The sequence below is a fragment of the Eutrigla gurnardus genome, assembly GCF_963514095.1.
Source record: "Eutrigla gurnardus genome assembly, chromosome: 16".
Lineage (NCBI taxonomy): Eukaryota > Metazoa > Chordata > Actinopteri > Perciformes > Triglidae > Eutrigla > Eutrigla gurnardus.
In genome coordinates this window covers 3483578-3627756 of record NC_139927.1, presented here as the reverse complement: position 1 = coordinate 3627756, position 144179 = coordinate 3483578, and the positions used below count along the sequence as shown (strand labels likewise).

The 144179-nt window shown below is 43.2% G+C and overlaps 4 protein-coding genes across 6 annotated transcripts; all 4 read left to right on the top strand.

Moving 5' to 3' along the window:
- Nucleotides 1-56439: 56439 nt before the first annotated feature.
- On the top strand, nucleotides 56440-99576 carry lrfn2b (leucine rich repeat and fibronectin type III domain containing 2b). 3 transcript variants are annotated; one of them, XM_084030785.1, is made up of 4 exons: nucleotides 56440-56553; nucleotides 63373-63473; nucleotides 89759-91155; nucleotides 98099-99576. In XM_084030785.1, the coding sequence occupies exons 2-4, from the start codon at nucleotides 63465-63467 to the stop codon at nucleotides 99078-99080; spliced, it is 2388 nt and encodes a 795-aa protein (XP_083886911.1). In that variant the 5' UTR covers nucleotides 56440-56553; nucleotides 63373-63464; the 3' UTR covers nucleotides 99081-99576. The 3 variants fall into 3 exon arrangements, with proteins under 3 accessions (XP_083886911.1, XP_083886912.1, XP_083886913.1); XM_084030786.1 differs by lacking the exon at nucleotides 63373-63473 and having other exon boundaries at nucleotides 56491-56512; XM_084030787.1 differs by lacking the exon at nucleotides 63373-63473 and having other exon boundaries at nucleotides 56532-56553.
- A 10305-nt stretch (nucleotides 99577-109881) lies between these two features.
- LOC311026828 (ankyrin repeat domain-containing protein 9) lies at nucleotides 109882-111677 on the top strand. Its single transcript, XM_084030524.1, has one exon. The coding sequence runs from the start codon at nucleotides 110338-110340 to the stop codon at nucleotides 111226-111228; it is 891 nt and encodes a 296-aa protein (XP_083886650.1). The 5' UTR covers nucleotides 109882-110337; the 3' UTR covers nucleotides 111229-111677.
- Nucleotides 111678-113637: 1960 nt separating this feature from the next.
- Nucleotides 113638-120836, top strand: olfcb1 (olfactory receptor C family, b1). The gene is made up of 6 exons (XM_084030923.1): nucleotides 113638-113895; nucleotides 115255-115546; nucleotides 116293-117135; nucleotides 117290-117505; nucleotides 118014-118131; nucleotides 118333-120836. The coding sequence occupies exons 1-6, from the start codon at nucleotides 113687-113689 to the stop codon at nucleotides 119484-119486; spliced, it is 2832 nt and encodes a 943-aa protein (XP_083887049.1). The 5' UTR covers nucleotides 113638-113686; the 3' UTR covers nucleotides 119487-120836.
- Nucleotides 120837-123280: 2444 nt separating this feature from the next.
- pcare2 (photoreceptor cilium actin regulator 2) lies at nucleotides 123281-128161 on the top strand. Its single transcript, XM_084030239.1, has 2 exons — nucleotides 123281-126262; nucleotides 127612-128161. Exon 1 carries the CDS (start codon nucleotides 123702-123704, stop codon nucleotides 126255-126257), a length of 2556 nt encoding a protein of 851 aa, XP_083886365.1. The 5' UTR covers nucleotides 123281-123701; the 3' UTR covers nucleotides 126258-126262; nucleotides 127612-128161.
- Nucleotides 128162-144179: the final 16018 nt, after the last annotated feature.

Sequence of the window (144179 nt, the reverse complement as noted above, 5' to 3'; positions counted from 1 at the left end):
TTAAAATCCTGGCCAGTGTCATCTATCAGGCCACTGATGGATGATAAGTACTGTAGTAATCAGCAAAGTTCAGCAAAGAATTTCTGGAGCAGTTCTTTACTCTGAAATCTGAAATGTTCAGTATTTTGATGTACTTTGAATCTACACCGTTCCCTTTAGGGCGATATTTACTGGTGTGTGAAAAACAGTGATGAAGCCAATTTTCTGCAAATAGTGTTCAGCACAAAGTGCTTCCTTTCTCCATGGCATGAAAACACTTGTATCATTTTTTTTTTAGCATTCTCCGAAGTCTAATCATTGCTGACAATGCCAGCCTTGGACAGAACAAACAATAAAGAGATTATTTTGATGTTTTAAGATGTCTTTTTCAGTTTGAGTCCTAAATCTTAAGTTAAAGTAATGATTTTCCTCAGGGCGGCATTAGAGCACAGTTAAAAAAACTACAAAATGGTTTATCGTCTGGAGTATGAATAACTGAGCAAATCTAATGGTACCGAACCTATTATTTAACGTTTTTTTCATCATGGTGATATTGGGAAAACCTCAAATTCACTTCACAGTTTAATTCTTAATTACACATCGTTAAAATGCACTCAGCGTTTTTCCAAATCCTTCTTATTACCAGAGCCGTGTGTCTTCAGTCCAGCGGTGCGTTTCAGCACCACGGAGAGCGCCTGTGTGAACTCTCCTCTGCCTGCGGGGCTTCAGCACCACGGACAGCAGCACTTTGAAACACACTTAAGCCAACATGGCACATATAATGTTAGTATTTCACACCCCTCCTCTGCGTTTTTTTGTGGTGTTTTTTTTTTTAAGGCAGCGATCAAAGATCCCGGCGCTGGCTACTGCTCTGCCGGGGCTTTGAACTGCCAACCTCCCTGCAGAGCTTTGGAATCAGTGGGCGGGCCGAATCTCAAGAGTCCCCCCGCTGTTCTTTCACAAACCTGCCGCCTCATTTCCAAGCAGCAAGACACAGTTATTACTCGCTTAAAATGGCTTAAGGCACACACTTCCTGTCCACACCCCGCTCACTCCTCCCCGACATGTTAACTCCCTATTGTTTGCCACCGACTGAGCTCATGTTCTGTCCCAGTTACAGCAGCTGTGGAGAGCCGGATCCCGGCGGCGGCGGAGGGAGGAGACATAAAGTAGATTAATGTTTCCAATTAGTGCTTGGTCAGCCAACCCCTTGCCTCCATGTCAGTCTAGACCTGATGCTCGCCACAGTGCAGCTGTTGAATAATAAAACGGGCATATTTTAATGAAGCTGACACAGGAGTTGACAGGGTGCAAGGAAATGTTCATCGTGACATGTTATTTAATTGCATTTCACTTCCAAAGTAAATCTGAAATAATGACTGCGACTTGACACACAGTTGGTTTCGGTTAAGTTCATTTCAGCTCCATTAAATTTGACTCTTTGAGACTGAAAGACTAAACCGCAGTTGAATGTGATCCCACTTTTTGTATATTGGTATATAAAACATTTAGCAACATTCCTTCATAATACATTCGTTCATATTTCCACGTCTGGTAAGTATTTAATTATATATATATTTTTAAGAGCTATTTAATGCAATTACTTCGTATACTGTGGATGTATTTGTAGAGTAGGATTCAGTATTTCCTGTTCTATGCCCTTTTCACTTATTAATGTTGTATGGTGTATGTTCGATATATTTTTGATCTGAGGCTGTATTATTATTATTGTGGTTATGTTTGTAGTGTTGTTTTTGTATTGCACGTACTTTGATTGCTTTTGAATCAGCTATGTTATTGAAGTCGCCTACACCAGCGTTACGTGTTTTAATCAAACGTGCTTACACGTCTTCAAAATAACCAACCATCATAAATATATGTATCAAAGTCCTTCTAACGAACTATGTTCTTGCTGTCATCACGGATGTTTTGAACCAGTGGGTTTAGTGCGTCAGTCACAATCAATAAAACACTAAAACTAGTGCATTTCCGTACGATAAAGAAGCTTCTCTGCATTCATACAAACACACAGCGTTACAGGATAAACAAGTTTACAAACCCTGAAGTTCGACTGCATGAACTTCTGTTGCCTTCCCAAGGACGCTGTCCCTTTACAACAACATATGCCTGTAAACATATGGTAGGAGAATCTGGGCATCATGTGATGTAGAAGCAGCGATGCATGTAATATGCTGGTCTACATGGGCGAACCTGCTGGTGAGGGGACGGGGGAAGAAAAATGTGCACTGTGCATGTATTTGAACAGACAGCTTTTCCCCAAAGGCCAAACAAACCCAACTCATCAAACGGTGCCGCTCTGAGCTCCTCGGCACTGAGGAAGCCTTTAGCTTTTACCTACCGGCAACGTAAATCCACCCGCGTCATCATTGACACCCAGAGCACCCCAAGTAGCGCCATGAACCAAAAAACTGAACAAAATACATCATTTCTCTGTATTAACTGTCCAAATTCTCAAATTTCACGTTCAACTGTCCCGGACGATCAGCCCAAATCAATTTTTTTTCATTCTATGTGATAAATGCAGTTTTATTATATTATGTATTATATTATTATTATCTCAAAATCTCCCATTACTTCCTTGGCTTTTGGCCACAGTCTGTTTTTAGTATTGGTTTGCTCATTGGTTGATTAAAGAGTTACTGTTTCTTGATTGTACCTAAACATTTGATCAATAAACACATCGATCATTGAGTGAACAGCATACAGCGATGGGGATTTGACATACACACACTTTCAACATTTAAAAAAGCATCAATAATCTTTTCATTTCATGCTCCACGGTGAAGCAGTCAGTTAGTCTATTTAGATGCAAACATCATAATGCATCATTGATCATCCTTCTGGCGTTTAGTAACGTTGAGTGAGATATTAATGAGATAATTGTTTACATTTGCATGTGATTAATTAAAGCTGTATTTAGTCCTGATGGTGTGTTTCTGGATTATGAGAAATCCCAGTTTTAATGAAGGCTGATCTTCTACTCTTCTAGTCCAGGGATTGTTTCATCGATCAAAAATATAAAAAATGTATCAAATTGTTCTATAATTCAGCAAAATCTTCTCAAAAACATGTTCCAAACATAAAAACATTAATCAAATCCCATGTGTTTTTTAAAATAAAATAAAATAAAATAAAATTTACAAAAATACATGAAATGTGCCAGAAATATCTGAAAGATATGGAAAATGTCACAAATTCATCAACAATTTATGTAAAAGTCCAAAACAAAAATAATAACATGCTACAAAAAAATATCAAATACATTTTACACAAATTTACCTATTGGGGAGGAACAAAACCCTGCGGGACTCCGGCCCTCCTCCACCTGAACTAAACACTTCCATGCCTCCATGCGGGTCCTGCATTCATCGGGATTCAGGGGGAGTCCCGGGGCTCCGTGTTCCCTGGAAACGAATACGAGCGATGAGCTGGCTCGCTGGCATCACTTCAAACTTCTCTTTTTTTGAGGGGGAGTTTGAAATCCTCTCAGAAACGTAACTGTGGGTGTTTTCACCGCTACGAGTCAATGCAATTTCACAGAGGACTGTGAACTCCAGACTGCCAACACTTTGAACTTGTGGCGATGCCCTCACGATGACTGAACGGAGAGATGAGGAGCAACTAGATCACAGGTTGCAGTTATGTCCATAGACTTCCATTCAGATTCTCCAATATCAAGGTTTTAGTTTGAGATCTGAAAAGCCTGAACTCTGCTTTGAATCCTAAAGAGTTGGTTTTGAACTTGTGGATGCTTTTTTTCTGACCGGCTTAAACCTGATGTGAACGGCTAATGCTAACACTGTAATGTACACAGATCCAAAAAAAGACTGTATTGGAATATAACATCAAACCCAGTGAAAATGTTTATTGCTCATATTTTATATAACCCAACGCCCACCGCTTTTTAGATCCCAACCAGCCGACCGAGCCAAAGCAGCAGGAAGCTCTCCATCAAAGCACGTCAACGGTAGCTAACGGAGAATTACAGCTTGTAATCTGAAAGTAATCTGTTTGAGCCGCGGGTAAAGTACTTATATTTGTGTTTGTGTATGGTGTGTACATCCTGCATTTAAAAAAGAAAAAAATCACATTTTGTTCTCAAACATAAATAACATCTTACACCTCAAATAATGTTAAAACTGCACAGTAATAGCTCTCATTGTAATAATATATGGAGTTTCAACACATTTTACACACAGACTACTTTACTTTTTTTTTCACGGGACACGAACACTGGTGTCCTGGATGAAAGTCCTGTGTTTGTACGTGTGGGCTGCTCAGTTTTAATAATGGAAATGTAATCGAGCTAAAGTGCATCTTGTATTGTTGCTTTGTTTCTTTCTTTACGCCAGTTAAACTGATAATCTCATCGATTTCTCTCCATTTCAACCCAAACCCTGAGATTGGTTATTTCGTCTACTGAAGGGCTGATACCATCGGATCTCACCTCGGTGTGTAAACCACATGGTAACACTGCTACCAATTCTACATTCTTTGCTTCTAGTCGGGACGCCGGGACTAGAAATGAAGCGTACACTTTGCAGCCACGTGGAATACAGCTGCATCTTAATTTCATCTTCCAGACTCCTCGACTCCTAATTGTGTTGTTACGAGTAAGCGGAGGTGAAGACGTTTACATGTTTCCCTGATGAAAACATCAACGTTCTCATCAACTGTTTGTTCTGCTTGAGGGGAGCCTGCGTTCCGCAGCAGGAGCTGTCAGCTATTAACAAACACCTGCTTTCCGATCGGATGATTTAACGGACGGCCTCGGCTCCTTCTCGCCCCGAGGCAACGTGCCATGTCTGGAATGCTTTTTCTGAGGCTTCAAAGCTCGAGGTTGGATCTATTCATTTATTTGCCAACATTTATTGATCTCCAATCTTCTGGATACAAATTTAAGTTGATAAAACATGTGTGGTTGTGTTACTTAGATGATTTGTATTACTGATTGCAGTAATTTGCTCAGATCATTGAAGGATTTAGACTCATATCCGACTAGAACACCACTGGTTCGCCCTCAGACTGTTAAGAAGTGAACCTGTAGTTCGGCATTTTGGCTGTTGCGTTCTTGGAATTTTTGCAGCTGGTGAAGGAAGTGACCAAATTTAGTCTGCGGAGGAGCGACGGGTGGATCTGAAGAACACAAGCAGCACAGCAGGATCTTGTTCGATCCGACTTAAGTTGTGAAGAATCGGGGGTTAGATAATTTGTGAAAGTAATCTCAGTCACGAATTGAATTGGTAGCGCGGTAACCGACGTGTTGCTGACTCTTTCCCAAAAAGTAAATTGCAACACAATCTCCAAAACCCCCTAAATCTAGAGAGAAAGTCACGAAGACGGCAGTTCGTCTCTTCAGGCCTCCGAAGCCCCTCCCCCAATACTATTTTATTCATACAGGTATATTACAGTCCTGTGACAGCCACAGGTACCAGATTTTTTTGTCCCAGCGTCTGATTTATTGATTGAACATCTCAACCACAATGCCTTTCAAATAAACTTCACCAAACCTACCGGATCCGCGGGCTGACCTGGTCCTCGGCTCTGTTGCTATCACACAAAGCAGATGGTGGATTTATGTGACTAAGACATGGTACTCTAGTGTATTGTTAAGTCTACAGAAAAAGGGCTTATGTTGTAATGCTCATGGAGAGGAGATTGAGTCAAATGCATGGCTGTCTGGTGTCTCGACCTGACCTCCGAGCCGAACGGGGGAGCGTGAAAGTCTGACCTCTGATTAATCCTCGCCGGGTCGTCCCTCGGCGAACGTCCTCCCTTCTGTCATGGCTTCCATCTGTGGCAGGTGCCGGGTAAAAACAGACCCCCCACCACCACCACCCTCCATCCTGGTCTCACTTTGATGCTGCTGGGATGGAAATGAGAGCTTCGCTGCCGACACGCTACCTGGCTGATTATGCAAAGCGGGGAGGTATCGGACCCAAAGGCCATCTGCGGACACCCCTGTGTTTTGCATACGGCTCTTCATAAGAGCCTCCAGAGGAAAGGCAGAGGGGATTAAAATGCATTCAGCGTCCAGCGGTTTGTTAATGGATGGATGGCATCGCTATCTGCATTGAATTAATGCAGACGTGCGATCCAGGCCTTCAGGGGCTCGGAGCAGAAATTACACCCACATCTACAGGTGTCATCCTCTAGTCAGCCCTAATGGAGAGCTGTGTTTACTGTATACGATACGTTGGCATGAGGTCAAGATGTCCATTAAACAGCACTATCGCTGCAAAAAAATATCACTGCAATTTCTGCATCAGTTTTACGTTTTTACATCTCAGTGTTTCTTTTTGGACGTTCGGCTTCTGCAGGCGTAGAAAGTTGTAGGTTTACCGTCTCGTCTGCAGAATGTAAAAGCATCGGCTCCGCTTCAGGATGAATTCTGGGGACTTCTTCCATATGTTGCATAATGTGCAAATGTCTGGTTCACAACCTCTACTTCAAGGCAATTGTATTTGTTTAGCAACAACAACAAGGCAATTCAAAGTGCTTTACATAAAACATTAACTCCAAATCAGTTGATGGAATTGCCTTTAGATCGAGATTGTCTTTTTGTAACATTTTGCAACAAAGGTTTGCTTTGAAACTGACAATCAGCAGTGATTCTTGGTGGTTCTGAATATCTGGCCAAACAAAGCCTCCGTACCAGAAGACGGTTGGGTGGACGCTGCTTCTGGTTGACAGACATTTTACAGTATGTTCCTACTATTACAGTAAGCACTCACTTTTCTGAGGTTTGATGGGACAAACTATGACAACGACACCCCAGTCAAGCCTCTCTCCGGCTGGATGTATGCAGGGTGTTCAATTCCCACCAGGCTCCTACATGCTGGTGGTGGGGGGGGGGGCTTTCTGAGTGCTTGGACCATTTTTCTGTTTGTGTAAGAGCTTTCACATTTATGTGGCACTCGCATTGAAAAGATGAGAAACAGCCTGGGAATTCACTGATTCCTCCCTTCCTACGTTGGTGTATTGTGGACATGAAAGTGCATTAGAGATTAGCTTTCACATTCTGCTGTCACCGCTGCTGGGACCTTCCTACAGTCTCTCGCACCGCGACACAAAGCCCCTTCTCTCAAAACTGCCTGCTTGTTTTTTTCTCTCGCAGCTGTTTGCCGACTACGAGCCAAGATGTGCAAATAACTGCTGTTTCAAATAATCTGCCGTTTCAAAAGGAGATCGTGTTAAGAGTTTCACCTCCTGCATTTATATGTAAATAACAAAAAATAGCTTGTCAGCTGTGCTGTGTTTGAATAATGCATCATGTGATCCGTGGCAGAGGCCGCATGTTTGGGTTCTGTGGGGAAGAATGGGACCCAATCTGACGTCATGTGACCCCCGACAAGGAGTAAATTCAGATGCACACTGGGATTGTTTTCCTGTCTGAAGGGGTGCAGGCTGTACCTCAATGAAGGGACGTTTCATTTGAGTTGGATTTGAGTTCAGATGACTAAGTGTTTGCATGAAGTATTCAGGACTTCTGTTCACTTATTCAGCCGCCTTCTTAAACCCGAGTCTACACATCATTAGGGAAGGATTCATTAACCATTAGCAACCTTCATTAGAGCAGCAGAGCTGTATTAAATGATTCATTAACCATGAATGGAGCTATTACAGTCATCAAACAGCATATATATACATATATATATATTTTTTGAGAAAGTTGCACTTCTGTTTTTAATTAAATGAAAAAACAGTAATGAACAGTTTTTTCTTCGGGAAGGTTCTCCGCGTCGTTATCGCGGCTGATCGGTGTCGGTGTGAAACGCCCAGTGTTTGCATGCTGAACGCGTCACGTGCACGCGCGGATCTCCCGTCCATCTGCCGTCAGGGGCGCAGTCAGCGCGGAGAGAGGACTGCAGGCTGCGGTCGCATCACAACCGCAGAAGACGACGGCGCAGAGAGAGAGAAAAAAACCCGTTTGGATTCCCTCCCTCCCTCCTCTCTCTCGGCGGCGCAGCGGGAGCGAGTGAGCGGACACATTTCTTCGGACGCGCGTCGGGGAACCGGAAAATGTCTGACTCCGTCAAAGTTTACGCGCGCCGTTGTTCCGGTTTCCCGTCCAACTTGAAGCAGCCCACGTTCGGAGCCGATCGATGCGAGGAGCCGGTGGCGGTGGAGGTGGAGGAGGTGGAGCGGTCCGCGCGCCTGTGGTGCGGTCAGAGCCGGCTGTGAGCGGCGGAGCGACGCGGCGCGCCTCGCTCGCTTTTACGCGCAAAGGGGGGAAGAGAGAGGGAGAAAAGAAAGAGGAGTGATCGGGGTGAATCCGAGACGAGGAATGGAAATAACACAACGCTACTGGAATTAATGTTGACATTTTTATAAGAAATAAAAAGAAGCTACGGCGCCGTGATCAGCCGGCTGCGTGTCGTGGACCGTTGGAGAGGTAAGAAGTCGCTGATCGATCTGCGCTGTGGCAACTTCAACACCGTGTGTGTGTGTGTGTGTGTGTGTGTGTGTGTGTGTGTGTGTGTGTGTGTGTGTGTGTGGAGCGCAGTTGGAGACTGCAGCATCAGTTCATACTTTGACTGTTAATTGGTAACAAACTGTTGTCTGGTTCCGACGCCTTCACGTGTTTCTGTCGCCGCCTTCATCGCGGTGCCCTATTTAACTGGAATGGACCGGATCCGCGCAGTGCTCATCAGACAGATCGCAATATAACCCCCCCCCCCCCCCCCCCCCACCACCACCCCCACCGTGCAGGATCCCAGTCCCGATCATGATGTACTGTGGGATCACATCCATCACGCCCCTCCTTCATCCACAACAACTCAACTGAAATGCAGCTGGAGCGGTTTTTTAATCAACGCCACATGTCAATATACTCTTATAGCTTCTGAAAGTGGTTTTTAATATTTGTGCAGGCGGCATACAGTCCTAACAGACTGGATAGATTGGAGGGGGAACTTGTTCAGTGTGCTCCTGCAGCGATGAACTAAATAAAGCAGCCAAAGGTTCAAGCTGCAGCAGGTGAATCAGCCTGAGGGGAAATCTCCCACTTGATCATATTTGCAGCGTGATTATTGAACATTGTGCTCATTTGGAATTCATTCTCTCCCTTTTTCTGGTCTTGTGCTGGCCCCGGGGGGGGGGGTGAGAATAGTAAATGTGTGGGGCCCTTTCATGGAGACGCTTCACAGTTCGCGACCTTGACTTTTCCCATACGTCTTGATCAGGTAACTGGAGGGCTGAATAATACATGGCCTTGCCGGCCCTCTCATGGCTGCGTGTTGTTTACTGCTTCCTTGCAGAGGATTGGTGATGTATGTGTGGACTCAAGTGAAGTAGCACGCCAAGAGAGGGAACCTCCAGCACCAATCCCCCCCCTCGTCCAATCAGAGATAACCTTTGCCTCACCAGGATTAGAGCCATGCTCTAATTGACTTACCATTAACCCTTCGAACACATATTTTGGTGTCATGCTAGCAGTGGCTGACCTGCAGTAGCTGAGTGTTTGTGTGTGTGTGTGTGTCGACGTTAATCTACCTTTCGCCGTCCATCTCTGAGTTTCCCAGGGCCGGGCCGCCACAGTGAAACTGCTAATCCCTCAGTAAGCGTAGCCTCAAATCTGTCAGTGCACTAAATGCAATATGAGCCACGGAGCTCCGCTGCAGAGCGTGAAACGTGTCGGGAGAGACCCCCGACTTTGTACAATTTTCCAGTGTTGCAGAAATTGTGTGAAACTGGCTTCCTGTTCTTGGATCCAGCTGGGATGAAAGGGGGACACTGGTCCCAGTATGCTTGATTATCCTCGCTGTAATTCGGTTCTGATGGGTCTATTAGTTCCTCTCCTGAGATATTTTTTGTGCTGCTAAATGTCCTGTGAGCTTGACGGTGGCCAGGTTGGTCTTTGGGCTCTCCAATAATACCTCCTCTAAGCAGCCCCTGGGCCTCTCAGCGGATCTGCTGGCTATAAATAATGGCACATATGTCACCATGCTCTTGGCTGACGTACACTAAGCCTCCGTGCTGAGCTCCATAGGGACCGGCAGAGTCTCAGGCCTGGTCTACCGTACGCCTCACGCTCCAACCAGAGCTTCATCTCTGCTCCTCGTCTCTCTCTCTCTGGAAGAGCGGCATTAGTAACCGCTTGTTTGCTCAACAGTATGGTGAGTGTGTGCCGGGAGAAGTCCAATCACGGTGAGCAGCAGGAGTCGGGAGCTGCAGCCTTTGAGTCATCATCGCATAGAAACAGCAGCAGGGGCTGAAAAACTACAGGTCATGTACGCGCATGAATCACAGTTTGTATTGGCGGACCGCTTGAATCGCCATGGAGACGATTAACAACCTCTCGTGGGGATAACACCAGAGAATCACTGTGACTGCTCCTGTTGGACGATATGTCACACCGGAAATAATTGCTCTAAACGATTAGACCCTTTTAAAGCACTGATGCAGGCTGATGACAGGATAACAGCACAGCGATGCAAGTTCACCCTTAAGACGAGCAATTACTTCAAAGCAATATTCACCCGTCGGAATTAGTTCAAATGAGAACGTCTGATCAAGATGTTAGTAAAAACACGATGACAGCAGAGTTTGATTTTCATTGTGACAGTCGGACACAAAGAAAATTAACTTTTCTAGCAGCTGATTGGCAGCGTCTCTTCTACGGCAAAGCTACGTAAAGCCTAAAAAATAATATTTGAGACAGTGATACACAACAGGCAATATCAAAGTCATTAAGGTTATGTCTGTATGTCGTACGACATGTTGATAACGTGTCATGTCCTACGATAAGTACCTAGCGTAAAAATGAGTGAGGTCATGTCCATATATCGTAAGATAAGTACCTAGCGTAAAAATGAGTGAGGTCATGTCCATATATCGTACGATAAGTACCTAGCGTAAAAATGAGTGAGGTCATGTGCGTATATCGTACGATAAGTACCTAGCGTAAAAATGAGTGAGGTCATGTGCGTATATCGTACGATAAGTCGATAACATACAATTATTTAATTCATGTCCATATATAGTATGATAAGTGTATAACGTAAAAACTACTGTGGTCATGTCCGTATATCGTACGATTAGTACCTAACGTGAGTCGATAACGTAGAAACGATTGAGGTCATAACCATATATATCGTATTAGCATAAAAAATGGTTGAAGTCATGGCCACATACTGTACGGAAAGCCAATAATAAGTTGAACGTAAAAATGACGGAAAGCACCATAAAAATAAACTCGCCGCTTGTTTCGTGTTTGCATGTCTCCAAGAAGTTCATAGTAATATTTGTACTAATTTGTGACAGAAAAGAAACTTTGCTTCATGAATGCAAATGAAGTGTTTCGGGGAGCATTTAGCCTTTTTATCAGCAGTAAGTAGAGATGTGACAGGAAACGAGGGGGAGCAGGCACACAATAAAGGTCACCAGCTGTTTTTTACCATTTCAGCGCTGGTTATCACTGGTGGGGAGTGACTTATGCAAAAAAAAGCAAGACATTAAGAAAATAATCGGTATCAACGAGCCGAACAACAACCAGCCATTCAGCTACATAATCGAAGTGGCTCCCCTCGTTGTTGTGTTCCTGTCCACCGCCGACTGATTAGCTATCCGGGGACAGAAACCCTTTTGCTTCAACCAGACGTAGCCTTGCTGCTCGAGTGAGCAGCCCCCCCCCCCCCCCCCCCCCCCCCCCCACCCCGGTGAGGGTCCCGGTGTTTAATGTCACAGTTAGCCTGACCTACGGTTGTGACGGTCAGCGGAGGAGCAGCCGCTGAGTCGGTCACAGCGGTCCGCCAGCCGGCGGGAAGGAATAAAGACGATGGAGGTGGGGGGGATGCACAGCATGTGCACTGCTCCGTCTACCCCCCCTCCTCTGGATGAGTCCTGATGTCACTCTCATCTGTTGCTATGGGCAGATACACCGTCCCTCATTACCCATCGAATCTACCCCCCAACATCCCTGAAGCAGCGATGATATAGTCCTGCCTGCCAGTTCTTCAGCCTCAGTTTCCTCCAAGAGAATCTGTATGAGAGTCCAGTGTTCATGCACTTGGACCGAGTGTGTGTGTGTGTGTGTGTGTGTGTGTGTGTGTGTGTGTGTGTATGTGTGTGTGTGTGTGTGTGTGTCCTTGGCAGGCCGAGAGGAAGTAGCATGCAGCATGCCAGGCCTTCTGAGCCTTCTTCTCGGTGGCGGCGGAAGCAGCATCGGGGTCAGTGGTCTGCCGTCCATATGCCCTCCACCTGCATGAACCAGCACACGACCATCTGGGCGGGATTAGCATTTAATGCTCCAGTGTACACAACGGATTAGACGGTTCTCCTGCAAATGGGAACACTGAAACATGCGTTCGAAAAAGTGACAACTGGGGGGGAGAGAGAAAAAAAAAACACCACCAGTTCTGCCGGTGAGAAAGGTGTTTCAATACAACGAGGCAAAGTGAATTAGCACGTTAGCGTCCCGGCAGATATTTCATGGTTTATTTGTCATCACTGTTCGTGCATTGTAGATTAAAATCTTGAATTTGTCTTTTGACAAAAAGTCTTCCATGGCGTACCGGGTTCAGTCGTAAGACGAGTGTGTGTGCGTTTGTACAAGTGGAGGACGACATTAAGCCGAGGTGGTGAAGCAACTAACACTCGTAATCCTGCGTGATGGTTGTTGAGTCATCGTAAAAGGAACATTGATCAGAAGGCTCATTTGTATGCATCGACGTTCACGAGGTGCTTTGAATGTATGCGGGTGAGAGTCGGGTGTGGGGGGGTTCAAAGATGTACTTCAACTTCATGGATCCCGACCTACGAACTGTTTAATAATGACTACAGTCACTGACTCACATCGATGTGACTTCATTATTGCGGCGTCGTTATGAGGAGTCAAACAGTCACGACTGTCTGCTTCCTGGGGATCAAACTCCATCTGTATCGTACCATTGAATCATATTGTGATTAAAATCATACATTGGCATATCGTGATACACATTTGCATCTAAATTGTTCCCAACAAGCACATACAAATTTCTCTGATGGTTTTGCATTCAAGTCTTAATTATGAGAAACTCAAGTATAAGGGTAAAGGCTCATTTCATCTACATGATGTATTTATAACCAGAAATCTTCCCATCACTAATTATGATATATGTCATTATTGAGATATGGAAGCGCAATAACAGCAAGGCAAGGCAGTTTTATTTATATAGCGCATTTCTTACATCAAGCAGTTCAATGTGCTTTACAGAGAAGAAGACAGGTTAAAGTGCAGAAGTACATTGTACATTACAACAGTATAATAAAATACCTTCAATAATGCTATATAACCTTGCTTTGAATTTTATGGCAATTATTATCATTTAAATTAATTTACAATTACCCAACGGTGGGCTCACATTCCAATTCCACTGCGATGAAGAAGAAACACCCACGCTAGCATCAAACAGAAGCTCCATCGATCCTCCCAAATGGCTTTGTGAACACAGTGGAACAGGTCTTGAGGAAACCACCAACACAGTCCTGGCCCAGAGACGGGGGAGCAGGAAACGAAGGGGTCCGCCGTTGACTGCCGTCTGGCTCTGTGAGTGCTGACCCGTCTGAGCCGTGCAAGTCATGAATAAATGAGCAGGCTTTGGCATTGGGGGCCACAGACACTTAGGATCCAGGCAGGATTAGTTCTGGTCCTGGATACACAACAGTTACCGGACTATCTGGCACTCCATTCTCAATGAAGAGAGCAGCGAGTCAATCAATGGCCGTATCAGACGGGCAGTAAAAGGTGTTTTGAACGGGCCTTTCTGGACAACTTTAAATCGGCAGATCTGTAAAACTGGATCTGAACTTGAACCCTAGTTTTGAGGACGTGGGAGTAGCTGCAACCTTGAGAGGCCTTAGAGCGCAACCGTTCGGTGCTGCAGCATGGTGGATTAACCGTGGACGGACATGGAGATGCACACACACACTCACTCACACAATTGGTGTCATTATCTCCTGGCGAAGATGATAAATCAAACCCCACTAAACACTTTATAGTGTGCTGGATGCATCGGACCACGTTGGGTCGGTAAAATGGGAATCCTTGGCGTTGCCATTCTGCTCTCCACTTCCCCGTCATTCCATCATCCCTTCGCCGCCTCGTATCCGTGACATTGGGATCCGTGACATCGGGATCCTCTCAAATCAGATTATCCCGGCTGACAAGGAAGCCCCCTTTGTGTCTTGAAATGAGGTCACCCGATTGTGGCAGAAAAATTGGTCAACAGAAAAGCTTATGAGATGTGATCTTTTAATCAGAATATATACTTTTCTCATGAAAAAAAAAAAAAAAACACTGCCGTGCTCCGGTTCTAAACAGATTATGACGCCGCGCCCGCTCACTGTTTGAACACTCGGCATTAAGCAGCTTATTTTCCCGGCTGCAATTTGCCATTTCTTAAAATTTCCAATATCTCAGTTAATAACCTGCAGAATTGTGTCTTGGCGGGTAGGGCCCTGCGGGACACCGGATGGCCAGGAGGGTACAGAGATAGGAAAATAGAGACATTGAGCTGTGAGTCAGAGAAGCCTTTTGTCAGCTTGTTCCAATGTGGCCATGAAACGTTCGTCTCCGAGCTGTCGGCGTTTGTGTCATTTTTTTAATATTCACTTTGCATCGGTGGCCAAAGACTGATGGCAACACATTTCAAGGCGAAAATAAAAAGAGAACTGCAGTGATAAAATACAGCATCTCTATTTTTTTGTGTTTTGGTTGAGGTCATCTGGGTTCGGTCGGAGGTTTTTTTTCTCTCCACGGTTTTTCACATGAAAAGCCTTTAATCACTCTCTCATAAAGTATGCCATCTTTGAGTTGAAAAGCCACCGTACCAATCATACACAGAATCCTTTTATCCTCTGTTTTCCAGCACATCCTCTTATCACTTTTAATACATCCGAGCGCTTCTGTGGGAGCGTCCCACCATCTTTAGAGTGCTGATCTGAGGTTAATGCTGCAAGATAGGGGAAAGTGGATCAGGCAAACCCATTTCAGGATCGGCTTGTGGTTTGGGACAACGGGACTCTTAGATTGGGGTTATATTTCTGAATATGATGCTCCATGCTCCTGATAAATGGCTCTTTGCAGAGACATAGAGGCCTGGGTGGCTGGTAAATAATAATAAAAATAACGGAAGGAAGGCTTAAAAACAATATAAAACATGTACAAATTAAAACAAAGGTAGTTTAAGGCAACGCTGAATACATAAATTGTCTGTGCTTCCTTTTTTCCTTTTGGTGTTTTAGTTTGTATTTAAAAAAAAACATCATAAAAAGAATTAATTAAAATAAATAAGAAGATCCTGATAATCAACTGGGATCCAGAGCTGGTTTCACTAAAACGGGGGTTATTAAGCTCATTTGAGGATAGGGGTGAGGACCACAGAGATACTCACGCTACAATACTGCTATAATATCACAATATTTTGCCCACGATAACGATATCACGATACTCGATAATCTTCTACGATATGCATCACGATATCTGTGTACCTGAAGGACAAAACACACCAGTAGAAAAAGGCAAAAGCAGGAAGTAATCGTATATACGGTGTATACTGTGTTTATTCACTGCATTGTGGTGTCATCATTCCAAAATAGCCATGAACTGGCAAAAGGCCAAGAGGAGTCCTGAAGTCATGGTAACAGGCTTAATGCATGGAATCCGTTTACATTTTTTAATTATTAATATTTGGCACCAATGCACCAATATCATATCGCAGAAGGGAGTATCACGATATTATCGATATATTGTCCCACCACTCTAACATGAACGGGAAGTTTCAGTTTCATGATAAAAAATAAAAAGGCCAAGGGAAGGTCGATGCATGCAGAGAGCAGGAAGGGAGGAGGAAGAAGAAAGAGTGAAGTGTTTCTTTGGCGCCAACCGAGCCCCCCTCCCACCCCTCGCTCTTCGTTAGCGGGCCTATCAGAGGGTTACTGTGTCAGACACACTGCCACTCACGGCCCCTTCAGCCAATTAACGAGCTCCATTAGCCCAATCGTGCTGCCATCACCTCCCCTCTGAGGACGGCTTTACTTTTGCTGGCCGGCTCCGCGGATCTTAATTAACTAAATGGAAAACAGGTAGATTCGATAAAATAAAAAAGCCGATCCTAATTACTTTGGTGGAGCGTTGCCTCGCTGGATCTCTGTTGTTGTGTTGCTGCTGCTCCCTGATGAATGGAGCTCTGTCCCGCTACCGCCCAATCAGCCAGCTGATTCCCTGTTCCCTCTAATTATTCACACACACACACACACACACACACACACACACACACACACACACACACACACACACACACACACACTGGCGCTCTTGATATTTTTAGCCACTGTTTCTGTAAACTGTCCCCTTTGTGAGATCGGTGTGTCCCGGGAGGAGTGGATATGGTATCGACCCCCCGGGATAACGTGACATCTCTCTAAAGCCTCCGACAGCATTTCTGCAAACATTTCCGTTTCCATCGGTGACTAATGCTCGCCGTCACGCTCCCCAAAATGCCCAGCCTCCTTTGTTGTGAGGCGTAATTAATGCCTCCCTCTGCGGTGATTCACGCCACCCAAGCAGGCACTCGAGGGAACACATTACGGCGCTCGCAGTCTTACCACTTTTAATTTATTCTCACTGCTTTTGTTTTTTTTTTTTACAAGCGAGATGATCAAATATGATGGGATATCTTTCAAAAAAATCTTAAATCCACTCCATGTTTGAGTGGCTGGAGTCTTTATTTACTCTAACAGGCCTTAATCTCCCATCTCCCCTCGTTGATAATTATATTTCATCGTTTTCTATTCCATCACCAGGGTCATGCTAACTGGAATAACACTTCCTGTGTCTCATCATCATAAAAAAGTGACCCGGGGAACGAAGAGCTACATTAACATTATTTAATAAAGCAGAGTTCAACTGATTACAAAAAGCAACATCGGTGACAAAAGCAATACCTGTATGTTCGGGATTTTTTCCTTTAAATTATGAATTAGGTCAAACCCAGGACAGAATTTGGGCAATACCAACGTTTCCAACGTATTAATATTATCGATATTTGGATCGATCCGCCCTGAATGTCTAAGATCACAATGTGTTTTCTGTCGCCATGCCATGATAGAAAGACAGCATTTTAGCAATCGATCCCAAAACCAGTGAAACGTCCCGACACTGACCTGTTTAATTTTTCTTTCACTGTTTTTATTTTCAAATTTCTTGCTTAAAGCTTCATTTGACATGATTGTATTTGAACACATCACCGCTGCTTGATGCTCATTGTGAGTGCAGTGAGCTTGGATGCATCAATTCAACGTCCATGAACGTTAGCTCTGTTTTAGCCGAGCAGCACCGGCTCTCCTTCGACCCATTTCAACATGACTTTGGCCGCCAGCCTGCCATCAATGTCCTGCATCATATTTCATGTTGCTAATGGTGTGATGACCACGTGTTGTGTGTTGAGTGCTCACACATGCCGAGTCAGATAGATGCATCGGTTTAATTGATCTCGCTGCATCGCTGTCGGACCCTGAAAAGAGGACGAAGGGTCCCAGGGGGCCGGAGGAGCACAAAGAGAACGGGCTTTGAAGTGAAGCTAATGGTGGAGGAAGGAATCAACCTACATACAGTTACTGTACATACAGCACAGCAAAGAGCATGTGTGAGTGCTATTCATGGCATCATGTGTGGGCATGTGCTCTGCATCTGCTATTCTATTCATCTTTTATATCTATATAGTTATCTGGAGACGTTGTTCTAACTGTAACAGGCTCTGGTTCTTCAATCTTTTATATATTTATCTGAATCTGTTCATAAAGATGAGCCGAAATGGCGTCTGAATCTAAAACACTTTTATTGGCTGAAAAAAAAAAAGCGTGCAGAAGTGTTGGCCTGGATTTTTGTTATCTGTTATCCACATTTCTGGACTCAACCGAACCTCCCGAATCCGTAAGAAGGTCTGACTACTGAATGATGACACTCTCAACAATTAGCTATGGAACGTCTGCTGGTCCGTGCAGGTTTTTGAACCGTACCGATAAAACGGTAGCATTGTTGAATTGTGCCTCATTGGGTGTTTGCACGGTTGATGGGAAGTCACTAATTCGGCTGCTTGTATCTGATGCCGACGTGAACTGAAAAGAACACGAAGCCAAAGTAACCAACGATCTGTCGTCTGTTCCTGCTCTCAGCCAGCCGACATGAAAGGGACTAAAATATTCAATGTATAATTCCATTTGTGTCAAGGATGCTGGGGGGGTGAACTATATCTTCCATTTTTCATTTTCCTTGATAGCGTATTTTTCTCAGTCGCATCAGCTCATGCAGATCCTCAAAAGGGGGCTTGGATTGACTTGGAGACAGGCTCGTAGTCCGCCTGTAGTCCGCCTGTAGTCCGTCCTCCCTCTGTTAGCTTTGAGTCTTGATACATTCATGATAGTACATCTTTACACAAACAACAGTTCTGGCACATTTACCACTCTGTTTTCATTCATTAACACCTCCCAGTCGCTTCCACTGCCTTCATTTTCACTGTTAAGCGACTGTGGAGGAGCGTCCTAATTATAACACGTTCACAAACAAAGACAAGGCACGACATCAAATATATATAAATATATATGCATATGAAAAAGCCGGTTAATTGGCTGATACATACCAAGACTTGAGCGTGTTGCATTATGCAGTCGAGAGATAACGTCTGTGGGGAGAAATAAAGTATGACTTGTCAGCTTGATGTTACAGCAAAAACTGCGACTTTTTTACATTTTCCGGGAACGGGGAAGCCGATTCCCGCTGATTACGATAGTTTATAAAAACGTCCGATGGTTTGGGTTCAAACAAGTATGTTTGTCACCTTAGTAAAGTCGGGAAATTACGTAAGAAAACCGATAAAATAAGTCAACGCCAACTTGGTGTCACGCGGGACTTGAACAGCCGTCTCCTGGGTGAAAGTCCTGTGTTTGTTTGACACCGCCCAACTTTCCAGCTATTTCAAGTATATCAGTTCCTCTGAGGGGAATATGGCAAACGGCTGTTTTACAACTTAATGAATACACAGTGAGTTATTTTAGTAACTCCTCCCTCCTCCTCAGAGTTTCGTAATCCTACTTTATACCCGATTTCATGTGATAATATCTGCTGCGTCACTTCCTGATCCATCCAGCATCAAACCGTGTCCCGACTGTGTGTTGTTAAAATGCTCGTGACATCGGTGACTGTGATGTTTACGCGCGTTTATTGCCCATCAGACCGCGGCGGTCCCTTCCGGATCCGCCTGGCAGGACTGGTCTCGTACCTCTGGCTGACATTCGGTGTCCAGCAGTGCTTCTCATACACTCATTTAAGCATTTTTCATGACATATCGCTGTGAGCGGTCCAGCGGGGATTAGTACCCCCCCCCATGCCATCCAGCCCCGGGCTTCCTGCCAGCCCCCCCTGACCCAGATCAGCAGTGTCTTCAGTTCTGTAAATGAAGGATTCTGGGGAGCAGAACCCCAGTCTGCATGTTGATATCTGATACAGCGGAGGTCAGGATGCCTCCAGATTCTCTCGCTGCCGATCTGAGAAGATCCACCTTAAATAAAGGTGGTCTGATGCGTGATGGGATTAGCGTGTTTTAAACATGTTTTTTTTTTTCTTTTAAAGGACTAGTTGAAAGAATAAACGGCAGCTTGCTTATCGCACGTTATTCGTGCCTTGCAACTAATAGAACAGACAAGAGAAGTTTGGTTTATTACCATGTTGTAATTTTTGTTGTTTATACTGTTTATTCGCTTATGTCCTTCCTGGGAGAGCGATCCCTGATGTTTCCTCTTTTCCCCATCCCCCGTTAAAATGGTTATTTTAGGGAGGTGATTAGGGGCCTGTATGAATAAAATTGAATTGAATTATAAAGTTATTATTAGTAACACAAATGATGGCCTAAAATATGAAAATGTAGATGAGGCATGACATCATTATCCCATCCATTTTAGTGAAAAACAACTATTAATAAGGTCATCATAAATAATAAGGTCCTCGTGCATAAATCAATGATAAATACACAAAATAAAACACATTTATGATACTTCCTGTACTTTTTAAATCAGGCTGTTATTTTTACCTCTCTAACATGAAAATGAACTGGACAGCTTCAAGTCAATCGTGACCATATTTACAATTATCCCTGTAATGAAAATGTACAGTGAGTTTTTTTATCTGCAGTAAAATCTTATATCGTCCCATCCCTAATGAACGATTCATCATTCAGGATCCTTTTTTGAATTAGCACATTCAACTGATGACAATAATGTAACTGCACAAAGGCACATATAAGACCAAAGATAACATTAATTCTAACTTGCACAAACTTTCATGAAGACGTTCTGCAGCTGCCCTTACGAAGCGTGTTCACTGTGTTCACTGTTTGTCTGCTGTTTGCTGGTCTTCTGAGGACCGAGGTCAGAGTCCTGATCCCTGAAGACGCTTCACATCTAAACTCCCATGCCGTCTTTGTTTGTCCTCTTATGAAACATACATAAATAAAGTCCACAACAGAAGCTTGGTATTAAAGAAGACCACAGGAACTCTGAGCCATCAGTTCAGCTTTTTACATCCCAGCACAAGAACACTGTGATCTGTTTTCTACTTTAATTTCTTGCTGCAGTCGTTGCATTTTCTTCTCAGGGGGGGGCTCTCAGGGTGACAGGAGAGGTAAACTGGTGTCAGAAGGATACGGAGCACTAATGCAGCGCCGATGCATTAAACATGGCTTCCATTAGAGGAGACTGCACCGTCGGGGCAGAGATGTAGTCCTTCTCCTCCAGCACTTCCTGTCTGGTCGCAGCCTCCGTCCGGCTGGTGACGGTTGCCGAGGTTACGCGGTCACGGTTACACAGCGAGGTCACGCTGTCCACTCTGACGGGAGCAAATAACACGGCAACATCATTTCAGGTGAAAACACTGTCACCCATAAAGTTGGAATATTTGGTTTTCAGACACAATCTCTCTGTTTTTTCCTCTTTCAATGCATCAGTAGCCACTTTTGACCAGGTGCAATGATTTACATCATGTGTCACAATCATCCAGGTGAAATTAATTCATGCATAACATTTGTTGGTGCTATAAAAGACGAGACATTTGCATTTGTAGAAACAAAAGAGGAGCAGAAAACATCCGGCGTGATTTCGGAGGCAGATTAACGTATCAGATTGTGGGATTTTCCAACCGACTGCAATTAAATTAGTCCTCGCCGATTAAATCTGACTGCATTAAAATCAGCCCAGCGAGGGGAGAGAGAGAGAAAAAAAATCCCCGACCTAATTAATAATTGTGTCATATATCCGGCGGCTGCGTTGATTACGAGTGACTTAAGTGCTCCTGAGGACGCGCCGTGTGTTTTTATTAGAAGGGTCACCGTTAATATGCCGCGGCACGTGAATCGATCGTGAATCACGAGAAGCGATGTCGGGAGACTCAGCATTTTTCAGGCCGCCCTTTTTAAAGCTAAAATATTTATCATTTTTATTTGTAACAATGATCCATGTGAGCAGCGGGGCACTCTCCATCCTGTTTATACACTCCTCTGACTTTTATCTGCTTGGAAATTAAGAATCCTGAATTGAACTCAAACTTAACAAAAAAGGAAAAGAGAAAGGAGGCTGGAGGGAAACAGCAGGGGGGCACAAATCACTGTTGGTGAGAAATTGCCAGTGTTGCCATCGGGTCGTTTTCCCCCGCTGTTCTATTTCTGTTTTATGAACATTAACAAGCACTTGTGAAGCTACCAGCGCTGCACAAGTGTCATGATATTCTTTTCCCAAAACATCCACCGTTGTCTTTAAGCATAACAAACAGCCACAGTCTCCCAGCTTGATTACAGGATTTCACTTAGTTTCCGTTCCTCGTCTGGAACAGCGTGTTCTGCGGCGCCGAACGTCGTTACCGATTTAATACACCTGCTACCTCATTGTGTCAAACGCTTGGAAGACATTATCACCCGAGTGCCAAGAATACTTTAAAAGGACTAAAAAGTAAGAGATCCATCTCGAACTCTCCGTTGCAGTGACCTCCTCACTGCCGGCCATCTGTTGGGGTCTGTGGATAGAAGTACACGATAGTTTTACTGCAATATTCTCGGTTGTAGTCGAAGCTTCATGCTTTTTTTTCTCTTTTTGTTGCTTTTGTGAAAACAATTTAAAGAGTAACTTAATCCTAAAACCACCTTTTTCCAACCTATATACGTATTTATCAGGCAGCAAACTCCGATTCTGAAAAGTGCAGCTAACGTGGCCGCGCCTTAAACTTGTATTCTCTCTAATGGCCACCCGGGGGCGACTCCTCTGGTTGCAAAAAGAAGTCTGAGTGTAAAGAAGTCTATGAGAAAATGGTCCTACTTCTCTTTATAACATTGTTAACATTAAGAGTTCATGGTCTCAAGTTTCAAGTCTTCTTCAGCATGATTTTCAATCAGTAAATTATGGTCCATTCAGAGTAAAGCAGGGTACACTCGGCGGCCGCATCCTTCGGAGGCTGCGTTCGAAGACCGAATGCGTCTATTTCAGTTTCTGTTGTGAATCCATTCATTTCAGCGTAATAACTGAGTCACATGTAAAAAATGTCTTTCTTGTGCTACATCCAGATAAAAGTGATGCAAATGCTTCAGAATACAGGAAATGACAGCAAACATTTCCGACGCTCATACTCCATTATAATATAAAATAAAAAAGAATGGAATATGATCTCTGGCTCCATTTTAATCATATAACATTAGTTACCTCTTCTATGCTCTTTGTTGTCGACCGCAACTGGCTGCTAGGCAACGGGAGCGGCAACTGGTGGTGGCGGGAACAGCTGGTGACACGAAACAGGAAATCCTCTGTAGACCAGAGAGTGCTGCGATCGCGGTCTTCAAAGGGACAAACTTCTGCGTATATACCGTCTCCTGCCTTAACGCGACCACCGGAGCAGATGTGTTTAGACGTTGAGAGAAGTCCGCGTCTCCTGGAACCCGGAACATGCTGAACAAGTGTTAACGCGGCGTGGTGGGCGGCGTGTTCGCCGTCCTGCTGTACCGGAGGTGTTTCGTGTCGTGGCACAAATCGCTCTTTCTGTCTCGTGCAGATTCCCGCTGAGAGAAGAAGAAAGTAATGTGAGCTATATGATGCAGCCCTCCTGAATAAATAACGTGCAGACGATGTGACGCTAGTCATGTGAAGTCTGTCGGGTGTGGATGTTGAGTTACTCTTAGAAATACACATTCAAACTATAAAGAATTGTAAAATTTACATTTTTATAGCTGCTTTCAGTTTTGTAGTTTTTGCGCTGTATTGATATTTTTAATATCCAGCTAGGTGTTGAAGTGGAAAATAAGTAGTTATTTATATGTTTGCGTGTTTATCGGCTCGTAAACATTATTACATTCTGAATTTCTGTTGCAAATAAAAAGATAATGAGGTTTGAGGGCCTCTATCATGAGAATTTGAAGGGTTTTGACTAAAACTATGTAATTTCACATCATTCCAGATCATTACTACAGATAAAACTGGAATAGCTTAACGTTGTTATTTACACACATTTCATTCTTCTGGAAACATTTGCAGTGTAAAAAACATAGTCTGTAAATCAAAAGAGGATATTCTGAAAACCTTTGAATAATGTTGCATTAATCATATTTACTCAACATAATAAAGCTAACATTGCACTGTTTTTGCATCTTAAACCAAAAGAAAACGTTAATTTTCTGTCATTTAAAAAAAAAACCTGATGTTTTAGGACCTGAGCTTGTGAGTATTTCAGCTAAACATGCAAAAACACGATACTTCCTCAAATAAATGTATGTGAATGTTCTGAGTATATAATGTTCAGAATGTGTCTCACCAACACGACTGCAGGTTTGCGATCTTAGTTAAATAGATCAACGTACCTTCGTCCCGCTTGCTGTGGGATCTCCGCCTGCAGAAAAGCAGGTCAACTTATAAATAGCTTTTAATACCGTCCTCTGTACTCTTACGTGCTTTAAATTGTGTGTGTGTGTGTGTGTGTGTGTGTGTGTGTGTTCACTGTGGATCCATTTCTATTGAATTAGTGTATAAATAGATTGGCAAGAACACAGCCATTAGACAAAACCTCCCACTGCACGCTCTGCACCTGAACGTCACATGATGGATAACTATCAGTATTGTTATTATTGAATGAATGATGATGAAAAAACATCACGGTTTGGCTTAAAATGAGTGCATACATTCATAAACCTATCACCAGGTATAATAAGTATAGTATAATTAATAATATTCAATACTAGGACTCTAGATCTGACCGTTGCATAGTCAAGTGGATGTGTTTAATTCATGTCTCTGGATCCTAATTATCTCTGCGTTGTCGTTTTCATGCCTACAGATGAAAATAATGAACAATTCATGTCCATGTTTGTCTTTTTGAAGAGGAAGAAGAAAACCTTTATTTCCTGGGGTGATTTGCTGTGTTCTCTTAGACTGTTTGTCTTTGTAGGAGGGCAACAAGGTTCAGGACTCTCTGACAGCCGGGATTTAAAAAAGTTCAAAATGTGGCCATGAAAAAAGAATTCAAACTCTGGGGAAACGGTGACATTTCAAGTGTTCATTGACCGAGCAATATGATATAAAAAAAATAAAATCACGGTGTACACAAATATGATTATTTGCATACTTGTGTTTCTGAATGATTTATTAATCCCTGATGATTTTCATTAAAAAATACATTAAATAAGATTACATATGAACACATGGTGATGATTATAATCAACATTCATGGGAAGAGGTAAGTCTCTAACCCTGATCCCTGAGATCCACTGAAAAACAAACACTGTCACGTTTCAAGGTTTGTTTGCATGACTTGGTAACAAAGTATCGTATATTGTTTACTGTATTCATTGTATTTTATTGTATTCAAAAGCCTACAACATTATACGTATATACATCATATTTTCCAAATTATTTGTGGCTATAGTCCCTGTTAAATAAACAATAAGATAAATAAACAAAATTAAATATTATTTCAGGTTTGTAGCACTAGAGCTCATTAAGGGAAAAGGAAATGCCGAAACAACAACAACAGACTGGGATCTTCATCAGGTTAATATAGACTGAAGATATTGTGTGAATAAAGTCTCTGCAGACAGTCAGCAGGCCTGATTGAATCACTGCTGCTTTAACGCTCTCCTTTAAGCCCCTTTTCCATCTAAACTTAGAACCTTAAGCATGAAGTTCCAGCTCTGCAGACTTTTTACAGCTCGGTTCTATTTACGATCTGTGACCACGTGATTTCCCTTCAGCCCACTTTTAAACATTTAACTTTTCTATTCTATAAACTAAAAGTTAATTCAAGTGTGCAGAAATCTTTGGTTCCCTCTACAAAACGAGTTAGTATTAGTAGGACACTTTGTCAGTGTATTCTAAAGTGTGAGTATTACTTAATATCAATGACATTAGGTTGTAGATTGTGTACCATGGATTTTATCATGTAGGATGTCTTTTATGGACTGTTTTGTGTGAGTGTGTTCTTATTTAAGGTGGGAGTACTTTGTTGTTTTTGTGTCTATAGTACTTTATTGTGTACTGTATTTTGTTGCATCTACTTGTTTTGGGGACTACAGATTTATTTTGGGGGGAATTTCTGAATAATCAATGTAATGTTGCACGTTGTCCCTTGACAAATAAACTTAAGAAAAAAAGGAATTGAATATAAAGAGTTATTAAGAGTACGATATTCACATGCTGAGGAATATTAATAGCTTTAGAGGGATGGTTAATGATTTTGTTTTTATTGATCCGTATCCGCCACATTATCTACGCCTTTTTGTCGTTGCATTCTGGGTACACCGGCTGTCTTGTTGTGCTCCGTTAAACCACCGAGACGGTCCAGAACGTTCCGCCACCACAGATGCTGGAACACCGTTCAGACAGGAAGTGATGCAGGACGGCCTCTTTCTTCATACAGTTTTAGTATAGTGTTACATTCATACTGTACATGCTGGACTTTTTTTTAAAGTGCATTTTTAAATTTGTGCACTCAACAGTTTAAAAAAAAAAAAGAAGCAAAATATTGTAGAACTAATATATTCCGAAGCTTGGCGAAGGATTGATGTATTGATGAAAACAAAAGTGATGGAAACGGACTAAGTCGAATGAATAATTCATCACATCGAGCTCCCGCCAAAGAGATGAAAAACAGCCGGCGATGAGGAGGCCGTCACCTTCCTCAAATTATTACACCAAATAGAAGCGAGAGACGCCGGCGTTCATCACGCCTCCATATTGTTTGTGTGTTTGAGGGTTTCGACCGGAACTCGTTGATTACATCACCTCGTTGGCGTCCTCTTCTTCTTCTGCAGCTCTTTAACCAGCGCTAAGATAATTAGCACGACCAAGTGTTTGTCTTTCTGGGTCCAACTTCTAAAAAAATGTAAATGTAATCACACATAAATTTGGCATATTTTGTTGTCCAATTTCTGAATCACACTTCTGTATCAAAGGATTTAAAGTTGTATTTTTTGTTTTGTTGTATTTTTTAGTGAGCTATTCTGCATGCAGTACATTTTATGTCAACGATATAGCACTTATGTCGTTATTCATGTTCTGCTTCACTTTATGGAATAGTTTATTGACCGCCATATATTACATTTTTCAGTTTATGGAAGCTATTTTGGCGTTTATGTTTGGATTATAAGTGAAGCACTATGACTTCTCTTACTTTACTGGATATGACAGGAAGTTATTCTAATGCGTCCGTGCCAGCGACTCCTGCTTTGGCCGGAGGCATCATGTTTTCTGGGATAATAAGAAAAGAAAAATTCAAACTGTTCTGATTCTCATTCAAAAGTAATAAACTTAAAAATTAAACATTCAATTAAAATTCACAGAGAAAAGCAACAAGCTCAGAAAAAGATCTTTGGGGGCCATCAGTCCATCCCTGGGATTAAGGGATGGAACTGACGAGGTTCTTGGAGGTAAAAGGTCACTGTGATCTCATCCAAACAAGTTGTTTTTCTTTTGGCCATCACTATTCCTGGAATTCCTATGAAAAGCGTGACGATTTTTAAAGGACATGGATGTAAACTGCAATCCGACCGGTTGGAGGCGGCATCCAACTGCAACGCCGTGATTCTAGTTTGATTGAGAACCTTTATGTAGATTTTTTAAATTTACTTCTTCATTTTGTGTTGATTCAACCGTTCGCCGTGGACAACAGCTGGAGTGTCTCTGAGAACCAGGTTTCAGGGAGATATGTGTATATTTTTCAGCATTTTTGCACACTGCTGGAAGTCTTGGTTGTTCTGTTTGTCCATCCAACACTGCGGGTTCGTCCAGAGAAGGACTCCTTTACTGTGGAGGTTCATAAGACCATGACTGTAAATGTCTATGTATATCTGAAATGCACGATGTTTTCTGACTGGGTCGATATGAAAAATGTTTTTAGTTTTGAGTCAAGTCGCTCGTTTCTGATAAACCTTTTCGTCACTTGCAAATGAAAGTGTTTGAATCCAGAGCTCCTCCATCTGGTGTGGCTCACGGATGAAACCGGATAAAGCGAGGCTGCGTACGGTGTGTTTCAACGTGGAAGATTGTATTCACCTTAATGAGGCGCCGCCGGCCGCCGCTGTGACACAAGACAGCGTTGCTGCTGAGAGAAGGAACCTTCAGGCTGCTGTAAAATCAGCAATTAAGAGTGTGAGAGTGAGCATGCTGGGAATGTGCATATTAACGTACAAGACGTATACATCTCATCAGCATGTAACTATATTTCTCCCGCAGTTAAAATTCCACTCTTTAGCATCCAGATTTTCTCAGCGGAGAGGAGCGTGATGAGTCATCCTCACGGCTGGTGGAAACGATTAAAAACATAAACACACAGCTCGGCTGCTCCGTCTGACTCAGGGAAACTAAAACGCTTTCGCTTGTGAGGTTAGAAAAACAAGAAAACTTGAAATTACAGATTTTTTTTTTACCCAGCTCTGGCTCACGCTAACGTCTCGTCATTTCCCCGTCAAATAGGCCGACCGGGTGGAACTAAGAGGGGCTGGATAAGATAAAGAGGCATTTTAATACCTCGATACAATGTGGAGCGCTTGTTGAAAAGGTGTGATACGGCTCAGTGTTTGAGAGGTGTTCCGAACACGCCGTTCAGTGGAATAAAATGGTTTAGGAATATGTATTTGCATAATGGTTGAGTAGGACGGGACCAGGAGTCTCCTGGGGAGAACCACATCGAGCCTTGAGTTCGGGGCTAACCCCCTTAAAAAACAAGATACGGGAACCTGGCTTGGGGACTTGAGGAGTTGTTGCATTCAATCCTCTTCAGGCCTCTGGGGTCTGAAAAGTGAAGCCAATTCTGAAGTGCCTTAAACTTGCATTCAATATCTCTGGTTACAAAACAAAGTGGGTATAGAAGTCTATGGGAAAATAGTCATACAGAGTCCAACAGACCAGAAAGCAGGGGCTGCTTTAGGGGGCGGGGCTTACCTGCTGATTGACAGGACTACTACAATTAACTAAGAAGGTTACATTAAGACTTGAATAACCAAAAAAAAAAAAAATACCCTGATTTATAGAAGCTAACTTTGTCAACAGCTTCACACCAGAATCCAGATGGATGGATCCTCCAACAGTCCAAACATGGTCACTTGAACTCGAGTCTTCAAAACTGTAGTCCACAAAACAACGGGCGACGTCACCATGACAACGTCCACTTAATACAGAGGAGCCCAGATCCGATGTTCCAGTTTTATTAAAAATATGAGAAAAAACAGGTTCATGTGAACTTATTCGCTGACGTGTCTGTGTTGTATTAAACGAAGAAATACACTGGCTTTGTTTACTCAAGGTGTGGCAACTGTATTATTATTATTTGCACACATTTTTTAAAAACAATGTATAAATGTTAAACCAAGTGGAAATGTTTACATCAGAACACGAAGAGGAAGCCGTGCGTGAAATATATGCAGCTGGAATCTCCCACGAGCCTCCGCCCTCGTCTCTGCCGGGGGATTTGAACACATCCAGGCCTTTGTAACACACTATTGCTCTTAGGTTGTCTGCGAGGATGCAGATCAGTGTGTGTGTGTGTGTGTGTGTGTGTGTGTGTGTGTGTGTGTGTGTCGGTCCCAGGATTTAGCCTGGCTAATCAGATCAACTTGGCATGAAAAGACAAATAGGCCTCGGGCATTAGTGTGCTCAACCTATTTAATTGTAGCATTGTCACTCTAACAGGTCACTGCTTAGAAGGAGAACCCGCACACACACACACACACACACACACACACACAAACACACTTTGGGGAAGTCCACATGCTGAACCGAGAGCAGCCCCGGCGCTCTTTAGTCGGGCTTTGATGTGGATGTTACGGCCCCGCCATGAGCCATAAAGCGTTCGGTAGCTTCCACACAGTGGCAGCAGCCACTTCCTTCCTCCTGATTACCGGCAGCACGACGGCTGCCGGAGTCACTGGAGGGCCTCAAATCAAACACACTCAGTGGCCCTGTGGCTTTAAAGGGCGGATTCACCCAAACTACAAAACACAACACACAGACAGATTTCCTCACAGCACTCTTAACGGCATCTAGTCTGGCAGATTTTTTTGTGTTGCGTCCGGATTTGAGATATTGGTCTCTGAAATTCTCACTTCAACCACCACACAATGGCATGATTAACATGACGGATGGATGGATGGATGGATGGGTGGATGGATGGATGGATGGATGGATGGGTGGATGGGTGGATGGATGGATGGATGGATGGATGGATGGATGGGTGGATGGATGGATGGGTGGATGGGTGGATGGGTGGATGGATGGATGGATGGATGGATGGGTGGATGGATGGGTGGATGGATGGATGGATGGATGGATGGGTGGATGGATGGATGGATGGATGGGTGGATGGGTGGATGGATGGATGGATGGATGGGTGGATGGGTGGATGGATGGATGGATGGGTGGATGGATGGATGGATGGATGGATGGATGGATGGATGGGTGGATGGGTGGATGGATGGATGGATGGATGGATGGATGGGTGGATGGATGGGTGGATGGATGGATGGATGGATGGGTGGATGGATGGGTGGATGGGTGGATGGGTGGATGGATGGATGGATGGATGGGTGAAAACTGAAGCCGGTCTCTCGTGGTCGGCCTTAATAGTCGGACATTCTCCTTCCTTCAGTAACTGCTGGGAATCATCTCACCATCCACCACTGTGGAGGAGCTGCTCAATGATCCAACGCAGCACATTATGTGTCACATCTTTAATACTTTACACAATGTGGTTCTGAAACTCGTGAATGACCTCTTTTCTTCAGGTTTGGGGTCATTCTTTGCTTGTGACATATCATTTCCCCACAGACGACCAAACTTTCATCTCAGTTCACCATCGGAGGAACACGCGTCACAGAACAAATACAACGTGCGATGACATTTAGCAGCATTCCGTGTGTTTTTATGCGGCGAGCTCATTAGACCGTGTTTACGTGCCTGATAGCGATGCTTGCTCCCCCCCACCCATGTAATTATAGCCATTAGGTCTCCGTCAGGGTTTCCCATCGCCGATACGAGCTGACAGCTTCTGCACACTCGCACAAGTTGTTAATCACTTCCTCGTAGAGCCGTCAGAGACGGAGCTGTCTGCCGGCTCACGGCTTCGCTAGTTCCTAAAGCCTTTAAGGTGGAATGTTGGTGAGATTAACAGCAATCATCGTTTGTAGAAACGTGGTAAATGATGCCGTTTGGATGGACCACTTCTCAGGAGTCGGGATGGGACGATGTGGGGTTTTATCATGGATTGCAATCAAACAAACACTCATAAATCGATCGTGTTGAATTTCCATCATCGGTATAATCTGGAATATCGTCACGGGTGACTTGAAAAAGCGGGAAAAGTGGAAAAATAGAGCTTTACTTTTAAAATACACGATACAAAAAAACGTTATTATGATCATCTTATTCAAGATTATTATCCATGAAGAAATACTCTCCAGTTTTGAGATGACTGATGTTATTGCAGTAATATAGTTGCTATGGCGACCACATCACCAACAGCTGTTTACATATCCGACACACAGCAGCACTATTTTGTTCTGGACACAATGCTGTTAGATGTAGAATAGATCATATACACACTTTCATGTTTCATAAATATAAATCCAACATGTTCTGCCCTTGAAACTCTTCTGTAAACTAAAGACGATAACGTGTTATTTTTTATTATTTGGAGTAATCCCTCTCAGGACGTAAACGAGAGCGATGACTTGTAATAACGCCTGAACGCGGCCTCAAACAGCCGCTCCCCGGCTTGTTTTCCTGCTTTGTTTCGGTCGGCGGCCGACATTGACAGAAGTTTAATTTGGGCCCGTCAGGAACGATAAGCACGCATCACGCTCAGATTAAAACTTAATGTGCTCTCGTCGGCTGGCTGCCTGTCAACCGGACGGCCGAAGCAATCGGAGGCAGCGCAGCGGAAAGCTAAGTGGATCTGCTCCCATCAGTCGGAAAAAGGAGCTCTTTTTTTACCCCAAAATGCGCCGCAGATCCGTGTTTTGCCCCGAGGCCGGTAATACATCATAAGTGCAAACAACCTATCAGCCACTTCAACCGGTTAGCGAGTCATTGCTCACCGCCACGGCTGCGGTTGGGTCCGCCTGACCGCCGGTTTGTTCTCGGTGACACAGATACTCATACTCCATCATCGGCCTTTAATGCTGATTGTCCTGCAAATCCTCCGATCCGTCACGTTCAGGTCCAGGTCGTACGTGAACAAGAACGATTATCGTCCAATCAGGAAGGGCGTTCCCTGATCGGACGCTCTCTGAGAGTTTGGGCTGTTTTGCTTCAATGGTGTCTTCTTTCAGACTGATGGGAAGAAAACATCCAAATACACATTTAGGTGTTTCTAATCTGAAGATTCTGAAATTCATCATAACATTTCAGAAATCTTGGAATCCAAAACCTATTTGAAAGTAATCATCTGGGAAAGTTTCACCTGTCGTGTCTTTAAAGATGATGACGAGTGTTTTTATCTCCACTTTCATCCACCGAACCTTCCAGCTTCATTCATATCTATATTCTGAAGGTTTTCTACGCATTCATACATCATTCACCGCCTGATTTATGGAACATTATATTTCTAAATATATGAGGAGAATTGATTTTTTTATATGGCTGCTGTCAGTATTTTTATGATTTATGGAGTAATAAAAAGAGATATTCAAAACCCACTCTGTAAAAAATCTTTTGACTCTATGTCAATAAATGAGTTTTGAACCTGCGCTTCATCCAGTGTTCAGGTTTCCGTTCGGGGAAATGTATATGATAATGTCTCATTGCATATTTAAACATTTCTTATAAAACATGTTTATAATATAAAAAATACAGCAAATGTCTTGATGTATCAGACGTTTTCTGGTGATGTCGGTGGAGACGTAAACCTGTAGTCTCCTCTTTAAAAGGTCACCTTCAGTAATGACTGTGCATCTGCAGCAAAGCAGCTGGACGCTTTGACTTTCTTGGTTTAATCCCTCAGGCTGCCTTCACGCTGCGCCGAGCCGTTACCGTGGACGTTCATGCATGCTGACAGGAAGTAAACATTTGCTAACCGGAGACTTCAGACTTGGACCAGACACACACTCTAGTCCCCCAAAAAAGACCATTTGAGTTCTTGACTTGTACTTGGCTGCTACTACAAAGATATTCAAGGATATTCCAGCAATGCTGAAGTCCTGGAACGATGAAATGAAAAAGCTTTAAATGCAAAATGTCATTTCACTGCACGCCGTTCATATCGCCATATTCAGGGTCGCCTATAAAGTTGGAATAATTTGCAAATGTCTTGTCTTTTATAGCTCCAAACGAGTATTAGGATTATAATATGAACTAATTTCACCTGGGTGATTATGACACATAATGTAATCAAATGTGACTACTGATGCATTTATATAGGAATAAACTGGATTGTCTGAAAACAAAATATTACAACTTTATGGGCACCAGTGTATTATGTATTCAGGTTATTCCGTAAATACATAGTCTTTATGAAATAACCAAAAAACAACCATATTGTTTGATACTAAATTCACACTTTATACATGGATATATATATATCCATATTATGGTAATATAACGAGTATAGCATCTATGCTAGCTAACGTCCCATGAATGTACGTTTATGTTTGTAATGAATCATCCCAACGTGTGACAACGCCTCGTTAAGGTCCTTAGGGTGATGATGTTGATGCTTATTGTTGGTTTTATTCATATGAGGCCATGTTGTCATATAGGGTGTTTATTGATTGGGCAGTTCGGTAGCTTTCACTTGTTGTCATAACAACGGCAAACATCCGGTGTTAGCGGAACCAAGCAACTTGTCCATATCGGCTATATTTATTTAAAAATTGGCAAATTTGCAACTTTTTTTCTCAGAATATTGCCCCTCTCTCTGCTCCGTTTATTTTTGTCTACAGTGGCCCTAAAACGCCGTCGTATTCAATAAAACTTTACCAGATAAAATATTATTCTCACACTTCAGTTACTAACTCTCTGGAGATGCATATTATTAGCCTGAGCTTCTTCATCATGAGGAGCCGGGCTGAAGGAGGCTCAGTCACCTGACCTGCCTACGAACACAAAGACCGAATCACCGCTTATTATCAAGAAGTTCCATTAGAATAATGAGCCGTTCCCCAAGGGCAGTTTAATCAGTCGACAATAGTTGGTGATGATAATTAGACTTTAAAAGTATTGAATTAATTCAAATGCAATGAATGAGCAGCAGATACACGAATAAACGACTCATCTGTTTATTGTTGAATAGCTATTTTTCATTGGAGCATCTTGAGGCATTTTTTGGCAGAAATTAAATATGATATAATTGTGTATTTTCATGAGTGGATATTCAGTTGAAAATAAGAATTGTTGTGTTTTTGTTTGCATTTACATCTACGTTTGTTTTTTTTCGGCCACGGTGGTTTTGGAGTTCAAACTACGTCCTTCCTTTGGGTGAAACTGATCTCCACGTCTTGTTGTCTTCACAGAGATGGCCTCGGATTCTGCCGTAGCTCCGCGTCGCTGCGACCGCCCGGCCGCCATCATCAGGTGAGTAGAAACACTGTAAAAGATGAAATCCTGCCAGCCAGAGAACTCTAACTTCTGAACATCCTAAGTAGATCAGCGCTCTCCTGGGTGAGATTTGGCTCGCGTTCTGTTTTTCACCACTTCAAAGCAAACTTGGGACCTCGCTTTTAATTCAGTTAATACTTCCAGACCTCCACGTTTGTTCAGCGAGGAGTTTATAAGCTACGATAATGCCGTGCTGGATTTGAGGGCTTATTTTTTTCTACCCAAACTCTGGACTTGAAGGGGGTTTGCAGGTGATGTTTAGGGGTTGTGGGAAGAGCCGCTCATGACTCAGTGAGCGCCGGCAGCCCTCTAATCCGCGTCGGCCATGGCCAGTGTGTGTGTGTGTGTGTGTGTGTGTGAGGCTTTAGCCGGACCTGATGAAGGAGAAGCTCTCACGGGACAGACGACCGTGATCTAAGTCGGCAGCCAGCGAGGCGGCGGATTGAGGTCACGTCAACCCGACAAAAATGTATCGCAGTCAGCCGGGCTCGTTTAACGGACTTGGGACGACTCAGACTTTTTTGGCGCCACAGCGAATAAAAGCTCAGAGGAACGAAGGAGCTCACTTTTTGCACCACGTTAAACTAACTAAGCTAACTCGTAGGGGTGGGCAAAAAATTAGACTCATGTCAAAATTGTTATTCTACGACGGCGTATCAGGGCCACTGTAGGAAGAAAAACAGCTCAGAGAAAAAGTCGCAAATTTGCGAGTTTATAACGATGCTAACAACCAGCATCTATGCTAGCTAACGTATTTATCTTTCTAATTAATACATCCCAACGCGTGACAACGCCTCGTTAAAGTCCTTAGGGTGATGATGTTGATGCTTATTGTTGCTTTTATCCATATGAGGACAAACTGTGATCTTATGGGTGTTTTTGATCGGGGCGGTTGGGCTAAGATGTTAGCGCTAGTTTTCACTTGTCATTGGAACGGCAAACGGCAAACCAAGCAACTTATTCATATCGGCGATATATATATATTTATGAAGTGGAAAATTTGCTACTTTTTTTCTCTGAATGTTGCCCCCCCCCCTCTCTCGGCTCCGTTTTTCTTTTCTTTTTCAGTCGCCCTAATACGCCGTCGTACGATTCTTATTTTCAAATATTTGTAATTTTGTTACAACTTTTTCCAAAAATGTAACTGATATAATTTTATGCTCTCATGCATGATTTGTCACACTGCCTTTATTAGCTCACAGAGGACTGTAGTAGATCCCGAAGCATGTACTAAATCAAATACATTTTGGATCATGAATCGGTTTGACACCCAAAGATTCCCAGCCCTCGTACCTCAGATTTGAATTCTCTTTATCTGAGGACAGAAAAGGGGAGACATTTATATTTTGTTCGGTCTCCATCAGGAATGAGCTGAGCTGCTTGGTGTTTGTTGTTTATCGGCGGCGAGGAGGCGCCGCGCGGCCTCCCCGATCAGCTGACAGCTTTCAGAGCCGAGCGGAGGAGGATCCGCTGAGATTACCGCCCGTGTTCCAGCAGATCCACCGCTCACCGATCTATTGTGTACAGCCTCCGCCAACATCAAAGGGGGGGTTGTTCTGGCCCGGGCGTCATGTGGTGCGGATCGTGTTCACGGAGCGCTCCATAATCGATGGGCCGTGGGGGGGGCTATAGCATCACACTGACACACAGAAGGGGGAATGGGAAATTCACTGACTGGGTCTCTTTATGGTTTGATGAAGATTTATTAGCTCATTCTTTTCAATGAATGGTTTCCTCACTGAGGCCTAAAGCAAGTCCTTTTTCACCTTTCACAATAAAAGCTCAAAGCATAACCTTATTTTCCAATTCCGTTCGAATGATAAAAATAACATAGGAATAGTGGCGACTTCCTGTTTCAGAGACAAAAAATAAGTGACACGGCTTCCTGCCTCGACCTCTCCACGCGACACTGCCATCTTTGTAGTTTTAATTCAGGTCTCCGTGGGTTACAACGAGGGAAGGGGTACGACCACAGTGAATTTCTACTATAGCAATAATCATAAACATCGTTGAGCACACGATTGTGGTAGAGGAGCCAGAAATAGTCTGGATATATTTATCTTTTATTCATGCAGGGAGAATTTTTGATTCTTGCTCATCTCATTTAAGACAATTTTGTTGTTTTTCCCATTAAAAAAATATAATTGTTTCTAGACAAAAAGTAAAGCAATCTCACTGTTGAGACTAAGTTTGTAACACTCGCTCACAAGCTAATGGAAATGATCATTATGAGTGTTAAAATAAACTATAAATATTAGAGCAACTATATAGTATCTCTAATATCCACTTTGCCAGACAGTTAATTGAATCATCAGCTGAATACCGGCTTTAATTTGGGACTTGATGGTCCTCTGCATTAAAACGTTTAAATAAAAGCTCCTGACAAGAGCGGTTTGTTGTGATTACATCACAGCTGTGGGGCGACGAACCCCTCAGCTGTGATATAATCACAACATACACCCGTCTGAGGGGAGCTGTTGCTTTTATAAAAAAAAAAACGCCCATCAACTCTGGGAAAGCTTTATAAACATTCCAATTTAAATATATAATTTTGTTTATTAATAAGTAATCATGTCCTTATTGGAATAAGCCTGGGCTTGCCTGTGATGCCGAGGCGGTTGCTATGGAAACGACACAAGCACATTTCTTTCGTCGTTGCAGGCTAGCAGTATGTTGAAGACGATTTGTTTTCGAATCTCGAAAAGAAACGGATTTTCCCAAAAGCCAAACTCTGCCTCGGCAACTCATGATTCTAGATTCTGGATCCTTAAAAATGAACATTTAATGTTCTTGAGGAAGCAGCCGACAGCTCGGGCTCCTCGTTCTGTCATAATACACCCTAAGAAGTAAACATTAGCTTCTTTTATTGACTCAAATGTTTTTGCCTCTGTAAACAAAATAAAGGATTCAGAGAGCAGCTGGTTATCTTTAAGAGGGAGAAAAGAAGGCTGCATATTATTATTGAAGAGGATGAAATGAGAAGTTTGGTGAGGAGGGATTCACTCTGATCAGGATTCAAGCCTTCGGTCAATATTTAATGTAGTTTTATTATTAACCATTATGCAAACATTACTGTGCTGCGTTTCGTTTTCTTGGACAAGAGCTGAAGCTTCCTGCTCCGGTTGCCGACGGCAACCATCTGAGCCGTCTCATTGAACAATGTTTTGTAGGTGGGACTTTTTTTGCCATTTCATCCCCATTCTTATCCAGGTGGCCAGCAGAGAGAAGTAGGACCATTTTCTCATAGACTTCTATACAACCAGAGAGGAGTCGCCCCCTGGTGGCCAGCAGAGAGAAGTAGGACCATTTTCTCATAGACTTCTATACAACCAGAGAGGAGTCGCCCCCTGGTGGCCAGCAGAGAGAAGTAGGACCATTTTCTCATAGACTTCTATACAACCAGAGAGGAGTCGCCCCCTGGTGGCCAGCAGAGAGAATGGAAGTAGAAAGGGCACACAGCGTTGGCTGCACTTTTTCAGAACAGGAAGTTGCTGCCAACGTCTGAACGAGCGACCCGGAGGTGTGAAACCAAGCTTTGTCATTCTTTGGTCTCTTTGTTTTGTATTCCTTGCGCGTGCATATGTGTATGTCCTCCCATCCAGGCTCTACACCGCTGATTAGGACTGACAGCTCGCCGGTGTTCACAGACGGTGAACAGGGGGTGAATCGCTCAAGGGCGGCTAATGCATTTGTTTGCCGCACATATTCCTGAGAGGGGAATGTGTTTAGCATAAGAACACAACGGGGAGCTACAGATGAGCTTGTGATGAGCTGCAGACGGCAGCTTCCGGCCACGATGACGCCACGGAAAGGCGTCGTGGGTTTACTCTCGTACTGTAGCTGTGGGATGTGGGGAGTATCAGCGGTGTGTGTAGGTCAGCACCTTTCAGCTCAGTCTTTGATCACTGTAGACTAAAGAACCCCAGCTGATGTCCACAGAGGGGTCTGATTACAGAGGCCCTCTTTTTTTCCCACTCATTAAGGATGTAAGGGATATTTGCATGCACTCGCTGAAAGAAGGCCTCCCCACCTGGGCATCCGCTGCATCCGTGTGCTGCATTCATGTCTGAAGGTCTGTTTGTGATGCTTCTCAAAGTCCTCCAAGGATGAATTTCAAGGATGCTACGGCATCAAATCCCGTCCGAAAGGCCGTTCCAAGGTCGAGGATCCTTGAGATACTACCACGTCCGCGCTCCTAAAGCACCCAAGGTCCTCTATGCACATCTGAGGTGGGAAACGAGGGTTTGTTTCGATCAAACCAGAGTTGGTGATTGCTGGAACGCCAGAAAGAGCAAACCAAGATTGTTTTGATGATCTTTTATGAATTATCATTGCGTGTCTTTATTCATTCTCTAACACGCCTACATGTAGAGTTTTAGTCACCAACGCAAATTCAAAGCGGCAGACTCTCTATTATCTCTCACGAGGCTGAGACTGGTGGGTGTTTGTGTTGAACACAGTCCCACCTGATTGGGCAGCTACTTTCCTCCATTATCGGTATAATGGTGGATAATTAAATCGTTCATTTCCTGGGTGGTATGTGTTTACGCATCATTTTCTGAATCTGGAATCTTTTCAGGCGATAAACAAAAACAACTTATCAGATTCTGGATATGAAATGCTGGGGAGCTTCCCTTAATTTACAGACATGTCTGTGATTAGCACCAATTTAGATTTTTGATGCATCGCATAATACTCTGCAGTTCTTTACGATAATTCCCCTAGTGGATACAAGAGGAATAGCATGTGTCTTCCCCATAGGGCAACAGGAGATAGCGGTTAGTTTATCAACCAGATTGAGCCAAAAAAAAAAAAAAACAATCTGGTAAAAACTACAATTTGGAAGCTCTTAATTGAAGACCTGATACAATAGAATGCACCATTTTATGCTTTGATGGATGAGGGATCGGAAATTATGATTGTAATGGGTTTTCTCAAGGGTCTGAGTGTCTGGATTAAAATCCTTTTTGATTCAAAAATGTCCCAAGTGATACACTTATTTTGGATCCTATACTACATGTTAATCACAAACCAGATGGACAGAAACATATTGTTTTCTCGCAGGTCCATCAGACTGTTTTAGGACTTGGCCCGTATTTCAGTGACAGTGAGTAAGATTCAGCAGTAGATGGGGGGGGGGTGCTGTTGCAGCGTCATCGCTTAGAAGAGATTGTGCTGCCCGAGCAGGTGTATCCCAGGGGACACTTACTCATACATCTTCATGAGCGTCCGCTCTCTGGGTGCTGCTTCAATTTAACCAAATAAACAACGCTGTCCAAAGTTATTCTTCGCAGGCTAATAATGAAAATGTAGTTTTCTCTATCGAGGGCTGCAGACAGATCTATCTCGTGTAACCGTTTTGTTTTCCTTGCACTCGAGGCCTTTAGGATGTCACGTCACAACTTCATCAAAAGAAAAAAACAGGTGGGGCAACAAATGCGTGTGGAATGGTCGTGTGCAAATGACACAATTAGCAGTAATTGATTAGATCCAGTCAGTCAGGCCACGGACGAGCTAAAGTGGGAGCTTGGGACAGGAAACGTGGATGTACTGATAAGACTCGCCTGTTCATACTTAGGGACGTCCTTCTCCTGAACAAGACGTCCCAGGACCACCTTGGGGAAATGTCTTATGGTTAGGGCTGGGTATCGATCCGATTCCTTGAATTCGATACCGATACTTGGACATCCTAGCAAAGGGCTCAAATAAATAAGTTACATCATTCAGTCCAGTAGGAGTCTCTTCTTTACACCCTAAAGCCATTGTTATATATTGATACAGATTGTCGTGTGTGAAGACGAGTGTGTGTGTGGTACAGTAATTGCCTGAAGGCTGCATATGTGTCCACGTGAAGGCAGTGTACTCAGAGTCCTCGGAGTGGGTCTGGATAAGAAGTGCAAGTATGATGATGAATGGAGTAATGGGAGCTTATCTTTGAAGGGGGGAGGAGGGAGGCGTGTGAAAGACCGCTAGCTCTCCTTGAGTTTCACAGATTGTGATATCAGCGGTGGGAGGCAGATACGGTGTGTGTGTGTGTGTGTGTGTGTGTGTGTGTCCAGGGCTATAGTGTTGGCTCTGCCCCCGAGGGATGGGAAGGTTTGCGTATCGCTTTAATGAATTGCAAGGGGAGACAACCCTGTGGGGTCGGCTGCCTCGTGTGAGCACACATAATGGATATTGTGCTTCCTTTAGGCGTGTGGACTGGCTAATTGGCAGACAGCTAATTCCATCTCCTCGTTTAGAGACCAAGCAAACGAAGCTAAACCAAGTTTGTCCCAGTCCAGCTCCTCTTGTCTTCTGGAGCTATTTCATTATATCTATTTGTTTTCCCGACCGGGGACAGCGTGACCCTGAAAAGTTACGATGCCCTTATGTAAAAAAAAACAAACAACAACTTCCAAATTGTTTGGCTGCATGGGAGAAGATAACAAAGGCTATTGTTCATGTGTCAAAAAACTCTCGTGAGGTCTTTTCCCTCTAAACAAAGTAAGTTTCTGCATACTTTAATTAGTTGGGCTGGTTTAAATAGGCTTCATGTCAGAAATACATTAATTCTGAGAAGGCCGCATATGAGTGATAGCAGTTTTCAAATTGTAAGAAGGTTCACTTTGTCTGGACCTACTTTATGAGTTTCTATGTACTGTTTGTCTCCACGGGGAGAAAAACACTGTAGTGTGTCCTATTTCCAGGTCTCCGTGGTGGATCGGAGGTCATGCGGCTTAGGCGGTTCAGAGACACCTGGAAGTTGCTGGCAACCTAATGTAGTCGTCCGGGAATAGACACGGCATCGAACGTCTTTGTCCGTCCAGTGAGACGGATCCTTGCTTTGCTGCTTCTTCTTCAATTTGGCTTTCTGGCAAAAGCTGTTTTTGGAGAGTTTTTCTTGGATGTTGTCCAAGGGTCTAAGGAGAGAGGAGGGTGGGGGTGGAATACTCTCTGAAGCCCTCTGAGACAAATTAGTGATTTGTGATATATCAGGCTATATAATTGAAAACTGACTTGACCCATGTGATGTAAGAATTAAAACACCAAATAGTTCTTCTTTTAATAAAAAGTCCTACAAATGAAACTACTCAATGAGCCTTATTTGATTTTACAGCACAATTATCAGCATTTGTCATTGCCTTCCAAATCCACATTGAATATTCAACATTTTCTCATTTAAGAATGGGTTATGGTTTGGTTTTAACACAAGGAAACATGATTTGGGTTGAAATTCCTACATCAATGATACCACATAGTGTCGATAAGGTAGGGAAGCATCGTTGCCATGGTTACAAAACGTTGATTTATGGTAAAATAAGCCAAATATGGTGTAGACACTGGTAAAGGTATCTACTTTGGTGATCTTCCGACATTCTTCAATCCCAGAGATCATCGTCTATTGCTACGACCCCACTAAAGGTCTATGTGGCTTAAAGCCACATGTCTTGGGGTCATGCATTGACCAATCTTTAGTTGGAATCCTTATTGTGGAGGCCGATTTAACATTGCAGTTGTGCCTGTAAGGCAGAGTTTGGCAGCTCTCACCATCATTTCAGCCACATCATTCCCACAGTGACGAGGAGAACCACTTCAGCCGGAGCAGCGAAGGACACTATGTGGAGTGTTGGAGTCATTTCAGCACCGCAGAGCCACGACAAGAAGCCCGTCTCCTCTAGTCACTGCCACGACCCGGACGCCCTCAGATAGTTCAGTCCAGTCTGCCTTTTCATCAGCAATGGCTGTTCCTTTTTTCATTGAGCTGACAGTATCATCACATTCACTTCCTCCCATAGAGCCTTCCTTCTTGCCGCATCGGCAAAAGAGGTATTGACTTCTTCAACCAATATTTCCAGCTCACGCGGTCTTTTTCATTCGACTTATTCCTACATCTCCAGTGTGTCTGGGAGGGCTGAGCCTACCAGAGCTGCATCTGTGTTGGTTGAGCCTATTTTGTGGCCGTCGTAGCTTATAGATCGTATCATCTATAGTAGTCCTCTTCGTCAACGAGGTACATCCCGAGGTATTTTAGGATCGGGATTGGAGTCATTTAACCAATGATGTTTATTACTACTACTGTTTATATGAATCTTGAGGTAATATTTGATTAATATGCTTACATTTGAATTCAACCAATGCACCCGCTAATAACCCTGAATATCAACAAAAATATTTTTGCTTGACCTTTTATGATGTATAAATGTTAGGGAAGTTATGTAAGGTGTCCTTTCAAAATAAACGTCTTCACAGGAAGTGAAGAGACTCACGTGGATCATGTGATTAATGATGCTCCTGACTCACATGACTACCGAATTATAAACAAGTCACGTCACTATAGCGACTCACGTGAATCATGTGACTAATGACTCTTGGGACAAAGTGTCAAACACTTTTCTTTGACATGAACAGCGGTCTCCTGGATGAAAGTCCTATGTTTGTTTGTTCCATCCTCACAAATCACCTTAATGGATCGGGCCCCAGCCGCACCACATGTTCATCACAAAGGATCCTTTTAGACCTTCGCTGCACAGCTACATTGATTTTTTTTTACTGCAAAGCTTCCAGTTCGTCTCATCAAGAGAAACTCCTCCATTGTCTATTTTAGTGGATTGTCCCGGCGCTCGTATCTGTCTTTTTCCTTCACGTTTGCTGGTGTGAACAGCAGGGGAGGCAAAACAAACACCGCCTTCAAATCTGTTATTCTCTCCTCCCTACAAGCCTCTTAAAATACCAGGCTAGTCTGTGGAATGTGTTTTTTTGGCATCGTGGTGTTCAGACACTTTGAAGACAATTACTGTAAAGCATTTCATGAGGACACACGCAGCTGTGAGTCAGCATGGACACTCCAATCAAATTTACAACCAGACGTTGTGAAGGAACGACCCGCTGCTCTTTATATGCTACGATGAGAAGCAAGCAGGTAAGCGGAGCACTAACAATCATATTCCACAGTACCGCTGAAGCACCGGAGTGTATTTTTAGCCCGGCTGGCATCGGCGCAGGAAAAGGTGTCAGAGAGGAAAGATTGTGGCCAAGACTGTTGGAAAGGTCAAGGAATAAAACACTCTCCTGCTAGGAGTTTAATGAGAAGCGAGGCAGGGCTGAAATGTATGTCGGTCCATATTTGAGGATTTCCAGTGATTTATATTTCGCAGCAGCATGTAGTTAGTAACATTAAACGGCTGTTTAACATGGATGAGGTTAACTGGTGACCTGTGACTGACCTGGATCAACCTAAGACCAGGAACTAATAGCTTCGTTGGGATCAGTCAGTAGTTTAAAACCATGATTATAATTTTCTGTACAATATGTTAATGAGGACGTTCTAAATATATATCAACATTTGTCGGAAGAAAGTGCACACTCTTTATTTTCACTTTATTGTCACGTGTGCATGTATCGCCGACGGCGTTTCAATATATGAACATCGTGACTTTTCAAAATAAACTTCCGTCCCGACAGGGAGTTAGGTTTAGGCGACAAACCGTTATCTATCATATGGATACTAATGACCATAGTTTGGTTTTAATTGTACGAGGAGTACATTTATAATACCGCCACTAGGGGGCAGTGGTGCATTTAAGAGACACAGGAAGTGGCAACAGGAAGCCATGTTCTTGAGGAGGCATATTATTACAGAACAGCTGTTCTCCATCTGTTTACATCAGCTAACATCTGTTCACTTCTTATGCTAAACGGAGCGTCGTTGGTATGTATCGTCAGTTTACGTCCTAGTGTTCAACTACAGTTCATTATTTGTCGGTAAAAAAAAGGGTTGTTTGTGAAGTTTGGGGAAAAATGCTGATAAGCAATTCTCAGTAAACAACCGACAAGCATCTTTAGATTTCATTTCTAACATATGCTACGCTAAAAGTCACTAGGAGTTCATGGTACAGTAAAAGAGCGATGACATGCTAAAAAATACGAATGTTCTGGGTCTTTGATTGATACTTTAAAAAATAATAAATGATGATAAATGATACATATGTAAACGTGAGTGAGTTAATAAGATTAAAAAATGAGTCATAATTCAAGATAAAGATATGTTTACAGCGTATTTACAAGAGATGTAAAGTAAGTACTCTCCCTGAAAGTAAACCTGATGATGTCATAGTCCCGGTGATGTCATCTCAGAATGGGTATGAATTTGTTTTACAATCGATAGTTTGATCAGTTTCCTGGAATGTCTTACACTCAATCATTCATACTATAAATTATCATTTAAAAGCTGATAATCATTTTTAAAATTGAGGAGGGTTCGGGGTTACCTGTGGATGTCTCCCGTGGCAACGTCGGTGATGCATTTCAGGACTGGTAGTATTATAGAATAAATGTTTTTTAACATGTTGCACAAAACAGGGTGCGTTCAAAGACGACTAAATAAGTTAACAAATAAATAATGTGCAAAGTATTCATCAGCTTGACTGCGATCTCAATATTTGTTGTTCTTCGATGGATATTTTTTATGTCTTCTTTATATTTTGTTATTACATTTTATGTCTTTTTATATTCACAATATCCTGTGTTTATTTTATGGAGCCTCCCAGGGAGCGTATTTCTCGTATGATTGTTTCTCGTCTAACCGCGGGGACGATAAACATCCTGAATCAAGTTTACAAGAGATTAGAAATAAAGGCCTCGTCTCCCCGATAGAAATGATTGCAACAGAAACTCCACGCGGCACTTTGAAGGCGAGGATAGTTTCCGTGAGAACACCGAGGTTGTGTCCATCGTCTCTATGAGTTATGATAACACTACATGCTTACCTGTTGTATAGCGTGTGTGTAGCTTGGTTGGAGTTGTGAGGATCAAAAGTGAGAAAACTTCCCTGCAGCGACGCGGCTCATTACGGCTCCACACCGTCCCGGGCTCAGAGAATCCCATTAGCAGGAGGGACGGGGGTCGGCCGTAGACCGTCTTTGTTTTTAATCATCGGACAGAGTCTGTGATTGCTTTTTTTTTCTGTCCAGGTAGACGTGGCCGACATCCCGAAATGGGTGCAGCCCCGGCTTTCGTTACCCTCAAAGCCTTTCTTCCTGTTTCCTCAAGGTTGGCGAACCCCCCCGCCCTCGTGTTTCGATCTTCCCCCGACATGTAGATTTATTTGTTAGTGTTGCTGCAGCCATCTGTGATGGGTAAGAATTGGTGGATTGCAGATGGCCCGTGTCAGTCGGCCATGTGAGTACACGCCATCGCCGGTTATGTGTTTGTCAGACAGCTCGGGGGGGCGTTAGCACCTGTACCCAGCACAGCTGCTTTATGGCCGTAGAGGTGGGGGGCTGTTTACAAAGCCCAGATATCCTCCCTCTCAATCATCCGCTGCCTGCGGATCTTTATCTGCCTCTGACCTCGCCGCCATCTTCTCCTCCGCCTGGTTTTGTGGATTAAAAGAAAGGGCCAACAATACGAAGATACATCCTGTTGGATGATATGCATGTATCATCCCTCACTATGGAGCCGTAGAGAGAACGATATGTAGACAGGCCAGTTCAGTTGAGAATGAGATTTAACTTATTTCCTCAATTTAATTAGAACGTTCCCATGGAGATAAGTTTCTGTATGGAGCGCCAGCACGGAGTCAACCCCGCTGCAGTCTATAAGTAGAGCAACACATCGCAGATCCGCTGCTTACATTCTGTGCAAGCAGCATCAGACTGTTGTGTAATGACATGAAACGTGAATAATTCATGTCAGATGAATACATGGTAGGGTGTCAGGGTCAAAAACACAGTACTCTCTCCCAAGAGACTTAGTTGGCATTTACATTGGAGTACTCTTCCCATTAACTAAGAAATAAAAGGAAAATTCAATAAATAAACATAAAATATACACCAACATATAATGAATAACTAAATTAATCCAGTTTCTCGTAAACATTCAAATAATTGAGGGTCTAGTTTGTCTTGTTGTTCATGTAGCGCTCCCGAGTTGCCCGGCTGCTCCCTGATTGGTCGGTTTCCTGTCTGGCCCTAGCTGCAGCTCGTGTGCTCTAACGACCCTCGGCGTGTTGAACTCTCTTTGTCTCTCTCCCAGCCTGGTGGCAGCAGTCTGTGCTCTATTTATGGCCTTTTTACATTCTCCATGATGTGTTTGTTTATGTTTTATGTGTGATAATTGTGACCCGGTGGCCTTAAAAATGTTGTTTTGTTGGAGACGGGTTTCCCGGGATGCATCCAGTGTGATAAATGTAGTTATCTCATGTAAAACTGGGGATAAAAGAAGTCTCCACCACTGCAGTTATAGGACAGATATACTGCTGTAAACAGGAAAAGGTAAGGGCTTCAGTTTAGAACAAACGCATTGAAAAGAATCTTCAAACGCTTAAAGCACAAACGACCAAGAGCAGCCTGAAACTCATCACCCCCAGATTGTGAACCCTGTGGAGAGAAACCTCCGGAATAGATAGGAAGGACACCCCCAAAATCAGATTTATCTAATGCTGATCACATACACATTTTTTTTGGTGAATTTAGGAGTAAAATCTACAGATAAAAAGAAAAAAATAGAAAAAAGTAGTGAAATAAACTGAATTTGCATTTTGGATGTTTTCGTTCCACTAGAAGAGCCACTTTGTTACTGAAGCAAATGAGCCCGGACCCTCCCGATGAGTGTATGAAACCAGAGTTTCTGCCGGGGGTTTCTCCGCTGAACATCTCTGGTCAACTTGAGAAAATGTTCAGCAGCTCTGCTTCATATTAATTAACTATCTGGGTATGTTTTTGACTTGTTCAATTGAAAATCCAGAGAGGTTGCCATGTCAAAGTTACATAAACATGAATCCTGCAATATTAAATAGCGTATATACCGTTGTAAAGTGATTTTATCCCCCGACGTCCTTGAGTTGTTGTTTTTTTTTAATACTATTTGACATCCAAGTCACGGTCAACCGAGGAACTCTTTGAACAGAAACGGACGTTTCAAGTGTCTGCTGCACCCTACTCATCTCAGTAGATTTATTTTTTATTGCTTTTCAAACAATGTCATGGACGTGAAAGCATCCAACAGAAAGTTTCTTCTTTTTATTGGTATTGATAAGGTCATTCTGGGACTGAGGGGAAGATAATAACTTTCTAAGGATAAAAAAAAGAAGGCCTTCTGGATGTCTAATCTCAGAAGGTTACACCTGCGAGGAATGAAAGACCGGTTGATGACGGGTGTTTTTGTGTTCTTTTTTTAACGTAGGAGAAACTGTTTTTCATAACCGATGAGGTCATGAAGTCTATCTAGGTATTCTGCTACTTTGAGGCTGACCTCCTATGTGCCTCGCTGTCATTGGATAACTGACGAAGGTTCTTACGTGGGCTTTTACATAACACAGTGATGGATTCCTGAAATGTGTTGGTTTAGTAACGAGCTGACTTTCTCAGGAAGTGGATTTTGGATTGGTGACACTGAGGCTGGAGGTTCGTTGAGAATGTTTTCTTTTAATTTCGATGACCTGATTTTGTGTTTTCAAGGTGATAAAAATGCAGCCGGCTGTTAAAAACACTAAACGGTTCTCCATTTGCTCTTTTGTTTTTTAGTGGCTTGTCCTTCAGGTGAGATGAAATCCTGAGCCTCTCGTCGTTGCTGCCGAATCCAATTAACTCTGTTTTTTTTCCTCTCTTTGATTAATTGCAATACATTTGGGGACATCCAGTTATTAAATTGCAAAATGCATTTGCATAATGACTCTTTGGGACTTTCGTCATTTGATGAGAGAGCCAAGTTTATTTGTCATCAGCACAACAATGCTAAGCAAGGGTTCTTCCTTTGACGGCTGTGGCCAAGTGGGAGCATTTAAAGGTTAAATAGAAGCGGGCTAAGAATTGAACCCTGAGGGACACCGCAGCTCATAGGCAAGCAATTAGAATTATGGCTCTCAATTTATTTTGTTGCTCAATTGTTCTGGAAAAACAATCTAATTTAACAGTCTGCATAAAAGTATACTGGGATTGACAGTATGAAAGGCTACACAAAGTCTACTTGAACTAATTTAAAAACTATAATTCTTTAGAAAAATGGTACGTTTGAGACGAGTTGGAGGTTGCTTCGGGTCGATACTGACAAAGTGTTTAAGTTTGACACTAATCTTTAGTCTGATACCATCAATTACATTTCTGAAAAGGCCGTAAAATCATCACAGTTATCAACTGAAAGATGTTCAGCAGCTATTTTAGGGGCAAGGTCTGTCCATTTCTACTGCAGCAAATGAGATGTGTGTGTGTGCTTGCATTTTGCTTATTTTTGTTAATGAGTAGAGAGAAAAAAGGATTATCGTTGTAAATTGTGCTGTGTTACGAGTGGAGCATGCCTTTGGAGATATCTTGATCTTGTTTTGACACCATTGGCGTTCAGCTTGTTGTAATCGTTCGTCGTTATATTTGGATCGTGTCTCCAGGGAGCCTTCTGTTGTTGAGTGATTGACTTGCGCTTTACCAGGAATAGAATCCACCATTATGGCAAACAGCTGTTTTCCCTCATTTCAGTCATTAAGTTGCTCAGTTAACAACCCTTCATTCTGTATTATAACTAATCCAGGTTATCATGATGTAACCTGACTCTAGAAAAACAAACACAGGCTCTTAAACTCTGGTTGTTGGTCTGGTCCAGTGACAACAGTAATGATTCACTCATTCACTGGTTTGCCAGCCGCCCACCAGTAGCAGCTAACTGGTCCAGGATCTGCAAAGTGCCTGGGTGTGCCGATCTCACTACAGCCGCTGAAAGGGTGCAACCATCTGCTGCTGCGTGTGGACCAATGAGCTTCATATCTGGTTTATGGGCTCAACACAATGTTCAGGAACATTGTAGCCACATTCAGGCTCTTTAATAGATGCTGTCAGTCAGTAACGTTGAAAATGGTTGATTGTATTTGATTGGCAATGAATCTAAATGATATTAGATATTATTATTTTTCCTTATTTGCACCAGACCAGACTGGTACACCTTGGATTTGAACAGGAACAATAAAACATTTCGCCTCGGTAGCGACGATTCACTAGGGGTGAGTATCGGCAAGAACCTCACGATACTATACGTATCACAATACTTTGGGCACGATAGGTATCTCAATATTGCGATATAAATCAAGATGAAAACACAATCGGATGATATTGATCAGAGGACAAATTGAGTCAAAACTATTTAATTCAAAACAGCCTGTCCATTTAATTAATTCCCATGAAATTCACTTGAATAAATATTGAAAATAAAACGAAAAAGGATAAAGTACTGCATTCACAACGCGTCTAAACATGAAGTGATCATCGTGATATATTGCCGTATCGATATTTTTACCCACCCATACCATTCACACTGCAGTTGTGTTGAAGTTTGCATTGCGTTCATCCTAAATGCCCCTTTAGGCATTTCAATAACATATTCAAACCAAGTTATCGCCGAATAACAAAGACTTGAAAAAACATAATAATCCTGTAAGTATTTTTACTAGAAAAAGAAACACTTTGATTGCAAGACTAAAGCCTCTACATAGTTTGGAGGGACACTCCGACACAAAGTAAGACTTCCACATGAATAAATCAGTACTTTTCTCAGGTTGCTGCATAATGTTAACGTATTAAGTGAAGTGCCGGAGTGTCCCACCTGCTGTGACACACTTTGTGGTTGGAGAAGTCTTAATTGCTCCTCAAGGGGGGGAGGGGGGGGGGGGTTGCCTCGGACACGCATGGCGGCGCACGTACTCGTGCACGTGAGGGCGAAGATTGTGATTTGTTTGTTTGTCTCCCGCCGTGTCACTCATTACTCTGAGAAGCCCCCCGATGACGGATTTGTTTTCTTCAGACTGCTTCATAAATAAATTTGACTCGACAAGCATTCTGTTCCAAGGAGGTTGCTCATGCCGCAGTTGTCAAAGTATTGCTGAGTAAATTACAGCTTTATCTTCGTTCCCACTTGGCGGAGTGAGAGCCCCCCCCCCCCCCCCCCCCCCCCCCACCATGCTTTCATGCTTTAGCAGCAGCGGCATTGTTGCCGTACGGCTTTGTAATTCAGGAGGCGATTAGAAGGCGGGAGGATCGTCTTCCATCCATCGATGCCAGGACGGGAAGAAGGATGAACCTTTGAAATGATGATCAAGACAAAACAAACTTTGACTGAAACTTTTCACACACAAAGTCAAAACGATGTGAGGTCCAACAAAAAAGTCATAATTAATTCAAAATCATAAGGAACCCCCCCCCCCCCTTTCACTCTCACATTGTCCTCTCTCTTAATCGAAGGCAAAAAAAAAAAAAAAAAAAAATTATTTCATTTTAAAAAAAAAACATATAAAGTAAAACTGATTAGTGCTGAAAATAATTAAATTGTAATAATAAAATTGATATGTTACATTATGATGCGTTCATGCCTCGTTCAGTACAAATAAGCATGGGGGTGAAGGTGAATTATAATCAGAGTTAATTATCAGGACGTCTTCAAAATCTTAAAAATGAAATTATGGAAATGAGGAGGAGGTTGGCATTATTAGCCAAATACGTCATGTTTTTTTGTTTCTTTTTACTAACTGTGTAGTTGTGTATCGTGTTGTGTTTCCATGGTAACGTGAGTGGGAGGAGTTTTGCAACTCACTCGGCCTCCAAACGTCTTCTGCACAAAAACACAACAATAAACTTCCAGTCTGTGATGATGTCAGTGCTGTTATTCCTTCCTCTCTGCTGGACATGAAGGTTTCCATGTTTGTCTGTTGATGCTCCAATCAGTGAGCTGGAATGGAAACCGTGGCGACCAAGAATAGCTCTTCCTGTGTTGAAGCTTCGCTTACTGGAAAGAGAGAGAGTCACCGTGAATTAGAGAGAACCTTCCAGTACACTGATGACGGCCCGCCGGAGTGACCCCGCTGACCCCCCACTGGTTCAGGATACCAGTACTACTGTACTACTACTACTACTACTACTACTACTACTAGTACATTCTCCACCAGAACCAGTACTACTGTACTACTACTACTACTACTACTACTACTACTACTACTACTACATTCTCCACCAGTACCAGTACTACTGTACTACTACTACTACTACTACTACTACTACTACTACGACTACTGCATTCTCCTCCAGTACCAGTACTACTGTACTACTACTACTACTACTACTACTACTACTACTACTAGTACATTCTCCACCAGAACCAGTACTACTGTACTACTACTACTACTACTACTACTACTACTACTACTACATTCTCCACCAGTACCAGTACTACTGTACTACTACTACTACTACTACTACTACTACTACGACTACTGCATTCTCCTCCAGTACCAGTACTACTGTACTACTACTACTACTACTACTACTAGTACATTCTCCATCAGTACCAGTACTACTGTACTACGACTACTACATTCTCCTCCAGTACCAGTACTACTACTCCTACTACATTCTCCTCCAGTACCAGTACTACTACTCCTACTACATTCTCCTCCAGTACCTGTACTACTGTACTACTACTACTACTACTACATTCTCCACCAGTACCAGTACTACTGTACTTCTACTACATTCTCCACCAGAACCAGTACTACTGTACTACTACTACATTCTCCACCAGTACCAGTACTACTGTACTACTACTACATTCTCCTCCAGTACCAGTACTACTGTACTCCTACTACATTCTCCTCCAGTACCAGTACTACTGTACTACTTTCCTAACGGCAGCAGGATGTTTCAGCTTCGTCAGGCATCGATGCGACTAACGAAGAATAAATGAATATTTGTTTAGAGAGTGAAACTGTTGCCGTCTCAGTGAACTGATGAGTCGGCGTGCCGGCCGGCTGTTCCACGCGCTGACATCTGCCGGTCCGCCCGCCGCCTCCCCGCAGCAGCTGGAGGTTAAGTGCACTGTTGGAGGTGTTGATGCTTGTTGGACGGGGACACACACACACACACACATATACACACACACATGTTGGCAACCTGCCAGTTATTAGACCAGCGCGACCTTTAGGCTGCTGCCACAGCGTGAGTCTGTGGAGCGAAGAGAAAGAAAATAATAAAAAGATCACTTCAATGTCAAAGAGGTTTCACGCACACACACACACACACACACACACACACACACACACACACACACACACACACACACATATAAACACACACACACACACATATAAACACACACACCAAGTCATTTCCCGTTTGTTGTTTTTATCACTTTGCATTTTTCCCGCTGGATGTTTTATTCATTTCCCGGCGTGTTGATTACGTTAATGAAAGGAAAGGCAGGAATTGAACCCATCATGTTTTATGGATCAAAGACACAATGAGGTCTGTGCCTCCATCGCTCGCCTCTTCTTCTCCTCCCAATTAGCCGTGTGGACGCCGTGGCCCGGGCGATCGATACGGGGGGAGAGAGAGGGGGAGATGTGGAGAGAGAGATGGGAGAGACATGGGGAGAGGGAGAGAGAGTTGGTAGAGAGAGAGGGAGATAGGAGAGAGACACCCGTGGGCGTCTTGTTCTCGGTGCTTCGGAGCCGTCTCACTGCGCCGCATCACACAAGCATCTCATCATATTAATTATCGTCATGTTATCTCTCGGCTTTTTTTTTTTGCTTTTTTTTCCAGCGGTTCAATCAAAACATTCTTCCACTAATGCCGTCCCCCCACAGAGGCCTTGGATTACATCAAAGTTGCTGTGTTGTTAGTACAAGCTTCAAACAAACTAATGAGCGGATCGTGTCAGCTAATTAATGTCAGCTGACTTGTTTGGGTTTTTTTTTTTTTTTGTCTGCACAGAAAGAAGAAAAAAAAAAAAAAAGTTGCTCCATATCTTGTTTTCTCCCAAGTCTTAAAATAGCTGGCAGTTAATTATGTGAGTTCAGGATCCCAGGGAGAGTTTGTGTGTGTGTGTGTGTGTGTGTGTGTGTGTGTGTGTGTGTGTGTGTGTGTGTGTGTGTGTGTGTGTGTGTGTGTGTGTGTGTGTGTGTGAACCCCATCACTGCATTCAGTGCAGCCCTCTAGTTGAGAAGGTCACACGCTGATAGAGCTTTCTCTGAACTCTGTTGACGAAGTCCTGCAGATCCTCCGATAAACTGAAACTCTCGCTGCTCGCCGTTAAAAACATACGATGATTTCTACGATAACCGCGGTGCAAACATGCAGCTGCAGTGCGTGATTAGCTATGATATCAGGTTAGCTCATCGCAGATGGGTATAAATAGCCGAAAAGGCCAAAAGACGTAGCGCGGCCCGATGTTGGAATCCTCATGTATCGAGGTGAAAGGTCGGGTTCAAGGATAAACATGTACATGAAATAAATACAGTGAATGTTTTGCTCCGATATCGATGTGTTTGCCGTCCTTTCATATCTCTGTTGTTATCTCTGCACTGAGCTAAATGAAAGGATGAGTCAGCAAAGTGATTTGAAATCTTCGCCTCCAACCGTCATCAAATATTTCAGCTACTTGGTGTGAGAGAAGCTTCTTTTTCTTCTTTTCTCTTTCTGTTTTCTGCTCGCTCCGCACCTCGCTGTGATGAATATTTGAATTCACGCTCATCGTTTTCCGTCTCTCACGGCTCTGTTTGCGTGTAATCACAGAGCGCATCACGCCGCCGCACCGCCGGGGCGCCTTCCTATTTGAAAGTGGTTAGCGGTTGACGATAGTTGCCGGGGTTGCGAGTGCACCGTCAGCTGGAAGCAGCCAGCTGAGTCTCCCTGCATGCAAGCTCTCAACTGGGTCACGGGGGGAAGGGGGGGGGGGGGGGGGGGGGGGGCTGGAGGTGAAATGCCATGTTTTAATAAAGAAATAACGATAAAAGCAAAGCATGCAGTTATCCATGGAAGATGTTTTTCACAGAGCGGTGCTGTTTGTACACAAGTGCCTCCGCCAGCAACTTTCTCTCATTCACCGCGGCGGAGCGTTGCATAACACGGCCCTGACATCTACAAAAAAAAAAAAGAAATGGTTGCTCAAGGGTGACGTTAACAAACGTGTCCACGTGATGGGAACGTTTATGAAGATGTTTGTGCACATTAAAGGAAGATGCTGATGAAGTAAACAGCCGGGTGACGTTTCAGCTGGTGTTTGATGCTGAAAGCAGGAGTGGGAAATGTGAAATGTGGCGCCGCTCGCCTGTGATGCGAAAAATATGTCAACGCGGCCGGTTCTCGCCCAGATGCAGACGCAGCGACACGCCCCTCGCCATCTGATGGCGACTTAATAAGGCTGGAAGGTAGCGTCATTATCGGACACAGAAAAGGGATGGATGGATGATAGATGTATGTATGTATGTATGATAGATAGATAGTCAACGGGTCAAACAAGCGCAGGACTTTCACCCAGGAGACCTGTGTGTGTGTGTGTGTGTGTTTCAGTTATCTTAAAGTTATGTGAGTGATGTTGGTATTGCATCGTCCATATCCCTGTTATAGTTCACATTACAGCTTACGTGACTTTTAATGACAAGGTTTTACTCTCATTTTCTAATTTTCAAGTATTGATACCAATTAGTATCTTTTTTGTTTTTCACCCAAGAGAATCTTCAAATATTTGTCATATATACACTACAGTTATGTTACTGTGGGTTTTTTATGCACTATGTTTCTTTTCTTTTTTTAAGTGTTTTTGATGTTTTTATTATTTGAATCTTATTATTTTTTAATTCTGCCTCTTGATTTTTTGTCACTCTCCCACCCGAGGTATCGGATATGGTATTGGAGTATTTTTCCATGGTAATCGTAAACGTTTTTGGGACCACTGACGTGAATAAATAACGTACACCTCTACCTGTGGTCGGGTGGGTGTGAGAGGAAGAAGAAATCAAAATGAAAGGGAGGGGATGTGTGAAAATAATTTGGGTGGGAAAGCGACTGGAACAGATGGAGAGAGTGAAATCTAGAGCAGAGAATCCGACGTCAGCGGTTGCGTTCCCACGACGACGGCGGCGGCTGAAGTCGCTTTACCAGCTCTGTGAGAACGACTTAATTCTGATCGTCAGCCTTAAATAGGTCCTAAACAGAAAGCTGACTAAATGTCTCGGCGAGCGATTAACGCCACTGAGTCCGTTTGAATCCGCGGTGAGGATGAACACGGCCTCGCCGCTCGGAACGGTAATTAGAGAGTTGCCCGCGCTCTGGAACACAGAGAATAATGTGATCAGAAATCATAATCCATATTGAGCAACGGCTGCAGCAAGGGGCATTAAACTAGTGGGAACTAAGCAGCTTGTGGGACCTAATGAGCGGGGCTCACTTCACTGTGACTGATAGCTTCCCGGCTGCTAATCTCCGGCTGCTGCGTCTCTCCGGCTCAGAGTTTAGTTTTAATGGTGGAGCCGTTGGACGTGGAGGGTTTTTCGTCCCTCTGATTGATAGCGCCAGCGACGCGTCTCACCTTCCTGTTCTGTTTGAGCCAAAAACGCAGATGATCAAGGATGAGCTGGAATCTGCTGTTTTGATTGCGTTACAGATTGGGTTGCAGGGACGTTGCCTCATGCCAGTTTTTGCACAGAAGCAATGTTATATTCACAAAGAGCCGTGGAGGTTGAAGTGGGTTTTTTTCCTTTTATTTCTCCACACTCCAGCTGGGCGACGACCTTTTGTCGGCACGGTGCTTCCACATTCAACCTCACGGTGCTCCCTAGAAACATGATTTACTGCTCGGGTGAAATAAGTTCAAGATGAAAGCATAGAAGCAGCGGATCCTTATTGGCCAATCACAGTCAGCATTCTGAACTTGTTATCTCTGTTTGGCCACAAAGGTATTTCTTTGAAGAACCCTGTCTCCGACAAAATGATGTTCCTGGTACCTTTTTTTGTATTAGTTTCATTGTTAGGTTCAGGCAACAGAACATATCAGTGGAGTTTGTCTTAAAAAGGCTAAGAAATGTAGTACAAAAGGAACCCAACAAAAACGCAGCAAAATGGCTCGGTACGAAAAAAACATCGAAGTTTGGCTTAAAATAACTATGAAATCAAAAAACAAAACAAAGATGCAACAAAAGCACTCACAGCGGTCTCCTAGGTGAAAGTCCTGTGTTTGCACACTTTCCCTAGAAACGTAAATCCCATTGCACTTTTCAAAATTTGTATCCACGAATACTCAAACCTACTGAAAGAATAGATCTATGACCTCATTAGTCCAAGAATAACTGCAGTGTCTTACAAACTAACCCGATCTAAAAGTCAAAGGTACAATATCAAAGTCAACACCGCTGCTAGCATTGCTGTTTTATAAATTGCCATTTCATTCTGTGGCTGAAAAGCTCCGGAGTGGGACCGTCGACGCCAACAGCAGAACGGAGATCGATGTCAGTGTCATCAGACAGACAGAAGTTTACGCCGCTTCAATATAGTTTCAGAGTCCTCCAGACGAGCGCGCTGACAGTGACTGATGGCTGAAACGTACTCTTGTCTGTCTTTCCCACAGGAGCTTGTGACAATGAGGATGTGTTCGGAGCTCCAGTCACTGCCGAGGTGTGAAGATGGAGTCCTGAGCTCAGGTGGTTCCTCCAGCTCCTAATCCTCCACCACCACGTTCACTGTGAGTACTTTTCAGCGAGTCGCCCATTTGCTTTGCACGGGTCTGTGAAGAGCTCATGAAGTCGTCGAGGAAATTCACAAAAATGTCAAGAGCCGAAGACGGAGAAAGGGCAGACCGTTGGGATTTTAAAACAAAGTGGGGCTGGCAGATATGGATTAAGTTTCTGGAACCGAAAGGTTGCCTGATATAAAAGTGTGATTTAAAGTAGTGTGTCTTTGGGAAAAAAAACTCTCAGATATCACCAGCTCAAAATAGTGATGTACACATCTTGATGTAGGGGAGAGTACTTCACTATCAGCAGGGCCAATATGGACAAATCCACAAACCCTGGATTACATTTTCACAGCTCAATGGCAACATTTTAAAGAAAGAGCCAATATGAATTATTTGATTGTGGCAGAAAACATAAACTTGCATCTCTTGCACCAGAGTCAGACCATAGTACATGTATAAAAGAAGTGGACTTACTCACCGTGACATCACCCGACTACCATCGCCGCAAGTTGGGCATTTTGACCGTCTCCATCTTGTTTTTGAGGGTGATGCTCAGTACAACCAAGTGCTGACTGAGACATTTTGTAGGAGACTTTCGTGAACTGAAAACACACTGTGGGGGGGTTAAAACACGGCATGTTAGCGACTTGTCAATCACAAGGTACCCACGCCCCCATAAACATGCCCTGCTTTACCGCCTGCTATTCTTAATGAGACCAGCATTTACTAAATGATCATGACCCTGTATTTAAGGAGACTTGAAACTAGTACCTGAGACCATTAACTCATTTCTCATAGACTTCTACACAATCAGATTTCGCCCCCTAGTGGCCATTATAAAAGAATGCAGGTTTAGGCATAGCATCGGCTTCACTTCCCAGACCCAGAGGTTGCCACCTTTACTAGACTCGGTACTTGCCCACCCTCCACCCTGATCTCCGCATCCTCACTCTCAGCTACATAAAGGGCACACTGCTTCCTCCACATTGGCATGCAACGTGGATCGTGGGCTGCAAAATTGTCCAAGGATAGTCGGATGTTTTTCTTCCTTTTTGCAGCAAGGCCGTAGTCTATATTCATGGAAAAGTATATTATATAATATAATATATTACCTTTTAGGATTGTTGTAGTCGACTTCTGAGTCCTTAGGTACTCGGTAGTTAAGTGAGTCCTTAGTAGGGGTGGGTAAAAATATCGATACGGCAATATATCACGATACTTTGCCGCGATCGATTTTTCAACTCAAAGATCAATTAAAAAAAAAAAAAAGCATATTTAGACGTGTTGTGAATGCAGTACTTTATCCTTTTTCATTTTATTTTCAATATTTATTCCAGTGAATTTCATGGGAATTAATAAAATGGAGAGGCTGTTTTGACTCAATTGTCCTCTGATCAATATCATCTGATGTACATATACAGGTACTTGTGTTTTCATCTTTATTTATATCGTGATACGTATCATATCGTGAGGTTCTTGCCAATACTCACCCCTAGTCCTTAGGTACTCGGTAGTCACGTGAATTGTTAGTCAGTAGAGTTAACGTCAATCATCCTTCTGAAGCCTCACTAAATGGTTTTGTTGCCTCCAACCAACCGTGAAGACACAACTTTTATTTTGAAAAGACACTCTGCATGTGTTGAATGATAAAATCTTCGCTGACGTGTCCTAAACTGGCGCCCGAGGAGCAGCGTCACCGTTCGGGGCTCAGGGCCTCCGCTGCCTCCGTTTTCTTTTTTGACAAGCTGGGAGTGAGAATGTGTCTATTTCTGATATTTATGCTGGGAGGGATGTGCGTAATGTGGCTGCTCAGGGAGCAGATCATCAGGGACGGGCTTTTATTTCCGATTAATAATTCAACAAGGGGCAGACAACAGCGAGTACACTTTGCTCCGTGAAAACTGACTTTTCAGCGCTCCTTTTATCGGGAAGTTTTACACGCTGACCCCAAAATGTCAGCTCTGAATCGTCTCCTCGCGCTGACATGTCGGGGACAAGCCACACAAAACAAAACAGCAATGTCCTCCTCCAATGACAGCGAGCACGGAGGAGAAGCACCGAGTCCTAGTTCCTAGTGTTGCATCGGGAAAAAAACAACTTTATCTACGTTGCGTTAAATGAGAGATGATTGCAGGGTGAGATTTGTGTTGCTTCCAGATTGTTTTTTGTTACTCTTTCATTTCGTGTCGTACCCGAACACAACATTAGGACCTTAACGTCTCACTCAGCTCTATTTACGCCCCGGCAGACAGACGGGGCACACTGGCAATTTTAATAAAAATGCATGTCTTGCTTTTTAAGAGGTGGCTTCAAGAAGAATGCTTCCATTAGTTTCCCATTAGTTGAAAATATTATGCAAAGGAAATGAGCGGAAATATCCAGATGGAGCAGAAACGTGAGACGTGAGTGTGAGATGTGTATTAGAGCGGGCAGGAGCTCAGATGGGGAGGGAAAAACAAGAGCTTCTTACCTACTGCTGAATTTTTCATTGTTACGTGGTGCATTCAAGGACCGAATACAGGGAGTGGATGTGAAATGGCAGTTATTTTTTAACTTAAAGTTTCAACGAGAGGAAGATGCGTATCTCCCCCAGTAAGGGGCGTTCACACCAACACACAACGCGTCACTATTTTTTTTATTTGCACGAACCAAAATACAGACGCAACTTGTCGCAAATTTGCGCTACGAGATTTATGCAAAACTTTTCAGCGCTCAAGTTGAAATATTTCAGCTCTGACGTTAACCTAGCCAGCGTGGAGATTCTCCTCCTATGGTCACTCGTCAGTGATTCAGTAATAGAGGAAAAACACATGCTAGTGGTTTATATAGAGACCAAACCAAACTACGAGTACAAACCAGAGACTGTCTGTGGTTCAAGGTCTCTGCCGTATTTATGCCGAAACAACATTATTTTCAGCATTTACGGAGCAGCTACGGTGTTAGCGTAGCCTAGCTCTGAGCGAGCCAAACTTCATTCAGAAAACAATCATTTTAAAAGTTATTTGCGTATCATTTTGTGGAGCAGACTTAACAAACCATGACTTCAGACTTTTTACCAAACGTCGTTACTTTGGCATGATCTTTATCGGCAATTAAATCACAACAAAGTTGTTTGATTTTGACGCATACAGCTGTAGTAAACCAGCTGATGTTTGGCTTCATATTCACAGTGAATACAGCTCTATGAAAGGTTGGTTTCCTTCTTCCAGTAAAAAAAATGCTTCTTCTTCTTGCCTTGCTTGTTGCTCTTGTGGCTTGTAGTGTGAATATGTTTATGGAGTCAAAATTACCACATTTATGGGAAATACACTAGCAAGAAATGCACTAATGAGCACTACATCTCTTTTTAATGCGTGGGAATTAAAAATCTGGGTGATCATCAGGTTAAACCCAACAAAATCTTTTAACCAAAAGAAAAAAAAACAATAAGCCCTGATTGAAATAAAGCTGCACCTCGATCTCCTCCTTGTATCGGGAGCCTAACCCTTTGAAAATATGCCCTTTTATTCAACAAGACGTATCACTGAAAAGCCCATTAACACTTTCCATCAAGCTCATTATCTTTCATCTCTTTTAATTGACTTATAAAAAGCCTTTGAATCTTTGATCTCGATAACCTGCAGCTAATGAGCTTGGCAGGTGTAGCGCGGTGTAATCACGGAAAGTAGGTTATTAAACATTTTGGTGCGGCAGTGATTTTCTGTCAGCACGGATTAGCTTCATTTGTGGGAGAAGCTCCGCCGCACAAAGGCCTCCCACGGCAAAGAATGTATTAGCATGCGTACATAAAGCGTCACCTGCTCCTGTGTGTCTGATTACACACTTCATTACTGCCGGATGTGAGACTCCAACTCTGCACTCTGACTCCGGCTTAGAGGCCTTTTCATGCTCTGAAATGGACTGTTGAACTTTTAATACCACACGTGGTGCGACAATGAAAACATGTATATGGTGCTTTTTATTTTCTTTATGGAAAAAAACGACATTACTCGCCGGGGGCGACTCCCCTCTGGTTGTATAGAAGTCTATGAGAAAATGGTCCTACTTCTCTCTGCTGGCCACCAGGGGGCGACTCCTCTCTGGTTGTATAGAAGTCTATGAGAAAATGGTCCTACTTCTCTCTGCTGGCCACCAGGGGGCGACTCCTCTCTGGTTGTATAGAAGTCTATGAGAAAATGGTCCTACTTCTCTCTGCTGGCCACCAGGGGGCGACTCCTCTCTGGTTGTATAGAAGTCTATGAGAAAATGGTCCTACTTCTCTCTGCTGGCCACCAGGGGGCGACTCCTCTCTGGTTGTATAGAAGTCTATGAGAAAATGGTCCTACTTCTTTCTGCTGGCCACCAGGGGGCGACTCCTCTCTGGTTGTATAGAAGTCTATGAGAAAATGGTCCTACTTCTCTCTGCTGGCCACCAGGGGGCGACTCCTCTCTGGTTGTATAGAAGTCTATGAGAAAATGGTCCTACGTCTCTCTTGATGTATTATCTCAGTAAACATTGTAAACATGAGTTTATGGTCTCAATCTCTAGTTTCAAGTCTTCTTCAATCCAGCATGATGTTCATTTAGTACATTATGGTCCATTTAGAGTCCACCAGACCAGAAAGCAGGGGATGCTTTAGGGGGCGGGGCTACCTGGTGACTAACAGGTCGCTACCATGCTACCAATGCAGTTAGCTACTAAGATCGGTGACGTCATGATGACTACATCCACGCCTTATATGAAGTCTATGTTCAACTTTAAATCTCTGGCAGAGAAATGTGTTTTTACTGAACTAAAAGGATCCGAGTACTAAATGTCATTGTGTCCCATAAGATCTTCATTCATTGGAAGTTAGGGGCCCAAAAGCAGGAAAAGCAGACATTAAAATCTGGACCTGGATCAGCGGTGTTGGAGCTGTGAGGGTGTCAGGTACAGCAGCTTGAACTGTGTGATTATCACACTCCAGTGTGGCTCAGATCACATCCCACACAGGAACTGATCTCGTGATGCATTCGCTGGCTCTTGTGCATGTCTAACACGGGCGTAGCTGGATAACAGAAGGCCCGCCTCCTCTGCTTTTCAGTACCGTTAAAGATTTCGCTTTCCTCACTACCGCTGCATCAAAACTATCTAAATGTCTCTCATTGCAGCTGGAATCTGTTTCCCAACACGTTTTAGAAGGAGGGAGGGTTGTGATCACTCGGCTGTTGAATATGCAGATCTGGGCGAGACGAGGCCGGTCTCTGACAGGTCGACTAGATGATCGCTCCCTGTTTACGCTCCGTAAATGATTGGGGGATCAGGCCGCCGTGTCAGTGCATCTCATCGGCTTACTCTGCCAGACGGGATTTGCAGATATCGATATGAGGTCGTGCCCGCGGTGCTGTTCAGCTCTGCGCTGTGTGTGAATTTGCCAAAGACAGAAAATACAACCCGCCCCACCGCCCGGAAACGACGCTCTCTTCCAAAGCCCCGAACATTGCCAGAGGAAATATTATGAAATCCCTTTCCGAGGGCATCCATCGGTCAAATTGTTGGGGAACAGATCACAATTAACTACAGCACTGAAGGCGAAGCCCACCTCCTGTTGGATGTGAGGCTAAAGCTCACAATGTAAATGTGTAAATTAGCTGTAAATGTCAGAGCCGAAGAGAAGCAAAAGGTCGGTGCCATTCGTCTCAATCCCAGCAGAGCATCCGTTGAGACTAGTTACAGCGACGCCGGTGTTACGGGATCTGATCTCAGAGGGGTTTCCTGGCTGCTACTCTATTAATCATCGCTGGACATGAAGCTATTCTAGCTGAACATCTAATTCCACTTTCAATTTATTTCCTCTGGAGTGTCTGGCGGGCCAGAGTGATGCATGTGTGTGTTTGTGTGCATTAATGAGTGTTTGCTTGTCAATCAGGCGTGTGGGCGTGTCTCAGGGAACTGCCTCCGTATAGATAAGAGAAAGGAGGAGGCGTCTTCGGTCATTACCTTATCATGCGCCCAAAGCAATTATCTTAACGAGCGGCGGCGAGACGAGCGACGAGTGCTTTGTGTCCTGCTTTTATTTTGCCCACGGCTTCGCCTCTCAGGCTATAAACAGGCTGCTCTACTTTAGCGGCGAAGGCTTTTAGGGGCCGGACAGGAAACAGTGGCGACAGTTGACTCAACGTGTCGGGAGGACGGAAGGAAAACCGCCACGTCATGTTATTTTATCTTCTGCTCTCATTTTCCTAATTTGCATATTTAATGCATGGGTTTCTGTTTATTTTTTGTTTTTGTTTCTGTTTTTTTGTGCTTCAGCTTGGAAAGTTGCATAAGAATACAATTATTATAATTAGTTAGCTGACACTTTTTTCTCCCAGTTTTAAAAAGGAAAATATAAATCTGAAAAATTAGACTTTATTGTAAAGGATTTATTAGATAGTTGGTGTTAAAATAGTTAACAATGTGCATGTTACTGTTGTTTCACTGCCAGCTTGTAAATACACACAGCGGTAAAGAATGTAAGAGGACATTTGTAAATTATTACTGAACCAAAGTCATTGTATTCTGGTTGGACTGGTGCCTTATAATGATGTACAATGCATCGTCACATAACAATAAGTCAAGTCACGTGTTGTTACTCATAATAGACGATCCAGCTTATTTAAAGGAATACATCTGCTTTCTTAATTAGAGTGAGATACCAGCAGAAGTAGTTCACATTTAAAAAGTATTCAGCGGTTTTATAATCCAACATGAGCTAAATAAATGAGTGTGTGAGGTGCAGCAGGGCGCTTGTCGTGGCCTCCATGACTCTTGTTTGTGGGTGACGGAGCGAGTCGGAGCTGAAGGTGTCGTCTTGTGTTCTCCAGGTCGTCTGTTTCTGTCGCGGTGGGAGAGAGAGAGAGAGAGACGTGGAGGCCGTGATTAGCGGCTGTGAGTGAACATATGGCAGACAGAGAGCATGGTGCAGGTAAGAACCTCCAGAAACACAAAGACAGCCTTCTGCTGCAGACCCAACATGAGCAACGACCTCCAGCCCTTCCAGGCTGTGATCCAGGAGGAGATAGAACCAACAACACACAGATGATCAGTAGAGTCAAACTGTTAGTGATCTCCGTGTGGCTCTGAAGGCTCCTATTCAATAATCTATAGTGCACAGACTATAGTCCACATACAACAATGTTGATTTGAATGTCAAATCCAGTTTCCAACTAGAGAGCACTAGAAGTGTCGTAGCACTCCTTTGATCAGGAGCTGTCCACTGAGAGGGGGTGCTGAATTACTGCATGTGTTAGTATTGTGACAGTAAGGAATGGCGTCTCCCTGTTCTTTGTCCTATCAGCAGCTCCTTTTAACTGTGATTAGGTATTCAATGATGACCACAGCTGGGGCTGATGGGAAAAGTCATTTGTTTTTTGCATTTCATAAACTAAAGTATTCATTCAGATTTTGGCCTGATGATGAAGCGAGATAAGATGTCAGTGGATTGTTGAAGTTAATCCGGTTCATCCCGAGGGGAAGACGGAGATCTTGTACAACTCCAGTTGTACGAAAGAGACGCTTCCCTTTGAACCAAATGTGTCACCTTCGTGGTGGCAACAAGATGAATGACGGTGGATCACCGTCATGTCTCTAGGGGGGTCTCGTGTTGCTCCAGACCTCGTTGTTCACCGCATTTTTTACAGGGACTCGTCTACGGTATCACTGAGCTGCTGGTGGATTGTCTGATTTGTTTATTGATATGCAGAACCCGAGGCTTCTAAACCCTAATCCACAAACCGACCACGTCTGTCCACTTCTTACATACAGTCTGTGGTCTTGACTCGGTCTCAGTTGAGGTGGTCTTGATGACAACTGCTCAATGTTGCCCCCTAGAGGAAAGATCAGGCCAAAGGGGGCTGCATTCGTGGGACTACACTTATCCAATTCAAACGCCAGTGAAAGCTGTGATTACTGAGATAACTTCTTAAATTTGCCTGAACTTCATAGAGTGGATCCTACTTGGGATTTTATCTTCAGTTATCTGCTAGATAGTAAACCCTAATCCACTCCTCCTTTGGGCTCCATGCTGAGCTGGGATTGACCCTCGATGCTCTCCGTCTGATGGACAGACAGGATGGATGATACAGATACATTACCTCTCTGATGGCTGAGGCTGACGTTGGGATTCACATCTCCACAAAAAGGCTGCAAAAAAAAACTGAAAGTAGGAGCTAAAATTGTCCCCGGGCTTATGCAGGGAATTAGGAACAAACATTGCAGGCTGCAGCATTTTACTTTATATATATATACTTGCAACGAGGCTCCTGCTCATGTCGGAGGCTGAGAAACCTTCTCAACAGAGCGGGAACATCGAGCCGGTTCTTCCAACGGTGGGCTGATGGGAGCTTTGATTATCGCAGAAGGTCAGATCTGAGGCAAGTTAAGGTACTTCAGCGAGATAATCTTCACAAACAAACACCATTTTTATGACTGTTTAAGCGTGAATGCACTCAGCGCGAGTTAAAATAAAATGTTAGGCGCACTAGTCGCCGTTCCGTCGTCTCATTTAGACCCTTTTAAGCAACCGCCATTTTTAAGAAAACTTAAAAAGGGGGTTATTTCTGCTGCAGAAGAAAACGTTAAAATCTCTTATACTACTGCGACATGCTCACTTTATTTCAAGCATCTAACCAAAAACCCCTTTGAGAGGGGACCAGAAGTGTAAAAATATGAACTAATTTCTGTTTTTTTACTAATTACTGCATCGCTTTATATCATAATGAGCTACTTGTTTAATTTCCTCCCAAATTTGCCACAGGTGTATTCTTCACGCCTTCCCTACCGACTAAATGAGTCATCGTGAATGTTCAAAGTGCCACCCGACGCTGCTTTATTTAAATATGACTTAACTGCCTCTGAATGAAGGCGATTCGCATAAACATATATTTGCGCAGTGAAAGTGGGTTTAGAAAAAAAAGCAGCTGACTCATGTGTGGAGAGCCGGGATTCATCAGAGCTCTGGGGGGTTCATCATTCTTCGGGCTAATCCAAAGCTGTCCTTACACATGACGGATGCTTGACTTTAGAGGCGTTGACAGCAGATGCCTCTTTCATCCACAGAGGGCAGCCATGCATCACCTTCCAGCCCCCCGAACAGCAAATCAATCTGTAGCGACCAGGTGGGGTGGGAGGCTTTTTTCCACAGCAACAAAGTCGGGGAGAATGCTGAACATTCACGAGCCACAAAGCGTGACATTATTCGTGAAGGATTTGTGTTCGCTGCTGCCATGGCGACGTGGTGACGGTCCATCCTGAACGACGAGGAAATGTCTTACTCCAATGTTACAGTTTCAAAAAATAGACTTCACATCTAGATTTTGTGGTTACAGAGAAGACTTTTCTACATTGGAAAAAAAAAATCTTACTCGTTATTAGGGGTGAGTATTGGCAAGAGCCTCACGATACGATACGTATCACGATACTTTGGTCACGATACAATACTTATCACAATATCACGAATAAAGATGAAAACACAAGTACCTGTATATGTACATCAGATGATATTGATCAGAGGAAAAATTTAGTCAAAACTCTTTCATTCAAAACAGCCTCTACATTTTATTAATTCCCATGAAATTCACTGGGATAAATATTGAAAATAAAATGAAAAAGGATAAAGTACTGCATTCACAACGCGTCTAAATGTTTTTTTTATATATATATAACGATCTTTGGATCGATATTTTATTGGGCGGCAAATTATCACGATATATTGCCGTATCGATATTTTTACCCACCCCTACTTGTTATACACAGTGTCGCCCATAAAGTTGGAATCATTTGCAAATGTCTCGTCTTTTATAGCAACAAACAAATGCTGTGCATGAATTAATTTCACCTGGATAATTGTGATTAGTGATTTTAAAAAGGAATAAACAGAGAGATTGTGTCTGAAAACAAAATATGTTACGTTCACCCTCGACTGCTAACTTTAATAAATCTGTGTTTTTAGCAGAGGAAGTCAAAATTTTATGATTAAGCAAATATTTTACAGCCTATTTTACAAGTTCCAACAAAGTCCCGGCGCTTTAAAATCTCCACCTTTTAATAACAGAATGAATTCATCAGGTCCAATGCAAGTGAGGTAAAATGTCTGTTTTGGCATAAAATGTTTAAAATATATATTAATAGTAAAATCGTGTGAGGCACCTTCCCCGAACAAGCAACTCTTCGATGAGCAAGGACAACTTATTGCGTGGAAACATGAGGAACATTGCAAGTAACTCCGTTCCATCACCGAGGCTAATGCCGTCAGCTTCAGTTAGCCATTTTGGGCAGCGACTCTGCAGTTTTTGCCCGGTGACAACATGACACCTGTCCAAACGGCTTGTAAACAAATGATGCTTTGTCAATCTTTTTAAAGACTTTCCTGGTTGTTTTTCTGCGTGTTGCCTTATCTGAACATTAATTTAACAGCTTATTTTTTACACCACACTGCTGTTTGAGCTCTAAAGTGGTCCTCCTTTGAAGTTTTAAAAGCCACAGGGGGGCTTCAGACAGGATTTCATGTATTTCCTCACATTCTTTCTGTTCACTCCTCTCATCCGCTAAAGAGCCTGAGCAGCAACTGCAGCTGAGTGGATCAATCTGAAAATTGCCCGTGAAATTCAGAGCGTTGCCGGGCTGAAATCCTTCTGATTATGTTTCACGGATAATGTGGGGATTTGAACGCACCCCGCCGAGTGTACACAATCACGGGCAACACCTTCCGAGTATTGAGTTACATCCTCTTACGGACAAACTCCGACCGGCTGGAGGCTTCAAGAGTCGATTTTTTTTTCAACTTACCTTTCAGTTTATCTGACTCAGGAAGGAACTCACTCAGTCCATGACATTTCAAACTTTACTTAATATTGTGCAGCTATTTTCTATATTATATTATACTGATCAGTTTGCCAATTTATCTGGCGTTAAAACGATATATATATGTCATGGAATTTCACCAGTTGATTGTTTAATACATTTGTTTTGTATCACTAGTTTTCTGAAATGGTATGTTTAAATGCAATGATCTTATTAAACTTGTGCTAATTTGCTTATTTTACATAAGTGGTCTGGTCACAAATAGCCCTGAATCTCTAAATTGATCCATTGTCTCCTAAATTAATTTTCACAACTTTTCAATCCATCATTCATGAAGGGGATGGAAGTTTGACCTTTGAATGAAACCTTTATTTTTTAGGGGTTTTTTTGGCTTTTATGATGTCATAAAATATAAATAGCATGTAGGTACGCTAAATACACTTCAGCAGGATAATATAATCTTTGCTTTTCCACTACAACTCCTCTCATGACCTGCTTTACGTTAAACTGGCTGGTCACCCTTCGTACCTGTTCAAGAGCGGAGACGAGTGACGGGTGAATCCCAGCAGCGTTGTCTCCTGAAGATCAGTCTGACGCATCGTTTTGGTCCACTGATAATCTGATTCAGGTTTGTCGGGTGCTATTACGGCTGCCGGTTTTCATGCTGCCGACTATCGGCTCTCAGAATCAGAGGGGCTGCAGCCGAAGCAATCTCGGCTCTCGCAGATCAAAGTCAGCCCCCAAGGTAGGCCACACCAGGCTCGGGCCCCAAAAAACACCACAGGGGTCAGAGGTCAGAGGGAGATCGTTTTCACTCATCTGGCAGCTCGAGGAGTCCACAGGACTAGGCCAAGGATGACATGAAAATCATCCTGATTATCCTGCTAAAATAATTACTATCATCCCGATAATCATCAAAATGTGCTTAAAACTGTGATTTGGTAGACGGGAGCCTCTTCCTGCCACCAAACGCACTCCAGAGTTTGACTTTTGTTCCATCATTTTTCGATTAATTTTCCCATGCAATTATTTATAAAGTTGGAATATTTTGTTTTCAGACACGGTCCTCTGTTTATTCCTATTTAAATGCATCAGGAATCACTTCTGGCCAGGGCAATGATTTACAATATATGTCCCAATCACCCAGGTGAAATGCATATCATTTGTTTGACGCTATAAAAGACAAGACATTTGCAAATTATTCCAACTTTATAGGCGACCCTATATACTATATTAGTCAGCAGACCTATGTTAGAATTATAGCACCATTAAAACATTTTTTAATTCCTGCATGAATTAGATTAATGGACCGAAGACGTTACTGCAATCACTTCACTGCATTCAGATACAATTCAAAGTCCTGCTCTTCCACTGTCAGGTGTTCCTGTTAATTTGTCCATCCCTCCTCAATCATCCAAATGAGAGAGGAGGTGTAAAAGCTATCCCCGAATGCTGAATATTCTCACACCAGTCATGTCGTCAAACCTTCAGTAGATATAAAATGTTAAAACACTAATTAAATCCAATAAATTGTTCCAAATTTGCCAAGTATGAGTTAATTAAAATAACTGAATGTCTCTTTAATGGGCTGATGGAGTGCTTCCTCACCTCCCCTCCTAAAGTATCAGCTCCACATCCTGCGATAAGACTGCCAACCACGTCTAATAGCCTCCCCCACTGTATCGCCCTGTACTCTCCCACCTCCTCCTCCTCCTTCACTCGCTCCAATTTGCTCTCATTAGAAACATTTCTCCACCACCTCGATCTTTAGCCTGCGTAGTGTCGTAGTTATGTGCTCGTTTACGGGTGTTTCTGCTACATTTCCTACAAAGAAATGTTTGTGCTCAGATTGAACAACCTTCTATTTGCTTTTAATGTGGCTGACGTACGCATTGAAACCTGTTTTACCTTCTTATAAATAGTTAATGCATTTTAAATGAAGAGCCGCTAAACAGAAAACGTTTTAAAGTCACCAAAATGTGAACAGGCTGCAGCTCTTTTGATGCTAATACGTGGAAGTCAGTTGTAGGAATCACGGTTGGCATTAGGCATAAAATATATGTTTCAGAAAGTAATTGAATAGAAATTATTAACATTAAATTTACTGAACCCCTGAATGCCTACCCATTTTACACAAGCAGCTAATAGCAGTGATTGACTCATAGTTTTACACTGTAGTTTGAAGTGAATGTCATTTCAGTCAGACAACTCACGTTTAACATGTTTATTGTAGCAGCAGCACATAATTAGAGTTTGGCGTCTAGGCTCCGGCCTCATCACTCCCCAGCTAAACTTACAAGAGACGATGGGTAGAGATGAGTAAATATCTTAACCCCCCCTCCGGAGCCTACCGGTGGATGCTGGGGAGGTGGGAGGGGTTTGTACGAAGTTGACAGCAGTACTGACGTGCAGCAGAGGCAATGACAGCCGAAGGGGGGACACAGGAAAACGTCATAGCTTAAATAGACCGCCAAGTAGGGAGGATGTGAGTGGGAGAAGATTATTGGACTATGAGGTATGTCACATGATTATGAAGGCGCGGCTCGAGTTGTCTGCCTGAACTAGCTCGCAGGCTTCGCTCCATTTATTTTAATTTTTTTTGTATTTTCAGGAGGTAGAGCTTATTAGTGCTTGAATCAGCAGGTCAGTAGTTAGATTCCTGGACCCTTCAGTCTACAAATCCTTAAGTGCCCTTGGGAAAGATACCAAAAACACCAAGTTTGAGTGGTTGCAAAGACTAGAAACCTGCTAAATGAATGGTCTGTTTCCCATAGAAACAACAACAAAGAGCTGAAAACTTCCCTTCCCGACAGGAAGGGGAGGTGCTGAAAACCTCCCCTTCCTGTCGGGACCGCGGTTTTACCACAATGACTCAAAAAGATGAAAACAACACCGGCATCGCCGTGGCAGCGAGTAAACACAGAGGCTTAGAACTATAATCTGACAGAAAAATAATATAAGTCGCCGAGCTTATAATATAAGCGTCATTCAAATTAAAGTGTTGCTTACTCTGCAGCTGAGGTAATTCCAGGTCACCATTTGAGAATATAGGGCATTCAAAAAAAAAACCCCTGCTGTGGCTTTGCTGTGATAGCTCAGGACCTGAATTGAATGCGAATGCACAAAACATGGTATAATGTGCTGAACTCGGTACCCAGTGGACCAGATCACAGTCCGACATGTCCGTGGATGTTCTTCTTCTTAATGGGCCACATAATGGAAAAGCTGTGTGTCTGCATGGCCTCAGACCGGCCTCGGTGTCCACGCCGCCATGAGTACACACATGAGGACATCGTCAGTGTACGGCTGACTTTGAAAAGTTAATAAGTCAGAGCATTTCACAGTCTGCTGACTACAGAGGCAGTGAGGCACAACGGATGTTACATAGTGCTCGAACTATGTTTCATCATTTTCTTATGAATGTATGCGTGTTTCATTTCTAGCTACATCTGAAGTGCTTCTTTACGTACGTTACGGTTAACTGTGCAAATGAGGCACTTATTTCATTTTGTTGACTTGTTAGAGTCAAAGGTTTTTTTTCTATCACTCCATAAAGCAGAAGTGTCAACTACTATACTACGATACTACAAATCTGGCTATGAATGATCCATCCCCTTTATGATATAACGAACGCCTCTGTACAACCCTCCACAATTAATTGGAATGGAACTGGAGGGTTTGTTGTACTTGAGTGCTACTGAAGTGGAGATTTCTGGCTCAGAGTCTGAGAAAACGGCCTTTAAAGATACAGATTGTAACATTCCATTGAAGACATTGCAGGTGAAGAGTGTAAAACTCAGAAGTATCACTTCACTCCCACTATTCAAATCAACAGTCAAAAACCCATTTCAGTTTAAGACTGCCTTTTTTAAATTGCACTGTATTCACTGTATGTATGGTGTTCTTGAGGGCTCTGAAAGGCGGCTATATATCAAATGAATAATTATTATTATTATTATTACTATTATTAAAATATAAACAATAGATTTCGCCGTTAAACTTCCCCAGTTGATGACTTACATTAAGTACATTATTTTAATGTATTGCAAGTTTTCTGAATGATGTTGAAATATTCAAACAAGGCTTTATCTAATAGTAACCTTTGGTAAATTTGGCACCTCCCCCTTGCCTTTCAGGTAGTGAATGTCTATGATGTACCATACAAATCAATAAGTGATTCCTGCAAGTCCAATTGTAATGAGAGATATCTAAATGTTAATTAGTCAAAATGGCTAAATTGAAGTTCTGACAAGTCTCAAACCAATTGCAGATATGCTTTACTTTTCTAACTACCTTTAGAGTTCTGCTTTCGTCCTCAAAATATATATATATTTTTTTAAAGGGCAAAAATGTCAGTTGCACTTCAAGCTTCTTCCTCGGAACAGCGTGGAGGAAGATATGTTTGTCAGATCGGAACCTTTTGCACTTTTCAGGACATCAAAATGACGGCTTGACCACAACACATCTCTAGGTTTATCTGCTTGGTTTCAGGTTTTTATTCAGACACACACACACACACACACACACACACACACACACACACACACACACACACACACACATCCTCCTCCCCTCCTCTCATCTTCCAAGTGAATCAGTGGATCTTGCGGTTGTTTTAACCCCGGGCGATGCTCCCATATCACATTTCGCTCTCATTTTCCCCGATGGGTGCGATGCATAAATCAGAGTTGCTTTAATCAGCGTTATCATTACTGTCCAAAACAGACGCATCATTACTGCAGGTATCCTTGGGATATTCTTTTTACCCTCCTGAAAGCTAAACCACAACAACACAGTGTTATCAGGATTAACAAACCTGCATCTTCACTGTCTCTGGGGCTGGACCAAACTGTTAGAACATAATATTTGTTTACTAGGTCACGATTTAAATTTTGGCATTCAAGCACTGCTTAAAGTTTTTTGTTCTATAGTCAACTTTAATTATCTACAGTGGAATAAGTAGATCCTTGTGTGGGTTATTTTTGGCTCTTCTGAAGGGCTCACTATAAATTCATATGAATACAGTCATTTTCACCATCATGTTGTTGACCCAATAATACAAAGAAAGCTGGCAACGGGCTTCATAAATGCTAATGCAAACCCTGAACGTGCTTTGTATTCCTATGTAAATGTGTACATAGCCATCCGGGAGGATGAAACTGTGCCTTCGCCTCTGTAGTCGCGTCTCTAGAAAACGCTGCGTCCTCTGTCACATGGGGTTAGCTCTGTGATGCCAGCTGTGCTGTAGAGCTGCAGGATTCTTAGCAGCCACACTATTCATGCAAAAACGTGTGAACTGCAAAAAAGCATCTTTCGCTTGATCACGCCTTCGGCTCGAAGGGAAATTCATGGTGTGAAAAGTCGCGGTTTTAAACAAAAATAGTCGCTGGTCAAAGAATATGTTAATCAGGACTTCTTCGTCTTTGGCATCAGACGTGGATGCTGCTGGAGGTCTGCAAACACTAGCAGGTTATCTGGAATCAAGACAGCAAAGGTTTGGAAGTTCTTAAAAGTTTCAAAGTAATATGTGTTGTAGTGTATCGTTGTTGTCTGTGTGTTCTGGTTTGAGTGATTACAATATATGTTATATAGCACTTAACAAACGTATTATCATCACTAGTGCTTGATATTGATACTCAATACCTTTAATAAGCCGTTGCCTAGTAATATCCAAACCTCTCTCTTCAGATTATATTATTGATTATTTTTTGATCGAGCACAGCAGCTATACAGCCACAAGCACACGGCTCCCAACATGGTTACGGCTGAGCCAGCAGCTAGCAGCTAACAATGCAAACAGTGGTAAGAGTGCTGAAAGAGCTAAAAGTGGTTCCTGATGGGGAACCGGAGGGCGGGCTTTAACGCCATCCTGCCACCATTCATCAGGAGACGCCGTTATCAGCAGTAACCACCGTGTGTGCACCATTTAAATGCTGTGCAGGTAGAAAGTACTTGTATTTGTATTATTTTAAGTGTAGTGGTATTGCTGCTGGCATGATAATTGTTGTTATACTACCCAGCCTGAATCATTAGGGAGGAACTGCCCTTAAAAGGAGGCAGATTCAGGATATGGTCGTATGATATGACCACGTCTCCAGGTTGAGCTGGAAACCCGCACCGAAAAACACCTGAGATTATTATCACGCCTGACAGCTGTGTAATGTTTTTTATGTCAAATTGTCAATAAATAAGTAAAATAACTCAAGCTCTGATGGACTTGTTGAGTCGGGGGTTTGCCCGTGATGTGCGGGGGAGGCGGAGATGTAATCCCTCCATCTTAATGCGAGCGGCGTGTCCAAGCAGAGACAGAGGACGAGTGGGAGAGCAGCGGGATTAACGCTCGCTGTGCCGGAGGAGGCATTCAGACGGAACAAAGGGACGAACCCACCGGCTCTCCCACGCCATCTATACGTGCCCGTCTCTCTCTCCTACCTGCACACAGACACATGTAGGTCTCTCTCACGCTGCTGCCTCCGCGTTGGCATGAAAATAGTATGTGGTCGTAACTGAGTTTACGGCAATTCAGCAGCAGAGGGAAGAAGATGATCACAGGGAGGAGGAGGAGGAGGAATACATGATTCTCAACTTCAGGATTAATTATGTTTGCACGTGTACTGCTAAACCTTTGTACATACACACACCGGCTGCGTCTTATTGGAAAATACAACGCTCTCTGAAAATGTGCATGCTGGATAATTTACTGAACCGTCCCAGAGCTTTAGCTTTAGCTATAAACATTAAACCCCAGAAGGAAACATAAAAAGTAGGAAGAAGGTGAAGACAGCAGGGCAACTATTGACTGGTTCTAATAGGCTGCTGTATAAGATGGAGTGGAGAATGGAGATTTCTGGTCTCTGCACCTATAACTCCCCGAGCACTTAAGACACAAAGTACCCTCATTTGTCTACTACAATTAGCAATGTTTCATCTCCAACCATATCACACACTTGATTTATTTATGTCAAACAAATTCACCCTGCCCTACTATTGGAGTATATGATATGATAAAGTTCACTCAGAAAATTAGTATTACGCAAAAATGCTACTTTATTGATTCTTCCGAGTTTTCACCTTCCAAACAAAGGCACCGACCGATCCCATTGTGCAGAACGGAGGTATTCCAGATGTACACGATAGTGTTACAACAACACAGACAGCAAACGTCATTACTTTCCACCTCAACAAAGATCACTTCACTCAAAGAGTACTTAAAGGAAACTCAATGAAATAGCGTACAGTACCTTGGGCTGTATATATATTAACCTCAGATCAGGGAGTCATGGTTATCAATCATTAACAAATTGTGGTTCACCTTAGTTTAAATCTTACATTAACGTCGACAATGCTAATCTCAATAATCGTGTGTGTAGATGATAAATATGAAGATTGTCATTCTGGGATGTATCACTTGGGATTGCCAACACAATCAGAATCGCTTTAACTTATTTGTCCGTCTCAGCTTCTTATTTTGTCACTTATTTTATGAAGTAAATGAATTCCGGGAGCATTATTTTCGCACTCCCCTCCACCGGTTTGCGATAATGCTGTAGGACTAAGATTTTAAGCTTCTTCTACGTGTTTGTGAGTTGGCGAGTCACGCTGTTCAAAGGCCTCAGCTGTGATGTCAGTGAAAGTGTAACTAATGAACAGGAATTTGTCTTGTCTGAAAGCTGTGCAATCACGACGGCACAGGACGTATTTATGCAGTCTGTCGAGACGAAGCCGAGGAGCTGGGAGGAAGTTCGGGGTCCGGTTGGCAGTAACATATAGGAAACACTTCACATCTGAGGAACACAGAATGGATCCATGAGTCAGAGAGGTTTCAGTTCGTCAATATCATACCCTTATTCAATTTGATGGGATGTAAAGTGCATTATATGTATTTATTTCCCTACATGGACTCCAAACCAATAATCCCACTCACCAGGCCGCCTCCTATCTTCCTCCTCCTCACTGTTAAGGCTCTTGTAATTAAGCTCCGCTCTGAGGCTCATTTCAAGAGGCTGCTGTAGACCTGGAGAGGAGCACAAATTGTCCAGATATGCAGATAATCTCCCGCTTTATATTGCTGATCCTGAGTATGAGAAATTTCAGGCTATAAATTGAAGTCCTGAGGTTCTTCCTATAAATGCTGCAGCAAAGACTTTTTCTTTTCAAACTTTTCATTCGGGGACCACCGTCACTGAGCAGCTCTTAATAGGGAGCTTCGCTTATTTGGGGTTTTCGCAATCCCATGAACTTTTTGGACCAACATTTGTACTAATCTTTCAATGTCAGCGTTTTCACTACTTTGGTTGTTGACGAAGCAAAGCCCGAGACTAAAATAGTTCTACGTCGAGCTCCTCATTCATATTCTGAAGAAAAGTGTTTTTTCTTACTTCTCAAATAGAGTGCTGCAGGAATCAGTCCTGAAACCCAAAAATCAGTGAGCAGGTTTTTTTAATGGGTTTTTGGTTAGATGCCTCAAATAACATAAAATAATCCATCTCAAGACTTTTGAAGCTTTTACACATCTTAAAAAAGATGGTTGCTAACAAATGAGTGGTCCTCCAATTGGTAGATCGTTGGTTTCCATCACTGGCCCCTCCCCCTGTGTGAATGGCTGACATGTAGTGCAAAGTGCTTTGGGTTACGTAGAAGGTGAAACTTAGTGCCACTGAGCAAGCTGGATCAGGTGACGATTGGTTGTTGGTTGTGAGCATTTTAATTGTGATCGAATAATGATATTAGCATTTAGCTCAAAGTACTACTGTGCCTAAGTTCAGAAGAACTGAAGTGCTCAAAGAGTTGGGAGTTGTAACGCGTCTTTAGCAAATCAATGTTTTATTAGTGAATGTAAAGTTGGACTATAATGGTCCTCAAATTCTACGAATTGATTAGTTTGATGTTAGCAGATCAATATTGTTTATATATGGATTACATCTGCCCATCCTTGCTCCTCAATCACTATGTCAGCCTCGGAAAGACAACGTAGCCCATTATGGTCTTGAACAGGATTTGATCTGGGCTCGGACTTGTCTCGGCTGCTTTTAGACTTGGTATTGACTCAGACGCCACCTGGTCTCGGACTTGATTAAGTTGGTCTCGTTGGTCCTTTTTAACACAAATACTGTTTTCAGTCACTTTTTCATTGCCAGTTACTTCCCCGATATCTTTTTCTTTTTCTATATCCGTTAAATTCCCATCAGTGAAACTCAACACTTACTGAAGAGGTTTCAAATTAAAAGCCTACCGGGAACAGACACAGTGATGCCCTTGGACTTGTTGGAAGGCTTTTAATACGAGGCATCTTAGCAGGAAGTTATTATCCTTGTTAAGTATTATTACTAATAGAAACAATGGCCAACTATAAAAATAACTTCCAAGTTGTAATGAACCATTATGAGTCTTTAATAGTCGTCTTTGTGTTCCCTCTGTCTGACAGTACGTCTCATCTACCTGAACAAGCGAGGTCCTGTTGGGTTTAGTCCCGCAGCATGTAACCGTCTTGCACTTAATTGACGTAGTGCATTTTTATTTTCTTCCTGCCTTCCATCTATCTTCCAGCCCAAGTCTCTGGAAGCACACCGCGGGCCGAGCAGCAGAGACCCGACTGATCCCAGTGGCAGCTGTCTCTCGCAGCAAGCTGAAGATAATCATTGATAATTGCGAAGGGAGCCGTTATTTTTCAGCAATTGGCCGCTAGCGTTGCGCTATGAGTCACTGTGTGGTTGGGAGGGAGGGGGGTTGGTGTCACTGAGACACCTGGAGAAAACAAACAGGGATTTGGGGACCTGCATGCAGGCTGCCACAGCTTGACGGCGAAAAAGAAATCCGCCGCCTGCAGAACAAATAGATGGCTTTGCACAGGTGGGACGCATTAAAGCCGAGCAGCCACCGGAGAGACGGCACGCACTTATTTAGCCGTCGTCTTCGCCACCACAGACGGGGATCTGTGCTACGCTGACATCCGCATTTTGTTCCGGCTAAGTTCAGTGTTGCCAAGTGTTTTTGTCTCGGGACACACAAACGTGTCCCTGAATGTTGAATACTTACTCTTCAAACACCAAAGCTCGGTCCGTGGCCCCTTGGCGTTTGATCAACAAGACCCCATTAAGCGCCTACGAACCAGACTTTTAACTCCCATGTAAACCCATCTGAGTCATCATTAGAGTGTCGGAGCAACGTTGCTTGCCTCACACAGCACATGAAAAAAGGTATCATGGCCAGCTTCAATTAAAGGGTATGTCTGGGAAGCCGTTTACGGACTAATCGGCGTCCTGTTAGGGGCGACCGGCAGCTATGGGCGGGGCTTAGAAGTGTACAGAACGACACAAAAGGCAACATGGCGACTCCTCAATGGGTTAGCATAGATGCTACAGTAGCATCTTATCAGAACTTGCACTAACGAGCACAAGATATAATATCCGCAGGATTAAAATATTCACAATACATTTTACAAACAGATTTTATTTTTGTGGCTGATAAAATACAGATATAAATTGTTCCCCAGCAGTGTTTCTGTTTTGGATCCATAGTCCTAAATATAAAGAGTTGTGTTCTTGTTCTGTCGAGGTCGACAAAAAAACCACAGAATGAATGTTTTCCTTGGCGTGCCAATTTAAAATAAAAGGCTTGGGAGGAGAACATGAGTACGTGAAGACGGTAAACACTGTGTGTGTTTTCCTGCTTTCGCCGTTTGCATCAACAGCTCTTCACTTCCGGGCTTCTGCTGAGCTCGAGCCCAGAACGTTCCTCATTATGAATGGAGGTTCTGAAATGTAATGGCATTGTGTCTGCATGCGGTCGGCATTTTCCACAGCTAACTATCCCCACCGGTCACACACACACACACACACACACACACAGGCGGCTTTTCAGTACACGATGACTTATTTGACAGCGGAGAGCGGCATATAGATTATCTGCAGAGTGTTCATGAGGTGAGAGGACAATTTATGCCTCTTTGAATTTTTACTTTCGCCTTTGCCACGGATGAAATCTGCATTCAGAGAGGCCGTGGTCCTCCCTCAGGAGGAAGAGCGGATTGCGGGACTCGGCAGAGCAGAAATATCCACCCCTTATTAATATTTCATCGTGCTTTAATTGCTCTCATTACTTCCAGATTACCCTGTGTTTCTTTCAATACAGTTTTTACAAGGTAATTAATCCCTTTCTTTGACGGTAAACACTCTCAATCCGTTCCCCTTTGAAAGTCCCGTGAAGCATCTTAACAAAAAAGCAAAAGGCAACAAAGAGTAAACAGTGCAAAGTGGGTCAGCTGCTCCGCTCCGGTTCACGGTCCGCCAAAGACAGGATCCCTGTGGAGGATTGCATTCATCTCGGAATCATCTCCAAAATAACCCTCCACGCCGGCTCCCTTGACAGCACCGAGAGAGCTGCAGGAAACCAGTTAACAACACTTCCTGTCATGTCTCATTGTACTTCAGTGTGTGTGTGTGTGTGTGTGTGGTCGTTGCTGTGCATTAAACTCAGGCTGTAATATATATATGGAATGAGTTATATAAGCCTTAAATCGGCATGCTTAATAACATTTTTTTCTCTACTTTGTAAGTTGAAAGGTTCTCACACACACACACACACACACACACACACACACACACACACAGCAGATAGGCCAAGCTGTTATTTACTTGCTCAACCGGTGAACTTTGTCATTTGTGAACTAATGACTATCTGCCGGTAACTGTGACGATAATAATAATAAATCCCACGAGGGCTTCGGCGTTAAAGCCACACATGAGCACTTTGATCAGACCTTTTTCTCTGCTGTTTGTACATTCACGGCTCACAAATAAGGCAGCAGTGGGCGACGATGAATAGATTTCTTTGCAGCAGTAAGACGGCAGTCATCATCGCCACCACCATCACCCTCTCCTTCACAGTCGTGTCTTCCATATCGTTCTGCCTACGTCCTGCAATCACTGCAAGAAGGTGAGGAACGGTCCGTTCTGGGTGGCGTAAACCTTCGTGATCGGAGGACCGAGAGTCGTACATTGACGTGAACCCATTGATTCCATCAATAATCACATTCTTGATCAGATAAGCAATTTATTCAGTGAGTGAACCCAGACGTTTACATCCATAGCTACTGTCTGAGAGTCAGATGAACAGACTGATGTGGATCTCTGCGAGGTAGAGCTCATTGTTTCACTCCAGGCCCTTTTGGTTGTTTACGCTCATTGGTTGCCTCGTTTTCACTCCTGAAGCAATCTCTACTTATAAAGATTGCCGGATTATATAAACTGTGTATTTTTTCACTGTGTAAGTGGGCCTTTTGGAGCCGGTGACGGTCTGGGACCCCGTCATCATGTCTACCCAACTTTCTTAGGATGCTTTCACAAGCCGACATGTTGGAGGTTGGACCCACATAGACACAAATTCTGTATTTTGATTCAAAGTGTCCAAACTGCAGTCTTCTCCTTCGAACATGCCCCTTAGCAAATCCATTTTTTAATTGGTCCTATTTAATTTGTGCACTGCAAAAATGAACCAGGCGTAATAGAAATCATACCAACGGTATCTCTGATAGACACTAACCAAACGGACGATGGCTTGTGATTGGACTGCTCTGTAGGTTTGGTTTTTGTTAAAGTTAATGTCCCGTTTTTTTAAGTTCTCTGTTTGTTTTTGCCTTCCTGTCTTTGTGGTTCTTCTCCTTTCTTATGGGTATCACCTGTGATGTATTAGTCTCATCAGCCTCGCTCCGTTCCCCTTTGTTTTCCCACCAATCATTTTCCAGCCCGCCCTCATGTCTGCCCACCTGTGTCCCGTCGTCTGATTAGTCTCTTTTGTATTTAGTCCATGTGGTTCCCGGCGTCGGTGTCGCCTGCTTTAGTACATGTTCCTGCCGTGTTTGCTGCGGTCCACATTCACCCCTCATGGTCCTCGTTGATTACTTGCCTGTTCTTATGTGATACCACTTTGTCTTCAGTTCAGTTGTTTTTGTTGGTCTTCTTCCTTTGTACTGACTCAGCCATCCCCCTCAAGTTTTGTTGCCTGTCAGTTTAGTTCTGGTATTGACTTTCTGTTGTTAGATCTTGCTGATCGTTAAATCCTTTCCCGTCGGAGTTCTGCATTTGGGTCGTCTTTTGAAAACTCTGAAATTGTATTTTCTGAGGGCACAATGAGGCACGCTATCCTCCTGTGTACAGATCTGGTTTGATGGTAGATGTCTAACTTTGACGCCTTTCCTTGTTAAATTATACAAACTTATGTTTATCTAATCTAAATTGACTCTAGGCCTTTTTAAATTGATTGATTATCCTCCAGCTTCAACTTTGTTTTTCGCTCAATGTTATGATTAGGAATAATACAATAAAGATATTCATGGTTGTTTGCCCATTTCTCCACACTGGTTGGTCAATTCCCAACTTTGTATACAATACTTACAATATTTCATTATAACCAATATATTTTCTGGGGAAAATATTTGTAATGGGCATACCTACTGCTGTATTCTCTCCTCTCATTGGTTTTCTTATAAAATACAGTTTGGGGAGCGATACATTTTTTTGTTCCACATGTTATTCCACCTTTTGGAAACATTTAAGTGTTGATATGCTGTTTTTTATTTTTTGGTGAGGTCACTCTCGGTATGATTTATTGCATCTTAAAATGTGACCAAGATACACTGTTGTCCATAAAGTTGGAATATTTTGTTTTCAGACACAACCCTGATTATTTTCATTTTATTATATTTCTATTGAAATGCATCAGTCATCACTTTTGACCAGGTGAAATGAATTCATGCATAACATGTGTTTGGTGCTATAAAATACCAGACGTATTATTCCAACTCTATGGGCGACCCCGTAGATCCGTCCCCTGAAACTGGACACAGTGATGATAACAAGTCACGTTTTTACTTTCCTCTCACACCTCAGCACTCACACTGGCAACACTGCAAAAGACTAGTCACACTCTCAACACTGCAAAGTTTGAACCCCGGCCAACAGCGGCTGCCATATGGGCCTCGTAGTCATCGGCCTGCCAAGCGAGCCAACATGTGCCCTCCACATTCTGCCGCTTGGCTCGATGCGTCTGCGGTGGAAGCGTGTGAAATGGGGTGTTGTCATTTGCACTCAGCGAATCATCCGGCGTCGTAAAAAAGGGAACGTGATCCTCTCCGAATGTGCCCGAGTGTAAGTGGGAACTCTGCGGCTGCCAGGCTTTTGTGTGGGAGGATACGGGACGCGTCTGACACACACAGATAAGAGGGGAAGTTGGAAACGCTCTCTCGGAGAGAACACGGTGACGCCGCGGTTACGTGCGAACCGCTCGGCGTCCTTGTGAAGGTGCAGAAGGCGAGGGCAGCTCGGCAGGTAGAACGGGGAACAATGGGCCGACCTTTGACACGGTGATAGTACGTGGTGGGCGATCCGTGCTCGACACGTGGTATTTAGTGTTTCTATATCCAGCAGCAGAGTGGAAGTGATAGTGGAGTAGTGAGGTCCTCCTGTGATTACATCACAGCTGCACACAGTAAATACCATCAAGGTTTCTGAATTCTATCCTATTCCTCTTATTTTTATTTAATTTTATTTGCTTGTTTAAAGTTTTTTTTCTTCTTTTGATGTTTTACATAAAGCACTTTGAATGTCCTTGTTGTTGAAAGGTGCTATACAAATAAAATAGCCTTGCTTGCCTTAAAGAAAAGCAACTTTGATTGCTATGCCATTTTAAAATTGTATAACAGCTGTGTTTTATATAACTATAATATATAATTTCTTTCTGTAAAATGAAATATGTGAGATGAGATGAGAAAATGAAATATGATGTGTGCTTACATAAACTTGTATAATCCTATTTCAACCAGTAATATCATGAAATCCATCAATCAATCAATCGATTTGTAACGTTCAGGGACATGGAAGCTGTGTGTCCGTGTGTGTGTGTGTGTGTGTGTGTGTGTGTGTGTGTCCATGTGTGTGTGTGGAGCTACAGTCATTCGTGGCGCCGTGTTGCACTACATCCTGAGCCCGCCCACTTTTAAAGCAGTTCAATCAAACGTGACGGATTTCATTTAAATCCCTCTTGAAACTCTACGCCGCTCAAATATTCCATTTCCCTGGAGAATGCCCACAGTAGTGAAGCTAAAGACTTTAAATCCATAGATACCAATAGAGTACACTTGATACCTTCTTTTTTTTTTATTTCATTCAATATCCGTTAGGGCTGGGTAGTAGAAAGTTCTTCAGTCAAATTATCCTTTTTGAGCCTAGATCTAGAAAAAAAATGACAATTTGTATGGCTTTCCTCGCTCCCAATCACTGCATTGATCTTCGATTAAAAGCATGAGTGTTACACTTTAATGTGTCCCTCAATGTGGTTTCAGACACAGGCAAGAAGTTTAAGTGTAACAACGAGATGCACAAAAAGGCTCTTGGACGTTTGGCCTTTAACAGCTTCTCTAATTTAACATACATTGGTCCTAATTGTGTTTTATCTTTACGTACTCATAATTGGAATCGGTGAACTGTTTAATGAAACGCCAAAATACTTCTTTACGTAGAAAGCAAAGGTTCTCTTCAGATCTGTGTCAACAGCCGGGGGTAAATACCAGCCGGTCTGGAGGCTCTGAAATATGACTGAAGTTAAACTGTGATGCCGATGTGTGAAGATGTGGTCTGTTGTCATATTATCCTCTCTTTTTTACTCCTCCATTTTATTGTGTGTTCACGGTGGGCAGCTCAGTGGGAAGCTCAGTGGACCGCGGATGGAGAAGGGTAACTGGGAGAGAGGGTTAGCTATAGCTTACCGCTTCACATTTTGGAAGATAATTCCAGAAACACAGCTCTATCTACTCTCTCTCTCTCTCTCTTGCGATTCCTAGGTCCGGGAGCTGAGATGTATGAGCTGAGCTTCATGAATAATGTATGTGTGTTATGACTCTCTTATAGCTTGAAAAGCAAAGCAAGTCCCTTCTTGGCAGCGGGGCGATGCAGGGCTCGTCATAAATAATCAGCAGCAGGTGAAAGTAAAGAATATCAAAGTGAGATTATGTGCAGTGTGTGGAGTTAAAGTTTAGTTTTGTGTATGTGTGTGTGTCAATAAGAGTGCGGTGTGTACAGCGATATGTATTCAGGTCGCGTCGCGGAGACAAAGCTTGTTGTGTCCTTGAGTTTTCTGAAGCCCCGTTGAACTTGTAATTAACAGTTTTACAGTTTCTACATGGAGCTGATGTTCGTGTACAGAGTTCCCCCGTAATGAATTAGCAGCAGCGACGGGAGTCGAGGACTTTTGCTGAAGGACAGTTTTCGATAGAGTGGCTGGGGAAGTAGAGCGGGTCGTTTCTGTAAACTCGAGGTTGGAGGGTTTCGATCCCCCGGGTCCGACTGTCCGCATGTTGAAGTGTCCCTGAACCCGAGGTCAATCTAAAAAAGAAAAAGAGGGCAGCAGTAGCTCAGTACCTTGAGACTTTGCTCGGGGACTGGGAGCCGGGACGGCACTTGTTCCTGAGGTTGCCCTTGAGCAAGGCACCCACCCCACAAAATTGCTCCCCAGGCGCGGTGTACATAACAGTTAATTACATTTCAAATAAAAATAACTTTGGGATACAAACCTGACTTTCTAGATCAAGAAATGTCTTGAATTCTACTAGAGAGAGAGAGAGAGAGATCCATCCATCCATCCATCCATCCATTGTTGAGCGACGGGTGGATCCAACGAACACACACCTGTCAAATCAAAGAGTCGGCCCCTGATGGCCAGCGGAGAGAATGCAAGTCATTGGCTTCACTTTTTACAGAACCGGAGGTTGCCGCCTGGTTCCTGAACTCAGCTCAATGAGAGGGAGCAGTCAGGTGTTGCCCATCACTCCGCCGCTCTGGCATTTGAGGAGATTCCTCTGGTCGGAGCCCGTTATCTCTGCTGGTCTCGTCCCCGGAGACGCTGGACCGTGAAGGTCAGCGATCTGAGACGATGTGATCCATAGTGGAGAGAAGGAGGTTAAAAAGCTGCTGCTGCATCACAGGAGCAGGAGAGTCTCTTTCATATCTTCAGATATAAGCAGAGAGCTGCTTCCTAAAAATAAGATATTTTTTTACTTTTGTTCTATTTATCAGTATTTAGCTGCACACTGCAGTGCTTTGAGGAAAGACTTGAAAAGTGAATGCATTTTGTGCCTCCTCGTGTCCGGGAGGCATTATGTATTCAGGTCCATATTTCTAAAATCCTGGCTCTGGCCTGACTCAGGCTTAAGGGAATTGTGGTATTTAGAGCAATCCACTATTACAAACTGGCATAAAAACATGATTCCTAATAATAGAATAATAACAATAATCAAAACCAATAATAGCGTGGTTACATTTCTCATATCGTTCTCATTGCCAGGGCGTCGAATACGGTTCTGTGATATGGTTTTTGACACAAGGCCCCCGTTCACAATGTGATGCATTAGCATCATTATTAGATGCTCACGGCTCAAACACAGGACTTTCAATCAGGAGGCCGGTGTTTGTGTCATTTTCCATATAGTATTGTTTACAGTTTTACCGTAGCGTTTAAAGATCTGCACTTTACTGGTTTATGGGTGCTATGTCAATGGTTTTTCTACAGTTTTTGTTCTGTACACAAAATGTCATCAAAGTTTCTTTGACAGCCGTACTTGTTGAAGTTTCTCCGTGTGATAAATGTCAAATGCCATTGCTAGCCGTCGCTCCTCAGTGTGTAATACGGGAAGACTTTCAACCCAAATGGGCGTCTGGCAGCCCCGCCACTCCAGGGCGAAGCGTCTTTGTGTGAACTCTCGGTTCTTTGGAAGCGGCACCACAGTAGTGCTGTCACACCAAATAGGAATCCAGGGCCTAGTCAGCACACTTAGCAAGAAGGTTAATTAGCCAGACAATAGAAAAGCAATTTCATGATGTCACTTCTGCTTCCAACTGAAATTATTAATCGTTTTGAGCAGAGCCTCCTGGAAACGGGGTTGAGACGGAGGGCGAGAGAGGCAGGCGTGAAGCCAAGCCGGGCAGACGGCGAGCCACTCCTGAACTATTAACCGGAGAGCGACAGGGCTGCGGAGCGACTGCCGGGATGTTTTCTTTTCTGTTGGTTAGCTGAATAAGCTGAACTTCACCCTGAGTGGCTCTTATGAAAACGTCTCCCTGTCGCTTTTGATAAATGAGATCGGTGTAACTGGGGGGGAAAAAAAAACTTGCAGCCATGCGGGAGAAGTTGAAATGGCACTGCAGCAGAAAAAAGACGCATTCCAACGTATAATGCTCATGAGTCAGAAACAACCAGATGTGTGTGTGTTTGTGTGTTTGTGTGTTGTGATTGGCACGTCATGTAAAAAAAAGAAACAGGTCGTAAAAAAATCCAATCATTTGATCTCATTAATCATCGTAATGTAGAGTCAGGTTGATGGTTGACGCTGTATGTAGTCACTCCATGCATCACAGTGTGGTGTAGCCTAATAGCCCATGTAATTACATGCATTCACCTCAATATAGATTCACCAAGAGATTCTGCAGGTGTTCTGGAGGCACTACAAGTAAAACAAGTACATTTGGGTTTGTCCCAGCAAACAGGTTCGACAAACCCAGCAGACCTTTCGTTGGTTCCCCATCAAGTCTCTTCTCCAGACCTGGTCCTGCAGCCCTCTACACTACAGCTCCTCTCCACAGGTCACACCTTAAGCTGTCTCTATTAAGCTCTCCGCGCTCCGCACTCACCCGCGAAGAAGTTGCACACTCGATGCAACGTCTTTGCCGACTTGGCAGCCTTTCTGAAGACGATAGGCAGATTTCTTGCCCCCAAAAAGCTACTTAGAGCTGTTCACAAAACCCCGGCAGTGGCAGAATGCTAATAGGAGCTAGTCTGCCGCGTCTCAGAGATTAGATTAAATATCAGGGGCTGCGATCCTGCTTCGGTAAGGTGCTCCGCCGCAGACAAATGTTTCAACACGCAGACTTACACCCAAAATCTCATGTCTGCAAATAAGTCTGATTGTCACATCTGAGCTGAACCAAATCCTCCACCGCAGCAGAATATACAGAGAACGCACAAGTGTATATAAGTGTTATATTGCCTTTTTTTATAACCTATTTAACTGCGCCAGGTGAGCGTCTGGTCTGGTCCGATGAGACGTGAGCAGCGTCCAGAGTTGCAAAGCAAAACGTACAGACATTAAACAGCAAAATTGTGTTCTGGAACGTTCACTGTACATATTTGATATTGCCTTTCAAAATACCCGGCAGCTTTTATGATTTCAACAAATCCTCACACCCCCGTCCCTATAATTATGCCTCTGTCACAGTCTACAGATCACGTATATGCAAATGAAAAGTGAGAGCCTGGCGTCGCCTGCAGCAGCAGGGTTCATATTGTTGTCGTCATTTAGTGCACATCACGTATATCATCCATTCTCTCTCTCTCTCTCTCTCTCTCTCTCTCTCTCTCTCTCTCTCTCCGAACCAGTTGAGGCCGCCGACCCACATTCTAGTTCTGCTGGAGGTTTGATCCAGTTAAAGGGGAGTTTTTTTTACTCGTCACAGTCACGCCACATGCTTGCTGGGTCGACCTGCTCTATGTGAAAAGTGTCCTAAATGTAAACTTATAAAAAAATAATTTTCCACGCGCAAATATTTCTCGTTTTAATAAATGTAATAGAAATATATAAATATATGTATTCAAAAGGATTTGCAATTTTTATGGGGAAAAAACCCATATTGGAATTCGTTCCATGTGTCATTTTCAGCCAAGTTGTCCAAAAGTAACACTTGTGCATCCCGGCTAATGTTGAAACGATCAAACGTGGGAAGAGAAGACTTTGAAGATGTAATCTTCAGTCCAGTTCCTGTGTCTGTTTGTTTGGATGCTCTTGGCCACGTTTGAATCATAACATAGCGGACAAAACTTCTGACCACACGCACACAAAGGGACAAACTAGCGGTCGTATGTGGAACGGCATATTTTGCACAGATGTGTTCAGAATTTCTCTGAGCTGAACTTTCTGCAAAGCACAGAAGATGCATTCTCCAAACTGAATATATGGGACATCCTCTGACTTTGTAAGGATGCATCTTTGTAACGTTATCACAATCGCCTAAAGCGTTTGATGCCAATGCGAATATGTAAAAATGAACTTCTGATCTGACACAAGGGCAGACAATAGAAGTGACAGACAGACAGACAGACAGACAGACAGACAGACAGACAGAAGCACGGGGTTTTGATATGTAGTTTTGTGTGCAAATGTATCTGCTAGTAGGTGCAAGGGTCCCATTGTTGTTGGACTTTTTATTCAGATTAATTTTGCATCCACTGTTGCCGGGTGCCGTCAGACAGACTTTCGGCCTTGTATATTTCAGTTCTACCACTTTTTTTCTTTCTTTCATCTCTTCGCCATCAAACTCAGATGCCGTCTGTGCGAACTCGATACCCTCCGCAGCTCATGCTGCAATGGAATTTCCTGCTTGCACCAACCCAGTGGGTGAACGCTGGAGAAAGTTCAGGAAATTCAATATTGACTTCAATCTTTTCACAACGGTACGGGAGTATGTGTTGAAATTGCGGTGACAACACTGAGACCACCATTTTCCCCAAGTCTATCTACTGTGACAGTGTGAGGCCTGCATGTGTCGAGATAAGTGCTGTGCTGTGAAATGATTCCACAGCCGGTCGCTTCCCTTTCGTCCACCTCTGGACCAGACGGGGCATGAAGGCTTCGGGCCTGGCGGGCGTCTGTCAGGAGCCGTGATGAGTGTCCGCATCAAGGCCCTCCGCTGATTACTGCTGTCCTGGCTTTGTTCAACGTATGAGCATCACCTACATGGCCGCCATGCTTGACTTGTCGGGGAAGGAGGATGGGGATCTCGTTTTGCTAACTCCCTGACCTCCACGCCATCCATCCTCCACAGAGCGCCCTTGACTTTGACCGGATGATTTACTAAACGCTCCTCCTCGGTGCGCCGCCGTGCTCCCTGTGATGGAGCGTGTCCCCCGAGGCCCCCGTGAGCACATTCTAGAGGATTTTGCAGGTCATTTGCAATGTACCCGATTCTAGGCTGATGTTTGTGGCATCGACAGCATACAAAATAGATGAATGCCTTTCTGGTGCTTTGGGGGTCCTTGGGAACAGCAATTATCTGTGCCATGTTTCTGCTATATATCACCTTATTGATTTAATATTGATTGATTTGATTGTGTGCATGCCATGAGCCAGCAAGGAAGAAGGTTCATTCCAGTTAATATTGGAAAAGTACTGTTGTTTTCATTTGTTTATCTGCATGAGTAATCTGAATAATGAGAATGGACTAATATGGAAATGAGTACAGTGGTATACAAAATTAATTTGGAGTCCTTTTTTATGTTAAGCTGTTGACCGTCTATACCTGAGTCATTACACCGTGTGTCAGAGAGATTATCACATGTGCAGAAATGCAGAAATGCAGAAATGCAGGACACCTGCAGAAAAACTGCAGGTGTCCTGTTGCTTATAAAAGTAATAGTGAGGATAACAAGCAAGCATACTGCATCATATGTACTAGACTGGAATGGTCTCATTATATTTGACTACTAAGATATGCAAATTTATGACTGTCCCATAAAAATACCGTTTATCACCAGAGTTCCCCCCGGCGGACCGCTGTTACAGCTCACAACCACGTCTCTGAGCACCTGCTGTCTAAATCTCTGCACTTGAGTTGTTCAACTGTATTCCCTGATCACAGCAATACATTGCAGAGTTATCTGCAAGCATAATGCATTATCTGGGGCAAGGGGGGGCAATTGAGGAGGAACAAACTGTACAAGACAAAATGCATGCACCCCGCCCCCCTCCTCATGTGCTTAGTTTTGGTTGGTAACTGAGATTTACTTCATCTGAATGAGGAAGTCCTTGTTTGATGTCCTGGTTCCACGGTGGTGGAAAGAACTCCCCATTGACTTCTTCATCTGTTCACATTGGCCCATTAAAAAGAAGCACCTTTGATGAAGTTTATGTAGTTGCATATTTTGGGGTTTTCCCACACGGCTGAATGCACTTATTATTGTAAGTCACCTTTGCCAGCTAAATGAATGTAATTTGATGTAATGAATTAACCACAGTGATTTATTTCCCATTGTCGTGGAATGTGGTGACATTTGTGTGTAGAAAACGAGTAGTTTAAACTCTCAGGTTCTACTTAGTTGAACTTGTTTAACGATGCCTGTTGGCATTCAATAGATTTCAAATTAGGCACACAGACATTTAAAGTGATCCCATCTAGCAGATGGAAACTATTTAAAGATTTTAACAACATCTGGTAGGGCATAGTTGGGCCTGTGGCTCAAAAACATCCTTGAACCACTTTTGTGCCTGATTCTATCGTCATTGGGGCCCCGTTGAATTGTTGATAACGATTAAAAAGATGATAGGAAGTTATGAATATTAACTTCAATCTTTTTTTCTGTTTTTCCACACAGGTTCCTATGCATGACTCTACCATGGACCACATCATCTGCTGCCTGCTGGTCCTGGGAGCCACAGTGATGACCACCCATGCATGCCCAAAGTACTGTGTATGCCAGAATCTATCCGAATCCCTAGGGACCTTGTGTCCCTCCAAAGGCCTTCTTTTCGTGCCTCTGGACATTGACCGCAGCACAGTGGAGCTCCGTCTGGGAGGCAACTACATCCTCCGCATTACGCAGCAGGACTTTGCCAATATGACCGACCTGGTGGACCTGACCCTCTCCAGGAATACCATCGGCTACATTCAGCCCTTCTCTTTTGGTGACCTGGAAACACTGCGCTCGCTTCATCTGGACAACAACCGCTTGATGGAGCTTGGCCCCGACGACATGCGAGGCTTGGTCAACCTGCAGCACCTCATCGTTAACAACAACCAACTTGGACGCATCCATGACAAGGCCTTCGAGGATCTGGCACCTTCCTTGGAGGATCTTGATCTTTCTTACAACAACCTGATGTCTCTGCCTTGGGACTCGGTCCGCCAGATGATTAATCTGCACCAGCTTAGTCTGGACCACAACCTGTTGGACTTTATTCCGGAAGGCACCTTCACTGACCTGGAAAGGCTGGCAAGATTGGACCTGACCTCGAATCGCTTGCAGAAGCTGCCGCCAGACCCCATCTTTGCCCGCGCCCAGGACTCAATGATCCTGACTACACCCTATGCACCCCAACTGTCCTTAACCGTAGGCGGGAACCCACTGCACTGCAACTGTGAGATGCTGTGGCTGCGGAGGCTTGAGAGGGACGATGATCTGGAGACTTGTGCGTCCCCTCCTGCCCTGAAGGGTCGTTACTTTTGGAATGTGAAGGAGGATGAGTTTCTGTGTCAGCCACCTCTCATTACCCAGCACACCCACAGAATGCTGGTCTTGGAGGGCCAGACAGCAGGCCTGAGGTGCGAAGCAACCGGAGACCCTTCTCCTACCATCCACTGGATCTCGCCCGATGATCTGCTGCTTGGCAACTCCTCCCGGACCACAGTGTACAGCAATGGAACCCTAAGCATCACCATCACCACCTCGAAGGACTATGGCACCTTCACCTGCATCGCTGCTAATGTGGCCGGGGAGTCAACCGTCTCCGTGGAGGTGTCTATCGTTCAGCTCCCCCACCTCAGCAACGGCACCGGGCAGCCAGCGCCACCCAAGTCACGCCTCTCTGATATCACTGGGACCACAAGGATCAGCAAAGGGGCTCCCAAGGGCCAACCGGAGAGGACTGTTTCCGTCTCCGATATGACTGCTGTTTCAGCGCTGGTCACCTGGACCGTGAGCAAATCAGCTCCCAAGGTGAAGATGTACCAGCTCCAGTACAACTGCTCTGACGATGAGGTTCTGATCTACAGGTAAGAACTTGTATATTATTTTTTCCTTGAGGGCAGTTAGTGGCTGATTCGGGGGAATTAGGGGCAAGTGAGTTGGCAGGTATTGATCGGGAGGAAGAGTTTGAAAAGCTGGGAACAAGATCTGGACAAGATGGGTATAGAGGGATCTGAATTACTGAATTGCTATTAGAACTAGCAGACCATGGCAAATTGGCAGAAATGTGCAAAAATAATGACTGTAGCTGTCACCATGACAACCGCTGTATTCTGCCTGCTTGATGATAAAATGAGAATAGATCAGATAATGTGCTTTCTGCTTGGTCAGCTGCCCCCTAATCACAGCACACGTGGGCAATTTGGAAATTACAGTTGTCATTATACCAGTGTCAACTGTAACTCCATATTTGTTTAGCATTCCAGAAAACTCATATGTCAAAGAGATTAGTATTTCATTCCAACAATTGAAGGAAACTGAAAGTCAGAGGTCCTACTTGTGTAATCGGGGCAAATGCATCAGCCCCGACCTAACAAAGAAGCAGTTTTCTTGCATCACACAACAACGGAAGTGCACATTGTAAATGGTAAAATTCAACGAAAAGTCAAAGTTAAGCATATTTGTCTATATTTGATTAAAAAAAATAATACAACTATTATGCTCTGCATGTAAATCGATGTTGAAATATTTCGCCAAGTTATTTAAGGACTCATTTATTGTCATTATGCAACACAGAGATGCACAATGAAATACAGTTGTAGCCATATATATATATATATATATATATATATATATATATATATATATATATATATATATGTTTCTGATTGTATACATTATATAATATGGCATGTGTATTCTAAAAACAACTCTTTTCCCCTTCTTCATCACCTTTTCATCATGCGATGTCTCCCTCACTAAGCATACCGCTGTGCTATACTTGGCTCTATTATACTCAGCAGTCCAGAACCAGCAGGGCCTTTTCTAAGCTCAGGAGACAGGGGTTTCTGTCAATCCTGCAGTATTTGATGGGGATGAAACTGTATTAGATGAGGCTTGTATTCACTGCCATAGTCTCTAAAACGAGTGTGAAACCAGCCAGAAAAAAAAAATCCAATTATTTTATGCCGTATAAATCTGCTCTCAAAACTGTGGAGAGCAAGATATTTAGAGCTGTAGCCTCGGGGCTGTGACCACCCCCTTTGTTGCAATATTTTCCTTCATTATGAAGCATATTTTCTTTCTCGCTTCACCCACATGATAATATAGGAAGAGTGTTTTACAGTCCTTTTGTAATTCTTTACAATGACTCTGCCTGTGTGGCAATCTAATATAGTTAAATGTATTTTATGTTGATTATGTTCTTACATAAAACATTTTGAATATAAATATGTAGAAACATTATATAATGAAGTAGACATTATTCATGTAAATGTCAATTATAGCATGCATATGCACCAAGTTAACCAGAACTAATAGGAATAAAGCAACGCTCATAAATCAACAGTTCGGTAAATGTGCCGTTGTTTGTCTCGCTGGTTTATTTTCCATCTGCCGTACTTTAGCGAGGTGATGGACAACAAGACCCAAGAAAATAAACATTCTCCAGACCGTGCACAAGCCATGCAGAACAAAAGAGAACCGCAGCGAACAGTGCAGCAACAATAGCACAATGGCAATATCACACTGTGTATTTCTGACACAACGATGGCAGAACGTACCACATTGTTAAATAAAGTGCTGGTAAATATAGCGTCCATGCAAATCTGACATTCCAGCAGCGGGAAAAGGACATGACGAGCAGAATCTGCAGGAAACGGGACGAGATTGTGATGTCGGAAAGTTTTTCCCATTAACAAATGAACATGACAAGAATGAAATACATTATTATATATATTATATAGAGGTCTCGATCTGAGGGAGCAGCAGGAGCCTCCCACCTCTGCTTTTTTGCCTGGCCTACAGGTGTCGCAGTTTCAGTCAGAATTGCAATATTCTTTTATAAAATGTTTTGCTTTTTGACAATGATGATTTTTACTAGTTAAAAAATGGGTACAAAACTTTAAAAATATATATATATAATTTGCATGTGTATCTAATGTAGGTAGGTAATGTAATTTGTATTTCTTTTCTCTCGTTAGCTTTACAAAATATCAATGTGTTGTTTAATCATAAAACATCCAGGTTAAGTGAACTATTAAGAAAACCTACCACTTTAATGAATTGAACTTAAACGTATAATTTTATTCCTACAAATAAGATTTATGTTGAAAAGACATATGAAAGATATGTAGCTCTAAATGTCCATATTTCATGATTGTTTCAATTTGGATGAACATGAATATATTTTAAATTGTTGATCTGTATTCTGCATTATGAGTTGATTAAGTTAGATCATAATTTTTGCGTTTAACTAACTGTATACAATATTGTAGAACTTAAATAAATTGAACGTATACATTTGAGTGTAACATAAAGGAGATTGTTGAATGACACATTTCAAAAAGGGAATGCAGATTAGGACAAACTGTTCGTATCATCAGTTTACTTGATTATTATATGATATGATATTATGATGATGAAATAACGTTGCAAATGAATGACATGGCTCCTTTTGGAGCTTCAAACTGAAGCAACAAGTCCTTTAATGCCAACCACAGCTGATCAATTAAGATGTTAGCGAAAGCGGCACCAAATCTAAAGGGATTAAATTTGAGCTTTGGTGCCGTGAGAATGTGATTTTCTCCCTTAGAAAGGGTCGTCTGACGTACACGCTGTTCTGAAAGCCGCCAGGTTGATTCATGGAAGCCGAATAGAATTCAGAAAAGTTGTGTGGAGAAAAGTCTCAGTGAAAGTTAAAATAAGAATGGAAGTTTGAGGCGAGAGGGGAAAAAAGAAGTTGCTGTTGGGATTCAAGAGATCCAGACGACTTAATCATGTCAGCCGTGTGCCGCGGTTGTGCACAAAAAGGTAAAAGTTGTTTCCTCTTCAAACAGCGGAGCTGGAGGACAATGTTATCACTGCTCCAGTTTCATGATTGGCACATTGTTATTTGAACTAAAGGTTTTAACGTAGCGCTTTTTATGCTGGATGGGTGAATGTGAAGGCCTGAGGGCCAAGACAAACTTATTCAATGCAGAACTTTTAAAAATGTTCCATTGCCAGACTTAAAGAAGGGTTGCTTTTGTATTTTAATTCCTGAAAAGTGTGTTCTATTCTGAGACGTTCCAAAGTTTGCAACGGTGGTGGAGTTGCCAAAAATGTACTCAAGTGAAAAAACTAGGTGAGCTGTAACGGATAGTTTGAGTTGGTTTATTTTTATGGGTATGTGAGATGGTTTTAACCACACGTGATGAGATAACAACAGGAAGCCACAGTAGCTCAATAATTATCTGTAACACCGTTGCAAATGTGTTGAAATGTTGATTTTTTTTCTCCCCGGAATGTACTACTAGAGTAAAAACTTTATGTAGAAGTACAATTTACTCCACAAGCATACTATATTACACCCAAAGTGCCCCATTACGCCACCTCCGATCAGAACCAAACTACAAATCTAATAACTACATAGAATTAATATAAAATGCATCATGTAATATTTACATTCAGTGATTGTGTTGCTGCATATATGTATGATAAGATATGAAATTGCCTGAAGAAGATTGAGGATGACCTGAATCAGCATTTCAGAGGCTCTATCTTCCATACGGTTACGTATTTCCGAAGACGTAACTTTGGGAGGACTTTGATTTGATTGTTCAAAAGATTAACTCAGAGTAGTTCAGAACATCGATCCTTTTCCAGGATGAAAAAATTGAATTTTTTGAGTTCAAATTATAAAGAAATGCATTTATTTATTTAATTCTGGTCTGGTCTCAAATATGAGGTGTAGAGCTCTGGCCGAGTTGAGTCTCAGTCAAATTTTACAATTTTGTCAGCTGTTGTGTACGACGCCGTATTAGTGTCCCTGTAGAAAAAAAACGAGCGATAGAAGAGGGAAATATTCAGAGAAAAAAAGTCTATAAAGTGGCAAATTTGCGAGTTTATAACGATGCAAACAACTGGCATTTGTGCTAGCCACTTGTTGTCATAGCAACGGCAAACATCCTTCTTTATGTCGGCTATGACAAGTGAAAGCTACCACTGGCATCGTAGCCTAATGAGTTTGTCGTCATATGAATAAAAGCAACAATAAGCATCAACATCATCACCCTAAGGACCTTAATGAGGCGCTGTCACATGTTGGGATGATTCATTACAAAAATAAACGTACATTCACGGAAAGTTAGCTAGCATAGATGCCGGTTGTTTGCCACTTTTAAAGTCGCAAATTTGTGAGTTTAGAAACTCTCAAATTTGTGATTTTTTCCTCTGAATATTGCCCCCCTCTCTCGGCTCTGTTATTGTGTTTTTTTCCTGCTGTGGCCCTGATACGCCGTCGTAGCCGTGTGCTCGTTTCTATGCTATCTTTATCTTTATTGATACATAAATGCTCCCCGCAGTGCCGGCTTCATGTGTACATGAGCGATGCTGTTATCCAAGTTTTCTCAAGCGGAGACTGTAAAACAAACCTCGGGCCTAAGGTGGCACCATTTTCAGCAACAAATTCCTCTCCCTTAATGCGTTTATCCATTACAGTTAGACGGAGGGGATGTTTTATTACAAGCAGGAGATATTCAAGGGCACAGACACAGAACAATGTCACGGCCCATTTCATCCTCCACAATCCAGCTGCAGTCGAAGAGAGCGCTGCAGCCAGCGAGGGGCCATTAGGGTTTCTTACTTATATAAGCATAATTAAATTTCCCAGCAGCACCCTGATGTTTGGGCTCAATCAATGGGGCAGGAGACCATTTAGCATGACCTTGTCTGTATTTGTCCGGAGACTAAAGAGCCTCAAGAAATCAGTCCAGATAATAAATCATATTCTTTTTTTCCTCTCCTTTATTTAATCGAATGAACAACACAAGACTGAATGAAACAAACAAAGATGACAATTCGATGCAAAACAGCAAAGGTGGCGATAAAACTTGAAAATATTGATAGAAAAGAAATGGTAAACAATAAGGATAACATTAAAAGAGTGTATTTACATCCAAAATCAAAGACGAAAGCAAGGATTGAGAAATGGAAAACAGTTTTGTCGCCTTAATGTTCGAATTTCAGCGACTTAAAGTAAAAAAGTATAAAAGTATGAATTTACATCAAACAAATTAACATCACCACATTTTAGAGAAGGCAAGGAATTCTTTGCAGCCGGAAGAAACCAGAACATGAAAAAGTAGTAGACAGGAAAGATGCAGCGTGGAGGAGTTGTAGATTTATTTGTTTTGTCAGCTCTTTCTTTGAGCTCAGAAAATATGTAGAATATTAAAACTGTAACTGACAAATCTCTGGCAAAGCTGAAGGAAGCCTAAGCCCCCCCCCCCCCCCCCCCTGCCTTCACTCTGATTAATGCGGCGGCCTCACGCCGTCTTCGCCGGCTAAGCGGGCTGCTCCACAAATTGCCTTTTGCAGCCTGAAGGGGGCGACGGGGGGGAGGGGGGAGGAGTTTTATCTCCCTGTGATAAGCATGGCCATAGTTGGTCTGGACTCTGAATTAGCAGACAAACCTGGAATCAATTAGACCGAGACACAGGAGCAAGCAGCGGAAAGCATCGCTAGGCTAAAGGATGTTGCTCCCGAGAACCTGGGCAGCCAATTATAATAGTGTAATGAGCTGTGGCACAAGTTGGACGAGTGGAACTTTTATTTATTTATTATTTTATTTATTTCTGGGAAAAGCCGCTTCCTTTTCCCAAGCTGTGGTGACTAATTGGGGAAAAGTCAAACGCTCAGGTCTGTGATCCTCGTTGCATGTCAGATAAACGTCTTTCTGCCGGAGGATGTGAGATCACATCACACATCACACGAGAGGGTGAGACACACTTCTACAGGCTGCACCTTCATTCAAAGAGATACTTAGTGAGACTTCCAAGTTACAAAGCAGGTCCTATAGAGATACTGTCCATCAGAGGTCTTCAACATTCAGGACCCCTGAGGTCTACAGAGACCCGGTGGAGGGACCCCCTATTACATATCCTATAATGATCCTTATTAAAGCGGCCATAATGATGTGTAGTGCAGCCTATAGTGCCATGTATAACAGTAAGATTTCTACTTGCTTAATATAGGTTGTATTCGTGTTAAGGTGGATTTTTTGGAGCAAAAATCAGCACAAAAATAAACGAGCCCAATATAAACTGACGCCACATCATAAACATTTTACAATCGTGATTTTTCCCGACGTAAAGCTGAAGAATGGCAGATCTCTCACCGAGATGCCGAAGGTCAGGTTTGATGTGAATCCCTGCAGGGGGGGGGGGGGGGGGGGCACCGAGACCTGGTCTGGGCATGAATGAGTAATATCATTTAAACAGCAGGTGTGAGTGTAACTGCAGCAGTACAACCTCCAGTCCTCTGCTGCTGGCACCTGAGCAGCTCACCCCCCAGGCAGAAACACACACACACTCACACACTTCCCTCTCCCTGGTCCTTCCTGCCTTTCCTGGGGGTTTTTGCTGCTTATTTATTTATCGCTGCTCCAGAGCTCCAATATCAAATGGACCCTCTGTTCGGTGCAGCAGGACAGATGGCTTACGAGAGATAAAGCCAATTACTGTTGGCTGTCCGTTATGTCAGAGACTTATCAGAGGAGAGAAACTCCGGGGAATGCAAATGGAAATCTCCTTTTTAATGAAAAATTGCAGGGTGAAGGGAGCTGGCGTTGCCTCCTGCAGGAGTCGGTTGAGTGCTGAAATGAAACGTGGAACCCCAACGTCTCATTCGCAGCATTTAATGTGTCACTCCTCAGGTTTTTAACAGCGTGCCTTTAAGAGAGATATCAGCCCAGGTTATAAGGAGAGGAAGACCTCTTTGTATTAGTAGAGTAATGAACCTGTGGGTCTTGTTGTCCCTGTGTTTGTTCAGGATGATCCCGGCCTCCAGCAAGGCGTTCCTGGTGACCAACCTGGTGTCGGGGACCCGCTATGATCTGTGTGTGCTGGCGGCCTGGGACGACAGCGCCACCACGCTCACGGCCACCAACGTGGTGGGCTGCACCCACTTCTTCACCCAGGACGACTACCCGCAGTGCCGCTCTCTGCCCAGCCAGCTCCTGGGGGGCACCATGATCCTGGTGGTGGGGGGCATCATCGTGGCCACGCTGCTCGTCTTCATCGTCATCCTCATGCTGCGCTACAAAGCGGCGGACGGCGACGCCCCCGCCGGCAAACTGACCAGCGTCATCGACACGCACTCTCAGACCAACGGGGGTCGACTGGGGCAAAACGGACTGCTGATGCCCCCGTCCCAGCCCCAGCCCGAGGCCAAGGTGAAGGCCAAAGTGTCCCTGCAGGACGAGGTGGTGGAGTTCAAGTGCGGCTCCCTGCAAAGCAGCCTCACCTCCTCCTCTTCCTCCTCGGGCTCCATGGCGGCGGGCTCGTACAGCCCCAACAGCACACTCGCCAACATTTGGAGGTCGGCTCCCTCCAAGCCTCGGTCCAACCTGGACCACCTGCTCGGGGCCTTCACCTCGCTGGAGCTGCGGGGGGGGTTGCAGGGCCGCGACCTGGGGGCTTCTGGCAGCGCTGCGACCGCGGCGGCGCCGGGGAAACCCCACACGGACAGGGAGCCACTGCTGGGCCGGACACTGGACTCCGGCCTCAGCCGGCTCCTCATGCTGCCGCTGGACTCGAAGCCAAAGAGGAGCCAGTCCTTCGACATGGGGGACATCACGGGGGCCGGCGCCGCCCAGCAGCTGTGCAACAAATCGCGGCGGATCAGCAGCATCTGGACTAAGAGGAGCCTGTCTGTAAATGGCATGCTGCTGCAGTGCGAGGAGGAGGGGGACACGGGGGGCAGCAAGGGGACGATAGACAGCGCCGACTGGGTGATGGAGAGTACTGTCTAGGAAAGACGGACGGCCGTCACTCTGTCAAACACTCCCCCGACGGACGGCCACGCCAAGACGGACCCGCCGGTCTGAGAGCCTTTGTCCTGCATGAAGCACACCCGTTTTCATCCCCCTCCCCCACTCCTCCACCACGCAGACAGGACAAGTGGTCTGCACACTCATAGCCAAACACAAACCTGAGGAACAAACACCTTTTGGGATTGTTTTTTGCATCACACGTTGTACAAAAGATGGATTAGTGAGGAGTTGAAGGGGGAAACGACGGAGCAGCGCTGTCCGGTACAGGAGTATGTAATTATGCCCATGGACTGCTATTCTACTGTATACAATTTAAAGTATGTAATGAAATGAAAAGTTTTATATTTTTTGATTTTGCTGGTCAGACACAATTGATCCACGACTGGTCTCTGCCTTGACACAAGAGCAAGGCATGACCAGTGGTTACACTGTAAAAATCCTCCTCATGTCGGTTACACACTGATGCAGTTTAATTTCCAGAGCGGCAATACATATATATATATATATATATATATATATATATACATATGTGATGCTTTTATTCAAAAAGATTTAAGAAAAAAGATTTATTGACAAAGCTCTATGTGAATATATATTTACTTTCTATACAGAGTATATATTTGAGGGGTCACTCAATAATAATTCTGTATGCTAATCATATCAGATTTTATGTGACCGCATAGATAAAAAAAACAAAAAATACAAATCATTCTCTGAACTATGGCTGTATTATATGTAAAGACTTGATTTATTGTTTTTCAAAAAAATGCCAAAATATTGAAGTGGAAAGTGGTGCAATGGGTAGAATGTTCCAAGATGATAAAGAGGTGAAGTCACGCACCTTCCGATGTTTCGTTATTTAAAGAAACATACGTACGGTAGTCAGCGTGCAGAAACAAATATATTTTTTGATCTCTTCAGTTACGCTATGAATGACATGATGTACGTCATTTTAAGAGCTAATTTTAGCACGTTAAGAAAGTCGCAGTTTTTCGTTTTGCTGTAACCTTGACTAGCTAGCTAGTTAGCTAACTATGTTGCGATGTTACCTTATCCTGCGACTCTTTTTCTCAGCCAGGAAGCGAAAGAACGAGTTAGACCCGCTGTTAGCGTGAGTTCGTCACGTCACGAAACACACAAACATCATAGATACAGCAATCACTCGCGTGACTTTCGGGTGCGTAGTCTTTCTAATTACGTATTTTAAATTGACATCGTTATTCGTGCCACAGTCAAAAAGTTATTTGTCTCTTGCCGTTGACTACCGTAACCCGGAAAGGGGCGGGACTTAATCTCTCTATAAGGCCTGTTTAGTTTGTGTACATTTGTTGGGACTACAAGCAAAGGGAATTAGGGAGATTTTTATTGTTATTAATTTAAACGTTTCCCCTGTTGTGTCGCAGAATAACGTGCCACCAACAATTAACGGCACATTCATGGCAATGTTGGACAAAACCAAGATGTGTATTTTTGGTTTATCACAACTCATTTGTAGCTTAAAACATCAAACTTTTCACTCATCAAAGTCACTGTTGAGATCTGGAAACTCAGCTGTACCATTAAAACCAAGTCCAACAAACAGAAGCAGTGAAATCAAACGGTCCGATAGTTTATCGGAAAACTACCGAAACCTTTGAGGAAGGAAACAATACGACAAAGCAAAAAAAAAAAGAGAGAGAGAGAAATAATAATACAACTTTATTGCCAATCACAGGATTTCTTTATTACCTTGAACTTGGATCAGTTGTCATGCCAACAGCAGCAGCAGAACGTTTGTAGATCAGTTTAAAATCTCATTTTGTCTTCAGGTTCTGAATTAATTACATCTTTCATGAAAGTCCCAGATTGTGTTTTGAGATTCTGCCTGAAGTGATTTTGTAAAAGATGCACTTTTCACGTTTAAATTCCTCGGCGTTCTCCTCACACTGGTCAATGTTCCTCCAGTTCATTCCATCTGGAGGAGATCTGGGTTTAAAACGTGAAACTGAATTTACTGAAAGTTTTCTACTCAGCAACATGGAGCTGTTCTGCTTTTATTGTCTGGTGTTGCATGTTTCCGCCGAACTGACCCACGAGACAGTCAAGTCCAGTGTAAAACACCCATATTGTCATTTCTCTCATGTGTTGTCTGAATGACTTTTTTGTGATATTTCTGATATGACTGCGTGTGTACAGTGTCTCTATATATTGGATTTTGTTTGAACCATACTCCGGTGTTTGTGCGTGGCAGTTAAGGAGGGGAGCAACAACTGTGCACACGTCTTACCTGGAGCTGTAAAAATATGTTTGTGTGGTCAAATTTGTTGTTTTTGCTACTAAGATAAAAAACTAAAAATCTTCTGAGACAGACGTGTGGCGTCGGAGTGTTTCCTCTGTGACGGCTTTTCTTCTTAGAGATCTCTGCTTTTTAAACAGATTATACACAACATCATTCTCTGCACCATATTCCATTTTTATCATCGTGAAAATCCACAATTTAGTCCTTATATCTTCCGCCCGCAGCCCTTTATCTCAGACGCTCTGAACAAAAACCAATATGGGGCTTTTCATTATTCAAAGAAAAGACTTGCTAAACCCAGAGATGCAAAAAAAGTGCATATACAGTCTTTAGACTGGGAAGCAATATATATATATATTTTTATGCCAACCTACTTTCATCCACATGGAGTTAGTGAGTCCATAACTGGGCTATACATAGCTTCCAAGGCCCCTCCTATGTACAAACAGACCTGGAGCCTGAGTGATATGAACCCTCTGAACCTCCTTCTTTTCTGTTTTTTTGGTTCTGGAAATACATACATCGATAAAAACTGCATCATATTAAAATATCATGAAGATATTTAATCCTCACCAGTTTCTTCAGCACTAACGTTGTCAAATAGATCCTTTAACAGCTGTTAACAGTGTAACACGTGACTGAGTTAACCGGTGACTTTCGGCCAAACGCTGGTTTGCGTACGGTAATAAACACAGATGGCGTGCGTTTCAGTTTAATCGAAGGCCTGAAGGATTTCTGGATCGGAAAAAGTCACCAGTTAACACGGTCACTGATTAAGCCCAAACACCGGGGCTGCAACTTATTAAACGGTTGACTAGCATTGGAATGTTTGTAGCACCCATTTTCAAACTTACAGATCGTAATTTTTTCCGATTTCGAAGAAGCACCGGATCTGCATGCCAGCCGCAGTAATAATAGAAACCGTAGAGAACCAACCGGTGTTTTGTTTTGCTATAGCTCCCCCTAGAGGCTGCAATGTGAATCGCTGGCCGATACAAAACACGGGAACTGGAGTGAACGCTGGTGATAAAGTGGATTTGTAGTCCTGCGTTGAGGGTTAGCACCAAGTATTGGAGCGTTAGCACTTACCTGCACTATAGCTATAACAACATAAAAAGATTGCAAGAACTTCGTCCACTTTGGGGTTTTTTTTTTTTTTTTTTTTTAATTATGATCACCCATAAGCTTTAGGCAGTTTTCTATTGCGAGTTCATGTGAGTTGACAAATGGGATTTGGCTGTTATACTGTAGAAAATGACAAATTGTTCAATGAAAACTGTTGGTTTTTCTGGTTTGTATTTGAATCAAATCACTAAATCTTCTGCTCAATCAAATGGCGACCTTTAGATTTCTCCCGGCTGTGTTGTTACCACCGAGACAAAATACCTGCAGCGCCGGCCTCAAGGCTGTTGAGCGTATCGCTCAGCCCGCCCTCCTTCCTCCCCGTTGGTCAGGTGTGCACTGGCACCTGTCACTCATCCTGATTAGCCGTCACCTTGCCTCGGGCTGAAGCACATTTGTGAAGCCACCAGAGGCACAAAGGGGAAAACAGTCTGCAATTTCAAAGAAATCCTGCTGAGGTTTGTGATTGTTTTCCTGTCCTCAGCATCAGTGAAAAACCCAGACGAGTCAAATCAGGAAAGAAAAATGTTCTTCTTTTCTCTCTGGTTTTCTTTTTAGGATGCAGTGAAACGGGTTGCTGAACAAAACCACACAACCAATAAATGTAAAACTACACTAAAGATTGGAAACACTAGAGACGTCCTCGACCAAAGCAACTCTCTCAACTAACACTGACACCATCACAGCCGCATTTTGGTCATCCCATCTTCACGTTCCTCAACTCTCACGCTGGAAAACAAAACTTGATCTTGAAATTGATTTAACCCTTTAACCAGACTCTCAAGGCTCACCATGTCCAAATAAGGTTGTTATGGAAATATGTGAGTCGGAGCAACTCTGGAGATAGTAGATGTCTTACACAGAACTATTTATTGAAGCTCGATGGCCATCGTGAGAATGAAGGTTTGAGCAGTACAATAGCTACAAACTCAACAGTGCAGTGCAAACCCCGAGTCTGCCTCCCGTCCCTCCTGGGAAACACGACAGCCTCCAATATCTGGAGGGCGCCGCCGCGGTGCCTGTATTATGTCTGGGTTAAAGGTCAGAACTCTGTGTTCGGCCCTGAGAGACACACTCGTGTCTTGTTTGTGACGTTGCCTCGTCTGGAGAAGCAGATACTTAATAACTCAGATTAAATGTGAACCTATTCATAAAACGACATGTATTAATCTGACACTGAGGGAATCAGGTAGAGAGACAATGCCCTCACACAGGTTATTGTTATTAGAGCTGTAAATATATACAGCCTGTAGTCTCAGTGGGTCCCACCACTGGTCTGTAACAGGTCTGTAGTCTCAGTGGGTCCCACCACTGGTCTGTAACAGGTCTGTAGTCTCAGTGGGTCCCACCACTGGTCTGTAACAGGTTTGTAGTCTCAGTGGGTCCCACCACTGGTCCGTAACAGGTCTGTGGTCTCAGTGTGGGAATGATGATGACATTCAAACACACTACTGGGTTTCTAACACACACAGCTTCATGCAGATGGTGAAGTGACGTGTTTGCCACTCGGGCAGGGCGTTTCCGTGGAGACGGTCTGTCTGTGATAGAGTGCCGTCTATCCCCGACGACCTCGGTCTCCTGGGAGAAACAGCAGAAACCTTATCAGCCCCAGCACACTGAGGGCTGAGCTCTCTGACGGCCACGGCTCTCTGCTTCCAGATTAGCAGATGACCCGAGCGTGACCCTCCGATGAAGGCGGGTCGGACTATCTGTGGGGGGAACAGTTCCCTCGCAGTCACTGTTATTCTGAGTATTTACAAATTTGCTGATGTCACCCTGAGGTGAAGCTGCTCACATGCTGCATGTGCAACAAGAAAGTGGAATGGAGGTCATTGAGGGGCTCGACCGGGTCACATGATCCAGAGGGCGATGCTGGACTCAGCAGGTCCTGCAAAAGGCCAGCTCTGAATTTAGCTTCTGTATCAGAGGGACAGCACACCATAGATGGTAGTTGATGTTGATGCACTCCAACACACTGTCCTGTTGCCAGTGATACTCAAAGCATCACATGTGGATTCATCCACCACTGAAAATAGTCCCCAACAAATGCAAAAAAAACAAACAATTTCCTCCTGTTTGGTTGTCATTTGAAGGACTGTTTTCAGAAAATACCGAAGCTACACTACAGAAGTTATTATTATCAGATGAAGACCATGATATTTATATCATTTATATTATTAGAGGTTTTTCAAAGATTGCCCATTGGTAGTAGTCTGGTATAAAATAAACCTGAAACTTGCTCAACTTTATAAAACTGTCATTTTGTGGTGATTTTGGAGGGAGTGTATCCAAGCACCAGATTCCCTTTAGAAAACCTCTCATTTTGCAGCAGCAGGGTCCGATGAGTCTTTTTGAAGATGTCATGTTTGATTCCAGGAGAGGGCTGCACGGTGGTGTAGTGGGTAGCACTCTCGCCTCACAGCAAGAGGGTCCTGGGTTCGATTCCCGGGTCGGCCCGGGTTCCTTCTGTGTGGAGTTTGCATGTTCTCCCCGTGTAAGCGTGGGTTCTCTCCGGGTTCTCTGGCTTCCTCCCACAGTCCAAAGACATGCAAGATGGGGATAGGTTAATTGGTGACTCTAAATTGCCCATAGGTGTGAATGTGAGTGTGAATGGTTGTCTGTCTCTACATGTCGGCCCTGCGATAGACTGGCGTCCTGTCCAGGGTGTACCCTGCCTTCGCCCAATGACAGCTGGGATTGGCTCCAGCCCCCCCGTGACCCTAAATACAGGATAAGCGGTAGAAAATGGATGGATGGATGGATTCCAGGAGATCCTGCTCTCGTTAACCCTTCACCTGACGCTGACCCCTGCCTTTCCCTGCTAATCTGTCATGTTGCCATGATTTCCCAGATACCTGGTGGCAGGAACTCGTTAGAGCCAACTGGGAACATCTGGAGCCCCGTGGTCCAACTTTATAAAGTCCTGTTGCAGCTGCTGCAGTCACTTCCTGCTTCTCCTGCAGGCACATCCTCTCCAGACTGCAAATAAACAAACGTAATGGGGATCTGGGGAGTAGCTGTTACAGTATCACACTCTGGACCAAAGTGCAGGACAAGATGCCTTTTTCACTTTACGCAACAAAAATCAACTATTTATGATTTTTGCTGTGAAAAGGATGCCAAGATATTGTGTTTCCAGCAGCTTCGTCTGAGTTCTGTTAAGAGAGTTTCTCCACTTGGAAGAAAATAAAAAGCTCACCTGCAGGATTTGACAAGTTGGAAGTGAGAATGTGTTGACCTTCCGATGGTCCCACGGGCTTCACTTCAGTTCAGCATGCTGTCAAAATCAGCCTCTTGAACCAAAAATGTCAGTTCAGGGGAAAGTTTGATCCAACAGTTGGGGCCAAACAAAAGGTCAAGAGGTCACTAGAACCATGTTGAGTCATCCTCTCCACATAAAGCTCCTCCTTGTGATCCGCTGTCCTTTTGAATCTTGTTGGTGTCGATGAGGGAATGATGCAACATTATTCTTTTGTGTTTGAGTTTCTCCACTTTAAAAAAAATCCAAACTGAAATCTCTCCATTTACTTTTCCTTAACTTAAAGCCATAAAGTGAAGCAGACAGACTCGCTGGGTAAACATCCCACGGTGCTTTCTCCTTGTGTGAAGACTTTAATTTATTCAGGAACGCCACAGCCCGGGGCGTCGCCGGCTGATGGAGGGGGAGTTAGTCTTCCCTCTCTCGTTTTCTCTCCCCCTCTCCCCCTCGGGGGTTGCAGATCTTGCTGATTGGCCGTCGGCTCTGTGTTCACGTTGAAGGAAGGCTGCAGGAGAAGCTCTCTCTCTCTCTCTCTCTCTCTCTCTCTTTCTCTTCCACCTTCTGCCTTGATTTGATGATTGATGTCTGGTGCTGGGAGTAATGGGAGTCCTGGAAGTCCTGGGAGTTCTGGGAGTCATGGGAGTAATGGGAGTCATGGGAGTCCTGGGAGTTATGGGAGTCATGGGAGTCCTGGGAGTTATGGGAGTAATGGGAGTTCTGGGAGTCATGGGAGTCCTGGGAGTAATGGGAGTCATGGGAGTCCTGGGAGTAATGAGAGTCATGGGAGTCCTGGGAGTTATGGGAGTAATGGGAGTCATGGGAGTTCTGGGAGTCATGGGAGTAATGGGAGTCCTGGGAGTTCTGGGAGTCCTGGCAGTCCTGGGAGTTCTGGCAGTGCTAGGAGTTCTGGGAGTCATGGGAGTCCTGGGAGTTCTGGGAGTTATGGGAGTCATGGGAGTTCTGGGAGTCCTGGCAGTCCTGGGAGTCATGGGAGTCCTGGGAGTAATGGGAGTCATGGGAGTCCTGGGAGTAATGAGAGTCATGGGAGTCATGGGAGTCCTGGGAGTTATGGGAGTAATGGGAGTCATGGGAGTTCTGGGAGTCATGGGAGTAATGGGAGTCCTGGGAGTTCTGGGAGTCCTGGCAGTCCTGGGAGTTCTGGCAGTGCTAGGAGTTCTGGGAGTCATGGGAGTCCTGGGAGTCCTGGGAGTTATGGGAGTCATGGGAGTTCTGGGAGTCCTGGCAGTCCTGGGAGTTCTGGCAGTCCTGGGAGTAATGGGAGTCATGGGAGTCATGGGAGTTCTGGGAGTCATGGGAGTCATGGGAGTCCTGGGAGTTCTGGCAGTCCTGGGAGTAATGGGAGTAATGGGAGTCATGGGAGTCATGGGAGTTCTGGGAGTCATGGGAGTCATGGGAGTTATGGGAGTAATGGGAGTCATGGGAGTCATGGGAGTAATGGGAGTAATGGGAGTCATGGGAGTCATGGGAGTTCTGGGAGTCCTGGGAGTCCTGGGACTAATGGGAGTCATGGGAGTTCTGGGAGTCCTGGCAGTCCTGGGAGTTCTGGCAGTCCTGGGAGTAATGGGAGTCATGGGAGTCATGGGAGTTATGGGAGTCATGGGAGTTCTGGGAGTCATGGGAGTCCTGGGAGTAATGGGAGTCATGGGAGTTATGGGAGTAATGGGAGTCATGGGAGTCATGGGAGTTATGGGAGTAATGGGAGTCATGGGAGTCATGGGAGTTATGGGAGTCATGGGAGTCCTGGGAATAATGGGCGTCATGGGAGTCATGGGAGTTATGGGAGTCCTGGGAGTTCTGGCAGTCCTGGGAGTCCTGGCAGTCCTGGGAGTTCTGGCAGTCCTGGGAGTTCTGGGAGTTCTGGGAGTTATGGGAGTAATGGGAGTCCTGGGAGTCATGGGAGTTATGGGAGTAATGGGAGTCATGGGAGTCATGGGAGTTATGGGAGTAATGGGAGTCATGGGAGTCCTGGGAGTCCTGGGAGTTCTGGGAGTTATTTTTTTTTTCTTTTGCAAACTAACTTTCAGGTATGGCATTCCTGGTCAAAAGGTCACAGACTGTATAGAAGAAGCAAGCGTTGTCATGGTGACGTCACCCATTGGTTTGTTGCCTGAGTTTCATCGTAGAATTTTAACGGTTGATGAAACAGAAATGAACATATTTAGGGGTTTTATTTTAGCATATTTGTAGGCGGCGCCCCAGAGCCCCGAAACATGAACGTGTGATGCAAGTTTCCAAACGTTTGGAGCATTTAAGCCCTCAGAAAGGAACTAATGCAACTAATCAGCCCTCCAGGACACAAATCAGTCAAAGTTTTTTATAGCAGCGCGTTTGGATTTCTCTTTTGATCACTCTATAAAAAGCAGTAAAAACATTTCACCATGTTTTCAGGAATTGAATGTATCAGGATATGAATGATATGAAGAAACCCGTCTAAACCTCTAAACTGGAAAGTTTGGTGGAGATTTCTGGCTCATAAAAACAGAAAACAGCCTTCAAAATTATGTAAAATGATATACATTTTATATAAGGTAATAGATGAAACCTCCCCAGTTGATAAGTTACATTAGGCCAATAATTTTTTTGTCTTGCGAGTTTTTAGAAATCATTTGTTTAGATATGCAAATCAGACATTATCTCATGATCATTTGGTGAATTTAGGTGAAATCTACTGACGCGAAATCATTTTAAATAAACAAAATATACCTAAATGTGTATTCTGGATATTTTCTTTCAACTCGCCAGAAAGAAAATGTGTTATGGAATAAATATGGACAAAATTGTCTGGTGATTCTAACTATTAATTCCATAAAAGAAGTTTAAATTACATCTGCGTTTGCATGGAGGTGTATTTGCATTTGAGGTATTATTGTTAAATAATTTGATATGATTGATAATCTGCTGCAGGACGTTGAAATGTGTGTTTTTGTGTTGCACGTTTACTCTAAAGGACGGTGCTGTAGTATTAAACACTGGTATGATGATCTAACCCTGGTTCATGGACTCATCCCAGACGCTGCTCCCGGGTCAGCTTCAGCTCGTTGAGCCGGTTCATCCTGACATTTAATTTGATCGCTGGGGATGGAGGAGTGTAATTACTGGGGATGAAAAGGGACGCAGCTGAAACTGACCACCCACCAAAATGCAAATTCAATCAAGAGCTTAGCCAGAGGTGATGAGAGGCCGCCGCGCCTCCAATCAGAGGAATCTTTGATTAGTGGCGACTGTTAGTCGTGGCAGATTGATCGGTCACACTGAAGGATGAAATATCCATCGTGATTGTGAGAAAACTGTTTTGTTTTTGTGAAATGTATCAATTATTGCCACTCATTTTACTGAATGGACCTGCCCTTAGGCCTCTTACAACTTTATATGTGACACCTAAATAATCATACTCTATTAGTGCCATTGAGTTATTAATATACACTGTTTGTGTCCCATGAGATTTTATTTTTAATTTCAAACTCATTTTGATGTTTATTTCTACTAAACCTCACCAAGAAGTTATATATATATATATATATATATATATATATATATATATATATATATATATATATATATATATATATATGTATATTCAAGGTATGCTGAGACATTAGATTCTCTACTTCTTCATTATGTTCTACAGTGCAGGTCCACATTTATAGGTCACTACTGCCCCGGTGTGGTCAAAGATGATTACTACACCACACAACTGCCTCATAGACTGTATTGACAAGACACATATATTTCCTTCCAACACTCATAATAATAAAATATGATAAAGAGAATATTTTTATTCTAGTCGTTAAATGGGCAAATATTAACTTAAGTGGATGGCCAAGTGTTCGAATGTTCCTGTGGATTTTAAATTTAATTATCAATCATTTTGACCATATTTACTAATATTTATTAATATATGAAATATTCATGTTTGTATGGAATAAAATGATATAACATCCATAAAACATTTGATTCACCTTTTAAAAAAAATGTCAAAGTACTGTTGTAAAAAATGGATGCATCAAAGTTTCATTATGTAATTAATTTTAATATTATTTTCATAAAATATAGTCACAATGTTTGACAAAAATAACTGAGCAACTGTAGCCTATATATTGTAAATATATATTATGCACACGTGTAACTCCCATGTGAGTTATAGTAGTTACAAATAATAGTGGAATGCCATTCAAGCCAATATTAAATATGAATTTAATAAAGTCAAATGAAATAAATATTCACACATGTGAATACACGTTTATTTATGTCATAATGATGCGTTACTTCCCCTCACAGGTTCCAGGAACGTCAATAAAGTTAGTCTCCTTGGACGTTATTGTATTTCCGCGCATGCGCACTAGCTCCGTACTGCAGAGGGGAATAACTGCAGCTGTGGAGACCGTCAGGCTGCAGGAATGTGAGTTTGTCAATGAGTGTGAGTCCACTATTCAGGACGTTTGTTCATGTGAGTCCAACTCTGGATGGATCCGGGTCGATGAAGGACGCGGGTCTCTAACCCCTCCACACACACACACACACACACACACACACACACACGCTCAAAGTTTTCCTCGATGGCCTCCGCGACCGTCGGCTCGGCGGCTCGGGGCATCGAGAAGCACTGCCGGTCCTTCTCGCTGCTCTTCTACCGGGCCGTGCGGGACCTGAAGCCGGTCTGGATGCTGGAGGACATGCGGACGATGGAGACTTTCTACCCGGATGACGAGGACGCCGGCCAGAGGATCTACAGCCCGTCGGAGGCGCTCCTCTACGCCATAGTGCACGACCACCAGGCGTACGCGCGGTTCCTGCTCAGCCGCTACGTGGACGAGGCGCTGGCGGATCCCGGGGAGCGCTTCTGCTGCTGCCCGTCCTCCGCGCCGCACCTCGCCATGGCCGTGCGCTACGACCGACGCCACATCCTCGGCCTCATCCTGCAGGAGAGCCACCGCGCGTCCGTCGGCGCGCCCTCCCGCGCAGACCCGCGGGCCGGCTGCTTCTTTTACGCGGAGGGCGGCAGCACGCCGCTGCATCTGGCCTGCGAGCTGCTGCGGCCCGAGGCGGTCGTCATGCTGCTGGGGAACGGCGCGTCGCCGCACGCCCTGGACCACAACGGCTCCACGCCGCTGGACGTCGTCCTCGAGAAGCTCGCGGACCGCAAGGGGGGCACCGCGAGGCGGCAGTGTCTGGACAACCTGCTCCTGTTCACGCCGAAGGTGCACGTCAAGACGAAGGCGGCGCTGAGCCGGGAGCCGGAGCGCTGGAGCGAGCTGCTGGGCGAGGAGACCTTCAAGTACCTGGCGGAGAGGAGGCCGGCGCCGCTGGTCCTCGCCGCCATGCGGACTATCCTGCAGCAGCTGAGCCCCGCCACCTTCCCGGACAGCCTGCACGAGCTGCCCATCCCCTCCTCCCTGAAGCCCGCGGGGCTGCCGGTGACCCCGCGGGACACGCAGATGGTGGTGTAGCATCAGGGGGACATGATCCACTGTAAAAACTATTAACATTTGCATGACGAGTGTGCGCGTGTTTGGCTTAAAAAAGAAGAAGCGTGACATTTTATTATAGGAGCTACACAAATAAACAGTCAGGGGACAAGCTGATTGATTGAACCAGGGAATAAACAGCCATATTCTTCCGTTTTATACACTAATCAAAGGCATGTTTGTCTAACCTCATTTTAAAGTGTTAACCCAACTAAACCTATTTAAGCCAAGAAGAGTAGACCAACACTGGTGGCTGTGTTTGTGGTATTTTTTAATTTATTTGAGTTTTATTTGACATGAATGTTTCAAGAAAAAGAGATCTTATAGATCATCGCTGTCGGGCGACTTGAAAACTCTTTGGATGACTTTTTATTTATAAATAAATAGGAATCCAAGGGAAGATCTACTTCTGTCTTTCTTGACTCTGACTGAACACATTTGTAGATTTTTGCTTGTTTTCACTACAAATCCTCCTCAATGTAATGGCACAAAAAAACAATGGAAGAAACCAGGAAGCATTGGAGTTTCACAAAAACATATCTTAACTCAAGGTTCAGTTTTTTACTGGAACTTTCTACCACAGAAAAAAAATGTAAAATTCAACATGTCATTTTAAAAATAGGTAAAATCCCTCCATATAAAAACAGTACATTAGCTCATTATTTTACCTGCTTTTCTATAATTCATTAAAAAACACACTAAAATGTCTTATAATCTGATTATAGCATTGTGTTATTCCAGGTATAAGCACTCCTGCATATTCATAATGCTTTATAACAATAATCATACATTGTAAAACATATATAAGACACATGAGTGTCATAATACTTCATTAGTCTGGTCACTTTATTACATTCCCTTACGAGGACCATAGTGTGCTATATAAGTCCCGTAGTTGTAATACATTGTGATGCATTATAATCACCGTTATAATACATTGTAATGCGGAAAGTTATCTATAAATATTAGTGGTTATTCATATCCTCCAACCATCAGTGAAGCTCACAGTCTATAAAAGGTTTTTCTTTCCACCAGATCCTAATGATTGTATTGTAACTTGTTAAAAGCTTCTTTAAAACACGTTATTATAAATATCTGCTACAGTTACTAGACTTCGTTAGTTGAGTTGAATCTACAGAGGAATTTCCTCAAAATAACTGCTCAATTTTAGCCCCAAGTAAATGTTTTGAATAATTTCATTGTAGTTCCTTCAGTAGCCAAGGGCCGGACTAAACCCTGGGGCAACAATGAGCTGTGACCTCCTCACTGCAGGGGTGGTTAAACCCTGCTGCAAGGATCGTCAGATCCTGCTCGTCCTCTTTCCAATGAAAGTCCCTCCTGATAGCTTTGAGGCCAAACCAGTAAAGCAACACCTTCTTACAGCTATTAACATATGTTAGGTATTGTGTTATTGGGTCCAGGCCCTCCTGTCCTGTCTCAAGATCCAGGCTTAAGACAGGACAGTCCCCTGTAAATGCAACATGTTTGGCTGTAAATGACCAGCAGATGGCAGCGTTGTTCAAGGTTAATGTGAAGGTCCCCAGTCATGATCCTCCTGAAATACAACAGAGCATGAAGCCAAAAAACCAGACCACATCCTTGACTCGGATGCCAACAAAGGAGGAGTGGACAACCTTGAGAAAGTAACAGGCGCATTCAGCTGCAAGAGGGGAACCGCCCCGCTGGCATATTGGCCTTCCAGGCCTCCTGAACCCTACCTAAGAAGGGGAAGTGGAGGAGGTTCTTTGTGGAGGAGCTTGGAAAGGTCCTTGACTCCTTGCATGCAGAAGCAACACCACCTCCCTCTGCACAGCAGCTTCAGCAGCACTGAGGCAGGGCAGCGGTCTAAATCTAAGACATGCAAGAAGCCAATACTGGAAAAACAGGACATCTCATTGTGTGATAGTAGAGGTTTTTCTCCAAAAACCTCTCAAACATTCATTCAGGATCAATCATCCATTTATTCATGTCAGACGGGCAATTTATACATTCTAAATCTAGTCTCTGCGACCTTCAGTTCCAGAGATACAGCGGGTTTTGGTTTCAAGGCTTCAAGGGGACCTGTGAAGACCTCCTAGCACTACATTGATCCCTGTGACCCTGAACAGGATTAACAGGTTTGGGAATCTCACGGCTGGACTGATGGGGGAATCGAGACAACGCATTCAACCCTATACAAGACATAATAACCCTGCCTGCCCAATGCAACCTGTTTTGTGTAATCGCAGTGAATAGAAGGATTCAAAGCTGTATATAGTTTCACAGCAGCGCGTGCCAGCAAACAACAACAACAAGGAAGTGACTGGAGGCACGAAACATTCTTCTCAGTCCTACGTCAAAACTGGTTTCTCGCTTGTCACGGTGTCGGAGTGCCTCCCAGATTCCGTGCTAAGAGGCCAGACTTCACAAGCAGAAGGGATTCTCCACCCGGTCGCTCACCATGCTCACACTCGGACCGCTGGGCGGCTTCTGCTTGGCCCTGGTGATACTGAGCAGCATCCCGGCTCGCGTGGACGGATGTGATTTCGCTCAGGACCTCTTCGGGGCCGAGGCTCCTGGTGACATCGTCATCGGTATAATAACGTCATTTCATAGTAAAGTGAATGATCTGCATGAAAGGGTCCGACCCGAAGGTTTCCAGTGCTCAGGGTGAGTACAAGAAAACATCTGTTTGCTACATTAGATGGTCTTCATAAATGTGTCAGGAAGTATATGTATATATGAAATATATTTATTTCAAAGGCTATCAAAGGATAAACATTTAAATCAGATTAATCACAGGGTAGCTTGGGTTAATCATGATTAATCACCATTTTCTCTGTATATTGTTTAGAAACGTAAAAATAAATGACAGAAGGGGTATACATGCATCAGAATTTGAACCACTTTCTTTTTACAAATACATACATTTTTTACTTGCCGATACAAAGTATACATCATCCTGCAGTAACACTTTCATGTTGACAGCCCTAAAGTTAGGCTACATATCCCCTAAGACATAGATTAACTTTTCTTATGTCTATAATAATTTCTATAGAAAATGCTTAATCGAATCAATGATTAATGAATTAGACACGATAAAAGTAGAAATAATAAATTTAACATTTTATAGTGGTATACATCAATAGTATGTTCAAAGAAATATAAAGTAAAGAAATACAAGTTGTTGAGGTTTGGAACAGTTTAATAAAATAAAATAATAAAATAAAAAAAACATGTTTTTAGTATTCATAATCTCTTCATGACTTCATTTACTTTTATTTTTCATGTTGGAGCACATTTCTCCTTTGCTAATATTATTTAACTCAAAGACCAGTGAAATGAATCAGTGAAAAGAAAATCATCCCATAATACATTAAAACTGTATCATCAAATGCAGATGATGTCTTCACCTGTGTTATCACAAAGAACTGATGTATGGAGTAAAAATGTAAAAATGTGGACTTACACTCCACCTTTCTTCAGTGCTGTCATCTAAGAATACTGTTATTAAATATTTCTCATCTTCAGAAAGTTCAGCTGGAGACTTCATCTATCTCAAACATCCATCCATCCATCCATCCATTTTCTACCGCTTATCCTGTATTTAGGGTCACGGGGGGGCTGGAGCCGATCCCAGCTATCATTGGGCGAAGGCAGGGTAGACCCTGGACAGGACGCCAGTCTATCACAGGGCCGACATGTAGAGACAGACAACCATTCACACTCACATTCACACTTTAGAGTCACCAATTAACCTATCCCCATGCATGTCTTTGGACTGTGGGAGGAAGCCGGAGAACCCGGAGAGAACCCACGCTTACACGGGGAGAACATGCAAACTCCACACAGAAGGAACCCGGGCCAAACCGGGAATCGAACCCAGGACCCTCTTGCTGTGAGGCGAGAGTGCTACCTGCCTACCTATCTGAAACATAGTTAACCAAAATGTTTTTAAAGATTTATGTTTTTCTGCCACATTTCCTCAGGCACAGATTATTATTATTATTATTTGTTTTTCCTTTTCAGTTTGGTTTGGTCATCATTTTTGAGAGTCATGGCTACAATCCATGAAATTGAGACGATAAATGCGGAGGGCTTCCTCCCAGGACTGCGTCTTGGATATGAGATGAGTGACACTTGCAGCTCTCCCACAAAGGCGCTGCAGAACGTGGAGCAAATGCTCGCATTCAACGGCTCTCTGAGTGTGAAGTGCGACTACACCAACTTCAGGCCCAGAGTCAAGATTATTTTAGGAGCTTTATTCTCCTCGGTGACCATCGCTATGGCCCGACTACTGAATGTCTACATGGTCCCTCTAGTAAGTATCAAATACTGACTGTCTGATCAGCACATGCGATCAGCTTTCACTGCCAAGTGTCCTCTCATTGCTGGTTTCAGTTATCATAATCATGCTCTGGCTGCTACACTTAAAGAGGATCTGTTATTAATCATTTTTTGTGCATCAATCACAACAGAGTGCGCCAGCTGATCAATCAAAGCACAATGGGCTTTTTGGGAGGGAGGGGCAGAAGCTGATACCTAGCTTACTAAATATAAGACACATTTGTAATAAGACTTTTGTTAAATTGTATTATATTTGATCCAGTTAGTTTTGGTTTCCCTTTGCAATTATCCAAAAATCTTGAGGCTTCAAAACGACAGTCCACATTCCAATGGGTGAAGTCACTATGATCACGTCACCTCTATAAATACATATGGTTTTCACGATAGACAACTGCAAGAAATTCCAGTAATCAGTCCGAAGGTCTGAACCATCTAAAAAAAGTGTTTACACCACAATGTAGAGGAATAATTCAGTTTAATTCAGATCAGATCTTTTCGTCAGACCAAGGTTCGGCTGTTCGCTCCACACTGTGGTCCAGGGGAGGTTTTAAACCTGTGATTTTGATCTGGATCAAACTGAAAAGTCCAAAAGTCTGGATAATACAATTTTGGTGTGAAAGAGTCTTAAGATAAAGATATACTCTTTACTTTGTTGAAAGTCAAACATAATGTGCTGTATGGAATGTTATGTACGGTAATCTAATGTTATCTTCTTCTCAGGTTAGCAGCACATCATCTGCACAAGAACTGAGTGATAAGCTGCGCTTCCCAGTTTTCTTGCGTACTGTTCCGAGTGACGTCCATCAGACCAAAGCAGTGGCCAAAATGATGGTTCACTACGGCTGGAACTGGATTGGGGTTGTGTATGGTGATGACGAATACGGCACATCAGCTTTCCAGAGCTTCCTCCAGGATGCTGAGGAAAACGGTGTGTGCTTGGCCTACCAGGAAACATTGCCTCAGTACCTTGATCACTACCAAAGCATGCAACGTATCAAGCGAGTGGCCCAGCAGATCCGCTCCTCCAGTGCTCAGGTGGTACTGCTAATCCTTAAACCAGAGCTGGTGAGGGTCCTCTTTAGGGAAATGATCAAGACCAACACGTCAAGGACCTGGATTGCCAGCGATGCCTGGTCCAAGAACTATTTCCTTACCCAAGAGGAGGGCATCAACAAAATTGGGGACATCTTGGGTTTTTCGTTTATTGGGAAAAAGAGTGAGTCATTTGATGAATATCTCAAGAACCTGGCAGCAACCCCAGGAGGATACAACCACTTAATTGAAAAATACAAGAACCTGAGATTCAACTGCACCCCAGAATGTTTCTCAAACAATCCTCCATCCTATTGTCCCACACCTGATCTCCTGAAAACAAAATCTGCCAATGCGTGCAATGTCACGGATCCCCAAGAGCAGAATGATGACTATCTCGTTAAGACTCTGGATACAAGGGAGGCCTTCCTACAGAAGGTAGCTGTGAGGGCCGTAGCACATGCTCTCAAAAAGCTACTTAAGTGCAACAGCTCATCGTGTTTGGGAGAAATTAACTTCCCACCATGGAAGGTGAGAATTTAAGATCCTTTTGAATTATAATATAATGTGTTTCAATCCCTCAGAATTCTCTGATTCTCTGAGTAATAGTTTGGGAAATTGTATGCAGTGACCAATCTCTGCAAAAGGACCATTTTTAATTAACCTTTTACGTTTTGCTTTGCAGCTTCTTCAAGAACTGAAGAGAGTTAAGTTTGAGTTTGAAGGCGAGAAATTCTTCTTTGACAAACATGGTGATTTTGTAAATGCTTATGATCTGATCATGTGGGAAAGGGATGGACACCAAAGACGACATATAAACATTGGGAAATACAATATCCTCGATGAACAAGTACATGTGGATGTGCATAATTTCACCTGGCTTTCAACAACCAATAACACGGTAAGACAACAGCGTACAACAGCATTCACACGTAGGTTTGATTTCTTCAGTCGTGAATAGAGTTGCTGTCTATGTGTCCCTGAACAACGGCACCTGAGTCAAAAAGTCAGACTTTAAACTGCTTTTCCAGCAGGAATTCCCTGTGTTTCGAAGGCTGCTGGACAAAAGTCAAAATTACGTTCTGAGGACATTGAACCCCGAAAAAGGCTCGGGGTTAAAAGGAAAAAAGGAAGTGTTGTATGAGAAGGAAAAAAGCGGGTTTTGGGTTCCTGAAACAAAATCTAGATCCTCGTAATTTAAAACCCCTGATATCATTCATGATCTGTATTTGCCATTATCCATTCTTACCACATCTACCGGAATCAAAACAGGAAGGAACGGGTTAAGTAGTAAAAACCCGCCTCTTGCTCAATTTGATTGGCTGCCAGGGCCATGTGTGACAAGTGGTGGTGTCTGTAGATGAAAAGTTGAGAATATTTTTTAACTTCTCTGTGCTTGTCTGTCTCAGGTGCCCCGGTCTCGATGCTCAGATCGCTGTGCTCCCGGCTCGGTGAAGAAGATCTTAAACGTATCCTGCTGTTACAACTGCACCCTTTGTGTGGAGGGGACCTATACAGACGCCTGGGGTACGCTTATATCACATCCTGATTTTATGTTCAATTTAACTTCAAAATATAGACAGGCTTGAGACACCCCTTACAGGTGGCATTTTAGTTTTGCCCGTGGGGTTTATGAATATTGTTTGTTTTTTCGAGGTATTTGAAACCACTTGTTCTTTCTACCCAAACAAACCCCAACGTACTTATTTGTGTCATCTTCTCCAACAGATCGTCACACCTGCAAAAAGTGTCCCAATGGAACTTGGGCTCTCAAGGGTTCATCTCAGTGCCGGCCAAGAACGGAGTCCTACATGCGATGGAGAGAACCCCACCCCATCGCCATGGTGGTCGCCGCAGCCTTCGGCATCTTTCTGATGTTTGTTATCTTCCTCATCTTTTTGATTTACAAAGATTCCCCGGCGATGAAAAGAGCCGAAGTGAGATTGTCTTGCGTGATGATGGCTGGACTGTCGGTGAGCTTGGCGAGTGTGATATGCTTCATGGGCAAGCCCAGCGTGCACCTCTGCCGGGCCCGCCAGGTGATGTACGCCATGGGCTTCACCCTGTGCGTGTCCTGCATCCTGGTCAAGGCCTACCGTACCTTCCTGGCTTTCCAACCCTTTGGTCAGCTAAGAAGCAGGCGACTACACAGACTTTACAAGCCCCCTGTAATCATCATCATCATGACTGCCCTCCAGGCGATCATCTGTATTCTCTGGCTGATCTTCGATTCCCCCCATATCGATCGCACGCCTCCATCCCCACAGAGCATGATGAAGCTGATTCAGTGTAGCGAAGGTGAGACGTTCATCGGTTTCGGCATAATGTTGGGCTACATAGCCATGCTAGCATTGATTGGCTTCCTCTTGGCTGTCAAAGGCAGGAAGGTCCCGCAGGAGTTCAGCGAAACGGGCTACATCATCTTTAGCATGCTAATGTACTTGTTTGTGTGGGTGTGTTTCATCCCAGTCTACATCACCAACAACGAATACGACAGCCCCGTGCAGGCTTCGGCCATCCTTGTATCCAGCTATGGCATCATCTTCTGCCATTTTTTGCCCAAGTGCTACGAAGCACTTTGTGGGTCAAAGAAGGATTCGCTGGAGGGGATTCTGAAGAGATGGCGAGTAATCTCCCGTCCGAACCTTGACTCGGTGACAGAGATAGAGGAAGATATCTCCCGAATGAATACACCCTCAAAAGACACAGACAGCTTTTCCATATCGGGTACATCAACTATGTTGAAGAGGTCAGGGACACTGAGCAAGTTCAGCCCGACCAATTCATTCCATTCAGCCATACATCCAATGGTCAATGAAAATGCTCAAGCCTATATTAGGCTACGATCAAAATTGACGCGGCGGAGGAGTATATCCTTCTAAAACTGGTTCCAGGGAAATCTGGTGTTGCACTGATATATTATTATATTATTTTTAAGCCAGTATTTTGTAAGACTTTGTGCTGTAAGTCCATGCACAGTTGAAAAGAGGTTTCTGCCGAAAGCTTCAATGTACAGACAACTAAAGATGACTAATTATATAAAACTCGAAGTAATATTAAATTAAGATGCTTTTTTAAGACTTGTGGTAAATTGTTTACATCATTTGTGCACTGTTTTTTTCCCAAACATCAAGGCGTCTTCAAAAAGCCACATTCCCACACAACGAAACTGTAACTGATTTAAATACATTTAGGTTAAATGGTAAATGAGCTTTCTGGACTACAAACACAGATTTTCATAGATTTTCTTTTCGTGTTATCAGCTGAAATCTACACATTTACTATTATTGGCCTTTGATATTTTTCTGCATATGGCCCCGCAATCAAAAAAGGCCTGATTTAAAAGCTTAAAGGGGCCCAGTGGTGTTTAAGAACAATGAGAATGCTTCATTGGTGACCTGTAGTCATTTGAATCAGTTGACATATTATTTTGCTGTGCATATCGGTATAAATATGCACATCCACACATTCTTCCTTTAAATATTAGGACTATTCCAAGTAAAAAAGCATTTAAGAAACATGTAAAGTCAATTTCCAGACTCAAGAGCTTTTATGTTACCATTTTGTGAACTTCTTTTTCTTTCCTTTTTTTCCTTTCTTTTTATTGTAATTGGATCTGTGTATGTTTTGTAACTGGATCTGTGCATTGTTGTTTTATTTTGTACTTTTGAAAAGGACCCCAGGAAGACTAGCCTGGCGTTTGTGCGTCGGCTAATGAGGATCCTCAATAAACAATAAACAATAAACTTATGCATATGTATAACATCTGTCCTGAGAGGCTGTAACATGATTCCCACCCAGTGTAATACATACTGTCATCAGCATATTGAAATGCTTCACATATTTTCCTTTGTGCTTTCTCAAACTCACAGCTGTTAATTGATCAATATTAAAGTCTTGATCCACTTGTAGCCTGATTTTATGTAAGTTCACTCATTATGTGTCACTTTTGGTGTCACTCCCTGTGTGAGTGTGTCACTGATCAGTTTCACCTGTCCCCCATTAATCCTGCACTCACCTCACGCCCACTCACCTGTCCTCACTTTAATTATCAGTCATTAGTTTTAGCAGCTGTGCTCCATTGTTCTTTGCCTGTTTGTCTTTCTTTGGGAGTATTGTTTGCCATGTATCTGTCAGCTGTACCTGTCTACATTTTGAACATGCCATTATCATAACATTGTCTTCGTTGTCTTCCCAGTCTGCCAAATCCTCAGCCAAATACTGTATCATATCATTAAAATCTGGCACTGTTTCATCCTGCATTCAGTCATTCATCATCACATTTATTCATTTGTATGCCTGTGGTTATTAGTTGTGTGGACAGCCAATAATGTAAATAATAATTCATTTGACTTATATAGTGATTTTTTGGGGGGGTAGTCAAAGACACTTTATATTAGATAAAAACAGAATATAAAAACAAAATACTCACATGGGTGGAAAAGACACAAGATCCCAAAATACAGAAATAAGTCAAATCAAGTGTTGCTATGCGGAAATGCAGGCGATATCATTCACTTAGTTATCGGATGTCATTTCTGATCTCAATCAAATCACTTTTCTTTACACGTGTGCATTTTGCAAGTGTTTGGAATGCATAAATAAACGAATAGTCATTGTCCGCAGTGAGTTGACCACACTTCCAAAATCTTGCCGTTGAGGTTTTGACGGCTTAAGCTCTTGTGAAACTTAAAATAATAATGATTACAAAACAGGGAAAACAATGATATCCAATTAACAAGAGTCACACCGAAGGTAAAGTAACTGTAGGAAACTGGATTGACAAAAGTAGAGAGGAGCTGTCAGATATGTGTCTTCAGGGAGAAACGAAATATTCAAAAAAGTAAGAATTATAATTTAAACAACAACAAACAGACAGCAGACCTCCAGCAGTTTAAGCTCCTTCTGCTCTGTTGGCCGACAGATTGCCCAGTTCTAGTTGCTGCATTACACCTGGGCCTGGCTGCCGAGGATTACAGGGATGCTTTGAGACGGATCGCTGGGCTCTCCGGGGGTTCTACGATGCTCTGATTACCCCCCTAAACTCTGTTAATCCAAGGGAGAGTCAATGAGCCTGTTTTAACATTCACGCATTCAATTAAGTGTCTGAAATCTAACTACCTACAAACTGCAACAGCCTTACAGTAAACGTTTCGTAGTGTAGTTTTATTGCATGCTCCAAATTTAGCCAACATTTTGGCAAGTGAAACAACCCATTGACCTCTAACCTCAAGATATGTGATGAAAATGGGTCCTGTGGGTATGTCTATATAGCGTAGACTCTTGGGTTCCAACAGAACCCATTGTCTTGAGATTAAAGGCAAAAAAAAACAGCTTGCATGTGCTTTTCTCCTATTTTAATATTTCTACATACTGGGGTCTGTAATCGTTAGTAGTCCCATTCTTTTTTTCTTCTTTTTTTTGCTACAAATAAACACAAACTATGTGTGGGGTGGAAGATGAATTTAGGAGTTTCGAAGCCTGAGGAAAGAAGCTGCTCTGGAGTCAGGTGGTGCAGCTGATACTTCTGTATCTCTTGCCAGACAACAGCCGGGTCAGACAGACTGTGGCTGAGTGAGGTTTTGTCTTTGGTGCTCTGAACGGGCGCCTCTTGTCACCAATTTCCCAAGAACTTGGCAATGGAATTTTGTTGTCAGAGAGATTGGGGTAATAATAACCTTTCTCAAACCAGTTTATGAATGGGGATTTTAACTGAGTCAAGAGTGACGAGAAAACTGAAGACATTTCCTGTCTAACAATTTAGTGTGTGTGCCAAACTGTCACTATGAAATGAAGGCGTGACAATAAAACCTGACAGCCTATGTGCCAAATATGTCTGAGCAGGCTAATTATAGTTTTCATTATCATTTCATCTTATTATCTAAAACTCTTGGCCCAGAACTAGCACCTTTATCCGGCAGTTCCTGTAAGGGCTACAAGGGAGTTTCTGTGTGTGGGTGTGTTTTACCAGTCTTGTGGGGACTGATTATATAATGTCACATTGCATGAAATGACCTTCTTTAACATTTTGCACACGGTTTTGGCGCATTCGTTTTTTGTTAGTCACAGAAAACTTGCACATTGAGTCCGACACGTTAATTAAAAATACATCTGTTGACAATCAAATCACTTACGGTTAGTTTAAGGCTCAAGGAAATGAATGTAAGTCAATGTAATGTCCCCGTTAGTCATGAAAACACAATGTGCAACACAATCAGAAAGATAGCTAACTGCCCTGTCCAGCTGAAAGCTTGCTAATTGACACAAAATGAGCTGAGCAGCGGGATCGTGAACTGTGGCCGCCTTGGGTTTAACAATCCCTCCGCCTAACTACCCGCAGCTCCGGAGAAAGACAAGTTAACTAGCTAACTTAGACGTCAGAGCTGGAGCTGGAGCTGGAGCTGCAACTGCTGCGACACTTCAATGTCCATTCTACTACTTTCTATGGTGTGAATACTATTAGAATGGCCATGATGCAACATCCAAACGTCCTATATTTCATAAGAGAGTAAAAATATCAAGGTACACATGAAGGTTAGCTGGACATTCCTAGCAATCAGCAGAGTTGTTTATCACTGAAGTGAACCCAGCAGTTGCATGTAAACCAACAACAGCAGAGTGGATGAAGCTAAAAACACCACCTGACAAACTTGGCTCTCATTAAGCTGACGAGCTTAAAGTCTTACATGTGAATGCCTTTGTGTGTATGTGTGCGTGAGTGTGTGTGTGTTGATGCACTTAACATGACCATCTGTGCGTGCTGAAGGAGAGAGAGGGAAGAACCCCCCCAATCCGTCTTATCCTCTCAGCTCCTTACCATCGCAAGCCTTGGTAGACAGTCAGTTCACTCAACAGGTTGCAGGTGTCTCCTGCACTGTTTGAGCTCACCATTCTGAGGAGAAAGCATACAATACCTGAAGATATATATGCAAACTATTGTGGAGGCTCGACTGTCATCGAAAGGACATTGTTGGAGGTTTCCAGAAGACCTCATCTAACCAACTACTTGCGTCACTACCTATGGATTTACACTCTGGCTTTCACTTTTTCTCCTGACCTGACTTTCTTTTTTTCTTGAATCACATTTGAATGCGAAAATGGGCTGCTCTCCATCCAAAGGAAAGTTATTTTCAAAGCCAGTAGGTCCTGGACCTCAGACGGATCTGCTTGCTCAAGTACCACAAGATGGTGTTGATTGTGGAACTGAAGAGAACGAGAAATGTTTAGAGACCGACGAGACCGATGAGACAAACGAGAAAGAAAAGGATCTACCCCTACTCAATGAAGAACATCCAACAGAAGAGACTGCATGGTCTCAGGTTGCCTCTGACACAACGGGTGACCAAAACGCAGAGGGAATGGAAGAAACAGAGGACAATGTAACACCCAAAGAAATAATCAATGAGGCTGTTCCTACAGATAATATTAAAAAGGTGGAGAAAAGAAAGAAAAATAAAGGCAAGAGAAGGTCCATCAAAAAGGATGCTATTGTCCAGACCAAGTTTGACTTCCCACCACACATGGTGAGGGCTCACCAGGCAGCCTATGCCTTTCTGAATCCTAATATTTCAAAATATGAGGCCCTGTTGAGCCTGTTGGACCAGGCCGCCCAGACACAACTGTCTCTGCAGCCTCCAATGTCTGCTTTGGTGTTACGCTTTGAGGAGATAAATCAGGCTCTAGAGGAGATGGCTGAGGATGGGGAGCTCATGTTAAAGGAGCATGGGGACTACATGGCCTTGTTTTCTGGGATGATGGGCCCAGCTCTTATGCCAATTAAACCTTGTATGGACTCAGCCAATCCCCCTCATCCACCTCCAGATTTGGTACAGCAACTGCTCCAACATTCAGCAGAGAAAATGAGGCTTGTGGGCGGCTCGGTCAAGGCCCTGGGTGACACCACACTTCAAGAGGCAGTGGAGTATTTTTCTTCCCTCTCCAAACTTCTGGTTGAGAAGCTGCAGGCCAAGCAGGCAGCAGAGCAGAGGTTGGTTCAAGTTCTGGCACGAGTGGAGAAGGCTGGAAGGTTTAACCCAGAGGATTCATCGCTGCACAGTGAGGACAGTGGTATCGGTGGAGAAAATGAGAGTCTAACAGGGTCTGAGAGGCACCGCCGCCACCGTGGGAGTGCTGGATCAGGAAGTTGTGAATCTGGAAGCAACATTCGTGGTGCAATGGATACTCTGCCCAGTAATTTACTTAGCGTGGTAGGCTATAATGAAGATGAGGAAGAGGACGAGGAAGAGGACGATGATGATGATGACGACGATGAAGAGTATGAGGATGATGAATGTGACAGGCAAGAAAGGAAGAGGTCAAACTCTTCCCCACCAGATCCCAGTCAACCTCTTCTTTTCATGTGTGCAAATTACCTGCAGGATCCGCACCCCACAGTCAAACGATCCATGACTTCTGTCACTTCAACCAAAATCTCTTCATCCGCCAGGTGTGTAAGCATATTGATGGAATTACAAAAGAGCCAAAGGGTATTGGATGAAAAAATGAACGAGATCGCTGAAATCCGTGGAAAGAAGGAGTCAGTAGGGGCCCACTATAACCTGTATAGAGGAGGACTACGACGGCATTCAGTAAGTGGATCGGGTGCACAAAAGGGCCCCTTCAGAACAATTACATCACCTGGTTCCTTACCAGTGTTGGCACCCCAACCACCCAAGCACCAGTCTGTCAGAAGGCTGATAAATACATTTAGCCAAGGTGTTGATGGTAGACCAGGGCAGAGCCTTGCTAATATTCCACCTCATATCAGGAGGCCCAGGAAAAGCATGATCGTTCAGTTATCTGACGCAGTAAATACTAATAACAATAACAGCTGGCCTGAAGGCAGGGATGACCTGGATGTAGACAACCTACCACCTCCACCTCCAGAGGTTCTGATGGACAATTCCTTCCAGAGAACTGATGGCATACCAGGAAATAAAGCAGGGTCATCGGAAGATTCATCTCTGACTCTCCCAATAATAAACCAAAAGACTGGAGTTTCTCAGCGCCTCAAAGCATCCATGCAAAATGTGGAACTGCTGCCAAACCGAGCCAGCATGAGACCAAAAGCGATCAGTATCTTGCCTGCCCGTCCTGTCAGGCAGAATGCTGTCATGGCGGTTCAAGAAGTAGAGCAGCAATGCAAACCTGAGCTGGATCCAGAAATGGAGAAGATTTCCAGATGTGAGAGCAATGAATTCTATGAGGGTGAGATGTCGTCTTACAGCCCGCCTGTGACAGCACCGCCTGTCTCTAGAGTCCGGCTACCGCCATCGGGTCCTTCTGTGTGCCACAGTATTCCAAGACCTCCTGCATCCAGACCTCAGTCCACATCAAGGCCCTCGACTCGCCCGAGTTCTCCTATACCCCTGGCCCGTGCCACAGATAACAACACTGAAGAGATCATTCCATCTGTGTCCTTTCGTGACGCCCGCTCAGTCTTCTGTCGAAAGGACTCGCAGACTGGAAGTTCTCTACTTCCCAAACCATGGGGTGAGTCCTCCCGAGGCAGGCTTTCCACAAGAGGGACAGACAACTCTACCCGTCGCACCCAATCAGACCAGAGGCCTAGTTCGACTTCCCATTCAGAGTTTTCCAAAGATGGCTGTTCAGCCTCTACCCGGGCCAAAGAGAGTGGGCCTTTTCACACATAATAAAGGTGAATAATATCACAAAAGCTGTGGGTCCAAGTAAACCTTGCTGGTCTCTGTAGCTGCTTTATTGATGTTGAAGAAAAATACTTACCTGGGCAGTTACCAATACAAGTCATACTTGGCAAAAGTGCCCATAGTTAAAAATTGACTTGCCAAGTATTTAGTTTAGCTTGCAGCAGCTATAAAATACTTAATTCACAGTATTTGAAACGGAGGAAGGTTTACACCCTTGCCATGAGGGTTTTATTAGCGTGATCAAAGTAGGCTACCAGATAAGGGGTGGGGTTTGAACTTTGGTGGTTGTTTACTTCGAATCAGGAGCCATCTGTGAGGATTCAATAAGCTGCCTTTCTTACCGTCCAAGTGACATCAGCACGTCTGACCATCTGCATTCCCAGCAGACACAAAACAGATCTTGTGCCACACAACAGGTTTATTTACTTGTATGTGGTCGCCCAGATGGCCTTTTTTGTAAAAGAGCACCTGCTTTCTTTGACAACCTACATATGAACTTGTCTTTCCTATGGGAGCTGTGAAACAAGGCTGTCATTTAATTCTAAATAGTTTGATGTCCGCTGCATATTTGAAACATCATTGGTTCAAGCCTGAAGAAAACTCAGTCAATGTATGGCATTGAAAAAAAATATTTATAGATTTACATAAATTAAAAAAAAATAACTAATGGGGAGACACTACAGCCAAACACATCGTTTCCCATGAGCTGGAGAATTTTCAGATTTTTTAGCTACTTTGCAAAATAGCATAACATGTCTTCTTTCAGACTTGTGAAAAGAAAACTTTCAAAATTCACATAACCAAAAGTTACCAACTGGAGAAGTGTACCCCTGAGGGCTTCATTCATAAAGCATAAATAGACTGATTCATACAAAAATGTTAATCCTAAAAACATGGTTAAAATGTTTTTTATTTTGACAGTATTTTATGATTTATGGAGTGATACAATGATATTTTCCTCTTTAAAAACATTTAATGTGTCACTTTAATATGTCAAAATATTTTGAACCTGGCTTTATCCAACGTTAGTTTTTTGTTGTGGAAATGTTTGCAAATTATTAAATGAGATAATTCCTCTGAAGGCATTAACAGCAGAGACCTCAGAGACCTCGGGTGACGTTTTCAAACACTTTAATTCAAACATACGGTCACAGTGTCCAGGTGCATGTAACCAGCTCACCTCTCCCCGCTGGAGAAACCACCTGGTCTAATCCAGATGGGATTAGCCCTCATACCCCACTTTCCACACATGCGGTTCGCTGAGCTCCGAGGCCCGTGACCCCCCCACGTAATCTACTCATGGAAACAACTCCTCTCCCCCTGTCTCGCTCTCCTATAGGCCGGGGAGCCTTGTGATGGCAGGAGAAGACGCCCAGCTGGATCCAAGTGCCGCTGTGACAACAGTCCAGAGCCCAGCCGGGATTGGTCGGGGTTGTTAAAGTGAAAGAGGTGGGAAGGGAATGGAAAAGGGGATTATGGATTAGCAGGTTTAGACCCTTTCTCTTCTCTTATCAGATACAAGTTTTTTTCTGAGAGATACATAGATACATTTAATATTAATTGTTGTTCAAAGTCTGAACATTTCACTCTGACTTCAGATGAATGTGAAATTGTAATCTACATGTTAACTTTATAATCTATAAATTTGTTTTGAAGTGAAAGTTACACATTTTGTTATAACAGCCGTTGGGTTTGGAGGTGGTTTGAGCTGCTAAATCAAAATCAAAGAGTTGTGTCATTAAAAGTTAATAATCAGATGTACTCAAGTGTTTTTGTAACTATTTTGTGTTTTATGGTTTGTACTAGCCTCCCATCTGTGTTTATTATGTTTTCTACCTCAACTGTGTCCCAATAAAGGAGAAAAAATCTGCCCAAAGCCGGTCTGACTAGAATTTTTTTTTTTTTTAAGCCCGCCCAGTGAAAGTGTGAAAACACATTGTTGTATGTCAACAATGTCCCCGAAGGTACTAACACAGGTTTGTGATGATGATCTGTTTACACAAGCAAGCACAAAACACAAGCAGGCGGGCCGATACATTCAGGAAATATTTCATAATGCAGCTTGATTGCATCATTTCCTTTCCTGGTAAATCACAAATTCTATGAGTCAGGATTCCTGTAAAAAATAAATAAATAACCACAGAACACGTGAGTAGTACCCATTTAAACTGACTGCTATAACCATAATAATATAAGTAATCATAATAATAACAATCGTAATCATAATAATACATATATGATTTTTTAAGTGCTTTACAATACAAACATGCTCAACAAATTAAAAGATCCCCCCCAAAAAATTACGATAATATAGGCAAGATTAAAAAAATTGTATAATGTATTTCTTTTCACTACAGGTGGGTAAAGAACACGAAGCGATATCACTGTGGAATTTCCAAACATATTACACACTTTCTGAAGTTGTTTACGGCCGCCCCTCCCTCTGGAATGCTCTGCCCAGCCATAAGTGTGAAGGAGGCGTTTTTGCTGCTCGGCCCTCCGCTCCACGTCTGCTACTCATTCCTCTGATTCTCTCCGTCCGCCTCCTGAATGATTGATGAGCTCCTTTGTTGTTCGCAGAGCCGTCAGTCTCGATCCCCGACGAGGCTGAGATGAAAAACACAGATACTGTTGGTGCTGCTGTAAATCCAATCAAAGATGCTTATTTGTGGACTTAGATGCTGGAAAGGCAGACCCAGAAACATGGTGTGTGTGGTCAGCTGATTCCAGGATCTCATGAACATAAAAACAAAGATGTAAAATATCAAAGACATTAATATCTTTGAACAGGAATCTGTCCATTCATTAATGCATGAAACAAACTTCATAAAAAGGACTGAAGATCAGGCAGTCAAAAAAAGAAATAGTCCCACATTTGTTACGTCTTGACCAGATCAGAGGTCTTCAACGTTTTCAGGGCCCCCAAGGCCTATAGATACCCGGTGGAGGGACCCCCGAGGTCTATAGATCTATTTTCTTAATAAAGGTTGTAATCATGTTAAGGTGTATTTTTGGAAATATTTACATTTTTGGATGAGAAAATGTTTGGGATCGAATAATTTCGAGGACCCCCTGCAGTAACTCTCCAGAGCCCTTAGGGGTCCCGGACCCCCTGTTGAAGACCTCTGGACTAGATTTGTTGCTATTCCTTCTAAGCAGGCTGCTCCGACGCGTCTCCAGCTGATCCAGGATGCTGCATCACGTGTTCTCACCAGAAATCCAGAATAGGATTTAATCCTCCTCACCTACAAAGTCCCTGATGGTCATGGGACGTTCGTATCTCACCCCACCATAACACCAAACTCCCAGAATGCACTGTTACTCATCCTCGAGTCTCCAAAAGCAGAACAGGAGTCAGAGCCTTGAGCTATCCAGTCCTGTGGATCCGTCTCCAAGTTTCAGTCCAGGAGACAGTTAAAGGCAACGTTCACTGATTATTTACTCTTCCCTCTCTGACTTGCCATATAAACACAAGCAGAGCTGAAATTGGTTTCCGAACAGCACGCACGTTAAAGATCTGTGTTTTATGATCTCTGAGTTTTATACTCTGGCTGTTTTGCATGCTTTTTATCACGCCGGCGAAGGAGCAGCAGCAGCATGGCGGTTTACGATTTATTTGGTCGACGAGGAAGGTAAGGCGCTCAAGGACGAGCTTGTGATAGATCATTTAGAAGTCGTTGGAAAATAGGGAGGACGGGGCACTTAATCACCGCTGCCCCCCTCACCGACAGTCCGTAATGAGAAAAGTCAGATGGATAAACAAATGTAGAGAACCTAAACTCCGCTGAGCATCATAATCTAAGATATTTATCACATTGCCGGTGGTTTGATTGCACCGCGGGCAGGGGAAAGCCCTTTGATTGCAAGGTGTGCTTGGCTTGACCTTTCGGAAGCTGTCAGAATCCCAGATGAATAAGTAAGGGTTTGTTTTATGGGAGGAGATATTCATGTGGTATTCATGTGGAACACGTTGTTCCTGGTTGGTGCACAACCGGAGGATGCAAATGCACCGTATCCATCCGTGACAGGATGCAGTTATTAGTCAGAAAGTGACATCCACATAAGTCGGGTCGACCCCCTGTGATCTCGTCAACCGGAGATGAATCAGCATGCCCGCTGCTGTTTAGTCGTCAAATTCAAACAAGTTGCTTGGTTCCACGGACACCGGATGCTTGCAGACGTTGCCAAGAGGAATCTCATATCTGTGTTTGATGTTTAACATGTTTTTTGTAATATTCATACTTGTCTTGTCTCTGGGCAGAAATGTAAAAACTGGAACAATATCCGGCACATTAATTGAGTCGGCATGACGGCTTAGAGGCCAAAACATATTCAAACATATTCAAACATCAAATAAACTTTTTGCAAACAGGACAGCTCTTCAAATCTGACCGTGCTAATTAAGGGCTGAATATGATTATGGTAATTACCATCCACTCTCAAACCCCCCTACGTTGCATGGTTGTCGGCAGCGATTCGGCTGACGTGCTGTTAATGCAGCCTGACCAATTTTCTCAAGTCTCATTTTTTTTTTTATGTACCTTTTGATGAAATGTGAATACTGTCGGGTCACACTTCCTAAAAAAAACCCTGGAAAATTAAAGTAACTTAGTAGCAGCTACACAGGTCTGATAGAATAATGGCCGTCGCCTTATTAGAATCTTTGCAACTAGTGGAAGGAAATGACCATATTTGGACTGTTGAAGGACGGCAAAGCGGCAGAGCAGCACCCTTACTGGATCTGGATCCATCTGGATTCTGGTGTGAAGCTCAACTTTACAGCTTAGTGTGAAAAGTAATCTTAGTAGCTAACTAGAATTGGTAGCGTGGTAGCGACCTGTCAATCAGCAGGTAAGCCCCGCCCCCTAAAGCATCCCCTGCTTTCTGGTCTGGTGGACTCTAAATGGACCATAATGTACTAAATGAACATCATGCTGGATTGAAGAAGACTTGAAACTAGAGATTGAGACCATAAACTCATGTTTACAATGCTTACTGAGATAATACATCAAGAGAGAAGTAGGACCATTTTCTCATAGACTTCTATACAACCAGAGAAGAGTCGCCCCCTGGTGGCCAGCAGAGAGAAGTAGGACCGTTTTCTCATAGACTTCTATACAACCAGAGAGGAGTCGCCCCCTGGTGGCCAGCAGAGAGAAGTAGGACCATTTTCTCATAGACTTCTATACAACCAGAGAGGAGTCGCCCCCTGGTGGCCAGCAGAGAGAAGTAGGACCATTTTCTCATAGACTTCTATACAACCAGAGAGGAGTCGCCCCCTGGTGGCCAGCAGAGAGAAGTAGGACCATTTTCTCATAGACTTCTATACAACCAGAGAGGAGTCGCCCCCTGGTGGCCAGCAGAGAGAAGTAGGACCATTTTCTCATAGACTTCTATACAACCAGAGAGGAGTCGCCCCCTGGTGGCCAGCAGAGAGAAGTAGGACCATTTTCTCATAGACTGAGCTAACTGTCTGAAGTAGTTACGTCGTGCTCGTTCTCACATTAGTTCACGGGTCGGCCTGCAGTGCTGCTGCAGCCTAAAGCGTGTGTTCACCATCACAAGGGTCCGCTGGAGAGGCTCAAAGTTAAAGAAAGGACAAGGTCATTTGCTTTGATAGGCACTGAGTAAACCTTAATTTGCATTATGATTAAAAATAGGGATCTCCTGCAGAGAGGGAAGAGGTTGCAGAGCCATCCATGGGAATGCTTACTCAGCAAAATTGGCACACTGATTGGGGTTAGAGGTTAGACTAAGAAAGGTCAGAATAAATGTTCTCGTTCCACTCTCAAATCTTTCCTCTGTTCAATATTTGATGACAGTAAAAAAGAAAAGAAAAACCAAAGAGATAAACTTTCAGCTTCCAAAACCAAAAACCTGCACTTACCGATCATATCTGGCAACCGGTGCAACGAGCACATCTGGGTTGTGAGTTTAAGTCAACACAACGTCATGGCCGCGGTGGCTCTTCACATGTAACGTCGATAACAAGCCTCCGATCTCCATCCTCAAATTAAAACAAATTTTAAAAAAACGCCCAGATTTCGAGTTTCCTGATTGAAATCAAACCAAAAAATTGGAAAACAACATGTGAATCAGCTGATGTATATGTTTGCAAAGACATGTTGGGTGGAGCTGCTTTGTATTATCTTATTACGCTGCATATATAGTGTCTTTATTTTTATTTTTTGGTATTTGTCTTATCTTTACTTTTTTACTTTGGCTTATGTCCTGGGCTGCAGTACTTTTCTTTATTGCGCACTGAAGACTAAAGGCAAATTCCTTATATGTGAAAACGTATTTGGCAATAAACTCCATTCTGGTTCTGATTTCTGTGCTAAGCTAGGCTAACCATATCGTGACCTGTCCATTGAGATTGATATCAATCTTCTCATGTCACTGGTGGAAAGAAATCCAATAATGCTATTTCCATAGATGTGTGTGTGTGTGTGTGTGTGTGTGTGTGTGTGTGTGTGTGTGTGTGTGTGTGTGTGTGTGTGTGTGTGTGTGTGTGTGCTGTAATCTACTTACAGCACGTTAAGTTTGAGTGTAGGAATGCATTCATCTTTCTGCTTGAACGCGTTGTGTGAGAAGTGGGAGGAGTTAATAATCCTCTCAAAACCTGTTGTTTGGTTGTGATTTTTCAGTGACTTTTCCTCTATAATGCCCGACACGCAGCAGAGACGAGAACTCATTTCAAATGGACGGTGGGTGATGGTGGGAGGTGATGCAGCTCGCTGCAGGTCGATGAGGTTCGTCTAATGAGCTAATAAACGACGAGGAGCCGCTCTGTCAAGTTGTCACAGTGAATACAAACTGTCGGAGGAGTCAGCTCAGAGCTAAGTTCACACTACGACAACACTGTTGTGGGTTTTCACGCTGCCTGATTGGCGGGTAACACACTACGAGATCTCCCCCAGCATTTCCCCCTCCACCCGGGTCGTGCACTCGCCCCGACCGAATCCCTGACAGGTGCAAACGTTCAGCCCGGCTCGATATCAGGGATGCAAACTACAAACTTACACTTCTGCAACTCAAACTGCACTTTTGTTGTGGGGAAGCTTGAAAGTTTATAGTTTGAAATGCACCCGTATTTGTAGAGGCATCAAATTCTGGTGCATTTACTTGCAGAGAAAATGGGAATTTTGGGGGAAAATGGGGGGAAAAACACTTAAAATAAAATAAAATAATAATATTAATTAAAATAGTAATTATAAAAATTAGAATTAGAATTAGAACGTATGTGATGAGCTTCCGTAACCTTCGGCCAGTTGAAAAGAGGAGTTTGATTAAAAGCACGAGAGACCTTTGAGACAGCACTGTCTTTGCTCTGAAAGCAGCGCTGTCCTTCGGAGCCGGGGCAGATGGGAAGGCGGCGGGCAGCCGACGCATCTTCATGCCACCAATTATCTCTGCTGCTCTGCTCTCCGTGTGGCGAACCTCTTTCACACTCCAGCAACATTCCAGATAGCTTCATTAGGGTGGCGGCACGCTGCCAGGCGGCCAGGACTGATGCATCCTGGGTTTTATTACTTTAACAATGCTCGTGCTCTCAGACCGACGGCTGAGAGACCGTCAATTAAACGTCACATGTTTGACACAGGCCCTGCTATAGACTGGCGTCCTGTCCAGGGTGTACCCTGCCTTCGCCCAATGACAGCTGGGATCGGCTCCAGCCCCCCCGCGACCCTGAATACAGGATAAGCGGTAGAAAATGGATGGATGGATGGATGTTTGACACAAACATCCCAACTCACCGCCATGCAGCATGCTAGCTCCAGGTAGACAACTCTATTTTCTATAGTAATACTCTCCATATTAATGTAATTATATGTGTATATTGTATGTATATTTGTGCACAGACAATAGCATTGTGATAAACCCCTTTTCTGGTATTTTGACATTTATGTAATACATGTAATACATTATAATAATAATAATAATAATAATAATAATAATACATTTTATTTAGAAAGCGCCTTTCACGCCACTCAAGGACACTGTACAGCAGTTAAAATCATCAAGCACCAAAAACACAAAATAAATCATCAATAAATAAATACCAAAACACAAGAGCACAGAATAAACAAAAACAAAAACAAAAACAAACAAAAAACATCAGTAAAAATGAATTATAACAGTAGTATTTTTGTAACAATATATATACATTCAAAAATTGTCACATAAGTTAAATATCTGTGTATACACCCTACATTAATCTTGTTGAACTATTATTATTTTATTTAAATTTTTTTGCCAGATTTGGGGGTAATGTATTCATTTCATTTGATAAGATGTTCATGTCTAAATGAATAAGAATTTCAATAAAGATATGTATCTGTTATATAAGTGATGATGAATAAGGAGCTGAGTTATGTGTCTTTTTGATTCAAATAAAGTCTTTAAAATGAGGTTTAATCTTGAGCTGTGCTCATACTGATGTTTAAATGTAGGAATTAATTAAATCCTTGTACGTAAACTTCGGCAGCAGGCGTCCCTCAGGGACCACTCGGCTCCATCAGTGCACCTGCCTCCAATTAATGGAATCACTCACCTTCCTGCAGGGAAACCGCCACACGGTGTGAGTCGGCGGCGCGGGAGCGCTCCGCATTCACCAGCTGATAAAAGAAACCTCACTGATATTTTCTGTGGGTTCGGGTTATTGATCAGTTGGCTTGGCCAGAAGCCCAGCCTCACGAACCCCTCATTTGTAGGCTGAACTTCTGTTTCTCAACAGTGTGGCTCACCTTCATGAGGGTGCGTCACCATGGTAACCCGCATCCTCTAACCCGCCTTTTTAAAAAGTGATTACAGCATGTTCCAGGGAAACGGTGCATATACAAGAAGGGATCAACCACCTGACCAGTCAGTTGACAATGACATTATCACTCCCGGGCATTCTGGGTAGAAGAGATGAGCTTCTTCCTTTCCTTTTTTTATTGGATTTCATAAATTTGATATTTTTTGATATTCGGGGACCTTGCAGCAGTTAGCCGAGCCCTCTTCTCCTCACAGAAAGGGAGTGGGTTTACTTACTTTGGATGATAAGAGATCGCCAATTACTAAAAGATCACAGATGGCAACGATGCCTACTGATCAGCCACCGGAGCGTTGCCATGGCGATGTTGCTCAAGTCACCGTGAAGTAAAAGTCTTTTAACAATACTAAATTTACTATAAATACCCCCTTCTTAGAGCTTTATTAGTGTGAGGCTGAACACCATTCAATGTACGGTTCAAAGACATCTGTGTGCTGTGTATTTGTGACAATTTTGCTTTTGTTTTGTAATTCCTGGTTTCTAATTGAATTAAATGTAATTGGTTGTAAATCTGTGTTTTACTCTCAGTCATCCTTATTAATGCTGTAATTGTTTGTATGAGACTATTTTTGATGTCTTTTATTGTTGACATGAGTCTCCATTGTTAAGTAAATATGTTGCTTGATGTTGTTTGCAGTTGCTATGACAACAAGTGATAGCTTCCGCTAGCATCTTAGCCCAACCGCCCCGATCAATAAACACCAATAAGATTTGGCCTCATATAAAGGAAAACTAACAATACGCATCAACTTCATCACCCTAAGGACCTTAACGAGGCATTGTCACATGTTGTCACAAAATAAACGTATTCATGGGAAGTTAGATAGCATAGATGCCGGTTGTTAGCATCGTAATAAAGTCGCAAATGTACGGCTCTGTTTTTTTTTTCAACAGAAATACACCGTCGTTCTAATGGGGATCCAAATATATATATATATATATATATATATATATATATATCCATCCATCCATTGTCTACCGCTTATCCTGTATTCAGGGTCACGGGGTATATATATATATATATATATATATATATATATATATATATATATATATATATATATATGGTGCAAATGGAGGGTTTGGTCTAAGAACATTAGAATGTGTCTCGTCCAGCAGCATCAGAGAGGTTTGGTGGATCTTTCTCTATCGGCGGTTTCAGCTTTGTTATGAGGCATCGCTGTGTACTCTGTGTTTGGAGAGAGATCAAGTGCTCTCGCTGCTGCAGAGCGTCCTGCTGGGCTTCTACACTCGGGGTGTTGATGACTTCTCCTTTGCCTCCTACTGTACATTAACTACCAGCTCGTTGAAGCTCATTAATGTAAAAAACACAGACGCAGCTTGATGTGTGTGTGCTGGTGAGAAATAGCGTTTATACGAGATGATGTGCCAGTTATACAAAAACAGGATCTTTACATGTCCTCACCAGAAACACGGATCTGTTGTTCAAATGCATTAAAAAATATACATACATACAGTTTATGTTTTCCTGCAAGGAAAAACTCATTTCAATTTCTGGATTCTATAATCAGAGGTCCAAATCCCTGCCGGTTGACCTGGCCGTGCAACACCTTAGTCTAAGTGGCAGACGTTGGTAGAAAGGTGTGTGTGTGTGTGTGTGTGTGTGTGTGTGTGTGTGTGTGTGTGTGTGAGAGAGAGATATCCCAGCTGTCACACTTCATTCTGCAGCGTTAGAGATGCTCGGTTCAAAGCTTAAATTGTTCACACGTTCTCAAAGTTTTCTGGCTAAAAGCTGATATATAAATATATATTTATATTTATAGCCCAACAAATCACACATTTGTCTCATTTGGGATGAAGGATTGAAGGATAACTCTCCCTAAAAAAAAGCTTATAAAGACTTATAGATGTGCAAGAGAAGTAGTGTGTACAAAATAAACCAACATAATAAAATGAAAAGACAAATGGTCGATAGAATGTAAATATATGAAAAAAATTGGATCTGGGAGGATGTTGAGCAACTTCAGGTGCCGAGGAACAAACCTGGATACACAACCACTAACACTAAACGACAACAGTCTGCATTTAATTCAACAGGAAACGTATTTAAATATATAATGCTTAATATTGCTCCTCTTTCCTGCACGTTTAATAAACGTATCTTTGGTTTGAGGGAATCAGAGCTTCCGTTTCCGTCAGTTAGTGTAGAAATTGGCGATGTACTTTATTTCAGTGTCGCCAACTTCAGCGGTTGTGAGTTTCCATGGTTACGATGGGGCTCCTGCTCTGAAACTTATTTTTCGGAATGGAACATTTCAAAGCACAAGAAAAGGGTGCACTATAGTAAAAACGCTGTGGCATTTAAAAAGTAAAAATGTTTCCATTTCTGAAAAAAAAAAAGGATTTTGACTTCAAATGAGCCAATATTTATTCTTATAGTATTGCCAGAGAACACTTTGCAGAATACAAAGGAACCCACATTTCACCCCCGCCTTCATTTCCTCCGTCCACATTCACCACCTACATCACTGCTGTCTCTAACGAGAACGAGCTAAACGCAACTCCCGATCCCTCCTCACCGTTTATTTCCTGACCTGCATTCTTCTTCCATCCTTAGATTTAAACTAGTGAGTTCACTCACTCATCTTATCATATCAGAGGTCAGAGGTCACCGAATGGACACATAGATTATGGGGGAAAAAAGAACAGTAGCTTTATATTTTGTACCCTACGGGGCCACGCACGTTTGTCACGCTTTCAAATCTATGTATGTTTCACACGGACTTTATTTTGAAAAAAAAAAGATGTATAGTATTTAGTGGTGAGAAAAGAAATATACATACATATATACATATACATAACTAGAAAGACTCCAAGTGATGTCGTAGCTAAGATAGCTAGCAAGGTAAAAAGTTTCTAGCTACATTGAACGAAATGAAAGAGCGTGTTTTACACAAAGCAAAATGATACGACAAACTTCTGACCTTTGTGACATGAGGAATTATATTTGAAATTTACAAATAATGTTCGAAATTATGCATATCTCGCCGTTGACCACGAACATATTCTTTAGAAATAAATTTTTCGGAAACTTCTTATTACTTCGAGGGACCTTGAGACTCCAAAAGTGTGCCGTCAAAAACAACTTTTAATTAGAATTAAACTCAAACATTCAGTCATCTTAGTTCATTTACGTAAATTATACAAATACATTTCACAAAATACGGAAGAAAGAAAGAAAGAAAGAAAGAAAGAAAGAAAGAAAGAAAGAAAGAAAGAAAGATAAAAAAACGTAAATAGAAAAGTGAAAATGGGAAAGAAATCGCGTTCATGACGTGTGCGCGCGAGTCCCAATTAGAACGTGTCCGACGTCACGTGAGGGCAGCAGCGTAGCGCGTGGAGGTTACCGGAGAGGAGACGGAACAGCAGCCTCGTGAAGTTCTCCTCTCTCTCTCCTCTCTCTCTCTCTCTCTCTCTCTCTCTCTCTCTCTCCGCGGATGAATGACGCGTCACACAAGTTTATTCATATTTTTGGTGTTCATTGTGCATCACGTGAAGAGAGCGGAGGGAGAGAGAGAAAAAACCCGCCGCAGCTTCGTGCAACAGGAGCGCGAGACAAACATTTGGGATGTGAGGAAGAGGATGCCCCGGTGACGTAACACGACGGTAAGTTCCCTGAACTCGGTGGTCGGTGCAGCGGGGAGATGCGGGGAGATGCGGGGATGTGTTGGGTGTTTCCACAGGTGCCCTCTCCCCGTCCGTCCGTCCGTCCGCCTCCTCCATCCACAGCATGTCTGCAGCAGCTGCTTCCTCTCATTCACTTCATGCTGGAGGCAACATCTCTGTGTTTTAGGAAAAATCATGCAGCTATTGTAATCATAAAAAAAATCCACCAAAAGTAGCCTCACATAAAATATTATGGTAATATAGCAAAACGCACTGCAGTTAAAAGTAAATGATTTGTTATTTTATGGCTCATGTAACTTGTTTTTATTATTATTAATTATTCAATACGCTGATGTAGTGCGGAAACAAATAATTGATTGTTTAATTCAATTGAATCGATAAGACAACCAATGAAAAACGAGTCATTAGCATTTTTTAACGAGTGGGTCATTCCTCAACCAAATATTCTGCAGCGAGAGGATTCGCTCCTCGTAGACTACTCCTTGTATAAGAAGTGGACGTATAGTAACCGTGATTTCACCTTGAATTTCTGCATTTTGGCCGACGCCATCTTGGTTTCTGGCCTGGTTTTTGCAACCAGAAGTGACCCGGGAGGGTGGAGCTACAAACGGATGTTGAAAGAGACATTTTTTTAGGCGACCAAAACGGGAAATTCGCAAGACCAAAATGCAGACGACTACCAGACTGGATAACGCCGTGGTAGCCACCTGTCAATCACAAGGTAGCCACGCCCCCAAAATCATACTCCCCTTTATCTTCTAGATACTCTAAATGGGACCATAATTTACCAAATGAACATTATACTCAATCTAACGATCAAGACAATAAACTCGGTTTTAAATTAATTGTGTTTTCATTGAACTTATATGAAAAAGAAAAATCAGTCGTTACACCTGAGACAAACAACTTGAAATAACCTACTGTCATTTCTTTGGAGCAGTTTTTTTAGAACGAGGCCTTTTGTTTAATATTTCTTCAGCTGACACTTTTGCTGCGTGCTTCATCAAAAGGATATGTTGGGTTATTAAGTACTTTGTCCATCCGAGCAGCTGCAACGCTGGTTTGGAAGTAGTCTGGGTGTCTCGCCGAGTCGGTCCTGACTGACAGGCTGGTTTATGGATCTTGTCTGACTGAGGTCAGGAAGGTAAGAAATGAGGCTGAAGCATCATTCTGGTGATGTGCTTGATTCAGTAATGCTGCCTGGTTTGAAACGGTTGCACTGAGTCACTGTGTGTGTGTGTGTGTGTGTGTGTGTGTGTGTGTGTGTGTGTGTGTTTAAGAGGGAGATAGAAAACTCATTCTTTACTTGTGTTTACCCGTCAAGTGGGTGAAACTACTGGGAGAGCGATCGTCCGTTTTCAGTGTGCGTGGGAGAATGTCCTCCCCAGAAACACAACAACATCAGTCTTCTCGGCAGCAACTATTTATCTTCAAGTGACAAAAGCCAAAGTCTAGTCGACGATCGCGACAAAATCTGATGAACATCAAACTTTACTGCTGTTCGCTTCCCGATTCCTGCCAGCAGTCAACGTTGGTTTCCTTTAACCACGACAACGAAAGTCCCCCATCTAGACATCAGACGATATTAAAAGGTAGTTTTGGGATGATTATCTTGTCCAAAATAATTGCGATTCACGATATCGACCCGATAACATTAATTCCGACAATTAAAACAGAATTGGCGTACCTTAACAAGACAAACGGTTGATTGTGAGAAGCTCCAGAGGTCGAGAAGAACCAACGATGTCGTCTAATCGGTCATGTGCCGATCTGAGTCACAATAAAACTACAATGAGTTTTATTGTCAATTGAAGGAAAATGTAGGATTGCTAATCTCAAAAAGATGATGTACTTAGAGTTAACAAAGGATTCTTTATTTCAGACAAGGTGTATGACACCTTAATTAAGCCAGGTCATCACATGGTGTTAATCCATCTGAAGACGTCTCGACCCTAATTTATATCTTGCAATTTGCACAAAGCGGAAAATTGCCACGTTCCACAACTCGGTACCTCGGATCAAAACCATCGGACATGACCGATAACGATCAGAATGTCCCAGGTTAGATTCGGAGAACACAATGGAACCGAGTTTGGCTAGTTTGTATTTTAAATACATAACCCTACATGTTTTTACAGCAGCTGCCCGATTCATACAAACGTATCGGCTAACTATGCTTCTTTCAAAGGTGGAGTTGGTGTGTAGGAGCTTCCTGAACTCTTTACATACATCATACCTTTACAAAGATGACACCACTGATGACAGCGTGTGAATGTTTTCACCTCACAGAGGTGGCGATGGTGCACCAGTTTTGCTGACCTTGCACTTTTGCAGGAAACCCATTGTACCCGAGTGGAATACAAATCAGAGCATGTGATAATCCGTCATTATGTACTCAGCCCGTCACATTATTCATTTCAAAATCTTTATTCAGGGCTTCAAAATGAAGCGGTGCTTCATGAAAACGACTTGGCAAAGAGGGAGTGGAGACCAGCTTCTTTTTTATGCGAGGAAAGTAATGTCGTCTGGGAGCTTCAGGCTGCCAAGGTGTGAATATCTAACAGAGCCATTAAGCCGAGTTCACGCGACGTGACCTTCGCGGTCGTCAGATTGCTGGACTCTTCACATTACAAGACTTGCTGTCTGGACGTTTTTGGCACCACATTGGGTCCAACTATACGAGACATTTCAACAGGAGGAATCCTCAGTGAGTACGTCTGGTACCACAAAATATGTTGTTTTTTTTACTTACGTTGCATTTTTGTAAATTATATAATACAATTTCAGAAACTTGTAATACAAAGAATATTTTCTTAATCAGCATGTGAGTTTCAGGGTGATATCTATTGGTTGAAATGGTTCCCTCTTCACCGGTAGCGTAGAGTTATGAATAAAGTCCCCATTTGTTAGTGAATGAATAAGATGTTCCTGTGTGAGCAAGTGATGTTATATGAGCCACAACTACCCACCTTCCTGCCTGTCCAACCAAAGACAACAAATCAATAGTGAACTGTTTGCAAGGCGCCATCGAACATCGTGTTGTAGACAGACGGGCGGTGGCATCGCATGCCGTCCGACCTCCACGACCGCAACCTAACTCTTTGAATCCCATTGATCACTCTGCGTACCGAGTTGTTTGTGCAGAAAGTCAAACACAGCAGGTATCCGACCGTGAGACAGACGGGCTCGGTAGTTAACCAATCAGCAGCGGGAACACAGTGTTTCCTGTCACGGTTTTTGCATTAATCAATATTGCAATTAAAGGCACGGGCACCGGACGCAGGAAACATTTGGGTGAGACAATTCAAGCAGGGAGTAGATGTCATTCCTGTATTCTGATGCATTTTAACCTGGTTTGATATGTGTATTTGGCTATATCATGAGAAAGAAATACGAGTACATTTTGTAAAGTGGTTGGCTGCTGTCAGATCACATATTTGAAAATATTAAAAAGCTTAAAGTCCTGAAATGTACAAAAGTCTAAATATATTTTGACTTTATGAACGGTTAAGGGATACTCACGTGTATATCGGCCAATCATTTTCATGTTTTGGACATTAATCTTAAATGCTGGGGAATCAATGAGTTAAAATAAAAAAGAATCAGCAATAGGTTGTTGATTGGCAACAGTTCACCAATCAGATTCGACTGTAACCACCATTTACAGGGATACTTCAGTGGGTCCCACCACTGGTCTGTAACAGGTCTGTAGTCTCAGTGGGTCCCACCACTGGTCTGTAACAGGTCTGTAGTCTCAGTGGGTTCCACCACTGGTCTGTAACAGGTCTGTAGTCTCAGTGGGTCCCACCACTGGTCTGTAACAGGTCTGTAGTCTCAGTGGGTCCCACCACTGGTCTGTAACAGGTCTGTAGTCTCAGTGGGTCCCACCACTGGTCTGTAACAGGTCTGTAGTCTCAGTGGGTCCCACCACTGGTCTGTAACAGTTCTGTAGTCTCAGTGGGTCCCACCACTGGTCTGTAACAGGTCTGTAGTCTCAGTGGGTCCCACCACTGGTCTGCAACAGGTCTGTAGTCTCAGTGGGTCCCACCACTGGTCTGTAACAGGTCAGACGACATTCAAACACACTACCAGGTCTCTAACACACAAAGCTTCATGCAGACGGTGAAGTGTCCCTTTAAAGACTAACTCTCTCTGAGAGAGAGAGCTGGATAACTGCGATGCAAGTCTGAATGCTTTAAGTTTAAGCCCCTCAGACATAATGTCACATCGTGTCTAATTTCAACGGCTCCATCAGCTAGTGGTGATGGTATAAAACACCTCGTGGGCTCTGACATGATGAGAGTGGATGTGACGTTGACATGGTCCTATGCTTTTATGTGCATTGGGCTCGTGGGCCCAGAATACCTTGCAGCGACCCGGAGAAGAGTCGGCTGTTGTTGCTCTCCAACACTAGAGAGAAATGTGATATTAACACACGGAGGCCAATTATAGCACAGGAATAGCATACAGTTCGACATTTGTTGTGCTTGTTATTTTCCAAAGAGCAGGGTGAGACATTCAAGAGAACTCTCTCGGGCTGTTCATTAAAGTCAAGAAGATTCAATAAACGTCTGTCAATTATTAACTATTCAATATTTATGTATGTAAGTATTGCAAAACTGGCTACCTCTGTGATATGATTAACTATCAAGTGTTGATTTGAATAGACAAAACAAAAACATTTAGAATTTCTAAGTCACTTCGGCTGTTGGCTGACATGAGGAGCAGGTTTGACATCATTATAAGGAAAAGAAATCTGACACGATCGTTTGCATAACATCATTAGGACGAGGTGTCAGGCTTTTCCATAATCAGTGTAGCATCACAATCACTAGCACAGCGAGCCCTCTTGACATCCAGCCATCGGCCAATCAGCGTTGAGGGCTGATTATCTGCTGATATCGAGGTGCTTTTATGTGGATGAAGCATTAAGTTCAACTTAAGCCGGCTCGCTTATTCCACCGTGCTTTCATGCTACAGTTACAAGGGGGGGGCTGTTATACTACTGTTATGGTTATGGTTATGGTTAGTCAAGCATGCTGTAAAGGTTCGTTATGGTGATGACATACAAAAATCTTATGAACATTTCGATGTGTTGCTAGCGATGAGCATTATTCGTAGAGAGTGCTGCAGGAATGATTCTTAATAGCCAGAAATTCGTTTTATGTCGTCTATATGTATTATTATATATGTAATTCAATACTTGCACTCAACAAGACATTTGGACCTGAATCCACCAATAACAGGACTGCAAACTTCACAAATGCTGCGTGCTGGGCCAGAAACAAGACATGACGAAACACGTGTGGTTGTGGAATCGACCCCTCAAATAGAAGTTGCAGCCTGCATGGTGGTTCGTCCTAATGCCGAATCGTGTTGTACGGCGACAGTCGAGAACGTCAGGAAGGAGAGATTTATGCTTTTCATTGCTGTGTCTCTCG

Excerpts from the sequence above, each read along its gene's own strand:
- lrfn2b (XM_084030785.1), top strand. Across the intron at positions 91,156-98,098 it reads GATGAGGTTCTGATCTACAG|GATGATCCCGGCCTCCAGCA; the intron begins GTAAGAACTTGT and ends GTGTTTGTTCAG.
- LOC311026828 (XM_084030524.1), top strand. The coding sequence starts at position 110,338 with ATGGCCTCCGCGACCGTCGGCTCGGCGGCTCGGGGCATCGAGAAGCAC.
- olfcb1 (XM_084030923.1), top strand. The coding sequence starts at position 113,687 with ATGCTCACACTCGGACCGCTGGGCGGCTTCTGCTTGGCCCTGGTGATA. Across the intron at positions 117,506-118,013 it reads TTTCAACAACCAATAACACG|GTGCCCCGGTCTCGATGCTC; the intron begins GTAAGACAACAG and ends TGTCTGTCTCAG. Across the intron at positions 118,132-118,332 it reads GACCTATACAGACGCCTGGG|ATCGTCACACCTGCAAAAAG; the intron begins GTACGCTTATAT and ends CTTCTCCAACAG.
- pcare2 (XM_084030239.1), top strand. The coding sequence starts at position 123,702 with ATGGGCTGCTCTCCATCCAAAGGAAAGTTATTTTCAAAGCCAGTAGGT.